This window comes from Gymnogyps californianus, chromosome 19 (assembly GCF_018139145.2).
Source record: "Gymnogyps californianus isolate 813 chromosome 19, ASM1813914v2, whole genome shotgun sequence".
Taxonomy (NCBI): Eukaryota; Metazoa; Chordata; class Aves; order Accipitriformes; family Cathartidae; genus Gymnogyps; species Gymnogyps californianus.
The window spans coordinates 4,182,425-4,304,311 of NC_059489.1; the positions used below are offsets into that span (position 1 = coordinate 4,182,425).

Below are 121,887 nucleotides of genomic sequence, written 5' to 3' on the forward strand. Positions count from 1 at the left end.
CAGCTTCCTGGTTCCTTCAGTTACCTTTCCAGACCTAATTTATATTGCCATTTGGAGGAGGTGTTGGATATCAGTAATTGTAGGTTTAATTGTGAAATAGAGAAGTGAGGGAATCACAGTGTGCTTCTCTGTAGTGGCCATCTCCCAGTAGATGGTGCCATTGTGAAATGCAATTTATTCTGAGAAGCACAAACTTTTGGCAATCTAGAGTTTCTGTAAATTGTAGAACTTCTAGACTTCTGGAAAAAATAATGTTCATTTCTTTAATGTTCTTTGTAAATATTCAAATCCAGGGATAAAATTAATTTTTTATTCTTCTCTAGGGAGGTATAAAGAAACACTTTTAAAATAAAGACAAATTACGCAAATGTCCCACATTCAAGAGAAGACAATATACCCCAAAAATATATGTAGAAAAAACTCAGTTCATTCCCAGTTCACCAGGGATTTGTCTAGACTTGTGAAAACAGTAATGTTTGTTATAATTCTGTTATCTGTGAGTAGACTGAAACAGGAAGTGATAATTAAGCAACACAGTTCACAGTTGCAAGGAAGCAAAACAATTAAATGATTATACGCACCAGGGATTGGGGGATTAGAAATCAGAGCTGCTTTTCAATTCTTGATTTAGTTACTGGAAAGCTTGTGTTAACTTCAGTATAGATGGACACAGATCTCTGAATTTTTATAAATTTTTAAATAAAATTTAGAAAATCCCAAATATTTGTAGATGCACAACTATAGCAATTAACTGTTTTTAAAATCAGTGAACTTACACAAGAAATTATGTGGAGCCTCCATTATCAGGGACAAGATTTGATGACCCCAGACTGTTGTGTTAAGAGAAATGTTTTGTCAGTAAATCAGTGAGATAGATAGAACTTGAAGGCAACACATGTAGAGTCTTCATCTTTTCTGAAGAAAGTGAAACTCCCATCAGGAATGGGCATTTGAGACCAGAAGACAAAGTTTAGGGGCCCCAGAAGATTCGCTGGAATCAGCGTGTGCTCTGTGAGGAAGTAAGATGTCAGTCCTAAAGATCGGCACTGCTGTGTGCTCTTTACTGTCATGCCAGCCAGCTGGAGAGCAAATGAAAACAAACAGCTGAAATGTGGTGTGAACTCCTAGCTTCCTTTCCTGTCATAAGGGACTGGCTGAAAACCTTGTATTTGCAGAGGAAAAATTTGAAAATCTTACTCAGCATTTTGCCCTTAGTTGGGAAAATAGGCTTTGCCTCTGATTTTAGGCAAAGCTCTGTTCAGATGACAGAGCTGACAGTTTGTAGAAATGGCACATGTAAACAAGTAGCAGGGGACCCAGCCAGCAGAAACAGGGGTCGTGAATTCCCAGATGAGCACAGCTTCAATGTTTAAGGGTCCGATTCATTGGGCAATAGATTAAATGTAATGATTCCCATAGGTTTCAAAGGTCATTGCATCAGATTATAGTGACTATTGTATCTGCTTCAGAAGGTGTGTTGCATTTTTGAGGTCAGTCCTACTTTTCCCACAAATACAACAGGGACTGAATAGAGTTCTTTATATGATGTATACTAGAATAACTTTGTCTGATCTTACGTATTTCAGAAAAACATTATCTTGAGAGATTACAATAAGATGACTGGTAGGAAAATATGCAGCTGTATTACTGGCACAGGTACTTTTAAGTTTAAGTTCTTTAAGTCAATCTGATTTCCAGTTTAACAATAGAAGATGGCCTCAAGCCATTCTTTTGTGTTTGAAATGCTTTTCTCCTAAGTCTCATATTTTGGCTTAAATTCCTGCAGTTGAATTCAATTCTTGGATTTTGGTCAATACCAGCTACATTTTCCTCTTGAGGGCAATGTTGAGGGCTTATCAAGAATATGACAGTCTAATCGGCCTGTGAGATCTTATGGAACATGCTTCACTTGGGAGTGACATCTCACAACAGCCTCAGGTTTTGACACCATTAAACCTTACTCCTGACCTAGTTCATCCTAAAAGCTGGCCTTTCCACCTCAGTCTAAAACTAGCCTGGTTCTGAACTCAACCATATTGGCTCACTCTGAAGGATATTGGCCCACACTCACTTTCTCCTTCCCTCGCTGTGGCTAGGAGGAGAGCCTTTGTCCCCCGTGGGAAAGACTGGTGTGGTTTTGCTGAGCTTTGTATGTCCTGCTGAATTCTTTCATGGGGAAAGGGGGAAGGGGGAAATCTCCTTCCTTCCTATTTTTTGTTATCAATAGCAAAAGTTGATCTACCTTTGTTCTCCACCTGCCATGTGTCCTCCTCCTCTTTTCCTTTACCTGGCTCTGGAGACCATTGTTGGCAACCAGCCAAACCATCAGTCTTTTGTTGGTGGTGTATGTCAAACAGACTGGATTAAGCAGAACAAATACTATTGCTAGTTAACCAGCTTACTTCTTAGTTATTAATTGCTATGACTATTGTGCCATTCTGTACTCCCTCCCTGCAAAACAGCTAGATAGATGCTTGTTCATATTGCCAATACATTGTTAAACAGATGAGTGTTTCCCTCCTGTTTCCTTTTGCAAAATACCACTTATGTGTGTAATACAAGTGTTAAAGTACACTTATAGCTTTAAACTATTGTTTGGGGGAAAAAAATACAGTTTTCATTGACCTCAGCAGAAAAAAAAGGGTTTTCATATAAACAGTGAAGCTTATGAGAACTGTATGTCTCATTTATAGGCTTCTGTGAATGTATTTAGTACTGTTTTAAGCAGTTTTTTAACAAGCCTGGAAAATATCGCTGGAAGTAAAGGAAAGCATTGACTCTGTCTACAAGGGAAAGAAACTAAGGGATTAAGAGTTGAGCACTTGATTTTCAAGAGTAACTAAATCACTACTTGGGGAGTTCTGGGACACACAAATTGAGAAACAGTTTTTGAAGGGCATGATTTCAACTCACTTTTTATTAAGCCTATAGGCTGAGCCAGTATTAGGGCTCAAGTGGAATGACTTAAGTCTGACTTAAATGTGGACTGATAAACCAAGAAAGGAATATCCTGAACAACTGAAAGGTACTGAACATTGAATTCCTAAAAGTTACAGAGTAAATTTTTTCTGGAAAAATGAAATTGGTGATGAAATCTGCCATTTCTGCATTGTCAGATTATTTAAGATTAAAAGCACATTCATACAAAAAATGAAAGTACCAGAGTAAGAAAAGTAGAAGAGGAGAGATAGGGACAGGACAGCATCTCTGTAATCCTCTTGCTTTCCTTGTTCTGCCCATCTCTCCTATCCCTTCCCCATTTGAATATCAAGAAACTGGTCATGGTAATGAGATTTTGGATAATGATTACATTTTACTTTTCTTCACAACTAGTCTTCTTCAGAACAATTCCACCTAAATCAAAGCTGATGGCTACTGATTTACTTGTGTTTTGGCTTTCTTTAGGTTTTTTGCTTTCTTTAGGTTTTTTGCTTTCTTTAGGTTTTTTGCTTTCTTTAGGTTTTTTGCTTTCTTTAGGTTTTTTGCTTTCTTTAGGCTTTCATCCATAATCAGAAAAAAGCCCTTCATTCTGTTAAAGAAAGTTGAGTAATTCAAGTGTTCTGAATTTTACATCAGTTCCTTACTCTATCTCAGGCAGACATTTATACCAGTGGAAACTGAGGGCAAAATGCTGAGGTAGAATGTTTTGCAACTTTTCCTCTTCTTCTGATCACATTTGCTCAATTTCTGCTTTCAGTGTTTTGGATGCAGAATTAATCATCCCTGATTTCAGGTGGGCTGTCATATTGTCAGGCTACTTATACCATTGCAAAAAATTAAACAACGCAGAAAAGGTCAGCAGATCTCTCGGGGGTGCCTGAATTCAAACAGTGTCGAGCTACTAGCAGATTTAACTCTTGCTCCAGCATATTCTCTGTTTCAGATTGTGCCAGTGCTGCTTCAGATTTCTTCTGAGAAATTAAGCTCCAACTGGTTCTTTTCTTGTGGAGTTTAAGTTTTATGATTGTGTATGTTTTGCACTGTCCTAACTACATAAAATAAAATCTTGTGCAGTTCCATGTTTTTGATACATGATGGTAGTATGAGAGGTCCGCCTGTCAATATTCTGGTCTAACACAACAGTAGCTATGGTTTCTGAGATAATTTGAATTTATTGTGCACTCTACGGTAAAGCTGTTCTTTACCACAGCAAAGACAAGAGACCTGGATATGGAGGTAAAGGGGAAAAATGAGTAATTATGTACATGTGTTCTCTGAAAGAGTTCTCCATGTCAGGATGAAGGGAAATGTTTGCTCAAGGATCTGCTGAGGTCAAATAGTGAAGGTAGTTTGTGTTCATAAATGGTTAATCGTGACTTAAAAATACCCATATTGACAGGAACTGCAGGATAAATGTCATTGGAACTTCTTGTTTTTTTAATACACCTTAAGAAATTAAACAAAGCAAATGCATTTGGTGGCGCCCTCAGGAAAAGTCCAGTCACTTCCTGAACAGTAATCTGCCTGTGAGCAGCAGATAGATTCTCATTGTTTGCCATTTCCAGTTTCCAGTAATGGGAACGATTACTTGATCTAGCCAGTTTCTGTTGAAGATCTGGGAAAACTTAAAAATTTTAATGGCAGAATTTTATCTGTTTCCATAAAACAACAGCAGAAAAAAACATAACCTGTTTTTGGTACCTGGAGGCATCACCTCTGATGATGAATATTGTTTTATTTTGGAATTAAGTGTCTGTTCTTCAGGAACGAAATGTATCTTGCTCTTCTGGTGATTTTCTTGCAGTGTAAGTTTGATAACTAAATATCTGGGTGGGTACATGTGTTTCTGGTTTGTTTGGGGGTTTGGGGGGCTTTTTACTGTTTCCCATTACTGTCTCTCAATCTGTAAGCTTTGAAAATAACATTTATTTTCATTTTTTTCCAGGTTCAGAACTTTACACTCAGGAGAGAGGTAGGTAATGATAGGTTTTTTTCACATACAAATTTAAAATAAGTAATTTAGCTAATTCCTCAGTTGTTGGTGTGCATCCGTAACAGAGTTTATCTAGATTTGCTGTACTATAGCTCAGTACGAAATTTGGCCAAGTGGGGGGGGGGGAAAAAAGGTATTACTTGGTGGTGTTTCTTGGTATAGTGTTTAAATGAGAGATGTGCTGCTCATACTTTAATAAACGTCTTGGTGAAATCTTTCCTAGAGTAATTTGGTTTGCTGAGGCATACAAGAGAAGAGATGAGAGAGGAAATTTAATTACTAGCATTTTGTTTTGGTCTTTAAAAAGCCCTCTCGTGCCCACAAGCAAGGAGGTAGAACGAAATTATGTAAGTTAAGGGCACTCTCTCTTGCTCTTTTTCTTGTAAAAGAAAACATCACGTCTGAGCAGAGTACAGAACTTGTGTTCTGAAAGGAATGCATTTACTTTTTACGTTATCATTTTGCTGACTTCCAGCACGTACACTCTGCATACTTCCTTTTTTCCATCACTAGGGAGAAAAGTTTGCCTCTTGTTGCATATAGTCTATTCACATGCAAAAAAAATTTACAATTTTTGGATTGGTTTTATGCCCAAAACTCTCTCTAGCAAGGACAATTTATAAGTAGCTGGTAAGTGTACATGGCAAGGGACTTCTTTAGATGCAGGAAAGTTTTCCTGTTCTAGTAGCAAATTCCTAATACAAATCCTGGCCAAAATGGGCATACCCAAAAGCTGTAAGTTCTAAAGGAAGGGAAAGTGAATGAACTCGTAAATCTTTCTCTATACTTGTTCATCTAGCTGTGTGAATAAAAATATTAATTATACCAGGATTCTAATAATTATAAGATTTTAAGCTACGAATTATTTATCATTGCTGTGGTTATAAACACAGAAGCACTATATATGTATTAATGCTATTATAAACTTTATTTCTTAAAGTGCTTATCAATTTTTAATTTTTTTTTAATAGGAATATTGTTTTCAGTATATTTTTTCAGGCACTAACATATCTAAATTCTAAATTAATTGAAAGCATTGCTTCTGCATTTGATTCTGTGTTTGAATTAATCAGGGTATGATTGCTAAGGACTCTTGAGAGTATGATTGCTGGACTGCCAACAATGTGAAGTTGGGCATGTACATGTTTGCTTGCAGAACTTGAACCCAAATGTCTTCTGTTACACTCTAGTTATCCTAAACTAGAGATTTAAGATTCCCCCAAGCTTGTGAGTTACATGTTTAAAGTGGAATTTGCTGGATGACATAACCCTAACCTTACTTTCAGATAAAAAATACCGGGATAACTCCAAGGATTTCTGCTAATTGGGGATGCATTGGCTTGGGGTTTAATATAACTCTAAGCAGGGTTTTACTGTCAGTTTTCAGTTTATTCAGACAAGTATAAATACCAAATTCTGTTCAACTCTCAGATCTCCTGCCAATTAGAGTCGAAGACAACAAACCATGAGAAATGAGGAATACTGAGAAGTAGCTGCAAACGTATTCCAGTGTCCTCTGTGTCTTCTAGGGAATTTGGTAGATCTGGCCATGAGCATGGCCAAATCAATGATTCTCTCAGTCCCCCAAGGCAAAGACTGAGCAAATGGACAGTGTGTGCTGTGACAATCAGTAGCTGCCTCTAGTATATCCGTGCAGTGGAAGGTAAAGCTGCTACCACTGTCAACATCTGTGAGATCTGACCACAAAAATCGTAACACCTGCTACTAGGGTACAATGAATTAATTTTTGTGATTAAAATGTAGCAGCTTGAGATAACAGTATTATGTTGGACTAATGGAAAATAAATATAACTCTTTTTTTATTTTTTCCATCAAGTTTTTACTTTCAACACAATAGAAATCAAGGTTCAGCCATCTGTCAAAGTAAAGAATGGAGCTTCTATGTCAATTGTCTGCCATGCTGATATTAGCAAAAGTACCAATTTCCAGCTGAAGCATAATTTTACAATTTTTAAGGATGGCAAGCTTGTGTTCATGACTGTATCAGACAAAGAAGATGCACGATATGAAATATCTATGGCTAGATCTTCAGATACAGGGGAGTATGAATGTACTGTGGAAGCAGGCGGAAAGACAAAATCTAGTAACTCCTTACATGTTTGGGTAACAGGTGAGTATTCCTTCAAACACGGTAGTTTTCTAAGACACAAAAAGAGAACAGCCTTCCAGGGGAAGTAATAATAGTGCTAAATAGGATATCTTGCAAAGTGTTTTTTATCCATAGATATCACAGTACTTTACAAGAGTTTAGTAATAAATCTTCATGTTAAGGCACAGATATGAAATCACAATCCCAAGGCTACATGGCAGATCAGTGATAGTCAGGAATACAATCTGTGCCTCCTGTGCCACCATCCCCTCTGTCCTGAGCCTCTGTTCCCTAGCCTAGAGAAAGTATTATTTGTGAAACCTTGCGCCTATAGATCATAAACATGATGGGAGGCGAGCAGATTACTGGAAAAGCTGGAAATAATGTATGGAGATTCTCACCTTGTGACAGCCATTGCCAAAGCTAGTATCAACTGTGGACTGCTTTTGTAGACAATATTATATCAGTCTTGTTCTTCCATCTCTTAGGAGAACAAGGGCCACCTCCATCTATACTCTTTCTAGCCATGTGTTCTTGACTGCAAGTGACATTTTTCCCCTTGGAAAAGCAACTTGGAAAGGATTCATTCAGCATTAAATAGTTACAGGGTTGTGCAGGGCCTGTAATTCTTCTTCAGAGGCCTGCACCTCTAGGTACAGAAGTTGGGATGGCATTTAGTTTCTTTGCTTGCTCATTTCTGAGTGGCAATAGGAAACATTGAGGAGAAAACAGTCTTACATTCAAAACAGCAAGTTTCAAAAGCTCAGTTCTTGCAAATTATTTTCATCTGTTCATCAGCATAAATCACTGCCATAGTCATCAGAGATAGTGTTTATTTCAGGATTATGCAATGTTCTACTTCTTTTCTTGTTTTCTGTTCTAAGGAATGACCAAGCCAATCCTGACTGCTGAGAAAAAAGAAGTTTTAGAGGGTGAAGTTGTGAAATTACGTTGTGAGCTGCCAGAAGAAGTACCTCCTTTGTATTTCTTTTTCCGGAAGATAAAGATGAATTCAACACCTAAAGAAAAACATGTATTTGAACCACACAGAAATTTTTCTGTAGTGGAATTTTCTGTTGAAGAGGGAGATAATATTTTACAATTTGATTGCTTTGGTAGGAGAACTGTAAAACTTGAATTTGAAGACTCAGTATACAGCAACAAAACACTTGTTACAGTCAGGGGTAAGTTGCTTAGCTTTTCTTTTCACATTTCTTTGCTTGCTATAATTAAAAAAGTTGCGTCATGAGTTTATATGTATTCTCTTGCAGAACCATTTATAAAGCCTACTCTGAATGCCAAGCCCTCAAGTAATATTACAGAAGGAGACAGAATACAGTTTGAATGCTCAACTGTGGTAGCCCAAATGCGTGACATTGAAATCATACTCCAGAAAGACAAAACAATACTGAACAGTGTACGAGATGAGAAACTTTTGAAATATTCTGCAGTAGCTACTCTAGAGGACAGTGGTGAATACCTGTGTAAGGTGGAGCAAAGGAGGGCATCTAAAACCACCAAACTGAATGTTGTTGTGTCAGGTAACACCTCTGTTCATCTTAGATTTTACTCAATGGATTAATATTTAAATTTAAATTTGGTAGAACTCAAGATCCAAGTGTAACCTCCAGATCCAAGTGTAAATTTTCCCTAAGTTAAAGGCTATTTAGATTTCAGTTTCTGATTTTTGCCTGCTAATACTTTCCAACTAAAATAATGCTTTCAAATAACACATAGAAGAAGTGGTTCCAAGTGATTTCTAAGTTTCTGTTTTCCTTGAAAATATTATTATATTAAAATAACATGATTGTTTTTTCTCTGTAAACTTTCAGTATGTCCTTCATTCTGTGTACTTTGAGATAGGTAGTCATATTCTTTTAGGCTCAATGTGAATGAATTTGTTCTCTTTTTATCTTGCAGAGTTATTCCCCAAGCCAATATTGGCTGCTTCTGTGAGTAAGCTGGATGAAAATAAAGAATTAACTTTGAGTTGCAGCATTAGTGGTTTTCGGAAAGCTAACTTCTCTATATTACGGAAAAATTCAAATGGAGACACGTGGTTGAGAAATTCTAGAAACTTAACAATGAGAGTTAATGTGAATGACACTGGATCCTATATCTGTAAAGCTGAAGTAAAAGGAATAGTCAAGGAGAGCAAACCTGTAAGGATAAATGTTTATGGTGAGTTGATACAGAGGCTTAGAACCCAATGGTGGGGGGAAAAAATTAAAACCATAAGCTTACAAATAAGTACATCTGTTTACAGAATCAGTCTCTAGTCCATGAACTAGCAGAGTGTCTGTTAGTTCTTGCAATATTAATTTCTGTGAGATGTGCTTGTAATCTTTAGCTGTAGAGGATTTGGCCTACTGTGATCTAATCAAGTCAGAGTTTTCCAGGGCTGGCCCTAGGAGAAGGGAGTTAGCATGTCTTCCTTCTGTTCCCTTGATTCTGCTAGGTGCCAAATAAACTCTCATTCATTACCATTTGCAGGAGCTGGGAATGTTCTGCAAACCTTTCACTCAGCAGTTTGATCTGAAACTCTGTCAGTGTCTGCCTTGAATCCCTCCCCCTGACCCTCCAGGCAGAAAGCCATGAGAGCCAGAGGTCATCCGGATAGCTCTACTCCAGAAAAGCCAAGTTTTTTGCTATCAATACAACCCCCCTCACCAGCACACTAATTATAAACACCCTAGTTTCCTTCCCTCTCATGGAACAAGTACAGTCAGTTCTCAAGTCTGTAAAGGGGGATTAACTGGGTTGTGACTCACTGTGCTGCAGAAACAGAGGTCCCTGATTAGGTGCTGCAGGATCCATCTCAAGTAATACATGCAGTGGTACTTGCACATATTTTGACTGACTGACTCCTTGGGTCAGAGCTAGTTCTGGAGTTTGGATGATCCGCAGCTGTGTCACTGATCCTTTTTTTGTTTTGCTTTACATTCTCCTTGTATGCTATTTTATTGTAAGTCACATATGTTCTATTATCTATGTTTTTGTTTTGTTCAAGTTACCCCCTGCTTCCATTCTATCAATCAGGGAAAGCTTCCCAGTATAGGCTGTGTGTGCAAACTAGCTAAATATTGTATATTTACATGTTTTCTATAAAATAATATTGTATCTTTCGGTCTTATGCAGTGTAATTTGCAACAATTTTTTCTTTTATTCCCCTTTTAGCCCCAGTCTCCAAGCCAACTCTTTCCGTTGTCAGTGGTTTACCGGAGGTGGTGTTAGGGAAGCCTCTACGGTTAATCTGTCATTCAGTGATGGGAACACCGCCAATAAAATTCACATTCTACAAAGGAAATGAAGTTAAGAAAATAGTAATTAATGACACATATGCTACATTCTTGGATGAAAATATTAGACTAAATGACAAAAGAGGATACAAATGTGATGCTAGAAATAATCATTCCAGTGGTATGAAAACTAGCAATATTCTAAACATCACAGTAATAGGTAAGTCTGTTTAATTCTTCTTCTTGTCTAATGTCATACTTTGATTTTTTGAAACTGTAGCAGCAAATGATGGACTAAGCAAAATGGATGTGAAATGTTTACAAATTTTTGCTCACTTGAATTAAAAATAGTTGGAGATCTGTATCACAGACTATTTGTCGTCAAAGTAAAAATCCTGATAGTAATCCGAATCAAGTTAACTACAATTGAGTTTATTTTAATGTTAAAAACAGATCTGACTTGAAATCTTATAGAAGCTGTTTTAGTAAAATTAATGATTAAAAATTTCAGGACCAGATCATTTTTCTTCATGTTTGACTTTCATAGGACTGGATTAAATGTATACATTATGATATTGGAGTTAGTCTATGGTTTTACTCACTAAAATAATTCAGCTAGATAGATTTCTGGTAAAAGACATAAATCCACACTTTTAATAATCCCTCTAAATACCTCTGTTATTAGTTGCAGTTTTCAGAGCCACTGAGCGTATGTTCAACACCAGAAGCTGCAGTTGCTAAGTAGCTGTGAAAGTCAGTCTATTATTATGCCTTATTAGCAACTAGGAGTTACTGTATATGAGCAAAGTCTCTGATCTGCAAGTAGATGTGTGAAGTAGAACGGGAAAATTCCTCTGCCCCTGTGCAAAGTTGGTAGCTGAAGATTTAAAAAGAAGATGAATTGGAAGTCCACAGAAGAAAGCATGACGTCTGAAATACGCTGGGAATCTTAACAGTAGTCCAAGAAGGGGAATGCAAGTGAAAAAGCTGTGATTTGCAAATGTGCTATTGGCGGATATGAAGAGAAACTGAAGCAAATAATAAGCAGGCCACATAAGAGTTATCAGTCCTGACATCGGTCTTAAAACATGTGCCTGTGGTTTTCCCTGTCATTACGCATGTAAGGGAGCATCTTGTCTTGGTAGGATTTTTTAACCAGTACACCGTGTTTCTGTAGATTTGTTTGGTGCACTCAGAGCAGATGGTAGTGAGGTTTCATGTGACGGTTCCTGGTTTAGATCCTAGTGGTTCAAAGATTTGGCTCAAGAAAATTCTGTCACTGATTTAGATATGTTCTGTCCCCATCACAAGCAGTTCCCTGTGTGCCCAAAGAACTTATTTGTTTACAATAGGTTTTGCTATAGGCCTTAAGGAAGTTTCTTTGATATCCTGTACCCAAGATATGGATTGTACCTTGAATTTAATTTGAAAATCTAAGATAAATAATTGTAGAGAACAGAGTAGCTGTTTGAGGAGGCATACTGAAGCCTTCTGCACTGGATGAAGGTCCCTAACAGTTGCAGGCTTCATGTTGACAGATACTGTCTTGTTGGGGTTCATCTTTAATAGTGAATGAGGTAAGCAGAAAAAATAGTCTCCTACCCAAGCAACATAAAGCATTGATTGTGGCTGCTGCTTCTGGAGGACCTGAGAATATTCTTAATCTACAGAAGGAACCAACTAATTGTAGGTATTGACCTTTTATTAAAGGAAATAATAATTTGTCTGTAACACCTGCAAAATGTTTGTCTGCTCAGCAGTGTCACCTCTCCCTTACCTGGTTCAGAGTTTGTCAGTTTCATCAGTCTGATGTCAAAAAATTTGACTATTTTGGTAGTGTTTCGGCAATACGTGGTGAAAGATCAGTGGAGCTGTGTATCCTATGCATGTTGTTGGCACCTATGTTGATGTCATTTGACCAGATAGTAACCGCATACAGCTATTGCTAAAAAATAGTCCTTTGGGACTGTAAGTAAGGGAATTGGTTATGGTGGATCCACTTGTAGAGCCATTTTAACCCATATCCTTGGCTCCTTGCTACTTTTCTTGAATGTATCAGTAGTACTTTAGATTTACCTAACCTGATTACAGCAAAGTAGTCCAGGACCAGAGCAGAAGTCTATTCTTGACCTATTGAAAAGAGAGAATCTTTCTTTACCAAGGAGTTTTCAGTTTTGTGTCCTGGCTTGAACCTGAATTGTGTTGGTTTTAATAAGATAAACTTGTGGTTAACAGGCTGGTTTCTTTCTGAGTTTTGACATTGAGTTGTATATGACTAGAACAGATACATCCAGAATTGTTGCATTTCTTCCGAGTCAGTTGGATTATTGCACAGTTGAAGGACATGCTCCCCACTCTCTGAGTCCGCAAACAGGTCTTTGAATACAGTATTTGCATTTGCCTAGACTATAGAAGTAGGACTGCACCTTAAGTTCATCAGTTCCACCAGGATATGCTTTGCTAACACTAGAGAGAAGTTGAATGATAAAACTCCGAAGAGATTTATCCAATGAGATTTAAAGTCAAGGTAATTTGAAATAACGAGTAACAAATAAACAAATGCAAAGCATAATCTTAGTCCATTAACAAGTGGGTATTTCTTTGCTGGAACTAGTGTATCCCAGCTGTTAGAGCAGTGGTTCAGGATATATTGTGACACTGTTTAGAAGTTCTGAATAGGAAGTCACGTTTTGGAGCCTGGTGAGCCAATCTTCTGCAGTCCACCACTCCTGCGGTGGTGGCTCCAAATTCTCTGTATTCTGTCCTTTCTGTCTGTACCAGATCTGAAAAAAGACTTACGTTTTATAGGGCAATCCTCTCTATCATGGGATCAATCATAGTAACCCACGTCTTATATCTAAATCTGCTTCCTGCTTCCTATCTAATACAAATACAGTTTTCATGACTAGCATCTTTTCGTATCAGATTTGTTTTCCTCCTCCTGCTTCTGTACCAGTGTTGCCTTAATGACTCCTCCTTTACAACTGCCTTGTCTTATCCCTGACCCTGCCCCAAACACATTTATAATATTTCCAGAGAAATTTTATTTAACGATTTTAGCAAAACAGATGCTTCATATCCCAAACATTTTGTGAAACTACTAACATTTTACATGCCTTGCATCACAGAATGTATGCACATTTTTCCCCATCTAATTATAAGTGCTGATGCTCATCTGCTCCTACGCTAGCCCTGTGTATGATAATATACTTAATTTGTAAAACAGCAGACTTAAAAACCGTATTTTGGCTATACATATTCTTACAACTTGTTCAAATGCAAACTAACTTTTCTCATTGTGTTTGCTATATTCTGTAACCATTAGAATTTGGGACTTGCTTATACCTTTGAAGAACTTGATCCATTATATGCTGATATTCACTACTGTATATTAAATGTTACAAGAAAGATATAATACAGTTAGCACAAAATAGCATAACTCTACATAACTATGAAAGCATAGCTACATAAATTGAACTGTAATTATTTACACTATCAAACTGCTGAGTGTATTATTTCTGAAAATTAAATAATTTATAGGTTGGGGCCTGAGGGGTATCCAAAGGAGTTTAAGAAAAGAGGCTGACTGACTTCTGTGGAATGGATATAGTTTCCTTCTGTGTCTGCTTTGCTTCTTTATAGTGCCCTCTCTATTTCTGGGTGTATAAAAATATTTACTGGAGGATGCTGTTCGGCAGAGACTGTTCAGAAAGATTAATACTGTGCATTCAATCTCTGTTTAACTAAGCATTAAAGCAAGTATTTCTACAACACAGTATTTTATCATCAAAGTTATTTCTAATAGTGCTAATATTTGTTTTCTTTGTGGTTTCCTCTGTAGTACCAATCAGGAATGCCAGCTTGGGCAGTATTCCGTATGGAGAAGTGGAAGATGGCAGTGAGACTGTTTTTCTCTGTTCTGTGAAAGAAGGATCTTGGCCAATCCGCTTCAGGATTTTTAGAAAAACTGATCATGAAGTTCTTCTATTTGAAAAAAGTGAAAATGCAGACAGAGTCATGTGGCGCAAGGAAGCAATGAACAGGCAGGACACGGGGACATACTACTGCATGGCTTCTAATCGAGCTAATGTGGATGTGAAAAGCCATCCAATAACCATCAGTGGTAAGCTGACTTTTATGATAAAGCTGCATACTATGTCATCATGACAGGCAAGGTCATGTTATCTGGGACGTTACCAAGTATAACTCTGTTACTTGGTTTTGTTCCACCATGGTCAGAAGTTAAACAGAGACATCCACTTATAAACAGAGATTGTCTAACTTAGATAGAAAAGTTTAAGGGATGCTGAAAAGCCAAAGGCGCCAGATGCAAGCTAAAAGCAACCCATTGTTGTACGAGTTTTCGGTCACAAAGGAGAGGCTCACTAGTGAACTTTGCATGCAAGTCTCCTTAAAGTTCTTCCCCAGTATGTAAGAAGGCCAATTTGTAGTAAAAGGAAAGGTCAGGAACTGCAGAAGTTGGTAATGATGACCTGTCACTGTACATACTCTCTTAAACATGTCTTTCTTATTTCCAGTCATCTTAGCGGCTTGGCAGAAAGGAGTCATTGCTGCATTTGTCCTAATACCTATTGCAGGAGCAGTAACTGTCACTTTATGGTGGTTTTTGTGTAAGAAGAAAAAGGGTAATGAATGGTTCCCTTCTATTTGTTTGGTGACAAATGTATTACAGTTAAACTTGCATTTGTTTCAGGAGCAAAGGCTTGTGGGGGTGAGGCTTCAGGAGATGACTAAATAAAATTTTAAAAATCTAAAAATCTACTTAGAAATGCCGGGTGGCCCAAATTAAGCTGCAAGAGTGCTGAAGCTTTCCAAGTATATTGGGCAGAATGGGAGCATCTAACTAATGGTGCTGGGAAGGCACTAGTGAAGCAAAGGTTATTGGAGATAGGCCAGAATTGCTCTGTTCTGATGCAGTCCTAGGTCTGGAACTCAGTCCCATGCAATGTAGAGGCAGACAGGGCCTGATGAGTTTTTTGATCCCTTATAGAGCTATGACAATTTGATTTGGGGTCCCAACTCAGGTGTAATTGAGATACGTCTCTAGTCCTCATGAAACAAATTTAAGATTATTAGGTTGCGGGGTTAGTTTTTTTCCTCCCCACACTGTAATACAGTTTCACTTAGGGATTTGTCTTTTATCATTAAGGTATTCTTTCAGATCTTGTTCTTTCAGAAAATAAGTAAATCTGGTTTGTCCTGTGATATGTAGTACATTGCAAAATATTTGGGAAAATTTGGAGTATCTGGATATCCCAGACTGCTTAAATTGGCCAGGCTAAAGTCTGGGGTTTAGGATCTTAGGTTCTCTGTGAAAGAAATTTAAGGGGCCTGGGTGATAAACAGGATATAAGACACTAGGTAAATAATTTTGTGATAGCCAAGAGAAATTATTCTGACTTGGGTAGATAATCACTATGTTTTTGTTTTGATTTTTATTTTTAAATTCTTTTACTTGTGCAATCTATTAATAGATGCTTTTATTTTTCTCTGTCAAGCTAAAGGACCATCCATGGAGATGTCTGGGTAAGGTGGCTTGCTTTATGGTAATGGTGAAGTATTTCTGTTTAAAGGGCTGGAGGCCTTCCACCGTATGAATATAGTTTATTATGGCACACACCTGCAGACAATAGATGGTTGTGCTTCATGTACCACCTGCTAACACAACAACAGGATGAGGAAATACTCTAAAAATAGAAAAAAAAAAAAAAAAAGGCCAGCTAAGAGAAATAGAAGAATGTCAGGCCTGCATTTGAATGCATTTAGATATGGAATTAAAAATACAGAGGTCTTTAAGAAGAGTAATGCAAGAGGGAACATTTTTGGCCTTAAAGTTTGTTTGTGCTTCTCTTAAAGACAAAGGCAAAATTTTCATTAGCTTCAGTAGTTAAGAATGTGTGGTAGTCAGCATAGACAATGACTGATCTTTGCATATCATCATGTTGCTTTTTTTATTGACTGGTTTTGGATAATTACATCAACTTTTATTGGTTTGCTTTTCAGTTCTGCCTTGGCTACAAACTTAACAAGTGAAAAACTGACAAGACAGCACAATGATGGAGACTACTATTCAGGTAGGATATTTTGCTGTAAGACTATTAGTGAGTTGGCTTAGTTAAACATTTATTTAAAGTTTTGGACTTACATGGTTGTTGTTTGGATAGGACCCAGTGTTTTGGGAATACAGAGGAATACCAGTAACATTCTCCCAAGTATTTTCTATCATTTTGTCTTTGTACGGTTTTTTATAAGCACGTCTTATACAAAGATTGGTTTATAAGTCTGCTCAGACACTTCTACCAGGCAATCAGTTAACACTATTACAGATGGAGAAATCAGGGTGAAAGAAAATTACTTTCTGGTTTTGACAGTTTTGACACAGCTGCAAGAAAATTATTTCGGAGAGGAAATTTGAGTTGTGTCACATGGTCCTGTGATGTGGCCACAATATAGCGATGTTAACTTGCTATGACTGGACACCTTTCATTCCAGGATCTCAATGCACTTTACAAAGATAGGTGGACATGTTGTTTAGAGCACCTAATAGAAACAAAGTTACCCCTTGGGTGTTTTTTAGCTGATCATTTAAAAAGCCACATTCTTCCCATCTGTGTGATATGAATGTCTTAGGTGTGAATCTAAAAGTATGTGCTGGTTTTGGCTGGGATTGAGTCAATTTTCTTTATAGTAGCTAGTATGGGGCTATGTTTTGGATTTGTGCTGAAAACAGTGTTGATATAACACAGGGATGTTTTAGTTACTGCTGAGCAGTGCTTACACAGAGTCAAGGCCCACCTTGTTCTCACCCCACCCCACCCCACCAGCGAGTAGGCTGGGGGTGCACAAGAAGTTGAGAGGGGACACAGCCGGGACAGCTGGCCCCAGCTGCCCAAAGGGATATTCCATACCATAGGACATCATGCTCAGCATATAAAGCTGGGGGGAGAAGGAGGAAGGGGGGGACACATTTGGAGTTAAGGCATTTGTCTTCCCAAGTAACCGTTAGGTGTGATGGAGCCCTGCTTTCCTGGAGATGGCTGAACACCTGCCTGCCGATGGGAAGTAGTGAATGAATTCCTTGTTTTGCTTTGCTTGCGTGCGTGGCTTTTGCTTTACCTATTAAACTGTCTTTATGTCAACCCACGAGTTTTCTCACTTTTACTCTTCTGATTCTCTCCCCCATCCCGATGCAGCGGAAGTGAGCGAGTGGCTGTGTGGTGCTTAGTTTTCAGCTGGGGTTAAACCATGACAAAGCAGAATTTCTCATATGTAAATAAACATAATGACAATAGGAGTTGCAGCTATGTAACTCATTTATTTTATTTGCTATAATAAATACTTTGTCAGCTCAACTTCTGCTTTAATATTTTAGGATCAGGTTACATTGAAGATACTGAAAATCACATGAAATCAACAGATGAGAGTAAAGGTAATTTCATACTTAAACAATAGCTTTTAAAATTATTTTATGATTGAAAGTTGTGATGTTTTCTAATGGTAGCAATCAGGATTTGATAGGTCCAATCCTTTCCTTTTTCTCTTTGATAGTGGGGAAGACTGCTTTGCTGAGCTTAGATGTTTTTCCTTACGTGCAAAAGACAATGATAGGGCCCATTTACCAATTGCATTATGAAGTATAATTAGTTGTGCTGGATTCCCAGGCCATCTAATGAAGGATGCTATAAAAGTACAACTTAGACTCAAAATTTTATGTTCTATACCACAAATATTCAGAATTTTTAAAAAATCTTTTCTACAGACTTCTGCTTCTTTTACTTCTCTGTCCTTTCTTCATTTCTGCAGATCTTGAAATATTTAAGCATTAAACCTGAAAATAATCTGCTATGAAACCTGAATAAAATAACCTGCCAAATACCTTGCGACACCATGTGGGTTATATATATATATTCACTACAAAGTGTCAAGTATTGCATCATCTAGCACATTGTATTCTTCAAGACTGGTGTTTTTAAGATATTTAGTCAAAGAATAGTACTTAAATATGTGGGTATTGCCATCTGAAACATACTTTGTCCCATCTATTTTTGTTTTATATTGATGTGAAAGTGTTCTCATGGGTTTTTCAGATGCAATTTCTGATGGCTTATAGTACATTTTGATGCGGTTGTCTATTGGACCGTGAGTTGAAAGATAGTTGGAAAGGCATCTAGTGTAACTAAAGATCAAAGTTAAGCTAAAATTAATCCAGAGCATGGAACTAGACTCTTGCATAAGCCTGTATGCTACATAGGTGGTAGGAATTTCTAATTGATAATTCTTTGATGCAATTCTGAGTGTGCAGGGCAGCATTGTACCACAAAACTAAGAGAAAGTTACTGCACTAAGTTAATTTCACAGGAAAACTTGGAAACAACCTTTGGAAAGTCCAGCTCAATGACTCTTGTTTTTTCCATTGGATCCTACCTGTTTCAGATGAAATGGGCTCTGGTCTAATGATCTGCCTGTGTGCCAGAAATAAATGGGTTCGATCCCTACCTACTGTGGACTGGGCAGCTTCATTAAAACCAACTAGGCTATTGCAGATCTCTCTACCAGATGTGAAAAACAAGTCTATTATTCATATACCTCTAAAAATAACAGTATCTATTCTGCATTTGTGTGGCAATAGCTTTTGCTTCAGCAAGCAAAAAGAAGGAGCTTATAGTCGGTGCATGGAACTTATTCCATTGTGGCCTGAATAAGTCAAATTAGAACTAGAGAGACATTCTCATGTAAAACAAACATACAGACAGCAGAAACATAGGAACATAAGGCTGTATGGATCATTCAGAATCACTGCTATTGTAGGAAGCATGTCATTTAAACTTTGTCATTAGCTAATATGCCACCTTAAACACTGCTTTTGTTTTGTTTAGCTTTTTTTCTTTTTCCTTCTCTCACCAATGCTATTGGAAGGCTGCTCCAAAACTTTGCTGTTCTAATCATTAGATTTTTCTCTAATTTCTGTTCTAAAAAATCCACAAGCAGTTCTGCAGGATTCCAGTCTCGATGACTGTTGTGGTTCCTTCCAGCTTTTACAGAAATCTGGTAGAAAACCATCTCTACCCTACGGAAAAGACAGAGTAGAAAGCAACAGCTGTTTTTCTTGTGTCTCTTGTATCCAGGTAGCCAGCACTTGTCAGCCAGTAGTCTTAGTAAATCAGGTGTCTAATCGTTGTCAGGCTTTCTGTGGGCATTGTAGCACAGAAGCATTTTGAGGAGGAAGATGGGTTGCCATTGTGGATGTTCTATGGAGAGCTTGAAGGGCAACATAAGAGAAAAGTGCTGAAATTGCTTATTGGCAAAGCAGAAATTGAGAGTATGAGAGGTGATGAGGGAGGCCATGAAAGACTTGCAGAAGGCTTTAAATGTGAGGAAAGTGGAGAATGGGAAGTGTCCTGCCATAGCAGCCATAGAAAAGGAGGGAAAAGTAATGGCAGGGAGAGAAATAGAAGAGAGGGGGGCTGGAGCTGGAGCAGGAATATGGGAGAATCGCAGATAATTCCCTGCTCCATTTGTGTTGTGCCACTTTTGAAGGTGTTAAATTGAAAGCAAGAGTTTTAGGCATAATTTGGACGTCCCACAGTTTCAGAAATCTGGCTTGAGTTGGTTTACTGCCTTTCAGATTGGGATGACCCTTAGGAATGGGTTGGCCTTACAACTCTTAACAGAGTAACTCACATCTGCCATAAATAGGGCCTGATCCTGCACCTATCAAAGTCAATGAGGACTTGTCCATTAATTTCAGTGGCAGCAGGATCAGGCCCACAGCTCAAATGAAGCATGCAGTCCTACAAAGAAACATCTTCTTGATATTTTTGGGGCAGGACCTGACCTTGAGAGTGCTGAGGTGGAGTACACTGAAGTTGAAGTATCAACGCTTGATCCTCACAGAGGTAATAAACTGTCTGGCCTCTATGGTTAAGTTTTGGGAGCAACTCTGGGCATGTTGCTACTCCCTGACGCTGGTCTGATATTGGCACCTGTGAATGTAAGAGCAGGTTGTGTTTTGTGTGCATGACAGTTTCATTCCAGTAGCGCTCCTTAATCTAGATGATGCTGTGGCAACCATGCTGTTGTTCATTGCAGCCCTTCTTCCCCTGGGATCCTCTTGTGCACTTGCCCTTCCCATCCACATGAGGTCTGTGCAGAGCAGGGCTCCCAGCTGGAGCTGTGGCTCTGAGCAGAAGGCAGCCTGCTGTGAATCTTCATGTTATAGGGTCCACATTGACTGAGAGCCATTTGAGGTTAGCCACAGAGGAGGATAATGGAGAAAACAAAGCAGTGGAATTTCCTCCTTTATAAAGGAACTGGTTGAAGGGTCAAAGCTGTAATTCACTTGTGATAGAGAAGGGAGAGAGACCAGCGTAGATTTAGTCTCTCAGTCTGGAGAGGCCTGGAGACCATCCTGGATTTTGTGGCACATTAAACAGAGAAATGAGAATATTGATGCCGAGATAACTTTGGCCTCCTACCTGTAGTTCTATGATAACGGTAACCAGACCTCATAGCATGAGGCTAAGGTACATGTTTCTGCAACCTTGAAGGAGAAATATCCACTGAAATTTATTCTCAACACCCAAATGCACACTTCAATCATTCTGTGTCATCTCGAGAACTGTGATATCATTATGCCCTTGTGATGAAAGCTGTTAAATGTTTCAGAAATTTACAAAAAGTTTCAAGTAGCTCAGAGTGAATAAAACCCACAAGAGACGTTTATGCTATGCTCTAGCTTCTTTGCTTTAGCAGAAGGAAAAGCAGACTGAGGAAGAAATGGATAAATTTGCTTTTTCCTGGTAGAAAGGACCACTCACTTATTTCAGAGACCAAAGACATGATTGTTTAATTAGTAATACAGATGTTTGGGCAAAAGTGCTCACTCTTCAAGCTTGGCAGCAAAGCTGTCCCGGAACAGCCACTCGTCCTGTTCTTTCTCTGTTTTCACTTGCTGGTATCATTCATCACAGAGTTTGCCCTGTGTTCTAAGCATGCTATTTATCCACCTCTGCTAAATTCTCCACTGAGATACCATAGTTGTTGTACTCTTTTCAGAATAGGGCTAATACTTAATTGTTCCAACTGTTTCTGAGCATGCACTACACAATACAATGGTGTAGAATGGTAAAGATATGCTAGTGCATGATTATTTAAATTAAAAGCCCTATTAAATGCATGATCAGAACCTCTAAAAATAGTCTTTTCATCCTGTTCCTGATATATAACTCTATTCCAGTACACCTGTCATGGTTTAACCCCAGCCAGCAACTAAGCACCACACAGCCACTCGCTCACTTCCGCTGCATCGGGATGGGGGAGAGAATCAGAAGAGTAAAAGTGAGAAAACTCGTGGGTTGACATAAAGACAGTTTAATAGGTAAAGCAAAAGCCATGCATGCAAGCAAAGCAAAACAAAGAATTCATTCACTACTTCCCATCAGCAGGCAGGTGTTCAGCCATCTCCAGGAAAGCAGGGCTCCATCACACCTAATGGTTACTTAGAAAGACAAATGCCATAACTCCAAACGTCCCCCCCTTCCTCCTTCTTCCCCCACCTTTATACGCTGAGCATGACGTCCTATGGTATGGAATATCCCTTTGGGCAGTTGGGGCCAGCTGTCCCGGCTGTGTCCCCTCCCAACTTCTTGTGCACCCCCAGCCTACTCGCTGGTGGGGTGGTGGGTGAGAACAAGGTGGGCCTTGACTCTGTGTAAGCACTGCTCAGCAGTAACTAAAACATCCCTGTGTTATATCAACACTGTTTTCAGCACAAATCCAAAACATAGCCCCATACTAGCTACTATAAAGAAAATTAACTTCATCCCAGCCCAAACCAGCACAATACCAGACTGAGTAATAAGATAGTATCCATGCTATGTAGACTGAACCCCATTAAACTGCAAACTGCAAAATAATGTTTAAAAGATAGTGTGTAAATGAGATCAGATTATTTTAACTGAATGCTGTCTCATGTTACAGACCTATGTATGAGATACAGAACATTAATTGATTCTATAAGACTGAACTGTGCTTCAAGTACATTGAGATATGATAGCTCCCTAATCTATTTCTTTTGTTGCACCCAGCACACAAGTGAATGCTTGGCAAATGCATGCTTTGGTTAAGTAAATGGCAACTGCACTGCAAGTATTTAATGTGTTAATCTTTCAGAGCATCTTGAGGATGCTGCTTAAATGGAAGGAGTTGTATGAAACCAAGTTGCAAGATTAATTATTTCAGCTCTGCACTGCCTATCACAATGAGAACAGGATGAGATTTATTCTTGGGAAAAGAGAAGCAAGTTTCTTTATATACTCTTGTACTAATCATGTACACCCACAAAAATAATTCAGCCACAGGACTGCCACCGATACTTCTGCCACATTGATGTTATTGTACAAGTTTTGTTTCAAATCATAATATTCTTTCATGTCTGTCTGTGGGTTATGACCAGTCCTTCTTAGGGAACAGACCTTTCAGATTATCACCTAGCTCCAAGTCCCTGTCGCACCTCTTTTGATTCCACCTATTTTCTGAATGAAGACAAAGTATATCACGCTTACCTTTTCTCTGGGCATGCATATCTCATCCAGCACACTGCATGTAGAGTCTGATTCCTTCTGCCTTTTGAGGAACTCCAGATTTCTTTGATCTCTCAGAACTAACTTCAAATTAATTTATCTTCCCAGTCATTTGTTCCTCCTGCCACTGTCTTCAATGTCAGTACTAATGTTCATCTCAGGAGCAGGAGAATCATATTTTGTGTATTGTGGAAGACTACTGCAATAAATGCTGCAGTATCTAAGCTATAACAGCAGCCTTTATGTCACTTTTGGGAATTGGGAATAATTGAATACCACCTCAAAATAAGTTTACATAATTGTAGAAGGATGTACATCTTGTCTTTGACAGTAAAGAACTACTTACATTTGAAAACAGTAGTTTCACCCTGTTTTTCCAGCCATGTCTGCACTACCTGGTGATTTCTGAAACACTTTAACACAGTATAATGGTGAATAGGCTAGTGCATCAAGAAACTTTTATGTACTATGCCTCTGTATGAGGAGCAAAAAACAGGGTTCATTACAGTGTTACTGATAGGGAGTGCTAAGCTTGCTAGAAGCAAATTTTCACTGCTTTATTTTAAAACGTCCATGTGGGAATAACTTGATACCTACTTTTTGAAGTAGGGGTGAAGAGGCTAGACAAATACAAGGTAGAGCTGGGGCTACACAGTCCAGCTCTTATTTGGGGTAGTCATAGTGGAATGTTAATTTGATATTTAAAGAGGTGGTAATTCTAGAGAATGATTAAATTGAATACTTATGGAGATCATATGTTTGACAAAAATATAGTGCTTATGTTTTCTAAAGCTTAGTTGTGCAAAAAGATGGCAAAGTGATTTAGACCCTTTATTGTTAATCCAAGCAAACCCAAAGGCTAGTGCTACAGTAAGATCAGGAAATATCCCTAAAGTGAGAAGGGAGAAACGGCTAATCATGGCTGAGTAAGAATATGCTCCTTCTTTTACTTTTATAGCTGGTTAGGTATCTGCAGAGTGGCAACATTATAAAGTTAGTGGGAACAAAATGTCAAATCATCCAAGTAATTTCTCCTAGCACGTTTTTTCAGTGCTGAGATGACTTTTGGAAGATTAATAAAGAAAATAACATGGGCAGTGGCATTATATCACAATTTAATGAAATGGGTTTGGGGAAAAAAAAAAAAGCAAGCTAAGGAAATGCCTCCCACCAAGTCTTTCCACAGAGTCAACAGGCATAGATTTAGCACTGTAATCTGCTAAAAAAAAAGTGTTCCAAATGAGATGAGCTACCTCATTAAAATTCTGAGAAGATTACTTCTTACCTCACTGGAAATGGAATTGATCATTTAAGAAATAGTCCATAAGCATATGAAATGCACTTCAAGATCTTCAGACTATTTTGCAAAGAAAGTTCATGCCAAAACTGCAAGTTTGAAAGCTGTGATTAGGCACTCGGTGAAGTGTAACTCCTACTGTCGTTGAAATTAATAGCAGTTTTGCAACTCAGTTCTGATGTGTTAGCTCCCAGCATTTAAAGGATCCTTAACAGAATTAAAAAAAATGAAATTAGCTTTGGGAAATTAGAATGTGGTGCCAAAGACACTTAGGTTCTTCAGAGCGATGCAAAACAGTAACAGTCCTGATTCTGAGTCTGGCTGCAGATCAATATGTCTGAATTCTTTAAATGTTTTTTTAATAGCTAAAGTACAGGACTCTGTATCCAGAAATGTGAATTTTCTTTCCAGTTTCTTGCAGAGAGGGAACAACCATTTTCTTTTTTTTTTTTTTTAACTAGAAAAATCTAACTTCCTGGTTTATTGGAGATCCACAGAAATTGGAGGTGATATTAATAGAATTCTGAGGTTTTTCTAAGAGACTCATTTTAACTGAAATGAATGAATGTTTCTAAAACACTTTGAGATCCTTGAACAGCAAGCTGCTAGACCCTGCCTGCATAGGCCTTTATACCAAATGAAGAAAGTGGTTTTAAATGTACAGAGTTCTGGAGCACTTTGCTCTACTATGGTTGCCCAGGGATTCTTAATCTACAACCATGCAAAAAATCAAGGAAATTGTTCTAATCTCCTACTAGCCAGAGCTGTGTTTACACTGACCACAGAGAAACCGAGTTCTTGCTATTTTCAGGCCTTTAGACAAGGCTCTGTCCCTTCCCTACTGGGGTAAGTGCCTGTAGTTTGGTATCGAAACTCTGTGGATAAGTTTTCACAGATGTCAGATAGCAAACAAGGAAGAGCTTTTTGCTTGCCGTCTCATACAAGAGCAGAGGTTTACAGGGGCTTATCTGTAAACCTAAGGGTCTGAAAAGTATGTGTCTAAGACTAACATTGCATTTGTATCCCAGCTGTGTCCTTGGAGGCACCAATCTTCTCTGTCTGCTTTTTCTCCTTACTTTCTATCTTTCCACAAGCCACCTTAGCCTTCACTCCTGCTATGTCCGCCTGATCTCAGTGCACTAATGGAAGAGTCTGCCATGCTGAGGAACTGAGAGGAGACCTTTCCCGGATAGTACCTAAATAGAAGCTGTGCAGTGTGAAATCTGCAAATATTCTTCTGAGACATTTCACAAAGAACAGCAAATTAGATTATTTTTCTGCCCATAAGATTTAATCAGGCTAGTTGCCAAAAGAGGGTGTAGCTAGTCTTCCAAATGATAGAACTCCTCAGGTCTAGGATCCCTAAATCCTTAGAACAAATTGAAGAAGCTCTTCAAAGTGATCCAGAGAAACTGTTCTCTAGTGGTAGATGTCTCTGTAAAATTAAAGCGGTATCAATTTAAGTTGAGAAGATCATTAGAATGGTAAAGTCAAATGTAGAAAGGGAAGCCTATTTTCATCATCATTTTTATATAGAGGGAGACACATCTCCCTCTCAGAACCTTACAGTCTGGGTTTGGGGGAGGGGGTGTAGCTGTTTTTTCACACAGGCTCCACAGGCTCATTGCTGCTTATGTAACTACTTCCTCTGAAAGTAAAACAGTGTGTTCTGTTTGTTTAAGGAGCTTTTCATAAGGCAAACAAAAAAAAAAAAAAGAAAAGAAATTGATTCTGTGCCAATACATTTTCCAGCTCCTGTACAGAAGGGGACTGAAACAGTTTATAGTGAAATCAGAAAAAGCTAATAATGGTAAGTAAGCTAGTGAAAAATTAAACACATAAAGGAAGCATTTGTATAGAGATTAGGGATTAATTTGTGACTGAATAGTTTAGAAGATAAATGCCATAAAAAGAGATCCAAGTCACATAGGAACATACCGAAGGGCAGCTACGAAATCACAGATGACGATAAATTGTACAACACCTTCACGGCTTCTCATAAATCAATGACATTTAATACAGTGAGATTAATATGTGTGATATCTACTTCATCAGCCCATTTGCACTGTATCTGCTAAGTAGTTTGACCATACATCTGGATCTGAATCTGGAGCTGCACATGCCCTGTTAGGGATTAGGATGCTATGTTGTGTTATCTCAAACTGCTCCTGAACAACACTTTTCCTCTTAGCTGAGCATGTTTGCCATGTGTTATAAAATATTACACTGGTTTTGGATATAACCCCAGCAAATATCTACAAAGCCTCCAACAACAAACTAAAAACCTTTAAAGCAATATGATCACTTCAGTAGGGTGGGTTGTTTGTTTAAAGCACCATCAAAAAGTGTCTCAGATTATATGTGCCATCCACTCTACCCTTCCACCTCTTGTAACACAGACTTTTGTATGCGGGCATTAGCAGCTTACTGGCAATTACTGTCTATAAATGTTCCAGCAGTAATGAGTTCAGAGACAGTAGGTTAAAAGCGTTTCTTCATAGTTTGTCAAAGACTGAATCAGAAAGGATTTCCTTTCCTCTCTTTGTGTTAGAAAGTCTAGATTTGTAAATATTAGGGCCGTAAACTGTTCAGGTTTTGTCCCCATCCATGTTACCAACTGGGTTCGTTGTGTGCCATTTTTAATTTTTGATCATTGTGTTTTAATTTGCTATTTTTCTGTTTTATAAAGGATTTCCCACCTGCTCTAACACAGTATTCTGTTTCTAGGGAATCTTCCATGTGAGGGTCTCCAAGTACTTTAGAAAACATTACTTAATTTTCCCTTGTGAGGACTTATAAGGCAATTTTTATCTCTATTTTACAGCTGAATAAACAGAGAGATTAGGTCATTTGTTTAAGGCAACGTGTTTAGAGAGTGACAACACTGGGAACAGAATTTCAGAATCCTGACTCTTGGCTTGGTGCTGAGCCTGTATGTTGTACTCATTTTTCACAGCCTTGCAGTGAAAAGCAGAATATCCTTTACACTATCACCTGGCAGCATCGTGAGAAAAAAACAGCTCATTTTGGGGCTGAACCCAAAGGCCACTAATGTTCTGAAACGTTTTCCAGTGAGCGTGAATTGGACCTGTAACAAGCTGCAGAAGCTGACTATATAACCCCTTGCTTCCTTTCTGCCAAGGTGTGAAGCTGATTATTACACCTTTCACCATTCCTATTTTTGACATAGCGGAAAGTGTTATATTCTAGAAGGAAGTTTTGTGAGTTGTAGTGTAAACTCAAGGTTGGTACAGCAGAGCTATAATTCAAAGCGTTATAAGACTGTACTTGCCATAAAGTGGGAACTGCAATAAAATGAGCTATGATTGAAAGACTGAGCTGTATTAGCCAGATGATACGCAAACGCCCCTTAATCTTGCAGTCCACCTGCTCTTTTATGCATAACATTCTACAGTTTCAGTTATTCTTGGAAACATAGTAACAGTTTATTGTTTTAATCACGTCTGTTTTTCCTGACTGATACACAGGAAAAGTGTTTCAAATAGATAAGCAGTGCATCACATAGCTAAGCAGTTGCTTTGGATAGCTACATTACAGTCTATTTAAATGTAACATTTACTTTGATTTTTGATAGGCTGTGTGATTGCAAGATGGCAAAGTATAAATGCAGCAGAAGATGCCTAGAAAATAGGTCTATCTTCTTAAGTACTTTAATAAGTGTTAATGTAAGTATATTAAAGGCCAATTGTGAAAGATGTTGAACATTACTAGTGGGTGCAGAAGTTGGTTTACCATTATGATCTTCACTACGTTTGAATATTCTTTGAGATTTTTGAGCAAATGCCCAAGAGTACAATCTACTTCAGGAAGTTAATTGTTCAGACAAGTGTGTCCTCTGGGGAAATTACATTAATTTGGGAATTGGTGTTAGCTACACAGTTGGACAGATTTAACACCTAAGACCTATGTAACATTTTATTATTATTTGTTTGTAGGTAACTATTGTGGTTAGGTTTGTTTAATTAGAATTAATTGAGTGCTTCATAAGCAATTTTGTCTTTTTAAGGAGTTGTCTGTGCATTCCAGAAATTGTGTCCACTAGAGAGGAAGCTGAAAAGCTGTCAGTAGTTATGTCTGACGCAATTCTTTGTGACTGAGCTAAAACATTTTTTCTTTTCATTTTTCTGATGGCTCTTACTGCTGTCCCCAGTAAGGCAGATGCCATGTCAGTAACCAACTTCTCTTGTATTTTGAGTTCTACAACTACTGCTTGTCTGTATCCCAAATCATGAATCCATAGTGCAGATAATGCTCTGACCTTTCCCAAGCCCCAGGCCTTTGGCAGTGTGCTGAGCATCTTATTTCCTGGTATTGGCTATGTTATCTCCTGTTACTATAATTTTAGTGTCTCCATCACACTATGGTAAGACTTCCCATCCTATCTGCTGTGCTGCGTTCCTTATTCTGAGTACCAGGCCTAAAGAGGTGTTACATTAAAGATAGACAGAAACAAACTGTCAAATGCACATTTCCAATCCCAGAAGACCTGCATGCAGTTAACTACTGTTAACCCGTTAACAGTAGGAAAAGCAGGTTATTTGTGAAATTCAAGTCTAGTCAGGTATATTCTGATTGAAAGTCCAATAATAGTACTGTAGTCAGAGAATGTCAATCTCTTTAGTTGGACGCTAGATTTCGTCTGATATAATGAGAGGTTTAAGGAGGGTGGTGATCACTAGCATTGCCTCTGGAAGCAGCTCGAAGAGATGAAGTTGTTCTTGCATTGTTATTGAAAGGTTAGTTTAATTCTGAGAAAGAAGATTCAGTGTTCAGGAAGTTCACCCAGGTATTGATTTAAAACCTTTTCTAGAGCAATATGCTGTTACTTTAGTATTTTACATAAAATACCTAAAGCTTCAAGCCTCAGCTTTAAATCAAACCTTACATCCAAATGGCAATTTGGGGAATGGTCACTATTAGTACCAGTCAGGTCAATAACACCTTTGTCTAAAAGTCCTTCACACCTATCAGGATGAACTAATTTCCTTAAAATAGTGCTTTCTCTGGTTGGTCTTTGAAAAGGCCAAAGTATATTGGGAATCAGGAATATCCAGTTCAGTCCCAGAGCTGTTGCTTTTTGTTCAGAAAGAATTGAGACACTCCGAGACTTAAGCAAAACAGGCAATTGTCTAAATCAACAGACTGCCAAGAATGATAAAATTACTGTGGCCCTGCTGCCTACTTCGCCTGTGCTGGAGTCCCAACAGGCTAGGCTGGCAGCTGATGCTCTTCCTGAGGGAGGGGTCAGGATGTGTCAGATACTAAGTTCAGCTGGGTGGGTGTAGGCTCTTTTAGATGCATGATTTACTTCCATCACACCTTTCATCCTCCCAAGAGGCAGTAGGGACAGGAAATCCAAGCATCTTCATACTGGTTCTTTATCTCAGCTCCACCCCTTCCCTCAACATTGGTCCCAGTTCTTGGGGTAGCACAGTCTTGTTCATATTGCTGAGAAGACTAGAGCCAACTCCAGTTCACAGATTTCCTTACATTTTTACAGGGCACTGCTTGTGGAAGACAATGTATTAGTATGTTCTTGCTCCTTAGTGAACTCTGCCTTTTGCTCTGTATCAGATCCAAAGCTCACAGAAGCCAGTGATAGGCTTTGCACTGATCTTGATGTGCACTGAATTGAACTCATAGTGGCTTATTGCAAGATAGTTACTTGTAATATCTTATTAGGAAAATGGAAATCTAGTGAACAAAATGCAGAGCCAGCCTTTATGCTGCTAAGTCTGGAAAAATGAATTGGTCACGTGGAAGCAACTGCAGTGGCGAGACAGGAAATTCTAAGAATCCTATTGCAACCAACAATGTACTATGGAAAAATAAATATATCCCAGTGGAAAGAGGCATGAGAAATCCCCATTGCATTCAGTGGTTTGGAACAAACTATTAGAAATCAGTTCTAGCAATCAGGAAATCTGCTCAAATACTTTCCTGCTACTGAGCCTCAAGCTTAACACCTCTGTACTTAGCCAGAATTTCGCACTGAATGCCTTTTCCAGCACAGAGAAAACTCACAGGGTCTGGGGATTCATTACGTTATTCAAAACTCAGGCCTTACGAGCACATGCTAGTTGCATGCAGTCCAAAATCATGCAAATAACCTTTTCCTTCTCCAAAATAAAAACTCTTTGGATCTTTAGGTTTCAAGACATATTCTAGACCAAAGCCTGGATCTGAGAGACATTGATTCCAGAGCCAAATGCTTACAATAACTGCAGCCAAAAATTAGTCAAAGCCAGATGGTTTCAGTAAGGCACAAATATGCAGGGAGCTTCTGACCTTGCTTGAACCTAAAATGCAAAGCTGAATTGCGTGCATGCCCCTGTGTAAGATCTGTTCCCAAGCTGCCTGCCAAGATTCTCTGTTAGAAGCTACTGCTCCAATAAAGGGCTTGGCAGAACGTAGTGTGTGTCTGCAGTTCAGCACCTTCAGTTGATAATCTAGCATCTTAGCTTTCACCAGTGTTGAAGATGGGTTTGAGATGGATTATGAATTGCAGCTGTTTAGGCATGTATTCTCTTCTCCATAACATCTAGCAATGAGAAAGGGCAGAGCAGGTGAGGATGACAGTGTCTTAAATTCCTGCTGTTAATGTTTTCCTTTGTAAAAATGTGTTCTTTGAATTTAAAACCCCATCAACTAAATGCAATAGCAAGAGTTTAAATCTGTCAGAAATCCCTAAAAACACCTACCTTTATTAGACTTGGGAATCTTTTAGAAATCATGAGCACCAGACCTTCAGCTCTGATTCCTTTCATGAAATATGCAGCTTCTTGTTTGCCCTACTATGGAAGCTTGACCAATTTTTCTGCATATGACTAGAATCCAGCATATCTCCTTTCCCTGTTTTTGTTAGTAAGGGAAAGCCAGATGTCATTTGAAAATTTCTCTGTTCTCTTTCATCACAGTAAAATCAGTGTGTTTCCAGTAAAAACACTTCATATTTTTAACAGGAATGAAATAAAAAGGTTGTGAAAAGATTGACGTAGCAAAGAATCAGCAAAAGCACCATATCATTGTGCTTTCATTAGAGGCTACATGCTGGCTTACCTGATTGGTACCTTTTAGGAACCATATGGCCTTCCAGCAGCACTTTCAAAGGACACAGGTTATGACATTCTCCTGGTACAGATATGATACGTAGCTAGAAAGCCACACTATTTTGAATCTGGGTGACAGATAACAAGGAGGCGGGATATCTGTTATTGTGACCTAGTAGCTTTGGGGTAGCAAACATCCCGTTGTTTGAAGTTTGGAATTTATACAGAATTTCTCATTTGCTCCTTCCTGTAAGCACAATACATTGTGACAGAGGGTAAACTACAGCTCATTAATACCTCACTTCATAGACCTTACATACAGTTTTGTCCACTTAAAGTCAAGCTTTGATGTAGCACCTGGTCAGCATTGTTTTTGTTCACTTCTGTCAGCTTTCAGGACACAAAAAGCTTTACGTGTTTCACATGTAACTTTTTGTTTTGTTTCTTATCAAGCTGGCTAAACATATAGGGATCAATCTTGCCAAACATTGGGATCAATTTTATACTGAAATTAAGTTTATGCACTGGTATAAGGTGCTGTAGTCACCTCAGCTTTTAATCCTTTTCCTAGGCTAAAGGTTCTGGGTAGAACTGTCTTGGAGAAAACTCATAGTGTACAGTGCCAGCAACATTCATGTAGTCTCTTTGTGTTTCAGAAATTGCAGCCTGATTGTATACTGTGTTCATGGTCCTGCTTTCAGTGAAGCAGAATCACAATCCTAATGCAATAAAAATGCGGATGGTAGAAACTGTACGCGCTTAACTGCACCACAAATATACATGGATGTAATCATAAAGGAGAGAGAAAAAGAGACTTTGGCATTGTTATCTGCAAAGTTAGATTCACCTGTGTTCATTTTCCTCATTACTTCTGCTGGCTGGCAAGGGAGTTTCTAAAAGACCTTTATTGGTCTATTTATGGTAGTAGTGCTTTTCATAATATTCTTCATTTAATGATTTCAGAGAACTTTTCAAAATTTACATAAGTGTTCTGCCTATAGGAGGACTGATGCTATTATTTGCTATTTAAAAAAATACATACTTAAAACCCCCCTAGATTCAGAGACTATCCCACGTTTATAGAAAAAATACTGGCAGGATTAACCCAGAGCCCTAGTCCAAACCCTCTGCTTTGAGCGTTAGATTAATTTCCTTGACACAACCTCTCTCCACTGAATTTGATATACTTTCCAAGAAAATACACTTCAAGATTCAGCACGTACTTTTGTCATGTGTGTAATATCTTAACAAACCATACAAAAGAGCACTTTTAACAAGACTCGAAGTCCTCTTCCAAAAGCAGAGTTACTTTCCTCATGTCTCTAGATTGCCTTACTTTCAGAGGGCAAAGAAATACTTATGTTTTAGTATTCAAACGTATTCTGTGAAACTTCTGAATAGCTAAATCCACTTTTAAAAAAAAAAGCCTGAGATCCAATCTTAAAGTTCACTGATCCTAAATGGAAAGAGCCTACTGGCTCTCAGGCTTTCATTGGGAACAAGCATCTTTGTATTAATAAAATTTCAGGTGTCTTTGCAGGTTCTTATTTGGCTCTGAAAATTGTATCCTATACTGGATTTCTGCAGTAGGTTATTTTCCTGGCAAGGAATTGGAAGAGGAAGTATAATGCTCATGAGAACTTGCCTCTAAAAGGAAGACTCTTTTTTGTCCAGTAACAGCTTGTGCTCTCAGTAGAGACTTCTACTCTGAACCATAATCAGGAAAGCTGTCAAACATGTACTGTTCAACATGGTCTTTGAAATGTCTGGTCCCACCCATGTACTTGAGTTAAGCTAGTGCTTGGATACTTCTTAGGACCAGAGCTTGAACCTTAGTTGTAGGTAGCAATTTCACATCATTGCAAGGTGAACAAAAAAAGTCAGATTAGACATAAAAGTCTATTTTCCAGAACATAGAACTGATCACCCTGCAATGTGCCACTTCATAATTTATACATTGTATTTTATTTTGCAGATCTTGTGGAAAACAGGCATTCTGTAAGTATACATTTTATGCAAGCAGTTCAATATAGGGAAATTGGATTGACATTATTGTGTATCTAGTGATATAGTGTTCAAGTGTTGCTACATTTGAATTGTTTATTTGTTGTTCAGGATGTTTACTGGACAGCTACTGGGCAATCCCTTCATATATATTCTTACTAATCAGGCTTTCAGTACTACGTTTATAGAATGGTCAGCTTTAAAAGTCCATGGAACTGACTGGTATTTGGTAGTGCTGATACAGGAGGTAGATGACAAATAATGATCTTCCAAGAATTTGTGTTGAACAGCTGCACAGCTTTGGATACGTGCCACAAATATTCATGCTGACAGAATGGCACAAGGCTGGGGATGGTTGCTGCTTGCTTTAGGTTCCTGATGGACCTGAGGCACTCAAGATTTGCATATGAAAACCTGCTAAGCTGGTTAACGTGCGTGGGGGACAGAGCTGTTGTTCCAGTCCCATCTGCAAAATCTATAGGGCGTTTAGTGTCAGTGAATCTCCTCTGGGTGTGCCTACTCACTGCACACACATACATTCTGTGATTGGAATATCCAGAGAAGTGAGGTCCTTCCTAAGATGTGAAATGAAGAGTTAAACTAAGGAGGAATGCTGGATCACCTGAACTTGCAGAAGTCAATTCTATTCACTGTCTGTGACTGTTTCCTTCTTGGTTCATTTTCATCCACTGGTATAGCAAGTGGGATGACTCTAAGGGCTAGTGGTGAAAACTGAGACCTTGTAAGAAATTTTAAACGCAAGCAATTTTTTACCTCAGAGTATATATCTATGTCACAGTTATGCTGCTCTAACCAAGAGGTGAGAATAGTACCATCCATATATGGAGGATCCCAGCTAAACAATTAGGAGTTTTGTGAAGGTTCTGTAGGTGGTGAACAGCTTTATAGGGCTAAGAAGCCGGTGAAAAAATATGGATTTTTTTAAAAGAGAATAAATGTCTTGAATGAGCTGTTACTCTGCTCTCAAGAGATCTAAGAGGTGGGGAACTTACATTTCAGGAGTATTTTTATGAATGTTAGATAAGCTATCTAATCCAACCTCAAACCATGCAGACCGGGTGTTTTTTCTGCCATCCACTTTGTGACTTTGGAACTTGTACTTAACAAGAAAAAGAGAGAGAGAGAGAGAGACTCATAAATAAGAATCACAATAGCACAGTCAACGTCAGCTTATGGCATCCATTTGAGTTTTGAAAGGCTCCATCAACACTCACATCCCCATGGGATAAAAAAGCAGCCCATTGTATTATTTACAGACACTGGCAGTGCACTGAAGGTCACAGATTGTGTTACAACAAACAGACGTATATTAACAGGCCAGTAGGGTTTATATTATCATTGTCTCTCTTAGTTTAAAGGTTTGTTTTTATTCTTTGCTCCCAATTTTCTAAAAATAAATTGAGCTGAACCCTCCTCTGGGTTATACCAGGCATTCCTTGGAGAGTCACGCAGAAGAAAGTGTCCCTGTCCGACACAAAAGGAAAAATGGTCAGGAGTGGCTGTCATAGACATCTGGTGTAAGCTCAGGGAGGAGTTTTTGTCCTTTTTTTTCCGCACCCTACATAATTTATAATGGACATTGGATGAAAGACTAAAGTTTCATGAAGATTTTTTTGTTTTCTTCTCCTGTGGCCAAAAGTGAGTAAAAAAATCTCTCCATGGAAGTATAATGAGGTTGCTTCAGTGAAAATACACTGACTACCCCATGTAAATCACTTTCATCATAATTAATTGGGCTATTAAAGCTTGCTAAACCAGACAATCTATGAAGAAATGTTAGATTCAAGGGAGAAAAATGTCAGCTGAGGGCAGTGTTTTCTTTGTGTTGTCTGTACAAACTCCTGTTAACAGTAGGAGAGTAATAAAACTAGTTAATCTGTAAAACTAATCCCATTTTCAGAAACACACCAAAGAAAAGTCAGGTTTATAACACTTGCACATCTTACTTGAGTTTTCCTAGAAGTAGCCTTATTCAGTTCACATCTGTGACATTGTCCCCTCCTTAGGTACTGTTCATGTACTTAACACAGTAACTATTCCTTTTTTTGAATTAGTAGTGCTTTAAAGTACATCATAGCAAAAAACTAGATTCCCATCTTCTGCTTCTTAAATTCCCACTTCTATTCCCAATAAAGCCTGTGACAAAAAGCAGCACCATCTCTCTTTTGAATTCTCCAGATAAGTGACCTAAAGTTGGACTGGACAGATAAATTTCTTTATAGCTTTTCCATCTCCCCTATTTGCCTCTCAGCACTTTTCAGGCAACATAGATGAGTACAGAAGAGGCAGGGAGCTACTAAGGTTCTTTCTATCATTATTTTCTTGCAATTGTTTTTTTCTGTAGCTCATTTTCACACAGTGCTTAACTGTGATGTACCTCAGAGGTTTGGTCCAAATGAGGAGTTGTTGATCCTACTCATGAAAAGGAAAATGGTCCTTATAAAGTGATCAAGTGGCTTAAACTTCCTCCCCAGCTGTTCTGCTTCTTTTTACCCAAATGAAGTACTTGGCTCAGAGGTGAAGTTGCTTTCCATCTGCTACTCCTTCAATTTGTGAGTAAAAAAAGGCCTTCAGCAGCTAGGCTGGTCAGCTGGCATCTTAATCACATGGAATGCCAGATGGATTACTTAGCTATAGTGACCTGTCAAAAAACTTGTAGAATTTGACTCTGTTTAGGAAGTAATAGCTATTCCAGAAGTGTGTGACAAGGGGCACCCCAGCAGAGAGAGTAGGGTTTTGCTAAGAGCTATGTTTTCAGAGACAGGAGGACGTGCAACCTTTTTGTTTCAGTAATGATGGTGGAGACTCTGCTGTCCTTTTCACTCTCTAAATTCTAATAACAATGTGGGTTCCACTCCTCGGATAAACTCTGTTAACTTATGCAGTTCTGCATTGATCTTCCAGAAGTCACAGGCAAAAAGGAGTACTGCACTGTGGAAAAGAAAGATGAAGCAAATCATTTTAATGAGTGCTAGCCCTGCTCTTGTGCATTTGCCCCTACATAGTTTCTGTCAGAATAAATATAATCCAGCATGGAAATTTAGGAACTTTACTTCATCTTCACTGAGACACCATTACAAAATTGAGCTCAGGGCTTTAGTAAACACTGTGTACTGACAATAAGTGTTGTGTTACACAGAGGCATTGAAAGTGTTTGTATTATGTCAAGAAAGGTGGTGCGTTAGAAAAACAATCAGTTAAAGTTTGAATTATTTGAATTGTATAAAGACCCAATTGCTGTACAGGTTCTGACTGATTTGCAGTCCAGGGTACCTTGAACCTGAATGTCTTGGACTTTTAGGTCATTTAGAAAAGAACCTAATGTTCTGGGTTGGGGGTTGCTTCCCTCTTTCTCCTCTGTTTCAGAAATTTGCATCTTAAATGCCATCCATAGGAAGTATTTGCAAAAGAAATGAATTACTTAGAGAGGAACTGGGAGGAGGTTTCCTTCCTGAAATCAGAGCTGGCAATCTTTCTAAGTTATTTAATGGTCCCAGTTTCTGAAAACGTATTGAAGGAAATATCTCAACAATGAGATAGCCACTTAGCCAAATACTAATTGGTATTGTGTCAAATTTACCTCAGAGGTACATTCTGACTTCATACCTCCTCCTCCCCTATTACCTTTTAGATGTTTGTGTTTGTTTGTTTGATTCGGTCCTAGGGGTACATGAGGACTGGCAGCCTCAGTTAGGACATAGCGTACTTTTAGCTGCCTATTTGTTCAGCCTCAGAATGTACCCTCTGAGACAGAAACCTGTACAATTTAAATCTATTTGGAGAAATTTCTGGTTTTTTTCAGCTACTTTCCCATCTTACTCAAGTGATCCCAAAAGTATTTTGTAAATTCTCAGTAGTAAAGGAATTGCTTCACGTTGCCAGCACAACATAGCCAGCTCTGAAGGGGGACCTGGCATGTGTTTAACTGTGCACAGTAACATGGCGCAGTAGTTTCAGACAGGAAATGTAGATGACGGATGTGTCCATTTAAAATTGTGGGGGGATTTCAGGCAGTCAGGATATGAAAAACAAGGTGATACTCTGAAATAAACACTGAATTATAAACCAGGAATTCCTGCCTCTGACTCATGGGGCAAATCCTTTGGGGGTAAGTCCACAAAAGGAATTAGGCGCCTCGGTGCTGACAGACTAAACTATTAGGTTAGAGGCCACCATGTACTCTTAGCAGATATTTGTTGGAGGAAGACTTGCTTTGGCAACTGATGTCAGGCAAGACTTGAGAGTTGTGAATCCTCAGTGGACAGAATTATTTCTGTCATATAATGTAAAGACAATGAAGTTTGGGATCTCTCTTTGCCCTTTCCCATTGGCTAGCATAGAGGACTCCTCTGTCTGCACACTGCCTTTTGTGGTTCTCGGTGCCAGGTTTCTATGTCCCTGCTGTGTACTGAAGATAATCTATTCAAAGGAGAAGACTTTTGTAGAAACATGGTGTCTAAAAGTTGAACGCTGCATTGCTCACTGTTGAGATACCCAAGTGCTTCTTAGGAAAAGGTTTTCATTCTTGTGGGACTGAAGATGGGGGCCTAATTGTGGCAGCTGAGCATCTACTAGTAAATAAGGGATCTGACTTTCAGATTTGTTGAGTGCCAGTAGTTCCTGTAAGAATCCAACTTTTATCAGTAAGCACCCGGTTGCAGATGTTGGTGATTAACAGTATTGCAGTCTAGCCTGTAATTGTTAACCTAAATCTCCCACTGTCTTATTTCCTTTTTTATCTGATGAAGATAATACTAATATCTCCCCAGGGAAATGTGAGTATTTATTGTACAGTGCTTTAAGGAATAAGTTACTATATTTAAAGTTTTTGTATTGATCAAAAAGGACAGGAGAGGGCAGGGGGACATTTATACTCATACCTTTTTTTTTTCTTTTTTTGGTCTTGTTGCCAACAGAGAATACAAGGGCATCCTGATGCTACTTAGAACAGTCATCTCAAAGATCAGCTGGGAGAAGAAAACAAGCCAAGATGGAAGATGTTGCAAACGTTTCAAAAGCTCTGCAGCACTTATTTGAGTTTGCCAGGCTCTTCTTTTCAAAGTTTATTTCCTTAGGGGGAACAATAGAGATGTTCCTAAAGCATTTAATGGAAAAAATTACAAATAAAAATTCTCATAGGAAAGTGGCTCTAGAAACCACTGACCTAGGTTCTCATCTTTAATTTCTCCTGCTAATGCAATTTTGCCTTTCTAGCCTCTAATTCATCGTGCTCTGAGGAAATAAAAGGGGAAGCTACAGCTGAGGAAGTACATTTCTACAGTGCAGTAACTACTGTGATGCCAGTAGGATGTAGAAATATCTAAGCTTGCTTTAAACTAGCTAACTTGGTTATCAGTAACACTCTACTGTGGCAGAACAGAGCTCAGCACAGCTTGGCCAGCCATGTATGTACTTTGACATGATCTTGCAGCTTGTGCTGAACTCCCTGTGCTGCAGCAGCTGGACTGCTACCAGTCTTGGAGCCAGCTAATTTATAGCTCACTTGGATGCTACACTGCAATGAGGGCCTAACAGAAGAGCAAGCTCTGGGCTCTCTAAAAACTTGAATAACTATTCAGAGATTCAGTACTTTACCAAGTGCTTCTATCAGTAGAGGCACAAATATTCTTTATTCTTTGCTAAACTGCTTTTCCCCTTTAAAAGTTCTGATGCTTGTTGGTTAGTTTGGTGTGGTGGTTCTTCAAGGAATGATTGCCCATCACAGTTATTTTGGATGATGCAAAATATAGGTCTTGAGTGGGTGGATATACTACACCCAGGTCAGTGAGTTTGTACCTGAAAACCCTGTTATGTATAATCCTTATTCCTTTGATTTTAGGAGAGATCTGAAGTCGTACTTGTGTCCAGTTTGTCCAGTATGGAACTCCATACCTACCCTTTTTCTCTGTAGTATGATAAACCACTAACATGGATCCAGTTTGGACCTGGATCTAATCTTTGCAGCCCGTGTTTATCTCAGTTGCATTAGTTTAAAAAAAGAACACAAAACAAAACAGAAAAATTACTGTCCCCAACCCCTTAACCAGCTGGTCTTTGACACTGCAATTGCTCTCCTTTTCTTACTGCAGATTAAATTACTACAGGATCTGGGCCACAGGTAAGAAGGTTCTCATTTTAATTAGAAAATAGTGAAAGAGAGGACATGGATTTGTATATACATATATAGTTACTGCTTTAAGCATTACATCAAAGGTGCAAAACCAGCAAGAAATACAAAAGGGGTTTATATCCTTATTCCAAACGTTTAAATTTTCAAGCTCCAGTTACTGGCTAGTATCTCTAATTTATTGTTCCCTATGCAAATGTTGTTTGTATCATAAGCCTTTCACAAATGACTGACTTCATAGCACTCTTCTGTTGACAAATGTTCTTCCTAGCATCCCATGAGTGTCCATACAAATGCATTAGTATAAGGAATGTGAAAAGGTATTTTAATAAAGAAAACTCTGAATTGAACTTTGCACTGGATCTTGCATGTTCATAGTAGTGACCACTTGCAAATGAATGCCTGTAAAATTTTTTATTAGTGATGAACCATATAGATACATTGTATAAATTTACATATGGAAGATGTCATCTCTGCAACAAGTGATTCCAGGCACTTAGATCTGGTGTCATGAACCAGTTTAGCAGCAGTTAAATGCACTAAATTGGTTTAAGGGTTGAGCACGGGAGTGCTTGCATTCACATAACTCCTTTGCTAAATTACAAAGGTAAAAGTTCCTCCACAAACCTTTCCCCAGTCCCTGGCACAGCTCAGGAAAGCACTGGTTTCTGGGAAGTTTCAGAATGTCATCTGGGCATGATGGAGCAGCAGTGGGACAATTCATTGATCTGTTTCAGCTTGTCTCTTGGCTGGAATAATCCTAAACTATTTTGGATTTAGTCTGTAATAAAAGTTGTTTGCCCTACTGAAGCATATCTGATCTATCCACTTCTTAGAGTGCTGTGCACTGCTTTGAGCACTTCTGTTTTGTCTTCCAGATGTACCAAAAATATTTTAAAATATGGGACATTAGATCAGCAGACATCTCCAGTGAAGACAAGGTAAATGGGCCCATGAAGTAAACAGCTACACAAGGAGTCCAAATGTCCTGTTACGAGCATGTCTTCTGGACGCCAAACAAGTGTCATTGTCCCATTGGAAACATTTGGGAAATAAGTCTTAAATTTGTTACTGAAATAGATTAAAGCTCAGATTAGAGCTCAAACAACATGTAATTGAAAAACAACCAAAAACATTTCAGATTTCTACGTTGTCACCGAGTTGAGCTCAGCAAATATAAAATGAGGTGTGTTGCTAAACATTTACATTTTGAGAAGACAACAGGGATGGAACATCTTCAGGCCCTTTGTGGCATGCCTTGTCTGAGTAGTTGCACTGACAGCGCCGCATCCTGCTGCACTAAGCGTGTTCACAAAGAGGGTTACCCACACCACTGCCTTGCTTGGTTAACTTTATAATATTTATATTATATTACTATTGCAGAGCAGAGGCTTTAGGGATGAGATACAGAAATTCTTTAAATCAACAGACTCCTCTTCCTTGTCACCGTTAATTTTTTTTCATTTCCAGCAAACTCGCAGCTGCTTATTTTCTTGTCTAATGTAAGTATATTTCTGTGTGCCCTTTCGTGGAAAAACCAGTGATGATGTGCTGTCTGGTTCGTGCTGGAAACTACCTGGCAGGGCCGCGGAGGGCACAGGGTAGCCGTCTGTCTGTTACTCCTTTCGTGTCACCCGTGCCCGGGGCGAGAGGGACCTTGCCCGGCGCCGTGCTGAGCCCGCTTCTCCGCTGCCACGTTGCTGCTCCGGCCAGCAGCACCCGACAGCCTCCGGCGTTGATCCGGTGCTGACCCCTGGTGGCAAGCGACCTGCAGGGCGACAGGGGTGGCGACGGGTCCCTCCTGCCTCCGGGGTGGTCCCTGCCTGGGACAGGGCAGGCAGCGCAGCCCGCGGCGCCTGAGGGCTGCCTGGCTCAGGCCGGAGGGAGCTCAGGCAGAGTAAGCGGGGTGCGAGGGCTGCAGGTCCGGCCCTGGTTTCTGGGCCAGGTTCTAACTTTTTTACATCTACATGCATAGAGTAAACTGAGCCTTATGATTTTTATTCCTGCAGTGGTATGATCTCTTCATCTGGACTGCTGCCACTCTTAACAGTTTTCAAAATGCAGTGTAAACCTACCAACCATGACTTCTTTCTCTCTCGCATAGGTTAGTGAATTGTTTGTAAATGCTGGGGCACTACTTCTGTGCAGAGTAAATATCCTGTTCATTGGTGGGTGAATAAATCCCAAAGTTTATTTACTTTTCTGGAGTGTTATGCGCTTGTTCTAACTGCTTCTTTGTTAGCTTGGTTCAGTTCAAGTTCTTAATGTTGCAATTCATCACTAAGCTGTCTTGCATCATAAGCCCCCAGCTTTTGGGGGCAGGGGAAGTAATGCTGTCAGGCTGGCTACAGCCATTCTGTTGTGAGGGAGAGGACAGGTACAGGGAAAAGAAACAAAGTTTGAGAAAAACAGAGGTATCAAATGAAAAAAACCCCACCAATTAAACTAGAAATCAAACTGAAAGTAATAAAGTATCAGTACAGATTGAAAATGCTAGCACATTTTATTTAGAATGTCAAGGCCTTTTTAATAGACTGGTGAAAGCAGAATAAACATCACTTTTACTGTTATTTGGGAGGTAATAAGCAAGTTGTCATGTCTAAAGAATCACAAAGAATGGGGTTTATTGTCTTCATGCATTGAAATGCTCCACTCTAAATCACAGGTGCTCCCACTAAAAAAAGCTTAGAGAGTCTAGCAATCATGAGAATCTGGCTTGCACGGGAAGCTTCAATTAAATGTGAGCATTTATATTTACACAGGTAATTTGTTTTCTCACCAGCCACAGACACGCTGAGTGGGAAGGCTGAAAAATTTCTCACCATTGCAGGAAATAATCACTGTAGTTAAGTTTTAAATTTAATAGCAAAAGAAATCACAGTTTCCTCGGGGAGGGAGCCACCTGCAAAGTCTGATAACAGACAAACAGAATAACAGCATGAAACTGAAATGAAAGATTTAGCACAAATCAGCAAAGGTCTAGGCAGCCAGTGCAAAGGCACTCAGAATATGCCCGATCAACCTGGGATCTGCGGTAGCGTTGAACTGTGTGTGAAGCTGTAATGGTCATTGTTAGAAATGGACCTCACATGGTATCCTGGGTCTGACCACATTCCCAAGGTTAAGAGGAATTCAGATCTAAAAGGTATTGTTTGAGGAGTAATTCCACAAATAAACTATTACTTATGGTAAGATAGAACCTGGCTCTGAAATTAATAGATTAGTAATATATTCCTGTGTAATCTTGAATGTATAAGAGTGCTAGATGAAATCAGGGCCTCCTTTTGGGCAATGAAAATGCAACAATTTTTTCACTGAACAAAACCCAGAAGCGACCAGTGTGACAGTTCACCATCCTCTGCTTACTGCCCTGATTTTTCTGTAGTTGTCTTTTTGTTTTAATGTTGTACGCAGGAGATACAAGGACATCTTGGAATGAAGGCTTATTACAGTGAAGAAAGAAAGTGAAAAGAAGATAAAAGGAAAGACAGAGGGGAGTGAGCAGGGCTGGGGGAGAGAATTCCCCCAGATTGTGGAAGGTTTGGGAAGAAACAACCCGTTAGTCCGGTCACCTTAACGGCTCCACACTTCACGGTCTTGGCGATGCTCTGGTGAATGTGCTGCGGCAGAATCAGTGCTGTGGAGGTGGCTTCTCCCAAACATTCATGTGTTTGTAGTAGTCCTGTGACTGGTAGGAGAAGTAGAAAATATACCTATTAATTAAAAGCACTTTTGCAGGTAACAGCACCATTGATCCAAGAAGACAACACGTTCATTTCAACTGCTGCTGTCAGTGCGTTAGTCCTGTACAGGGACATGTAGTCATGGGGCACTGAGGAGCCTGTCTGATACACAGCTGCTCTAACAGACTATGATATTGACACTGGGAGTGTGTCTTCAAAAGAAAACATCATATTACACTGTTATTTAGCTGGCATAATCCAAGCCCCGTTGAGTGCTTGCAGAGGAACTGTGACTGCTGAAATAGCCTGTTTCCACAAAGCACTTATCAACACTTGCATAGGGAGAGCTTGGCTTTAAATCCTCTGCATTGGCTTTCTGTTTATTCATTTTTTAACTACACACAGAGCCGTCTCCACTGCAAGTGACACAGTTTCACTTTGCAAATCAATGAGACAGTGCTACAAGGGCAGTAAAGTCTCGCCTGTGAACTTCATATTGTTCAGAGCTGCTGAACTGACGTCCCTGACTGACTGCTGTCTTCATGGAACTAATCCGTGCCAAATGTCTGAACTGCCCTGTGGCTCTCACCACCCACCCAGGCTCTTCCCTAGTGGGACCTTCTCGGGTAGTTCAGGCTCCGACCAGCAGTAAGTTGTGGAAATGTGTCCTTTCCCAAGTGCAATCACCACTTTCCGGCCCCAGCTTTTCCTTAGGGAACTCTCTGCTCTATTTGGGGATAAGTGCTTCCAAGGCAGTGAAAATGAGAGCTGCTGGTCTGTCCTCAGGAGTGGAGGGGACAGAGAGGTTGACATCAATGGGACAAAGATGAGGGCTTTGTCTTAAGTGGGCTGAGTCATGGTATTTATTACTAGAAGGGGTTTAACCTGGCATCCCTGCTTGATAATAGGCTGTGAGAGTCTAATGGAAGAAAAAATTGTCAAGTCTATTAAGATGCGGTCAGAGTGCAAGTCAATTAATGAAAATTACAGCCATGCAGGTTACTAAATTAACATGAGATTGTCAATAGGAAATATAGATTGCTTTTGAATAATTTTAAATTATTTAAAGCATGGTAATAACAAAAATCTCACAAAGTCTCCATAATGCAAAACTTAGTTTTTATTTTATTACTGTTTGAGTTGTTTTTTATATTTTTTGTTTCAAGTTCATGATGGCTAAAGGAACAGGAGCTTTAAAGAGCAAGACATTCTTATTTAGGAATGCCAAAAGCTGCAAAAGCTGTTAGGCAAAAGCTCAGAGGTGGCTGAAGTGAGCTGTGACTCTGCAGTGCGATCGATGGCAGAGCTGAAATCAGGTAAAGCCAAGTGTGTCTAAATGCAGTCCTTGCATGCAAAATTATAGATCAAATTTTCTAGCCACTGATTGTGTCCATATCACCCAGTCAGGTGATCAGGACTAGATGGCCTGTATTGCTTCGATTACTTTGGCCATTACTTCAAAAGCAAGCTGGACCTGCCGTGCCTGATACTCCTATAACTCTCACCACATGTGGCCACTACTACTTGAGCTGTGGCCTCCAGATAAGAATTTAGCATTTTGCACTTCCCTGGACTCCTGGAAATGCCTGCATATAGACAAAGAGAACAGGAGTGAACTACCTTCCTGGCTGCATTTCCAGACAAATTCAGTGAACAGAGCTCAGCCCTGACTCAGGGTATTCCTCAGGGCTGGAAGAACAAATCTAAATGTACTTACAGCATGCGTTGGCACTCTTGAAAAACTGGTTCCACCTGTGGGTGCTGAGCCTGTAACAGCCTCTAGACAATCTGTCCTCCCTGGCTGGAAGTCAGAGACCTTAAGGGAGCAAAGAGGGGAAATATGCAGACTTATGAAGAGAGATTCATGTTCCTCCCAGGGACCTCGGGGACTAGTTGATCTCTACAGAAGGATGGTATGTTCAGCATGACTGAAAGTATTAGCTGGCTTAGCCCTGAAAACTCAGAACATTGTGTACGCTGCTTAAATCCAGTTTAGTCATTGCTGGAGGGAGGCAAGGCTGCCCTCTTCGAAAACAACCCTGACACACACCTGTGCTTTGTCAAACAAAAAACACTGAAAGGGTTTTCTTTAACTATCTTTATTTCCTTTTCCTTTCTTTTTCTTTCTTTTTTTTCTTTCTTTTTTTTTCTTTCTTTTTTTTTCCCTGAAGCTGATCTTTTCCCACTCGCTTGATTTCTTTCCAGCTGTTCCAGGATGAATCACACAGTCCTACACGTCTATCTGTATACTGAATGGGACTGTGGAAAGCGGACCTGACTAATGTGCCCTACAAGGAGAAAATGATAATTGATGCTTTTTAATTACAAGTTTCCATGCATAGTTTTTCAGCTTATAATCATTAACAGTATAATAGAGACTTAAGTAAATTGCTGCCTTTTCCTCTTTTGTAGCATATATAGGTCAGCTTTTCATGTTTAACAGGTTATTATCTCTGACACACTAATTAGTGCACTAACTGGCTGACAAAGGTCACATCTGTGTTTTCTTCATTGCATACAAACATGGATAGGGCTGTGTGCTCACACCAACTGATTCTCCTAATTGCTGTGTCTTCTGGAGGCATTTCCACCAGGGCAAAATCACTAGTTTGACTTGGTAGCTGCTTTCCACCTACTTTGTACTTATGTCAGTGAAAGACAAGGTTGAGGGCAAAGGAGTGTCAGCAGTCATCATGTCCACAGCACACGTCCCCTCTTCTGCACTTCATAAGTCATTGCAATCACACTTCATGCATCCTTGACTTTTCAAGCTCTGTGCAGTTGCAGTCCAAAGGATGACGTTGTTGCCTTTCCATGAGGAAATGAATGGAGCTTTTATTCCCTGTCTTTGACCAAAGCACTTAGATGGTTTTAGGCCCAGCGGATTGTCTCTAATAGCAGGCAAAATTGATCACCCAGGTACTTTGATGCAGCCCTTTTATTTACAAAGAAAGTACAAAATTCTGTTTCCTTGAACAGAATAGGAATCAGACAATAGGAGACACTTTCTCTGCATGCAATTTCAATCCTTTCAGCCAGCACTTTATCCAGAAGCACCCCACCAGCTTTTTTTCTCAAGGTCGTTCTTGTAGAGTTTATCTGGTTCTGCCTGGTTTTGAGAGAGGGCTGCTCCTGTCAGACCATAGGAGCACACAGTTGCTCCAAGCACTGCCCTCCTCCCCGCATCTTCAAAGTCCAACATTTTTCAGTCAGGAGAAACCTTGAATGCATTAGCTTCTCGTCCAGGTTTGCCCTTTTGCCTTCTTTCGTGGGGTGGCTGTTCCTGTTTCAGCTGCCTGTTTCTGTACGAGAGCTTGTTTGTTTCTTATACAAAAGAATATCCAAAGAAAGGCAACATTAAACCTGTTGGGGTCATAAGCTTTTGCCTGAACCCTGTGTCTGAATGGCATTAGGGTTAGATACTCAGCATGTGTCTTTGTGCTGATTGCACACTTACTGTCAGTGACAAGGAACAGAAATATGTGATGGAATTGGGGCGAGATGAGATTCTCACTGCCCAAGTGAAGTTTTACTATATGCTACCCTTACCACTAGACAGAAATACCCTGTTGACCAATAAGCAGTATGCATTGCTAATACTGGCTTCAATTTCTCTGCATTCCTTGCCCTACTCATCATATTTAACCTTGGATTTATTTGTACAGAACTGCACAGAAAGTCCTGTTTAAGAAAGGAAGAAACAGAAAGAAAGCCTGGACATCGTGTGTTTTCTTGCAGTATTGTCCTGGACAGTTTCCAATCTGTTAATGAATGAACGCTGACATCTAAACTATCCCCAGGGGAGGTTCAAGATCCATCTGAGTTCAGTAAGAGGTTCCTAAATAGCTGTAACAAGCCCATACTTCAAAAGAAATATATTTTACTATTTTTAAAACACGCAAGTTTTGGAAGGCTTTGAATATCAAGATTAATTCTCTGTCTAAATGCAGTAGAAGGCAGCACTGACCGGCGAGTCTCACTCAAATCTGGAAGGTTTTAATATTGCTTGGAGTCTGGATTTGATGTTCTAAAAGCTTAAGGTATGATTGTGTTTAGTTTACTTTTTTTTCCAGAGCAGACTGTGCATGTACTTATCAGATTCCTTAGTATATCTCACTGGATTTATGTGAAAAATAGATGACATTATCTATCAGCACTTGAAATTTTGACTCAGGGATTCTGGTTGGATAGATTACTGGGCAATGTTTAATTAAAAGATTTAATGATACTCTGAACAAGACATGAGTCACTCTTGAACAACAGGGAACAACTCCTATATGTGAAAAAAACCCAAGGTCATATGGAGCCAGATGTTGCCCTGCACAGTGTGACGCTATTTGCAGTAGGTAGCAATGTAAGATGGCTGTGGAAGCCGAGCAGAAGCATCAGGGCAGCTGGGCAGTTTTGGAGACTGGATTATGCACCAGGTCACTAAAATTACAAAGTGAAGCTGAGCGGAGTATTCTCAGTGCCTTGCATTAGACATCTACCTTGGATGTCTGAGCTAATGTCCTGGTTTCGGCTGGGACAGAGTTAATTTTCTTCTTAGTAGCTGGTACAGTGCTGTGTTTTGGATTTAGTGTGAGAATAATGTTGATGACACGCTGATGTTTCAGTTGTTGCTAAGTAGCGCTTATCTTAAGGATTTTTCAGTTTCCCATGCTCTGCCAGCAAGCAGGTATAGAAGAAGCTGGGAGGGAGCACGGCCAGGACAGCTGACCCGAACTAGCCAAGGGGATATTCCATACCATAGAATGTCATGCCCAGTATATAAACGGGGGGGAGTTGGCCGGGAGGGGCGGATCGCTGCTCAGGCATCGGTCAGCAGGCGGTGAGCAATTGCATTGTGCATCACTGTTTTTTTTCTTTTTTTTTCCTCTTCCTTTTTTTTGGTTATATTCCTTTTCATTGCTATTATTATTATTATTATTATTATATTTCATTATTATTATTGTTAGCATTATATTTTACTTTAGTTATTCAACTATTCTTATCTCAACCCACGAGTTTTACCTTTTTTCCTGATTCTCCTCCCCATCCCACTGGGAGCGGGGGGGGGGAGTGAGGGAGCGGCTGGGTGGTGCTTAGCTGCTGGCTGGGGTTAAACCACGACAGCTAAGAGGCTACTCTGCTCTCTAGTACAGTCACTGAGAGTCCTGTTCGGAACTGCCCTTTGGAGGTGCCTGTCGCTTTTCATTGCCTATAATAGGTAGTCTAAGGAGCACAGATTCCTTATTTAGCCACCTGAATGATTAGCACAGTGAGATGTTATTTAATATGTCTCTGTGCTGAGGTCTTCATCCTAAAGTGCTGTACAGTTAATATTACTGGAGAGAAGGAGAATGCAAAGTCCAGAACAAGAATTCAATTGTGGAGGCACTGAGAACTTTTGGCTTTGGAAGCTGGGTCCAAATCTGTTAGAGAAATGCGATGGAGCTGTCGCTGGTGTTTGTTTGGTTGTAGGGAGAGAAGGGAAGGATTGAATCTTGGCTGCGATTATTTTGTGTGAATGGACAAGTACTGAATGCTCTGTCAGAGGCAGCTCTTTAACATGGGAAAATATCAGTCCTGTGTTTGCTTTCAAAGCTGTGCTCTTGTTTGTTCCGGGGTGTAACTGCACCTTCATGTTCTCATTGTTTAAGCCCAGTCTCCTCAGCAAAGCTCACTGTCTGACTTGTCCCATTTAAAAGAAGACCTTGCCCCTATTTTACTCCAAAATGCTGGACTGACTGGCAGAGACATGTGGGTTTATTCTATGATATGCGGATATGGGCCACAACGATGCTACTGCTCAGTTAAAGGTTACTAATTACTGTCACAGAGACTGCAGTTCCTGACACCTTGGCAAAGTTCATGTAAATAAAGGTTCTAGCAACATTCAGGTTTGAAATTACACTGTCTAGATCTGCACAACAGCCTAAATTATATCAGCCTTACAAAAACAATGCATATTGTTCACACCTTCAGGACATGAGAAATGCCCTGACCAGGGGTCCATCTATGCCAGTTCTCCATCCCAGTTGGAGAAACCAAAGTCTCTTCAGTGTTTCACGCCTCTTTTGTAACTAAGAATTCACTTCATGCTGCAATTTCTGATTCTGTTTTACCAGGTATACATTCAGCTCCGGATCAGATGTTAATGCACTCAGAACAAAGACATCCGAGCAAGATGTCGCTATTTTTATGATAGTGTTGATGTTTTGACCTCACGTCAGCATGATCCAGGAACAATTCCCATTAAGTCTATTGATGTGAGTCTTTCCTCGAAGGGGACACTCAGGAAACCTTACCTGAATTATCTTTTAAAGTAGGTTAGTTAAATTCTATTAAACCCTACGCAGATATTCATATTCAGAATTAAGTGGCATTAATCTGATTTAGTGTACTTCACTCTGAAACTGAAGAAAGCTAAATCAAATGAAGACCACTTTAATTCTGAGTAACAGCACTCATGCAGGACTCCAGTGTAACTTCACTAACCACTTTCAAGTCACACTCGTCATTAATTCGGATTAATTTTTCTGACTTTCCCTGTGAAGACAAGGGACAGTAAAATCATCACAGATGACCTGACCGTATGTTCTGCTTCTCCCCCCCAAAAAACATTATGGACTTATCTCCTCCTGAATATTGGACAGTTGGTTTGGAATTCTGGATCTGAGGGTTGCTGTTAATTTCTAGTCTATAGTCAATGCTCTTTTCCCTTTACTAACCATGTAAATTAAGCACATCAGTGTAGAACCTTAGCATCTGTCCAGGCAAGAGCAGAAGGGTACTGCTGGCTGGTGTTAATGTTCCTGTGGTAAAGCTGTGCACGTGGAAAAGCTGCAGTGTATGTGCCTGGTTTAAATATGTAGCTTCAGCTGTTCTGTATCAGGAGTACTAAATTTACTTGTAGATTTAAAATAGGTGAATGATTTGGCAGCTAAAAGGTCAGGACACATGCTGTTTATTTGTGCTTTACTTTTCCTGATTAATATAAAATTGTCTGTAGCAGCTGATATTATTGTCAAGGACTTCTGGTGTCATGCCTGCGCAGACAAAATGTAGACTAGTGCTGTTGTATCCCCCATACCTTCCCCCAGCTTTGTATTTTGTCACAGTTGCACTCTGAAGTACTCCAGCACTCAGCCAGAATATATTCTAACTCACAGAGGTCTCTGCGGAGGAAGGGGTATTGACTTCTCCATCATGTGCAGATCAGATTTCAAGCTTTTAGAGTTTTGTGCATTTGCCAGGTACACTGAAATACAGATACCAGCTCTTGCAACCTTCATGTGACTTTGGCAGCGTACACGTGGCTATTCTGCATGGCACATGGACTCACCTCTTCCCCAGAGATGGATGGCATCGCTGCTATACATATGCACCAGCCATTTTCCCTATCTGGATTCAGTGTCAGGGGGGAGATCAGCCTATGTGAGAAGCATCAAGAAGGTTTTGCAGGCCTGAGAGAAACCAGTGTAAATTCACAGGATTCAAACTGTTTGACCTAGGCTGCATTGCAATGCACGTTCCTTGGGAACAGGTCTGCCTCTGGGTGTCACCTTGGCAGCATGGGTCCAGCTCTGCACGCCTTACTGACCTTGTTTTAGCCTATTCTGTGAATCTACTTGACCTTCTGGCAGCCATGAGAGAGGCCTATGCTGTTGCCCTTCTACCAGTACATCAGCCCACAGTTGCAGGGAGATAGATGGAAGTTAGAACCTCCTCTGGATCTGGAAATATGTCTTCTCCAAGTGTGTGCAAGGACTTGATGTGAGGAGTAGTATAGAGCTGTTTCTCCACAGATACTTGGCAATCTAGAAACCTTTAATAAATCTAAAAAAAAAAAAAGGAAGATAAGGAAAGAGGAAGATCACAAGGACAAATGAGGAGGAGAGGATCTATCCTCAGCTCAGCTTTAAAAACGAAGCAGCAATACAAAAAAACCCCACAGAGTAATGTACTTTAGCACAGGAAGCAACAAGAGCTCAGAGCTTCTGCAGGTCCCACAGAGATTTCAGAAGCAGAGTTGGAGCTAGGCCCTGAGAGCTGCCTGGGGAGGCTCTCCGAGGAGGGTATGACCTGGCTGTGCTCCTTTGGGCCAGCGAGAAGCCAGGCAGCAGCACGGCTGCTCAGGGACTGGGATCAGTGGGTGGGGAGAAGTGATGGGCTGGAGGCCAAGATGGGCAGATTTGCAACTTACAGAATTCAGGTCCAAAGACAACAGTGAAGCCATTGGGCAGGGAAAGAATCGGGAGATGCTGAGGACACCATTGTTTCAGTGTTTGACAAGCAGAAGATAGGCACACAAGCACTGTGGATGGAGTGTGGCATTCAGGAAGCTCATACTCTCCTCCGTACCCATAGTCAGAACCAGCTGAAGCCCACTGGGAAGCCTTGGCCCTGCAAGTGCTTGTTGCGTTGCTGTACACATTGAGTGGGCTGGGGGGCTTGTTTGTTTTTTCCGTGCTAAGCCTCTTCCCATTGCGTTTATTATTGTACAGATAACAAACAAACAAAATAACAGTAAAGCTGTTCTCACACATACACACAAGCTCGCGTATGCCAAGATTCACGCATTCAGGCACAGCTGCTGCCTCATTTGTTTTAAAGCTTCTCAGCATAAAATTGCAAGCAGGCCTGTCCTGCAGTTCTCGGGTCTTCCCCAGGAGATCTGACAGCAATGAGAGTTTGTGAAAACCATGTGGAAACCCAAATCTCATGTAATGTTCTTTTCTCACGGAAGTACAAGCTTTAAACTGTCCTGAGCTGTGAAATTCTGATGGGGGCATTACAGAGAAATGAACTGAGCCTCACAGTAGCTCTGGGAGAGAAATATTCCTTTTTATTTTACAGCCTGCTCAAGCACTACTTTTAAAAGGCATTTAAATGTCTCCCTCACATATTACAAAAGATTAAAGTCATTTTTTTCAAAAGCAGCTCCTGACTATAGATACCTATTTCTAGAACCTGCAGGCCTGTTGTTTCTCAGAATGACTGCATATTTATACATAGGATACTGAAATATTAAAAATAAATAAGCATTACTTTACTCTCTTGTCTTTTTGTAGGATGGGTGGAAGATAAATTATCCAACAAAAGGATTTACTCTACAGCACTAAATGATTCAAAGATGCAGAGATTCTTCCTTTTTCCCTCATCCATCTGGCTGGGACTTTAGGAGAGGATTCCCAAGAGGCCATATACACCATGAAGCTGAGAGGCAGGTAACCTGGTCAGACACAGCTCGTGCCTTGTTTTCCCCAGTGGCTGGCTCCAGCCTTTGCTCAGCACGTATCACTCTGTGGAAGAAGCCTCTGCTGAGCACTTTTAACTTCAGGTGTAAAACTATTTCTCTTGAGATCAGGCCTTTTAGGCCATACGTTGCCTAAGTTAGGTGCAAATAGAGGGCAGAAAAAGCTTCAGAAATTCTAGTGAATTGTTTATAGTTTAACACAGCTAAAACCAATCGTCAGTCACAGTTTCAGCCAGTCTCTGTTCCTGCGGGGAAAACCTGTTAAGAAAACAACCATTATCTTATCTTCAGACTTTGGAAACATTAACATCAGCTTTGTATAATGATTCAAAGGTCTGCCTATATACAATGACAGCTATGAAAAGAAACCTATCCTAGATGACTGAATACACTTGTACATATATTTAAAATATAATGTAATCTTTTTATTTAAAAAAAGACTGCAGAATAAATAAAGGTGATGCAGTGATGCTCACACAATGCAGTCTTTTGTTGGGTTCCTTCAGCTCAGGGAGACTTAAGACTGCTGAGTTTACTGCTCAGACATCCAACAGCTTGAAGGATCTGGCCCTCCATTTGCTAAGTTCAGGCCTTTCCTCACTGAAGCAGATTTTGCCGGGTGCTGACCACTCTTGGTAACTCTGGTTTTACAGTTACATGCAGGAATCCTGGTTTTAAAAACAGCTACTAAGAGCCTTGGAGAACTCAAAGATGCCTGGTGATAATTCACTTCCACAAGCACTGAATTGTCCCTGAAACGTAACGAGAAAAGCAGGATGAGTGCTACCTGCACCTGCTTTTGAACTAGACTGCAAAACCTACTACCTACCATATATATAGTGCCTAGTGTAACAGGACCCAAAACCCTGGCTGAGCTATAGCTAAGATGATAGTAAACTATTTGAAAATTAACATTGTATATTTCACTCTTTGCATTAGCTAGTTTGGAGCAATTTGAATTCTGCTTACATACCCCACTAAATGTTGGCTAGTAAATAAATTAACTTTTGCCTCATCACCTCATAGAGTATCATAAATTTGAACACTGGTACGAAATAAAGGGAGTGGGAAAGATCTCGTGGGATTCTTCATGTTTTAATTCAAACTGAAATTGTTAAAAGTAAATAGAAGAGAATTGACACAGCCAAATTAATCCATGGGGTAGCTAAAGAAACCTGGGTAGCTAAGGCTGACATCAATCCGACCCAGTGTAGATGTTGTAATCTCATTATTAGCTGTCTTCAGAAGCAAGAGCAACTAAGTGAAGGGTAAAAGCAGTGGTAAAGCTGTAATTTATTGCATGAGACCATTATTGAGAAAACAACCTTTTGACAGAGAGAATTAACTTTTTTTCTCAGTCTGCTTCAAATTGGGCAGTATGAAGAGTAAATAAAATGACCTCTGACATGGTATGTTTCCTAGGATAACTACCTAGCTGTTTGGGTAACAGATAATTTTTGGCCATTTGTATAATGTCTCGATGCCAAACTGCTTTATTTTGTCTGCTTGCATACGCATTTCCTGCAGGCAGCAGCTCCTTCTACGGAACGATTTAGTCAGAAATGACAGCAGTAAACATTTGCCTGCAAAACCAATACACAGAGTTTATAAGACAAACCCCGATCAAACGCAGTGTTTCCCGGAGCCGGCTGCTTACAAACGTGGTCAACGCAGAAACAAGGAAGTAGAAGGTTTAACACCGGTGGCAGAGAACGGCCCGCGCTGCCGACAGCCTCACAAACCCACCCTCGTTTCCACAGGGGCACTTGTTATTCATGGACGTTTTCCAAGTGACCGGGAGAGGATATAATTTCACAGTCCCCGTTCTGCCCTTTTACTCATTCCCCGAGCAGCTCCTCGTTTTGGGGAGACGTTTCCTTGCGTCACCTCTTACCGGCTGCCTCAAACTTTGGCAGCGGGCTGCCCGCCTGAGGGAAAGGGGCGACTCCTCCCTCCCGGGGCGACCCCCTGGCCCCGTCCCCGGCCGCCCCCTCTCTCCCGCCCGCAGCGCTCCAGCCCCGACGCCGCCGCCGCCGCCGCCCCGTCCCCTCACGCCCGCCGCGCCTCCCCCCCCGCCCCAGCCAGGCCGCGGCCCGCCTCACGCCGCCCGCGGCGGGCCCGCGCCCCGCCCCGCCCCTCCGACCGGCGCTGCGGCGGCTCCGGCAGGCCCGGCCCACCGCGGGGCCCGGATTGGCGGCGCCGGGCAGCCCCGCCGCCTCTCCTCCCCCTGCTGCCGCCCGGCGCGGCGCTGGTGGCGCGGGCCGGGGGACGCCGGGGCCGCGCCGGGCAGTGCCATGAGCCGCGGATAAGGTAAGCGAGCCAGGGCGGGCCCCGCCGCGCCGCCTCGGCCCGCTCCGGGCAGCGCCCGCGCTCCTCGCCGCACCCGCCGGGGCGGGAAGCGCCGCCGCAGCGCCGGCGTGAGGCGCGGGGAGCGCGGCGGGCTCCGCCGGTCTCCGCGGGGCTGGGGGGCAGGAAGGAAGGGGCGTCCGGCAGCGAAGGGAGGCGGCGGCGGGCCGGGCCTAGGGCGGGGGGGAGGCGGCTCCCTGGGCGCCCCGAGGGGCGCTGGGGGCGGGCAGGGGCTGATGGCGGCCGTGAGGGGCCGGCGGGCGCTGCTGTCGGTCCGGCCGCGGTGCCGGCCCGCGGGGAGCCCGGGGAGTCGGGCGGGTCCTGGGGCTGCGGGGCGGCTGCCTCTGGGTGAGCCGTGCCTGGGCCGGGGCGGCCAGGTCGGACGGGGCTGGATGCGGGATTTATTTTTACTGTTGGGCAAGGTTCGGCGGGATGGAGTTACTTCCCCCTTCCGTCAGTGTAACTGAGATGGAGGTTTGGCTGAGGTAGGGTATGCAGTTTGGCAGGAGCACTGCTGAAGTAGAAGTGATACCTTAAAAACAAGCAGCAGAGGAAACAGCGGTAACGTTTATTCTTGCTGGAACTGGGGGGAGGATTTCCAGTTGGCTTTTAGTATCTGGTTTTCTGTCTTCTAAAATTGTTTCCTTCTCTCTTGTCCTAGGTGTCGGCTCTTTAGTTTCTGCTTGTCTTATAATTCTCAGTATCACTTATATTTTATCTCTCTGTTGCAGTTCAGAGTCTAAATCCGTTTACTGTGTCTCTTCAGCATGTGCTAAAGTTCCTTCTAAATGTCTGTGCTCAACTTCTTGATGATTTGTGTCTGTCAGCAAATGTCTTAAGGAACTCCTATCCATAATTTAGGGGAGTTAAATATACAGCCGAGTTTAACTTAAACTTTTGTATGTAACTTTCATGTTGTAACTGTAAGATAAATTAGTGTAAGACTTCAGTGCTGTAAGATTATCTTCTGTTAAGATGCTTTGTCATACTCCTCTGTCTTCACACAACTCTTTCAAGATGATCTTGCCTGCATAACTTGGGAAAAACAAGGCAGGCTCGCGGTCTCAGGGGCATATTTTTTACAAGAAGATGGAGCTTTTTTTTTTTTTTAAATTTTAAAATATCTTCATATTCCTAAACCCTGAATAAAATTCAGGCAGTGTGAGTGAGTACCCTGTTTCAATTTTCTCTGAATTGAAGATGTGCTAAATTAGAGGTAAAAGCACTTTAACCTAAGCAAAAGAAAGTAAACTAATGTTTTTGATGTCAGAATTGACTTTTAAAGACTCTGACATCATGTTCTTTTATGATATATGAGACGTTACTGTTCTGATTGACTTCAAAGCTGATCCAACAAGCTGTTCTGTTGTGGGTGGCGTATTATTAATACTCCAAGTAGGTGCTGAGGTTTGAGGTAGCGTTTCTAAGGCAGGGCAGAGTAAGGTGCTTTCTCTCTTGAGCAAAAGACCAAGAAGGTAATTCCGTGATCAAAGACGTCTTATACTGGATTCTCCTGGGGTATGGTATCCCCTGTGAATTGTATTGGTAAGCTGAGTACTTCTCTTGTGAACTTTGCTTTTGGTCCGTGCAAAGAACTTCTTTAAATGACCTATGTTGCTTTTATTTCAGAAAAGAAAATCAGTTAATGAAATCCAAAGTGAAAACTGGAAGAAGGACACAGCCCAATAAAGTACATATATTAATTGAATACTTCTTTCTTCAGGAAAACAACACTTGGTAGTTTCAAATATTAATAGCAAATGCTTAGTTGTTTGTAACTAAAGAACTTCTAAGACGACTGTATTGCAAAGCAAATAATGTGGAGTGGGAAACCTAGGCAGAATGTATAATGCCAGTAATTTCCTTGTTGTGGTAGATGTGTAAACAAATTAATGGCAGATAGGGAAACTCATCTAGTAAACAAAAGGTTAATGTAACTGAAATAAACTTAAAATCATGTAGCTAGAGGACTGAAGATGCTTTGTTGTATTCAAACAGCTTCTTAGTTGATAGATTTGGGGATTGTGCTGCTCTAACCTCACCTTTCTGTGCGAACTCAACCAAATCCATTAGATGAAATCAGACTTCTCTTTTAGCATGTCTGAAAGGCCACCAACCTTACATTGTGTGAGTGTGCGGGTGACCAGTCACAAGCATGGCAGTGAACATACATAAAGATATGTTTCATGTGCTGTTGTTTCCCTGTCCTGTTCTCTGTGCGATATCAAGGACCAAGCTTTAGCCTGTTATGGCCCATGAGATGAGTAAATTGTGGTGCTGAGTGCGCAGAGTGTAGCTGCTGCCTGCCCAGGAGCTGAAGAAAGATAAAGCTTGCTGTTAGGATAAACTGTCGGTTTCAAAAGAATGAAGAAGAGGGTAAGTAAATTCTGGTCTTAAACACAGTCTTGGAGCTTGGAAAAGTCCCTCAAAACTCTGGATTTTTATTCTTTTCCTTTGGCAAGCTAGAAATTGTGGTATCAGATGTCCACAGTAAGTAGTAATGTTAATTCAGTGTGCTCTAAAACACTTATGCTTGAATAAAGGCATCATATTCTAGAAGCCCTTACTGCTCTAAATGAAACACTCAGATGACAATATATGTCGGAAAATAAGAGTGTAATGTAGGCTTAGAGATTAGAGAAATAAAGATAAGAGTTAATACTGTGAGCCTTCATGAGTGTGTACTTAGTATTAGAAGAGATGTAATGTATTCAAGTAGAAATCAACTCTGGAAATGCATAAGGATCCCACATGTGCCCAATAAAGGGAATGAACAATGACTTTTCTTACTCTAGGTAATGTAAAGTGGACACTAGAAAGGATGTGTTGTGATTTCAAGGGGGACGATGGTAGAACAGTGAAATACTGAGAGAACAATACCATGTGTCAGGACTGCTGAAGAATGCAGCACTTAAGGAGCAAATGAGGGAGTTAAGTAAGGCAGTGTTGGCTTTGTGCCCACTAGATAGCGAGAGACCTGTTCAAAGAAAAGCCTCCGTACAAAGTTGTCTAAACTTTGGTACACTGTCTGGCATTGATGGCCCAAGATCTCTGACAGTCAGAACCAAACTTGCAATGCTGCACGCAACTGACCTTATTCCTGGTGTCCTCTCCTTGATATAAAGCTAGAAGTTGACCCTGTTTTGAGCAAGAGGTTGGACCAGAGTAGCTGCAGAGGTCTCTTTCAACATAAATTATGTTGTGATTCTACAACAGTAGTATAGAGGAGAAATGACAAGCAGAAATGTAAGTCCCTAGCTACTTGTAGGGCAACATCTTTGTCAGATTTTAAAATTCCAGGTAATAAGCAAATAAGTTGTTTATTGTATTTTAAACTTTCACTTATGTTTCTGGAGAAAACATCAACTTATTTGCACTGGCATGTGGCATCTAGGAACCCTGTTTATTAAACACTTCTCATTTTCCAGGGTGCTGCACAATGATTGGAAAAGATGCTGTCTTCTCTAAAGAGCTTATATTTCAAGAGACAACAGATGACTAAATGAAGGAAACAGTGAGACAATATGAACAGGCAATGATTTCAGCGCATTAATAATACAATTATTAAGCTTTTTGAAGGCATCATGACAAAGGAGAGACTTAAAAGAGAATTTGATGGAGAGCAGTTTAGTAGCTTTATTGATTTTTATTAGACTTGATTCCTACAGTCTAATTCTCCACTACTTTTTGTGTGCGGAAAAAATTTTTATTCCAAGTGCCTTTTTGATTATTAGTGTTTTTCAGCTATTTTAACCTCTTCCTGAGTTTTACAACGCTAAGTTAACGTGAAGTCTTGCTCCCACTGAGTAGTCTCTTCTTTCTTGCCCTGTGACAACATCTGCAGCTCTTATGGCTATAGCTCATAGCTTTGTGTAGCTCACCAAAGTTTTGTTAAGAAAACAGACTTTGCAGTTTTATATGAAAATTACCACATTCACGATGTGATGTAGTGCAAAAGAAGTCTTCATATGAAAAATGTGGTACCTATGTGAACTAATTCTGTTGAAGTATGTTGTTCGTAAGATAGCATTAGCCTTCATTATGTATGTGTGAGGCCTTGACATAGGTGTATGTGTCTGTAGGTATCTGCTCAAGCATCCCGTCTGTGGATTTACAGAAACCATGTTAATCAGCTCTTCACGAGGAGTATGTATTCTGTGAAGAAAGGTCTTGTATGGGCTTTTAGTTCTGATATTTAGCGGTGTATTTTGAAGACAGAAAATGCTGCGTGTTCTGTGTACCAGATATGTGCTTTCTGGTACACTATACTGTTAAAACAGGATATTTAATTACCTTAGTTCCATCTTCATCTCCCTTTCATTTTATGATAGAGATTTGTCAGTTAGTATGCCATATACAAGTCCTTCAATGCTGGTGTCTAGAAGAATGAATTGCTCAGTGTGGTGGGAGAAAGGACTGCAGCAGGCAGAGTGGTGCATCTTCATAGTTCTCAAACCATCCTGATATGAATGCATGGACATCTTGTGCTGTTTCTTGCTAGTGGAAGGCTGGATCCATGTTCTGAGAAATAAGCAAATAACTGTATATGCTGTGGAATTCAGCATTAGTGTTGAGGGAAGGAAGGGATATGAAGGAGAGGAGGAAAAATGAGATTGCTCAACTAGGTTAGGCAGGAATATTTTTTCATTATTATTTTTTAAAGAGGTCCTCTGGAGAACTCTTCTGAGACTCGACTGGTGGGAAACAATGCACAAACTCCAGGTCTGCGAGGCTTCTTCATGCTTGGGATCTTTTCAGTGATGTCTTTTGCTGTCTCAGATGTGCTATTTCCTGTCTGGCTGTTGTATTTTTGAGAAATTGGTGAAATTTGTGACACAGAGACAGTTGTCTAAGTATTTTCTATTGTTGCTTCACCATTTCTAGGTGTTTTCTGTTGTTGCCTCATGCCTCTGTTGCGCAGGTCTGTAGGGGAGGCAGCATCTTCATTAGGCTTACTGGAAAAGAATGTGGAATACAGAAGTGAGCTTGTATTTGCAAAACCTTTTTCTTATTGCAGACTGGAATGGAAACTGCAAACTTGAAGATATGTGCAGTCTGGGAACAGTTTTTCTAAATTCAGCTGAGTAACACAATCATAGATCGCTTGAGGAAAAGCAGTATTTAACATTTAGGGAGCAGAGGCAAAACTGCAAAGTACAGTGTTGTCTGTCCCTCAGAAATCTCTCTCTAGTGTAAGAGCAAGATGTAAGGCCTTCAGAGGCACTATGGTAAATAGTGAAAGCTTTAGGATTATCAATTAGTATTCCCCATTCTGTGTTTATTCCTTCAGTGCACTGATGCATATCTTTATGGTATGTGTCAAGCTGTTGTTGATTGCTCATTTAAAAAAAAAGTGTACCATTCATTTCATTTTTGTAGAGGATTGTGGTAAATGGTTCAGATCCACAAAGTAAAGGGCTTGGGGGATTTTTTTTGTACTACAAATGGTTGAATTCGGCTTCTTTTCTGGATGTGTGGGACAGAATCCCAATTATTGTGTCATAAAAATATATGACCCACTGTTCTTGTCAGAATTGTGAATTATCTGTTCTTGGACAGGTTAACTTTTTTTTAAGCTTCTGTTAACATGGCAAACCCAGAAGTTTGAAGGCAGAAAGTTAATAATTATTAGTCAAGATCCCATTTCCAGCCTGAGGCAACAAAACGTGAAGATTGCACGTTAGCTAGGAACATTTCACTTCACCCAACAGCCTTAGCCACTGTGTGCCTTTTCACCCGGGAGCATTGTGACGACTGAGATTTAACCACCTGGAGAGTTAGCACTTAAGTATCATCTTCTTTGGAAGAACTGGAAGTGAATGGAGTTGCTTGGATTTGGGCCAAGCTTTGTATAGTGTAGGTCCAAAAGTACCTACTTACTTGGCAAATGAAATTTTAAGTCTTTTAAGGTGATATTTAGGTTCTTTCACCTAAGTCCTTTATTGGAGTAATTTTGCACTGGAGGCTGCCATATGCTAACTTAGTTTCATGAGTTGTGAGTATAAGCTTACTGTGTAAGCACAGAGCAAAATCCCCTCTCTTTGGCAAGCATAGTAACAATATGCCCAATGTAGTGTAAGACTTCCAATCAGACCAGTTCTGTAATGCAGTATTTGCCTGTATTGTTCCTGTGCTATCTGCCTTCTCTGTAGTTTCTTGCTGTGGATGGAGCAAGGCTGTTACAGTAATGAATTCTTTGGGATCCCCAGGGCTGCGGAGGTATCCCTTTTAAGACCTGATTAACAGATGCATCACCATGCCTTTAATGGAGTCTTTGATGACCGGTATCTCTGGAAAACAAAAAGCAAGTGCCTTAAGTTGAAATTGCTCAATTAAGGCATCTGAGAGGAGTTACTTAAAAACTTCCTGTGTTAGCCAAGGCCAGTCCTGGCCCTGTTGGAAATCCTGGGAGAGAGGAAGCAGAGGAGCAAGTTTTGACAACAGAGTAGGTTAGAGTGGCTGAAATATCTGCAGTTTGCAGTAATCCCTGTAAGTTCTGCAGGTGTTTTTTCTTCCTGCTTCACCCCCTATGAGGAGGGGAGTTCTAAGGTGTCAGGTTATTTACCAGTTGTCTTTATTCTCTGGGTACTCAGAACTGTTGTCTCTGATGAAGCAGATTGTTAGTGTCTTTGGAGAGACATGAGAATATAATGGTAAAAAAGGGTTTATTCTCTGATCTTGCCTGTCTTGCCTTCCTGCTCCTCAAAATTCCTAGCTCTCTGTTCATTGTCTTTCTCTCCTATTTATTTTAACTCTCTCCTTTCCGAACAGCAAGGTGTGTTATTCTGCTCTGCAAAGTCCAAATCAATACATAGCACAGTGGTTAAGTTAGTGTTTTAAAAGACAAGATGACTGATGGACAAAGGATAACAGAAGATCAATAGAACATAGTAAACAGTGGTGTTTTTCCATAAAGGCCAGGAGTGTAGCACAAATGAACAGTTGTATGAACTGGGCTTTAATATTCATTACCTAGTGTCTCTGTGGTTTATAAACTGTTATGCTCTCTGACCCCACTGGTGTTGGATGACAGAAACATTGCAGAAGAATGTCCCTTAGTGCTGGTGAACGTATTGCATGTGCTGGACCACTTGTCCTGTCAATGCAGGATTGTTATCCTGAAGCTGTGAGAAGATGGGATGGTCAAGCTTAAAAGAGGATCTCTTAAAAGAGTATGGAAATGCGTATTCAGGAATTGGGGTGCTCTTCTAAAGGATCTGTTTCAGTCTGAAAAATTGCTATATTGGGTTTTAGTAGCTTTTGCAGAGGACTGAGAGCTGTAAGACTCTAGATCTTACTCTGGATTTCATGTGTTTTGTTTAAATTGTACTTCAATTGTAAAATAGGACTGCAAAAATATAAGCAGAAACCAAGCTACTATCTCCTTTGACACTGGGAATTTCAAAGCAGATGACAGAGGACTGAAACATAGATGCAACCTGTCATGAGCTGCACTGAAGTTCTGATCTGAAATTAAATAGAGAGCTGCAAAAATAATTTTGTTTCACTGGAAGTCAGGATTAAGACTGAGGAAATAAAAATGTCTGTTTTATGAGCCCAGACAGGCTCAAAGAATAAGGCTTCTTTGAGAGGAAGGGAGGTAGTCATGCTCACACACTTGTGATTGTGGTAGCTTGGTTAGGAAATATTGCTTAACATGTGATACTAAAAGCAGACAGTGAAAGTTGTCATCTGAGTTTGGCGCTATCTGTCTCTTGGCTTCCAGTTGCAGTATGTTGTATTACCTTCTCTTCTGGAACTTCTGAGTATCGAGAACCTGCCTGCGCGGGGCTCTGCCAGGTTTCCGAGAGCATCCTCTAGCTGAGGCTGGGAACAATAATCTCGCAACCGAGTCGCAGAATTCCCGTAGCATTCCCATAGCCCCTGCTCCCTGCCCGCCGGTCACCGCCCACCTCTTGTTTGTCTCCCTGCACCAAAGTGGCCAATGCAAGGTGAAGATTTCTGCTCTGGATGCCTTCCAAGCTGGGTATTTCCATTCTGCTTGCTTAATACGTATCTGTCAGTTGTGTTGCCCGGAGGGGCTTCACTTTCTTTCCTAATACTCTTGTGTAATGTTTGGGGTTGAACGCATAAATAAATGTATTTTGGTGGCAAATGGAAGTGATCCGTACATTTCTTCTCGTTTGTAGCTGCTGTGAAGTTTGATAAGGCTTATCTTTGTAAGACCTTCTCAGTAGCAGTTCTTTTTGTCTAATCGCTTTCATACTTCTTCCTTTTCAACTTGACTTGAAGTATTAAACAAATGAATTGGGAGAAGGGGGAAGAACTAAGGGGGAGATAATCCTAAATGTCTGTCAACTCAAAAATGTGCTAGTTAATAAAGGCTTTGCCAGGTCTTTAATAAACCTTCTGAGCAAATGTGTGACAACTTTACAAAAGTATTTTTATGAAGAAAAAAAAATTGCTACTACTCTATTTATATGTTATTTTAGTGAATAGCAAGAGATGTGGATGGAGAAAGGACCAGCTGTGCATACAAACTATCTCCTGTTTTGTAATTCCAGTTATCATTCCCTTTATGACAACAGGCTGAGTTTTCCAAGATGCCTTAACACTGTCTAGAGGTTACAGGCAAGCTGAAGATCTGTGCCTAATAGTTGTAGAAAACTCTGTGTGTCTGAAAAAGATTCATTTAGAGGTGTGTTGTATTTAAGAGCATAAATATTTGGTTGTATGGATCTCCATTTCTTTTGTCATGCAGCTTTGAGATGTGGATTGGTAATTGTTTTTGAGTATTGAACAGATTTTATGAACCCTTGCTTTTCTGATGAGTTGGGACAACTTTTCAGTTTCATTTTTATTGGCCAGATTTTAAAAATTCTAGCTAGATATTTATTACTTTCTATCAAGCTAAAACTTCACAGTTAAAATGATAAAAATGATTAAATCACTGTACTGCACCATGAGTGTTGGTTTAGTACTTTACTTTCTCAGGATATATTTTTTAAAATCTGCTTCTTGCATCCAGATGCCCTAATCGATGTATTTACCAATGAAAACTGCTGTGGGTTGACTGTCCTGCAAATTTCTTTCTACTCACAAAATGGGTATGGTGTGAACAGTGGCTTTTCAGGCCTCTTCCTCCAATACCCCAAGGCAAATAAATGCCGATTTGTGTGATCCGTTCAGATCTCACACTATTAAAGAAGGCATTGTCTGTTACGATCACACTTCTGACTCCTTCATGGAGTTCAGGAGAACTTTTGAGGAGGCATGGAGGCCGTTCCATGGTTTAACGGAGAGGAGCTTGTCTTGCAGTGTGGTGATGAATGCGAGGTGAGAAGATTTCCATCCCATGCCTAGATTTCCACTTGTACTGTTTTTTAAAGTTTCCCCAAAAGAGCAATCAATCTTGTCTCTAAAGCCTTCGTTATATATAGCATGGCAGAGACATCTCCTTAGGGATGGGTGCAGCTTCCTCACACTTCAGTCGTCACTGTTTTGTCACCTTATCCTGGAAGACAACTGTAGCTGCCACCCATGCTTGGCTTCTCTGGCTTGACCTCTCTCAGCAATTAAAAGCCTCGCTTAAACAGCCACACCCCTGATGTATGGTGATGTATGAGGAAGTGAGTATGTATGTACTCAGGAACTTATTAACAGTGTGTGTAATTCAGAGCTTATGTAGCTGCTTGACTATTTGATAAACAAATGCACGGTGGATTTATTAAGCATGTATATAAAAACATTGCCGTATGCCTGAAATTAGAGTTGCCTATGTAATACTGTAATTGAACAAGGCAGGATATGGCTCAAAGACACTTACTTCCCTTTGCCCTTTTGAATCCATCTGGTGGCTTTTGCTGTTCTTTTATCTCCCAGCAAATAAAGACCTTGAAATTGGTGACCTAAAATTCATTTCCTTGAAGCTGCTTTAATGACACTTTCTGTGCATGTGCATGCACAAAATGTAACCCACATACGATGGAGTGCATTCGTTCTTACCTATTTTATAAAGTAGTTGAGACTATAGACATTATTTCTGTCTGCAATAGTAGAAACTTTTACAGTGCTGAAGGCATTTGCTGGACAAACATAACACTGATAATACCTGGTTATTGAATAGCAAATATCATAGGATGAGAAAGGGAAGATTTTAGCCCTTTTTTACAGGGAAGTAACTGCAAAGGAGAATGACAGTAGAGAGCTTGCATGAATACTACTTGAATTTAAAGTAGAACTAGGGTTCTTAAAAATGCATTTAAAAAAATTTTTAAGCTCTGTTTTTCATATTGCACTATGAATTCAGCAGGCAACTGGGGAATTGGGGTATGTATTGCCACAAGACGCCCACCTTCTGACCTTTTCATTTTCAGCCTGTGGGGTTGTCAGATGAAATTCCTGGAGACAACTACGTTGCTTAATGTTTGCAAAAGTGAGATCTGCATGTGTGTTTTACAGCTCCATATGTAGCCGATCAGAATTTAGTATGTGCATCTCTGAAATAGAGGCCTGGAGGAATGATTTCATTTACAGATGTTGTCCCATCATACTAGTCTACCTGAGGCCTACCTTCCACTAAGATAAGGACCTATGTCTGTGTCCGCATGCTATATGAGTGAATTATACCATATCGGAACAAATAATTGCTTTCTGAGCTGAGAGAGAATGAATAATGGCTGTCTGTGTTGCTTCCTGCATTATTGATCTCTGGAAACTGCTTTTCACCAAAGGCAGAGAGAATGCTTTTCAAGGAGTGCTGAAAAGTTCAGAAAACTGTTAACTAACGTAAACCTTTTAGAGATTTTATTTATTTATTTATTTAAATTTTACATTTGTGGCCTGATTCACACAGTGAAAGACCATGTTGGGGTAGATCCACGCTGCTGACAAAAAAGGAGAGGAGAGCACTGTTTGTGTTCTTCCCAATCTTATTTTACTTACTTTTCTTTGAGAGTATTCACATGACAAATTATCTTTCTAGGTGTGTTAACAGTACTCACGTTTTGAGAGAGAAAAACAGAGTAGGAAGGATCCTCTCATATTCTTGTTGCTTAGGGGTGTGAACAAAAGGGCTTTAAGGTGCATAAGGACCTCACATTGTCATCACAGTATACTGATTTTCCTTATGAGAAATATGGTGTCTTTATGTCTACTGTTATGTAAAATGATCCTGTTAATTCAGATTGGTAGCGAAGTTGTTTTTCTTTCATGTATCTATCTGCCATAGTTTCTTAGCAATTAGGATTAAAAAAATGTTGTGGGAGGTGCTCATCATTTTCTGACTCAGTTGATTTCAATAAGAGTCAAGCCTGTAAAGCAGCTGTTAAGGTCAGGCAATCTGTAATTGACCTCTCATATGTTGCAATTAAAATGTATCGCAGCTTTTAGAAATGGGAGTTATCTCAGTCACTCTTGGGGAAAAAAAGAAGAAAAAACCCAAACCACCAGGAAGCTTTAATATATTAAACTCATCCATTAACTATTCCTCTCTTCTGTGTCTAATGCAGGAAATGGAGGGGAATGCAAATCAAGCTAGTGGCTTTGATTTTAGTAGCCTGTTTTTGGCAGGGACCTCTTTCGTGTTCTGGACAACAAGGAAGATTCTTGCCAATGGCTGTCAATAAGTTTGCACCTTGAAACGTTTAGAGTTATAAATACTATGTGAAAAATAAGAAAACACATATTTAAATGAGAACACACATGTGGATGCTTTTGCCACATACTTCTACTTCTTTTACCTTAATACTTTTGTGGATTTTGTAAAAATATTTGAATATACTGTAATAGAATGACTAGGAATTTTATGGTTGCTTCAGCCCTGTGAAGTTGAGTGGAGTTTTCTTGTATGTCTGTCTGTCTCCTAGTCCAGTATTTTTAATCATAAAATGCTTAAAACACTCTTTAATGCAAAATTAATCTTTGAGAGACTATACCGAAATGTATATGACAGTTGCAAGGCTCTAGAAGCTTTTTGACAAGCTGAAAAAACCCCAAGACCCCTTATGTCTTGATAGTTAGTTGGGAAGCTGGGAAAGTCTGGGTTGTCTGTCCTAATGTTTTTAATTGAGCCTCACTTAATATCTTTGCTCATCAAGGTTTGACAGTGTTTCTGTGTTGTGTGTTTGGTTTTTTTTTTAATAAGTAAAAACTTGGTCTCTAGCATGGGAAAAATTCAGGTTGTTAGGGGCCGTCTAGGTTCCATTTCAGTCTTGGGAAAATATCAGTCTTGGATGTTCTCCTGTCATCTTCACTCCGCACTGCGTCCTCCAGCTGAAAGCTACAATGCTGCTGAACTTTTGCATTTTAGTTTCTAGGTATTTGAGTTGAACATAAATCTGAATGAAATGAGATGAATGTTGCCTTAAGCAGAGAGAGATGTTTGGTACTTGCCAATTCTGAGTTTGACATTTTGTTTTTCTGCTATTCTTAGAACAAGGTTTCTTCAGAGTTGACTTTACATTTTGTTAACCTTCTATGGATCCTTCTATGAATTAAAAGTTAAAGGAATTTAAAGCATAGAAGCTGTTGTTAGTAGTTTATGATCTCTGCACACTTCCTGCTAGAATAAGATGGGTTGTGTGATTCTTTAGCTGCTTTTACTTGGTTCTTAGTCTTTGCTATTGCCGTTCTAAGAAGTTAGTGAATTTGTATGATCTTATTTGTTCAAAGTGCTGTGTGAACACTATTCTTCAGTGAGGTAGGTTAAAGCAAAATTTTTCTCACCCTCCTGGTAATACTGAAACACAAAATAACATGGTTACCTGCTCAGGGCTTTCAGAGAATTCTGGAAATCTAGTCCATAAGCCATTTCCTTCCAAAATCAGATCATGAAGAGCTTTTTTTGTTCATGTGGTGCTGATTTATGTTTCTTGCCTTTGCAGTTTCCAGGTAGCATGAAATGCTCGTAATACCTTTCTCCATTAATTTTTCATGGAATCCAATGACAGGCAAGACTACTCAATGAATGGCAGACAGCTGTTAGCAAGACTGCCTCTCTAAGTGCTAGGAACAGTTTTTTTAAGAAACCTTGCAGAACAGTCTGACTTTTGGGTTGAATTACTTTTGAATTACTTTTGTCCCACCACTTCTCAAACTCGATTGCAACTCTGAAAAGACTTCCATGTTATGAAGTCCTATTTATTGACCTTTTCCTAAGCTCTTCTGTCCTTTGGACCCTCTGGAGATTACACTTGCAAAAACTTCTGAGAAATCCTGTTCTGTTCTATCTGGAATGCATTTTCTGCATTTATCAAAGACACTTTTTGCTTTCCTTAGGTAGATGAGATGCAAGGAAGGAAGCAAACGTAATCAACGTGGCCCCTAACAGTGGTTCCCTATGTTAATATTTGTAGCTTGCTATGTATCTTCAGGTACCTTAGGTTAATTAATTTTTATGTGTTAAGTACAACTACCTTTCTAGTTAGATACGAATACTTAATTTGTATTAAATGCAGATGTAGCCGCCCTCCTTCCCATAGACAGTTTAAGCTTTCTGAAAGTAGCCTTGCTTTGATTAGTTGTTCTTGTTTTGTTTTGTTTTGTTGCCAACTGCCTGGGGATCCAAAAGTGGAAAAAGTAGCACCAGAGCTGGAGGATGAGAAAGATCAGAAACCAGATAATCCTTGGATAATGACTGCATTGTGCCTGGGGCATGCCAAGGTCCTTGGCATGTGAAGTCGTCTACATTTCTATAAGGAGTTCTGTATTTCTTGCACTTCTCACAGGGTCTAGGGTGATGGCAAAGGCAACAGCAATGACCTGGCTGTATTGGAAGAGCTGGAGATAATGTGCTGCTTCTGGCTGAAGTTACCTTGGTAAAAACCCAACAGATGTCAGTGTGAGTAACCTTCTGTAGATGACAACATAGACGTTTCTTTTAGCTGAAACATATTGATCCATCCATTCCCAATAGGTGTGCAAAGACACTTTCACAGATGCATGGCAATACAGGATGGCAAAAAGTCCTGCTGACACTTGTATACGTGAAGTTGTGAGGACTGTGCTGGTAGAGAAGAGGGCTCATTGAGTGCGTGCAGTGTTGCAAAGATATCCCGCTTGTTTGAGTTGGTCTGTGAGAGGCTGAGTGGAAAGATTACCCCCCACCCCCCGTGCCTTTTTCCTGCTCTGCCGTTGTGACTTTCTGGAATATGTGGCATCACTGGTCCATCATGGTTCTGTAACTCTTTTTTTTTTTTTTTTTTTTCTTTCTTTCTTTCTTTCTTTCTTTCTTTCTTTTTTTTTTTTTAGAGTTATTACCTTGTTGCTTAGGGCTGTGTGCTTGGTCCAAACCTAAATACTTTTAAGTATTAAATGCTTTAGTCCTGTTTAGTTAAACCGGAGAATACCCCCTTCTCTAATTTTGAAAACATCTCTGAGAAATAAAGAAACCATGATTGTGTTCTATGTTTTGTCCTGTCGGGTAAAAAAGCCTTAAAGCACCTTGCGTGCTAATCCTCTGCAAAACATGAAATTAGAACGAATTCTGCTACTTTCATATGAAGGTGTATGATGGCTGTTTTAACTTTGCAGTTTCTGTGAATATTGACTGAATTTTTTTGTTAGTGAAATGAACGTAAATGTAAAAAAAGTCCTTGAACGCTCACTTGTTACCTGTAGGAAGTTTTGCCTATTGATGTGCATTTGAATTTTTGGGAAAGATGAGCCTGTGATACAATTCTGATAAGCCCTTTTTAATTTAGGATTCAAGGCAGCTTATTTTACTTCATTTTGGAAACATGCTTTTCTATAAGTCACTCAGTCAAAATTTCCCCTAAAGATTTTGTAGTGACCTTTAATTTAATCAGTGATGCAGACAGCATTTTCAACTGTGGACTAATCCTCAGAGGTTTTAGATAATCTTTCATCAGATAATGAGGAGTTGATTTTTTTTTTTCTTTCCACCGAGATAAGAGGGAGAGTTACAATGCTGCATAGTTTTATATTCTACCTCACCATTTACCCTCTCGATAGGATGTAATTTTTTATGTGTAAGCTTTTGATGTTTTATTTCTGTAATAATAAAACATTTTCTGTCAAGATGGAGAACTTTTGCAGCACCAGCAAATTCTGATTTAGTCTCTCCTCCCTTTTAAAAGAGAACAAACGCAGCAGTTGTATACTTACTGCTCAGGATTGCTAACGGACCAGTGGTTTTTTGCTTCCCTTTGGCTTGTCAGGGTGACTCTGAAGAGAGTGCTTCAGCCAGGTAGTATAGCAGTTTTAGAAGAGAAAAGTGGAAAAAGCTGGCTTTAGACTGTGACAAAAGTTTGCCTCTCTTTGTCTGTGAGTGTGCTCTGGTTTTAATGTGTTTATTTCTAAATCCCTTACTGCAGGAGTTTCAGATCTAGGTCTGTAAACTTTTGTTTTTCTGCAATATTTCTCTTCTCACTCATGACCAAATTAGTTTTTTTAGGTAATTTTGATGCCAGCAGCTAGTCACCCGGAAAAATAAGTATTTGAATGTACTTTTTAGAGACAGCAATATATGATACAGGAAATAACTAAATCTCCAAAATCTGTGATGGAGGGGGAGAGGGGGGATTTGGTTGTGGTTTTGTTATTGTTTTGTTCTGTTGCAGCAATTAGGGAACTGGTAAAAGGTCCCTTTGAACTGTTTAATGTTGAGTGTTTTGGAAGGAAAAGATGCTACTTGTTGCTTGCAATTATGAATGATAAACAAGAATAAAGTAGTTCATAGGAGGAGAGCACGTGAATGGAGAAAGTATAACATGCTAGAATTTGTATTTGTTCTCATTGTGCCAACTGGGCATAAATGTTCTTTAATGAAATTACATTCTGGTGCAATTTGAATCTACTGCAAAGAGCAGAGGAATATGTTATTGAAAGTGTGTGAGTAATCTGAAAAAAAAATCATAGTTTGAGTTGACTATATGGTAAAAGCAACTTTTTGCTATTACAACAGTTCTTTTCACAGTGCTTTACTAACATGTATAATACTCAGAGTATTGAGGAGATTCACCAGTAGTATTGCAATTGGTTGGGAGACAAACATTAGTAGAGGTTGTGTTGAAATTGAGCTTTTGAAGAGCTGCACATTAAGAATCAGTTTCTGGCCTTAACTTGTAGCTAACATTACCAATACTCACTCCGTACCTCTTCCAGCTTCTCCTTTGAATTTCCGAGAAGCTGTTCTGTTGCAAAATAAAATTTGACCTATAGCGATTGAAAAGCGCTGCACTGATACGATGGCAAGGCAGCAACCTCTGTCTAGGCATGTCATCAGGTTTGGTGAACTGCAGAAGTCCTTCTTGCCTCAGTGTTGACAGGCTTCAGCTCCCGGCTCTGGCAGCTTGGAAGCGCTGCCGCTAACTACCAGAGGCGTGTTTTGCTAGCTAGTTTTCTGTCTCATACTTTAGCAGATTTGCTGCTGCCCTGTTCTTGATCTAGTGCTGATGCATGTTGCTTCGTTGGAATCGAGTCCTTTTGGGACCATGCCTTCTGTCTGAAGTCCAGCAGAGCACAGGCATGGTTCTGTGAAGATGGCCTTCGGGTTACGGGCCAGAGGGACGAGGAGCCTGTCCTGCAACTGCGATTCATTCTCTTTGCAGAAAGCTCCTTGTGTTTCCATGTTTCTATATGTTCTTGTTTTTAAAAGACTAAATGTCACAATATGTAGCAAAATAAAGTGACTCTTCTCTACCCACTGTTTACTATTCTTCTGTGAGTTATTGCATGTTTTGTTTTAAGCTTTGATTTAGCTTCTGTTATTTCTTCTGTTAGGGGAAATGTTCAATTTCTTATAAATATCGCTTCACTTCAGTCTTCAGAAAAGCATTAAATAGGAAGAAGTTATATTTTTCTGAGTTTCTGGACAACCTTTAACTGCTTAGCTTTTTGTGTTTGTCAAAATTAAACTGTAGTGGAGCTTTATGAAGTTTTTGGTGTAAGTGATGTGTCATGGAAGGAGAATTGGAAAGACTAATTAGTCTTTTATTGACGAAGGCAGGGAAACTAACGTGATAGCTGACTTTTCTTAGGTCTTTGGAAAAAATGTTAGTATAGAATAGACTCACTTAGCTAACATTAAACAACTTTTTATTTGATTTTTTGAAGCATTGTAAATACCAGCTTGTATTAAGACCTTATTAGCAACGCCCGTCTTCAAAAAAAATTCCAGTAATTTTGAAGACTCCTTATTTGCCATTGCAATTTTACTTGACCTTTCTGTCCTAGACTTCAGTAAACAACCCCTCTTATTTGTCTCTTTGATAAGTTTATAGTTTTCATTAAAAGTATCATCTCAGTGACAATACTTTAAAATCTTGCTTAGGATCTTTCATTTAAGTATCCCTAAGAGTACCTAAATGCTGGTTATTTAACTTGGGTTATTCTTACCTTAAAAGTATTTGCACAAAAATGTAATTTTTTTTTTTTAATGAGGCTCAGAGAACTCCTGATGGAGGTATTTTAGCTGTTAACCAGCTTAGTTGTGTTAACCTGGTTGACCTCTGTTAGAGGTATGTGCTGTGGAAGGTCTGTGTGTGTATATTATAGTCCATAGTGGGTGGCATCATCTATTTTGGCTGTGATCCTAGTGTTGACTTCTGTTGAACACATTGGACTACATTCTTTTAATAGTACTTGATATAAAATTTTTCACTTCTGTGCTTAGATTTAAAATAGGTTTTATTGGGATTTTGTTCCTCTTTTCCCCCCCTCTGTATCTCAAATGCAGTTGCGTGAACTTGAAAGGTGAAGCAAAACTTCCTTCTTACTCCTGTTGGAAAGTAAGCTTTAAAGTATTATCTTCAGGCTGAGTAACTAGATCCCTGACACAAAGATTTCACAGGGCTATTGTGTGATGGTAATTACCAACACTTTCTATGTAGTTCATTTAAAAGTAATGACTGGTGGATGTAAAAGGAATAATAGATGTTAACCATGGAATTCATTAACTCATGGAGTTGCCAGGGGAATTTAATTTATTGTAATTAGAAATTTGAATGGGGATAGGAAAGGATGTTGAAATTTGGTTTTTGTATCCTTTTTTGTCTTTTATGGTGTAAATCTGCTGAATGAGATGAAATTTACGTGACAGATAATGTCCCAGTAGCTGTGATCTCTGCTTCAGTGAGGTCATTCTGGGCTAAATGGGAATTGGCTTTCTAGACTACTTCTGTGGGAAAGTAGTGGTAGCAGATTATTAGAGGTGTAAACTTCCGATGATTTAAAACGTTGCTTAAATAAAGACTGTAACCGATAAGGATCACTAATACTGTGCTTTGTTTTGAAGGACCTGAAATGAAGACTTCTAGCTCTTAACAGAAGGAATTTTGTCTGATGCTGAGAGCTCTGTTATTTAGTTTAAATAAGTATAAAGAATAGCAACAGTCCTCCCATATCTCTCAGTGTTGGAAGGAAGATACTGGCTGAGTCTCTAGTAAATCAAGTGGAATCTATAATTTCTGAGAGCAAATACGAATTTTAGATCACATTGGCTTGTGCAAGTATTCCCAAATGGGGAAATATTTAGCATGCTTCTAGCCTGGTTTGGGAACAGTGGCTTAATGCATTAGGGTGGTCCTGTCTCTGTCAATAGAAGATCTTCTGTAGCTCTTCTGTCACACCACATAGATGTTGCAAAGATAGTCTAAAACAAATACACTACTTCTCCTTCCTACCAAATGGAGGATAGATTTAGAGTATGAATCATATATCTGTCTTCAGTGTGACGCTTTGAAATGACTATCGAGTAACCCAAAATAATAAGAATGAGCCCCACCTAAAGAACAACTGCTTTTTTCCCCAGCCTAGGTGATGGCAGTTTGCTAAAGCAGGAGGTGCCTGTTGAAAGAGTGATGGCACAGCAGGATTATTGGGGAAAGCAGAGACATAACCAGTCAGAAACATCTTTCCCTTTGAACAGTGATGGCAATCTGCATAAAGTCAAATTGTGGCATTAGCAATAACCAAATTAGTGGCTTCCTGAATAATATTTAGGGCTTGTTCTTTGATGCAGCTGACAGATACAGGGGAAAGTATTACAAAGCTTTTTAATAACCTGTAAGACTTTTTCTTTACTTAGCAGGAAAGGAATTTCTGTTTTGTGGAAAACTATTTTTTTTGTCTGTGTTTAGTAGCAACAAGCAGGGAAAATACTCAGACAAGTTTTGAACCTTGCTGCAGATTTTTATGAAAGCGGTTTGCTAATATGGCATACCCTTTCCCCCTTGTGTAGATGTTGCATTAAATAATAACAATGTGATCAGAATAGTTGGCTGTTGCAATATGTGTGAATTTAGTTACCCAATCTGTCCTGTTTCTCTAACTGAATGATTATGAAAAACGTTGAATTGCTCTACTGAATTTCCCTTACTTAATTAGTAAATGTGGCTAAATTGAACTGTGTATGGGTGGATGAAATAAGAGTGGTGTATGCAACTTTGACCTCTTCTTTTAAGTTAGTTCCTAGTTTGCTGCTTTGTGTATTGGTTGAATCACTGTCTAAATAGTTCATGTGAAAATAATTGCTTTGCTTTATCTACAAAGTTGATAGTATAATTGTCTAAAACAGGCACTTCAGTGCACCGTGTGTTTTCTCAGTGCTGTGAAGTAGGTGGTTTCTGGGGCTAAGCTGAAGAAGGGTGTGTGTGCAGGGAAAAGGAGGAGGGTTTGCCAGTTCTAGAGAAGGCTGTTACGCTGTTGGGCAGAAGGACAGATTGCTTGGGTGCTTGGCTATTTCTATAAACACTCCCGATTAGTCATTCCTGGTGTAGGTAAGAGCACATGTTACTGTAGCAACACTTATAAAAGGTGTTATGGCCTAACTTGACCCAGCGCTGCCCAGCACCTGGTCTCTCCCTGGGTGTCCCTGTTTGTCAGCGGGTGCATCACGGTGAGGTGGAGACCTGTTGTCATCTGGGTAAAAACGCGTCCTCAGCTCCTGCGCTGTGCTGCCTCGCCGCTCCTCAGTAGGAAAGGGCTGGGCAAGAAATAGTTTCTATTCCCAGGCAGCGTGTGTGCGCTGTTCGCCTGCGTTGCTGTTTCCTGTTGTTGTAGCACTTTAAAAGCAATGCCTAGAGGTGAGGATTATAAACTGCTGTTATGTGGGTGATGGGAGTGTAGTGCCTTAACATAAGAAGTGGAAGTGGCAGTAGTTGGTTGGCAGCTCTCCCATTCCACCCTGCAAAAGCATCCAAAGTTCAAACCTTTCAGGGAGAGGAGTTATCTTCTGAGCAGTCTCCTTCCCTTCCAGTTATAAGTTCATGTTTTGAATCATTTTAAGCCCGAGGATCTAAGATTATTGTTCAGGCCTGTCTGCCACATAAATAAAACTGGTACCTTACATCTTCAGAATCAACAACAGCAACAAAAACCTGAAGAGGCAGCCAGAGAAGGTGGGGGCAGTGTGGCTTTCAAAAGAAGGATCAATGAAAACCTCTGTTTCTGCAGGTATCGATGTAATCTGCAAACAGTTGGTTTGGAATTGTGCCTCTTCGAACAGGGAGACTGGGAATGCCAGGTCTTCAAACAGCTGGGAGAGGAGTTGAGGAGTAGGAAAAAGGGGAAGCAATGAGTGAGGAAAACGTAGCTGGAAGTCACTAAGAAGTGAATCTGTTAGAATGATTTAAGGGGTAAAAATGTATGGTTCAAGAATCTAATGAAATATCTTTGTTATCAAAACCGAACACCTAGTGGAAGAGCTGTCAGTAGTGGTAGCAGTGGAAGAAGTCAGGGATGTTATTGTTGTATTTGCTATGGAAAAGCTTCTCAACATCTAGTTTGGAAAAAAAACCAAACCAACTAATCCTTTGCAATAAAAAAAGAGAAATTGTACTCAGGAATGGATTGGAAACATGGGCCTGCCCAGAGCAGGGGAAAATCTTCCCTATCCTGTGTTTGTGGGGGAGAAATTACTCTCAGTAGGATATTTGGTGTGTTGAGAGGGGTTAGAGTTGTTAAAAGCTTGGAATAATGTAGAGTGCTCCAATGCCCTCAACATTCGGCCCAAGTGATATTTCAGTTGAGGGGACTAGTTTCCAGGAACAACCATTTCTATCTGGGCAAATAATCATTTTTAGCCTCCTTTGATCTTGCTGTAACTTTCTAAATCAACCCTGTTTATAGGCTGGTTTTGCTACAAGGCAGTTCATCCTTTTCCCAAGCACAGCTGTTCAAAGCTGTATCTTGTATCAAATTTTCGAACAATTGGTACATTAAAAAAACAGTGTACAATACAGGAGAAATATTGTAATGCTATTTACTTAAAAGAGCACATGTGTTTTGGCCAAGAGCAGATATTCCATTACAGGCATTCTGAATATCAATTGGGATATTTCAGTACATTTGGTGTGTGCAAGTAAAATTCATCTGTTTCAGGTAATTAGCACTGCATTAGCACAACATGGCAACTGGTGTTTAAACACAAGGTAATTAACTGTACAGTGTAAACATAGTGTGCTAAAGAGCTAACCAAAACCATGAATTTCTAGCTGATCGAAAATAACACACTAGAAATGTTATTTGGGGGTGGGAGGAGTAGTTAATATTTTTCTCCTGTGTTGCTAGATTATTGATACACGGTTAGTGCCAAAGGGGCAGAAGAGAAAGGGTCAGGCATTTCAAGCTGATGCCAACAGCATCGTGTGCAAGTGCAGCTCTTGTGTGGGTTTTTTTGTTGTTTTCTTTCCTTCCTTAGTGTATAGTGTTGTAATGGCTCAATGACCTGGAAGATGTTTAGGGGTTTTTGTACTTTCAAATTTTGGTTTGCTAGTCTTGCAATTTCACAGCTGGCACAGAATGTTAGAGATGTGTGATAGCTGATGGTCCAGCACTAGGGAAATGGAAATAGGGTTGGATACATATCTTGTCCAGTAGTAGTTTTTTTTTTTCCCTCTCCAAAATAAATTTGGGTGCGTTTGTCTAAAAAATTGGGAAATTTGCAGTTTGAACTATGTGAAATGGAGCTGTGTCCGTAGGAAGCATGGATTCTGTATGATGCTGGTTCCCAAGTGTGCTAATCCAACAGGGAAATGAAAGACCAAGTTTCTTACCAACTGTAACAATCACCAAGTTATATATACACATATGACTGATAAATGCATATTGAAACTTCTGAATAACTGAGGGTTCTTACTATTGGGGTGGATAACTACTTGACCCACAGATGTGGCAGGAAGGGTAACAATCTGCTGAGTGCTAAGTGGGCTGGAAGTTACACCTCCATCACTGAAAGTGAGTTCTCCTTTAATACTTCTACTTTGATATGTCAGATGGATTTGGGGGAGGACAGAAGAAAACAGTTCCATGATAAAAGCTGAAGCCAGAACCTGATCTTGAGGCAGAATTTTGACTCTTAAGCAGTTCATCAGAAAAATGGTTAGGTGTCAAGTGAAAACGTGACTAGGTTCTGAAAGGTTCTTTTGGTTCTCTGAACCCAAACTGGCTCCCTGATGTGTACAGCAGAACCAGGACTGAACTGAAATTAAAATTTCTGGAGGCTTTGCATGAAGCAGGATAGAGTCCAGCTCATTCTGTACAACCTGATTGGGAAGCACACAAATGCTAAAAGAAGCAAGGAATAAGCTAGTCAACGATTTAGGAGCCATAAAATGGACAGCTATAGTGAGTAGGAAGTTGTGGGCAGATACTCACTTCTGTTCCAACATTACTGGATAAGCTGGGTAGCAGAGATCTGCTATTTTAAGATGTTTAACCCAGCTCATTTTACTGACAGGTTAAAAAGTGTTTACATGAACAGCTCCATTAGCAAGTAGAAAGGGCTACAACCTTTAGTAGGAAGATGGTGACAAACAGGTGGCACTGGCTTGCTGGATAATATAATCTGATATCACAACTGTTCGTGAAGTGCACATTTCTTCACCACCACATAATCATTCTTCTGAACTGCTCTTTAAACGTCAGCAAAGGCCTCTTGTTAATTCAGCTTGACAGTTTGATTACAGCATTTTAACAGCTTCTGAAAAATAATTCAGTTACTGAAGTGGTAAACTTGCTGCCTTGACAATGAAGATGAAGTGCTGCCTCACAGCCAGAAAGGCAGAGCTATCTTGTAATTACTGATCCATCTTTGTGTATGGTCACCAGTGCCTTGGTTTAAATGTGTGATATTTCCTCTCCATGTAAATATATGCTAAGTCCACTTTCATGGGTCAATGAAATGCTTGAAATAACATGTAGATATAATTGATGTAAAAGGCAGGTATGTTAGTATATCTATCGCATAAGCAGCCTGTGTGCACCGATCTGATCAGAGGTCAGTATTTTCAAAAAGTAGTATTGCTATATCAGTGAGAAGAACAGTTGCCTCTACTGAAGTATAAGAGTGTGTAAACATTCCTACAGCAAATCTGCTAGCAGTAATAAATTCTTTGGGTATATATGTTATCTGAGGTAGATCTCAAACATGCTGTATCTGCGGAAGACTGACTCATGTGTTTTTGACAACAGTTAGTTTGATACTGTCCATTATTGAAGTATTTGAAGCTACTTTGTCTTGCTGTACTGGGGTTTTGCTAACATACATTTGTAAATGGTGTCTAGTCCTGGAATTCAGGATGATAACTTTTAAAATTAAGTTCTGTCCAATTATGCTTTGTTTTGCCTGCAATTGTTGGACTATTGTGTATGCTGATCATTTGTCCATAGCTTGCAAAACCTGGAAAGACAAAGACTACATAGAATCATAGAATCATTTAGGTTGGAAAAGACCCTTAAGATCATTGAGTCCAACCATAAACTATGATAACACACATGATAAAATACAATTTAGATCTCTACTTCCTATAGACCAGTTCAAACAGGTATACAAGAGAAGGTACTGTACCACACATGAAGACTTTTACATATTTCTGACCTCGCTTTGAGTTTCAAATTTGCTTTATTTAAAAGAAATAGAAAGCGTTAATTATTGTATGTAGAAGGAACTGAGAGTTAGGAGTGAAGAATTTCAGTGTGCTGGGGTGGGATGGGGCTTCTGGAATTCAGAAATGCATCTAGTGGGGAAAATAGGAAGGTGGTGCATCAGAGATGAACTATAATTTCAGAACACTTGAAGGTAATTTTAACAGCACGACGCTTCTTAATGCTGCCATTTGGTGCTATGTGGAAAAATCTTATCTATCAAACAGTAACCTAGATCTGTAATTTTGAGCATAAGTATCTTCTGCTTGTTGTTTTTTATGTGGGTTGTGTGTGGGTGTTTTTCCTACCTAAAATTGTGTCAGATTCTTCCTTCAGGATCATCTGAGGGGGTCTGGTAATGCTCTCCATTCCTATCCACGATTGCCAATTGTCCTAAGTATGTTTTTCTCTTTGTCTTTCTCCGAATCTGTTCTTGCATTCAATGATACTAAGAATGAGGTAGTTAAGCAGATGTGAAGGGGTTATTAACTAAAATATAGATATGGTTTTTTTAAATGAAATAAATCTACAGTCAATTTCTTTAGTAACAGTCCATAATTTGAGTAGACAGCTTTAAATCCAGTGAGATGAAGAGTGTCCAGAGTGTTTAAATTTTCAGCTGACTGACCTGTTGCGTATAACCTGTCTTCTTGTGTTTGGCTTAATGCTTGAAAATAAGGATGTTTGAAGGGGGAAAAAAATGCATTTAACATAGTATTACATTTTCTTCACAGACTCTGACACATCTGTGGGACCTGCAATGACAAGTCAGAACAGTAGCCATGCAGAGAAAACTGGTGAAATGTCCTCAAAGCAGTCAGCACCAAAAGTGCAGGTCCAACGATCTGTCTCCCGAGAAACCATCACTATTCATTTCTCTGCATTTGGGAAGGAGGAAGAAGAGGAGGAAGAGGAGTTCAAGGAATTTCTTGATGAGGAACTAGATGACCAAAGCATTGTAACAGCACTTGAAGCCAAGGAAGACCTCTGCTTTGAGCATACCGGCCATGATTTTTCTGGTCCAGCTACCTCGCTTAACATGGTCAACTCTGCATCATTACTGTCCTCATCACCTGCAGTTCTGCCAACTGCAGAGACTGTAAAGCTGTTGGATTCTCCTTCTACATCCCAAGTATTCAGTGCAGTGCCACTAGTCCTGTCTCCATCATCACACTCCTGTCATACAGTTAGCTTGTCAGGTGCACCACCACCTGTAGAACAGAAATCCAGCCTGTCATCTTCCCCATCCTCATCCCCTTCAAGATCAGTTGTCTGCTCTAGTGGATCATCCACAGTTTCTAGTTCAAAGCCTTTTAAGGGTTTAGTCAAGTCCCTTTCAACAGATGTGGAACCAAAAGAACCCACCCCACCGATGCGACATAGACAGTTAATGAAAACCTTAGTGAAATCTCTGTCTACAGACACTTCTAAACAAGAATCTGAAGCTGTGTCTTACAGGCCACCCGACTCGAAACTGAACTTGCATCTGTTCAAACAGTTCACTCAACCTCGAGCTACAGGTGGTGATTCTAAAACTGCTCCCTCATCTCCATTAACATCTCCCTCTGACACTCGTTCCTTTTTTAAAGTACCTGAAATGGAGGCTAAAATTGAAGATACTAAGAGACGCCTTTCTGAAGTAATCTATGAGCCTTTTCAGCTGCTCAGTAAAATAATGGGTGATGAAAGTAGTAGCCACAGGCCCAAAGCCTTATCTTCAAGTGCTTCAGAACTCTCAAACCTTTCCAGTTTGAATGGCCATTTGGAAAGCAATAACAACTACAGCATTAAGGAAGAAGAATGTGATTCTGAAGGGGACTTCTATGGAAGTGACTCTAACCTGAATAAGAACGATCAGTCAAAAGCGGCTGAGGAACATGCAAAAGAAACAGAGACCAAAAGCTCTCAGTCTGCAAGCACAAAGGACGTGAGTTCGAAAACTTCACTCGTACTTGAAAAATGTTCATTGTCTGCACTAGCAAGCAGAGAGGATGAGGAGTTTTGTGAACTGTATTCTGAAGACTTTTCCTTGCTAGAGGATGAAAGCAAAACTGATAAACCTACTGAAACTTTGCTTGATCCAGAGATGACTGAGGAAAATGGTACTATGCTCAGTAGTGAAGATGAAAATAATCCATATGTGCAAGAGCCTAAAATACCAGTGAAAACTTTATACTTCTTAACACTGTTAGTCTATGCTTACTTTATTATCCCTCTCCCTGGCTACTTAAGTGGACTCTTATTTGGAATGGCCCTTGGATTTATGATAGCTGTCTGTGTGATTTGGCTTCTTACTCCACGTACCCATGAATATCTCAAATTGCATAGAAGTATGAAAAAGCGATGGACTGCTGGAGCTCTAGACATCAAAGAACCTGAAATACTGAAGGTGAGGTCATGCCATTTTGTGTGTGTGTCTGTGCGTTATTTTGTGTAGAAGTAGTAAACTAGATTTATTCTGCAGGTGTAAATGAGCTGAATTATCCCCATTTGTAAATAGAGTATTGTTTTAGGGTCAGGCGGCTTTGTCAGGGGCACAAATGGTTTAGTATCCAAGAATATGTAAGAGTTCAGTGTCCTTAAGGATTGTTAGAAAACCAGAATTGCTTCAAAAGTAAAAGGGCAAATGGTTTTGCTGATGGATTTGAAATGATCCAGCTGAACTACTGAGAGCAAGTAGTGTCAGAGTTTAGTGTGTAAAATAACATTTGTGCTTGAAGCTGCGTCTTGTGAGATGTACTTTGTTTCTGGGGTATTTTACTGTCTAGGCAGTAATTTGTCTGTCTTATCTGTTCAGTCTAAGCAGATTCAAAAGCGTTGTGTTCAAGTAAAGCGTAGATAGTTGGAGAGCATATGGAATCTCCTCAAACATTAGCTAATTAGAATGGGAGGAGGAATGAGTGATGAAAGGGACATATGCATGAGTTACGATGTCTGTGGTTCTGCATGCTGCTATCTTGAGTATTGTACTGTATAATATGGATTACAGTTCAGTAAAACGTGTGCCTGAGAGCTGGGTTTTCAATCAAGCTCTTAGAAAATTTATCCTCCCTCCTCTTTGCCCTTCCCCATCCCCACTTCTTGTTCAGATACTGCAAGTTGCTGTGGCTTCATATGTCTGGCATGTTGCTGTCTGTCCAATTGTGATCCATACAACCACTCAGTTATTTCAGTGGCTTTGTGCTTCTTCCTTGTCCCTGTCCTGCCTCTTCTAATCTCCATCTGTGATGAATTAAAATAATATTGTCCCAATTGCAGAATTCTGAGCAATAAAGCATCTACTCGTTTCTGATGTGCAAGAGAAGCATTTCAGAATGATAGTGGTACAACCTTCACTTGATATCGCTTGCTTATCAGAGTATTTGTGAATGCTTTCTTGTGTTTGTGTAAATACTAAATCCATCCTGAGCTATCTGAAGGTGCATCTCCAGTTGTGTAACAACACAAAGATTGCATGAATTTAAATTTATATGGTATTGGTTATATGCTGTAGAATCTATAGTGTATTGATAGCTAATCTCATGTATCTTTAGGTAACTGCAAAGTTAGAGAAATGGGGTATAAAAGCCAACTTTTGCTGAATACAGGCAGCAATTGCATGCCCAGCCCTGATGCTACTTTGATGTTCCCTGTTTTTCTTGAATGTTATGAGTTGTGGTCTTTATTTGCTGTTGTGAATGCAGACTGAACAATCCTGTCTGCCCAACTGATTTACCTGCTGCTTACATGTACAAATCTTGACAAACTTTAAGTTCTGTCCTTGTTAATTGGGTGCTGAGACCCAGCCTATAAATTTGCTTTGAAACTTGAAAGCTGGTAAAGGTCCTGATGCTCATTGTTGGCTGGTGTTAAGATGTCTCTTTGAGGTGTTAGCTGTTATTCAGGAACCTTTAAACTATATTTTAACGCTTTTATCCAGGAGACACATTTTATGAGAGTGGCTGTAGGCAAGAAATGAACTGTGCAGAGAAGTCTGTATGAATGTACATTGTTTTGTATGACCTGAGAAGTATTTCTTCTGCTCATTAACACACAAAGTAATTGTCCTTAATATGTAAAGCCCTATAAAAGGGTGTTTTAATGCTTCAGGAGTTTAAAAACCAGCTCAGTGCCCATATTGTAGTGGAACATAATGTAATGTGATTTAGTAGATGCAAGTTATTATTCTTCCCTCATACAACTGTTTTCTATTTGCCTCTCAAAATGAGCACTGTACGGTTTTGATCCTCTGAAAAATGTGATAAAGATTTAATCTGTAACAAAACTCACGTGAATAAAGGAAAATCAAACTTGATGCTCTTGCATAAAGATGTTCTCTTCAGGACTTGTTGGTCTTGCATTCTGGCTTGAACTGCTTTCATGCCGTTATGATAAAGGCTATGAGTAAGATCCCTTTATAGGGCTCTAGGAGTTGGGATTCTGCCAAACTGCTGTCAAGCTATTTTTGTACAAGTACATGTGCATTCTCCCCCATGTAGATATTGTCTGAGAAGTTTGCATTTCCCTGGTTTCAAGAATTAGTGGAAAATTCCCCTCAGCAGTTGCCGAAGTACCTGAACATTAATACTGTCTGCCCCCAAATTGTTCCTTTGCAATGTGAAAGAGTAAAACACTGTTGTGCTGGTTAGTGTGTGCTTCTGTAGATTTCTGTACTTATTTCACTCAAATGTCTTTGCTTTTGGAAGGAGAACACCCCACTACCACCAGAAAATGCACACAAACCCCCTGCATTTTCAGTGTATGTTTTCGTATCTTCTTATTCCCTTAGTCTTCAGTTCTCTAGCTTCCTTGTCCTTTTTTCCTCTGGCCACATTTGTTTTTTCTTCTTTAATGCATTAGTCTTTTCTAACTTCCTTATTGGCCTTCTCAAGTGTGCATTCCCTTGTGTTGTGCTGGCTGATACAAAAGGTTTTAAGTAACAGCTAAAATGGAAATTATAAATTTACCCTTTCCATTAGAAAGAACTCTTATGAGAAGACTATGTTGGCAGTGCCTGCTAGAGAAAGGAAGCTTTTTGAGCCACAGCTGTACAGAAAGAGGTGGCTTTTTACCAGCATGCTGTTCCTGAATATCACCCTAGGGATTTCATGTTTGATAGTGGCCTCTGGCAGACAAATGTGTTTTCCAGTTGAGGTGATGGTTACTTCTGCCCACCTTAGACCTTTTTTGTATCTTTAGATTCCCCGTCAATAAAAGCTCAAAAAAACTGCATTACATTTTTCTTTATTTATCAAGCAAGATACTATTGAAGTATTGTAAAATAGTGGCAATGAGAGGGATACTAATGCAATCAGTGTGATTTGAGTGATCGACAGTCTTTCAAGAATTTCAGTGCTGGAGCATTTTATTATTTAATGATAATGGATATTAATCAATCTGTTAATATCACTAAGAAACTCTGGGGGCAGTTTTAATCCAGATTTGGGCTTGTATTGTGAAGTTGACTTGCTGATTCTTTTATGTATTTGAAAATATCATAGAAGTAATGATTTTTATTTATTTTTACATGCAGACCTGGTCTGTGCCGCCAGCCCTTTGGGTCCTTCGTAAGGATCTTTTGCAGTTCCCCTCAACCTCTCGTCTCAGGTTAAGGTATAACATGCCTGAGATCTTAAACTAAGTAACATTAAAAAGTTGATCCTCTACAGGGCCTGACTCTGCGGTTCTTACTTGCATGAATTATTCTGTTGAACTGCAGTTTGAATAAAAAATTTGCAGCCCAGAGTCACAAAAGAGGAAAAGTAAACCAGGGTGGGCCTTTTAATGCTGTTTTATGCAAATGCTTGTGTTCCACAGACAGGTGCATTCCCCGGGGGGCCGGTATAGTTGATAGCACTGCTGTGACAGAGGTGACGTGCTGCACTCTGAAAGCCAGTTTGGTCTCTGCTGTCTAGCAAACAGGCCAGGTCCTGTTAGCACATGTATGAGTTTTTGAATAGTAACTGTGACCTTTGCTATAAAAGCCATACTGCCCAATATTCTAACCGGATACTTTTTTCAGGTTAGTTATCAGTCTGATGGTGAGGCACTTTCTCCTAATTTCAGCTGTGAATTCAGAGCAACTGCTGACCTTTGTAAATGGAGATCACAGGATCAGTGTAAACGGCAAGCAGCTGCAGAGTGGCATGTGACTATGGTCATTGTCCTCCCTGAATTACTAAATTTCTTATTTTAACAACTTCGCTAGTACAAAAAAGACCCATCATACAGTCACTCCTCTCCTACACAAGGAAACCCATTGTTGTTTCAGTAGTTCGGGAAAATTCATCTGTTGCTAGCACGTTATGGTAACATAACTTCTCTGTTTAGATGCGTTGCAAAATGGTTTCTGTAGGCTGTGAATCTTTTGTTCCAGTTTGTTTTTGCAAAGAGAGGGGTGGAGGTATTTCTGCTAAAATTGTTCTTAAAATGCAGGAACTTTGGAATGAATTTTGGGTTTTCTTGGATAACCTTATCAAAAATGGTTTTTATGCTAGATGGAACAATTTACAAAAATGAAAATTGCTGAAGTGAGAAGGCAGATGGTGTTGTTTCCCCCTTTAACACTGTTAGATGTATGGGGGGAAAAAATCCTGCAGCTGGCACACGTTTTCAGATTCCTTAATAGAGTGAAGAATCATCATTTGGTGGAGTATTAACATTTCACTCTCAGCCATGCAATGTTTCTCTGTGTTACAAAATAACTTGAAAATTGAGTGCAAAAAGGAAACAATGCGTCCTTAGAAATAGGAAACTAAAAATTTATATACAAGGAGTGTTTGTAGTAATGCGGTATCTCTTTCATCCTGACTGTTGGCTAGGTACTGTCTGAAATAAAACCCCAAATATTTGAAGTTAAACTTGTGTATCTTTTGGTTTGGGGGTTATGCCTCAAATACACGAAGCAGCCAATCTCTTCCTTGTATAGAAATCGCTATGTAGGCCGCTGTTTTAGGCGGTAAATCTTCTGTTGGTTCTAGATTTTGAACGCTTAGTACTTTAGGCAGCTGGAAATCATCGTTAAAAGTCTTGGACAGGTTCTTCAGTCGCTAATAACCTGATGGTTGTGCTATGGGAAGCAGCGTTTGCACTTCTGTTGGGGTTGTTACTTAAAGTGAGCAAGGGAGGCAGCAGTACAGGGTTTGATAATTGTGTGTTTGGCAGATTGTAGAGCTAATCCATTTGAAGTGGAAAACCTGGGCGCATGGCAGGGATCAGAAAAGCAGGTGGGACTTTCCAAGGCTCCTGGATGCTGAAAGAGGAGCGGGAATATACAAACTGAGTAAGCAGAGATTCTGTTTTGTTTATTTTTGCCCTTTAAATTCAGTGTGTCTTGCTGCTGCTGGGAAGAAGGTGGCAATCTTCAAAAGGGCCTCTTGTCTGCTGTTTAGTTGTAGGGTAAGGAAATCTTCTGGCAGAAAGGCTGGTACTGGCACTGTTACAGAAGAAATGGGACAGGAAGGGTGCTGGTCTAGTGGATGACATACCAGATGAATTCAGACCCCTGTTCACTGGACTTGGTGAAGTCATTGGACTTGGTTAACTTACTTAACGTAGGCTGGTCCTTGTGCCTTTTTATCACAGATGTGGCTATGGCATCTCACTATGTGCTGGAGGGATAAAATTAGACATGACTGTAAGGGTGTTGGATAACAGTCGTATAGCTGCTGAGAAGGTATAGCAAAGTTTGTGCATCTGATGCGTGTCCCAAGGTATTAATGTCGTCTCAACTCTCAGCTTTTTGTCTTTGAAGCTACGTTTGTGAATTTTTACTTCTTACTACGGTACACAGCAGTCAAGAGAATTATGGGTAAATCACGCCTTGTTTTCATTGCTACATGTCCTCTGCTCAGCTCCAGTCCTGGCATCAGAAAACTCCAGCCAGTTCCATCTCAAGCAGGATGTTAAGGAAACTTCAAGTATACTCTGACCTTCCTTCTTGGGTACCACACATACTCGGAGGTTTCCAACCATCCTACTGAAAATAACAGCATAGCTTATTACAGTTATAAAAAGGGCTTGTGTGGCTAAGCTTCATATACAGATCCACTTTCCAAGTATACCTTTCTCTTTGTGCCAACTTGTGTCGTCTTTGGCTGAACTGCCTTGCAGAAGAAGGCAATAAACTTTTGAGGCAGCAAATTTTCGTCTGTACGTTTGCCTGACTGCAGGCTCCAGACTTCGGTGTCTGAGCTAGAAATAGCTTGGAGATCTGATCCAGGGGGCAGGTGGGAGTCTCTCCAGAGATCTGTGGGCCATATGGATATTTCAGTTCTGCACAGAGTGAATGGCTCACGGTGGCTTTAGGCAACTCATGTGATGTCCTTGTGCTTCAATAAGTCCAGCTGGAGTTCCTGGCTGAAAATTAATTGCTGTCTGCTCAAAGATGTCTTGGCTTAATAATTTCTAGGAGGGAAATGGGATGTGCTCAAACATACATCAGCCCTGCTGTGCAGAGCCTTGATGGTTTATAGAAAACTCTTCCTCATGCATTGTATTTCCTAGATGGTAGTTGTATATAACCCAGTGTAAGCAAAAAAGCCAAACACAAAGCTCCCTCAAAGAGTATGTGTTGGTATAGGTATTTTTGTTAATAAAAGAGGTAGTCTGCTTTGGAGCTGAGCAAAGATGAATGAGAACTTCTTTCCTGAACATAAAAGAAATGCTAATTTATCTAGGTTTTTCAGGGTTTATAGTGAAAATGGAGCTAGATATTGGAGTAAGCAAAACATAGATACCACTGTTACTATGGCACCTAAGAAAGTGTATGCTGTCTACTTTGAGAAATTATATGGCACTAAAGTAAATGAGCATTAAAATAAATTTTATATTTCTATGTGTGGGTGGAAACTTCTTTAATAAGTTAAAATGTTGCAGTAATTTCTGGGATGTTTTGCATAAGATAGTTACAACTTTTTGGTTTTGAAGAATACTAGGGATGCTCGTTCAGCTCTCCCCACTTCCCAGCAGCGGATGCTCTCCCCCCTACTATAATCACCTAGGTATTTGTAAAGATGCCATGTTACTTTATGCTCTAGGGTATAGCTGTTTAAGTCTATCTCCTTCGCTTTCTGTTGACATTAATGAATATCGAGTATGCCGAATTAAGGTTTTGATGTGCAGGTAGAAGTAATTATCAAAGTATGTTGTATGGCAGGTTAAGAGAAGGAAAACTTGTCCTCCTTGAATGAGTATTCTGGCTTGTCTTCTGCCCCATTTATCATCTTGCATTTTCTGTAATCAGATGTTAGAGGAGTAACATCACCCCCATGGTTAGAGTCAGCACTTACAGGCTTGTTACAGCAGGACTGGTTGGTTTGTTTTCTGTTTCTTTCACTGCACAGAAACAAATGAAATTTAATCCACATGTATGACTCCTGTGTTGTAACTGGGCAGTTACACAACATGTTGAATGATCTTAAACAGTGATGATGCATTAGAACAAACTCCATTGTGGTCTTCCACTCAGTCCTTAATTGTTGGTGATAAAAATGTCAGTGCTGTCTATAAGCAGACTGCTCTGCCTTGACTATTGGTGGTTAAAATGTCTGTGCTTGCTGTAAGTAGACGGGCTGCTCTGCAGTATGCCCTTACTGCCTTGTGGCTTTTCCCAGCAAGCCTGCATCTGCCGATCTCACAGCGTTTCATGAAATGAGGTGAGAGAGCACTGTGCTACATATACAAAATAATTTAGTCAGAAAAGCAAATTGTGTGCTTGGGATACAGTCCTCATCTCATGCTCTGTCAGTTTGGTGCTACCTCATTTAGGGCGTTTACTGCTTTGTTGTATTTGTGCAGTAAGTGAAATAACTTTGGCAAAAGCTTGGATAATTAAAAACTTTTATGTACGTGCTGTACTTGGTTTTCCAGCAGCTTAAAAGCCTGTTAACAAGTGTTTTCTTCTTTAGGGATGGATGAATGAAATTTATAATTATGATCCAGAAACATACCATGCTACATTGACTCACTCTGTCTATGTGCGACTCGAAGGAAGCACCTTACGACTTTCAAAACCCAATAAAAATATTTCTCGAAGGGCTGTGTACAATGAGCCAAAGCCTGAAGTCACGTATGTCAGCCAGAAAATTTATGAACTTACGGAGAGCAAAGTGAGTGTGCCTTACTTATATCTGATTTTAACAAAGAATACTTTGAAACTTTTTGTTTGAAATTTTGAAATTTTTTTCACTCCTCTAGTTTCATGTTCTGTCATTATGTAAACAAAACTGTTGTTGTGACTAACTTGCAAAAGATTGTGCTGGGGAGGAAGATTGAGCAGGATTTAGAAAAAATTACATATTTGCACAGTAAGGGAAAAGCATGATTTTCCTCTGTCAGTTCAGAGCAGAAGTTAACACATGGGAGTTCAGAGAATTGTTCCCCATACATTAGATTACTGCGTGACTGTTCTGAAGCTTACACTAAAATGCGTAATCTTTGGTGGTTGTGTCTATCCCAAGGCAGTTCAGACATCTGCATTTCACTTGAAGGGGGAACATACGTTGTATATGAATGTAAAAGAAGAGAGCAAGGGGTGGCTGGAACAGACACAACTTGCTGTTGGTACCCACTGTCTAGGGAAGGAGATTGGTATTTTTGCAGTTGGAAGAGTGCGTCAAGAATAATGCTGGGACAGTTTTCCTCCATGTTACTCGCCTCCCTCAAATCTGTGAAGAGTTGCCACATGAAGTTGATTCCATTGGCATTGTATTAAGTAATACATCAGTACCTCATTATTAAAAGAATGGATTTTTTTAATGAGCTGCATCAATAGAGGGCCTTGGCAGTACAGATGTAGGAGGAAACTATTCTTCAATTGACTGTGGAAGTTAGAGGGAGAGAAGGACCAAGATGACAGTGAGGAAAACCTCCCCTCATTTCCCTGAGTCAGTATGGGAAAGGAGCTTGCCGTCAGCTCTGCTTTCCATTAAAGGAAGACGGTGAAAAAGATAAAGCAAAAACTTAGATTCCTGCCTATTGCAGATTTGTTTCCCTGCAATGAAGACAAGCAAAACTATCACATGCTACAAGAGCACTTGACTGACAATCGTTCCCCATGGTATCTTAGAAAAATTTCCAGTACTTCCCCCTGCAACCCAGCCCCAATTGGTTACAAAAGTGCCAAGTGCCCTGGCTGTAATAAGCAAATGATGGCTATTCTCCAAGGTATTTACCCACAGTTTTTGGAGAACACTGGTAAGTTCAGCCCCTAGATAAGAATTTTTAACTCTTATCACTCTTTTCATCACTTGCATTGTCTCAATTCTCTCTGAATATACTGAATTTAGAATATTATTATCTGCAAATCACTTTTATGGCTTGATTCTTACATACTTGATGTGACTATCACCAACTTCAAACACTCAGTTTCATGAGGTGAGCCTGAAAAGTTGAGTTTAAAACTCAGTTTGAATTCTCATTATCTACCCCGTGGTCACAGAAATAAGGTTCTTATTTCTTCTATTTTTTCTGCATATCTGTGAGAATAAGATCTTCTAAATGAAAACTGAGTTTCTAACCCACATGATTGTGGAAGTCTAAGCTACTTAAATGGTCTTTGTTTTAATTCCAAGGCTATGGCTCACCAAAGACCTAGTGATAGCAATGGATTGGACATCAACCAGCTATAAGTTAAGAGTCAGTTGAACCCGGCAGATACAGTGTAGGATCTGTATCTCTTGCATTCCTATGTTCTTTATGTGAGTATAGAAACATAGAATATACAACTGAAAAATAAGTTAATCCTTTCATTTATCCTTCAGATTTCCCTGGTTCCTAAGAGTCTGGCAAGAAAACGGATTTGGAATAAGAAGTACCCTATTTGCATTGAACTTGCTAGACAGGATGACTTCATGGCTAAGGCCCAGACTGATAAAGAGAATGCAGAGGAAAAGTTATCTGCTGAAAAAGTGGACTTGAACAATGAAGAATCCAAGAAACCTCAGGATGGAGCAAAGTATACTAGCCAAAAGGATCAAGTGCTTTATCTCTTTGGAAGGACAGGTAGAGAGAAGGAGGAATGGTTCAGAAGGTTCCTTCTCGCATCCAAGCTGAAGTCTGAAGCAAAGAAGCCGTCCAGTTTATGTGGGAGCAAGCCAGGTATTCAAATTTTTTTGTCCTAGTAAAAGTGTCTATTAAAAGAAACAAACCAAAGTTACGTTTTCACAGTGGTAGTTATAGCAACTGTGGAGCTTTACAGACAAATCTTTACAGACAAATAATACTAAAGACACTCTTCTGCTCCTTATCTTGGCCTCTCATTCCCACCTTCCCACCCTGCCTTTTCCGCTCTTGGCTGTATACTTGGCTATATGCCCTCAACTATTCTTACTATTTTTAGACTGTTTTATGTGAATACACTGTTTTTCCATGACCGTAACAACTTCTGTAATTTTTGTAAGGATGAATTGTTCAATCTTTTTTTTTTCCTCTGTTGTGTTGGAACTGATGTCAACATTTGCAGTATTAGACCCAGTCATCTTATTACCCGTTCTTCCTCCTCCATCCTTCCTTCCACTCCAATCTCCTGTAAACAATAAAGAGCTTTCTCATGCATTAGTGTCACAAGAAAACACATTTTTCTGTTTAAATAAAAAGTCCTGTGCTAATATATATATCTGAACCAACAAACGTTAGTCTACAGTATTGAACAAATGTTTGAAATATTAATTTAAGACCATTCTCTGATATAATTTTAAATCTGAATGACTCATGCTTTTCTGTCTTTATTCTCTGAGAAGCTTTTTAAAAATTGGTTAGCATCATTGTTTCTGGCACGTAACTTCTTGAAATGCAAATGCAAAATTAATGGCTAATTAAAATTCTAATAGTTATGTGCTTTTGACAGTCCTTTTAATTGTAACAGTCTATAATTAAATAAAAAAAAAAAGTTTAGTTATAAGTACATTTTAGTCACCTGACTTTTATTTCAGGCATTCCTCAGCAGGGCTGTTGGGATTTCTGCCATATGTTGTACATATGTGAGTGTCCATATTTAAATATGCTATTGATCAGCTGAGTTTTCCAGTCACACATCCTGCTGAGTGCTGAGTCATACCAAATATTGACTAATTTGGGTTTAGGACCACCTAAGCACGCAGTAGTGGAATTTACTTTTACCCTTCAAAATGAGAAAGCACTGCTCTGAATGGTCTTTTTTCAGCATAAATTAAATCTGCAAGCTAATTTTGTTCCTTTAAGTGTTTGATCATACACTCTGCTATTTGACTGTCAGGTTCCTTTTCTGTTAAACAGGTATTATTCCTTTTGATTTAGGGATCTTGCCAACACACAGTAGAACTGATAGTCAGTCTGGAGTTCTCACACACAGCCGAAGCAGCAGCAAGGGAAGTGCAGAAGAAATTGCATCCCAGCCGAAGCACAAGGATCTGGCTGGCAACGTGCGGCAGAAGATGCTTCTGGACTACAGTATTTATATGGCAAAGTGTGTTCCACATGAAAAGAAAAGCCCTTCAGGTAGTCCAGTCCTCAGTGCAGATAGCAGCCCTACAGCTGTGAAAAAGGTAATACTTTTCCCCCAGAAGATACATCAGAGGTGGTGATATATTTTATCTTCTTAACTACTACTTTAAAAATCAGTTATGTAGAAAGAAAAATTAATTTCTTTAACTACAGGTTGGACCTAAACTTTTTATGAAGTCAGTGTGGGTTTTCACGCTTGCCAGTTCCCTGTTGACCACAGTTTCTTCTTAATGTAACATACAAGTTTTTCATTGATTTAGTTTGATTTCTTATCTCCCAAGAAAGTCTGTGTGTTTTCTGGCTTTTGCAGTGTGTTGTACCTAAAAGATTGTACAGCTGAAGGCATTATGGCTGTAGATTTTCTTCATTACGAATGCACAGGTGTGTCCCAAAACCCATTGGTCCCAAAAGAACTTGTATCTTATGCTTAAGATTAAAACAAACAAACGAAAAAATCAAACAAAACTCCACAAACCTCACTTCGCAACAGTAGTAAAAAGATAATTTTTTCTGTGTGTATTCTAAAGTAGATTAAAGTAAAAGCATATTTTTGAGGTCCTGGCTTCTTGAAACAATTTAAGTGGAATTTTTAGTACTTGGTAGTCAAATTGATCTTCATTTTCTGCTCATTGTGGGGAGCTAAAGGCCTTCTGTGATTCCTGAGTGCACCTGAGCACCTGATTGAGACAGAATTGTCGTATAACAGAAGTATAAGTTGGATGCTGTTCATAGAAGTTTTTCAGTGCAGATATTACACTATAAACTCTGTTTTCAGCCCCACATTTGGCTTCACTCATGCACTCTGGACCACATGAAGCAGTGCTTTTTGTCTTGGACCTGAGAACTGTTTTTCTGTTGAATGTTTCAGAAAGTGCTTAACCTTTTCAGTTCTTCTCATCAAGAATGATGTCTTGGCCCTGTTGCCATGAATAGGGTTAGGAATTTGCCTTTAGTATGTATCCGATGGTTCTCTGGCTGTGGCTTTGATGACGGTGGGACAGTTTTTTACTGCAGTGTTCCTGCTGCTTGGGTTGATTGAGGGACAGAAATGGAATTGGGTCTCATATAGACTACAGCTTGATTTGGACAGTCTTGCTTAAAAAGACATGAGGCATGGATGGATGGATCGTATGGTTTCCATTTTTAAATGTCTTTTAAAGCAATACTAAATGGCTGATGTGTTAGTATTGTGTAGTACATAGCAGCGTAATAGTGAACAATGTCTATAGCTCCAACTAATCCTTTGGCCTCTTGGACTGCATTGAATCGCTCTTGATAAACAGAAACTTAATATTAAGTATGACACTCTTAATAAACAGATCCTTAATGTTAAGTACGATCACCATTTGTTTAAAAGATGTAATTCATGTCATGCATCTTTGTTGCTAGATTTTTGTACAATGTCCAGAAAGGAGTGGGAGGCCACGGTATAGCATACAAATAAACACATCTTGTGTTCCCCCAGGAAAAAAGATATTCTAGCTCCCAGCAACCCCTGAAGCAGTGATGAATTCGCTGCTGAATCTGGCACGTGTCAGAAATCATTCTATAAATAGATCAACGCTGCTGGCAGGAAACTTGTGTCACAGCAGAAGGTACTAACCCAGCAATTCTGCCTGCGTGAGGCTGCAGCCATTGGGAGCAGTCACTGCCAAGAAATCATGTTCAGAACTGTAGCATCTACCTGACTGCTCTTAAAAAGCACTGCTTTTCTGCTGGCTTCAGGATTTCTGCCTGTAATAATGAAAGGTGATGAATTCTCCTTTCATTGCAGACAGTTCAGAGACATTAAATATGTTGTCTTTCCTTCATGGAAACCTCCTGGTTTTAATGAAATACGTGGTAGCATGTACACACCCAAAACTATTTCAGCTGCCTTTGCTTTTGTGTCTGTAGTCAGTGATGCAACATCCAAACAGGTAGTGTCTCCAAGTGTTTTGAGATAGTTCTCAAGTAAAGCAAGGCATAATCCTCTTGGACTGTAAACAAAACCTTTAATGGAGCAGAGGGAACAATATAGTTTCCTGAATCCTATATACAAACATTGGAAGGAAGAGTGTGTTTCCCTGTACTGCGTTTGTTTATCATCTATTTGTGATGTTTCTGAACTGGATTTAAGGATGTAAGATTAGATCTTGCTTTCCAATTTTTTGATAAAACAAAGGAAGTGTAGAGTATCTGTTCTTCTAGATCCTATTGGGAAGAGAGAGAGTCTCTACTACAGACACATTTATAAGTCTGCCCACTGTGGGCTTATCTGCTTTTTCTGCCAGAGGTTAAATTACGTACAACTTTCTCATTTCATTGCCAGAGGTCAATCTATATCTATGTGGTCTCATTCACTCTGTTGCATGTCAGGATGATGACAAGCAAGCTCATGTCAGGCCAGCTGATGTGGTTGTAAAGCTGTTATCTGTGCTGAGCAGTTAGTGTTCTTAGCTAACCGGGGCTATAACACCAAATTTCCCGGTGTAAATGAGGCCTTTTCTGACCTTAGTTTATAGAATTTATAGAGCTGAATAACCTGCTCTGCGTTTTCAGTTACCAGATGCCCATGTGGAAGCTGAAGAAGAAGAACAGGAGGCCTGGGTGAATGCTTTGCTTGGAAGAATATTTTGGGATTTTTTAGGAGAAAAGTATTGGTCTGATCTAGTGTCAAAGAAGATCCAAATGAAACTTAGCAAAATAAAGGTAACTAGTCTGGAGACTTGTCTTATGGAGGAAAACAAACACATAGTCTTTTGAGTTTTAAAACAGTAGAAGAAACAAGTACATAAATAGTAGAAGTAGTTCTTCTAGTTCTTCTAGTAGTAAGAGACAAGTAAATAAATGTGATGCAGAGTTCCAGTTCAGCTTTGCTATCCGTTTCACAGTAGGATCTCAACATACTAACTTTCCTGCTTCGGTTTCAAATGAACTAAAGCTGGATTAACTATTTGTGAAGTATTTATGTAAAAAGTAGAAGTATTATTGTATTTACTTTAGAGATAAATAGAACTGCTTATAAACTATGAAATCTGCTTTGGGAAATAGTAGATTGCCTTTAGAATGGAGGAGATGAGGGAACCACAATTCTAATGTGTTCCTGTTTAACTTCAGACATACACTACTTGCCGGAGAGGTCAGTCGGAGTGATAGTCAGGGAAGGAGCTGTCTGTGGGTGATAGGATACAATTGTGCATCAACTGCATAAGCTCAAAGGGTGGAGGGAGGAGTGCTGCTTTTGAATGACTTCTGGGTCTTCCCTTTGCATTCTGTAACTCTTCTGAACAGCAGCAGTTAATGACAGGCCTGTTTAGCTCCTGATGTTTGGGGAGGAGTTTGCCTGTTCCTAAAGGCAAAGGAAGATGTGGTCTTGCTGACAAAAGCTCTGAAATTTAGCTGCCAGCACCAGCTGTGAGATAGTGTTGCTTGTGCTTTGGGAAATAAGCAGTAACCTAATTCTGCCCTAGCTGTTTCCACAATTGTGACAGCAGGGTACCCAAACATCTCATTGGAAACAGTTTAAGTGGAGAGGCTGGGAATGGGGGATGGATGTATTTTTGATAGGTTAAAGCACTGTCTGATCACAGGAGATAGACTTTCTATCAATTAGAAATACTTACAGTAAATAGATACCCAAATCATCATGATTCTGTGCCTCTATTATACTAAAATTGTGATACAGATTTAAAAGCTAATGTGCTATGAAAGAATTTGCCAAAGATAAAAATAGCTGAGACATTGATATAACTGCAACTATAAAATATGTGACTGAATTTAAAATCCAAAGAAGTCTTTGATTTTTATTCACAGTAAAATAGGATTTACACTTCATTTTTGAGCTTTTTACATGCTTGGACTAAAAAGCATGCTGGAGGTTTAGGGTCAGCATCTGAACTTCAGCATAGGTTTAAAAACATTCCAAGTTCAGATCCTGAATCTCTCTCTAAAATATTTTGAAACTGATAACTGCGAAATCCTAGAATTGGAAGAAATTTGTGTAATCTTATTTGTGTTCTTTCACTGGTGGCTTTTCAGCTCAATCCATTCCTTAAGTTTAATGACCTTTCTTCTCTCAGGAAACAATGATGTTTAGTTCCGTAACATGGATTTGGTTTTTACATTCTGTTCTTTTAGCTGCCGTACTTCATGAATGAGCTAACTCTAACTGAGCTTGACATGGGAATAGCAGTGCCGAAGATCCTTCAAGCCTTCAAACCTTCTGTTGATCACAGAGGTAAAATACATGCCTCATGTTCTGGTTTTGCTGGGTTCATGCCTTCGTACCTGTGGAGAACAGAATTTTGATCTGTTTATCTTGTGGGTGTTTTAATCAGAGGAAGGTACACTTAATAAGAGCTTATTCTGAGGAGATACTGAGTGGTCTCTATCTCCAATAGTAGTAGCATCAGGCTTGGTATAAACATAGTTCTGTAGATATGGAAATATGATCGTTTCTTTCCATTGGAAATAATTACTGAACTAAACTAAAATTTGCATGCAACAGAGATGCAGACCTGTATCTGATACTCTGTCATGGACTACAGAGAGCAATGCACATCTCCTCAAGATAGATCTGATTCTGTACCATAGCAGAAAACAGATTTGACTCTCTTCAAGAGAAGTTGCCCTGTTCTGAAAACAGTGATTCAGAAAATACAATTGTAATAACTCAGAAAACCAGAGTGCAGTGTTGCTTTGAAAAGAAACTTCAAAATACAGCATCATTTTATGTCCTTAGTATGAAATGTGGATCTTTTTTTAAGCTGAATGACTTTCGTACTGCTGCTTTATGAATCGGAACTGTTTTTTTTCTTTTCTGTTCTTTCTGGCTTGCATATGGTCACAGGAGTATATTTGAGGATACTCTTGTCACTTAAGTGGTTTCACACAAAAACAAACTTGGGTTAATGTTTTTTAGCTTCAAAAGTATTTGTTCTACGTGCTGAGGAGAGGTAGATGCCATCTTTCTTCTAAGACATGTAATCAGAGCAGTTTTTAGTTTTAAATTGTTTCTGAGTTTATCAAGGGTTTCTTAACTTGTCTCCTCTCGCTCCATTCACTCCTTTAGCTACCATATTGTTACACTGGGCTGGAGAAGTGAAAGAGAATTATTTAACTCAAGGTGGAGAAGTTTCTAATTGGTCTAAAGGGAAATATTTCCTTGGAGGACCTGTTGTGGTGCAGCTATGGCTTGCATGGCAAACAACTTATTTTTGTTTTAAGCTGTTTTTTTCAACTCTTAGATGAAGATATCAAAATCATTTCTACATGGTGCTAAAACCAATAAACTGGTAGTGAGATGGTAGGGATTTAATGAATTTACAATACTTGTTAAGAGTGTTAAGAGCCTCTGGAGAGGCTCTAAATTACAGGCCAGCAATGAGCCAAACTTCAGCAAGTCTCAGTAGCATATTTAGAACAATAACAACAAACATGGACAGAGCAAAGTTTGAACAGGTAACTAGCTGAAAATCATGACAGGATCAATCTTCACTAGCTCTCCTGTGCACAGTATTTCTAAGTGAGGAGTAGACTATCGTGTTTCTTTATGTAGTATCTTCTCAGAGCATGAGGGTATTGAACACACAGCAGGTATATAGAACCATGTCCTTTCTTGCAGTGCTGGTTGGAGGAGACTGCAGTGCTGAACTCCGGGGTTTGAGGGGGATTTCTGTTCACTGGGGTAGTTTGTCTCTTCAAGATCTTAGTTCTGCTCACTGTTCTTAAAGGTCAAGCAACAGTGGTTCCCCAGGATGAAGAATTTCTGATAGAATTCAGCTGTGCACAGTATTAGGTAATGAGCCAGTTTCTGCTTAGAAGCAATTTAGGCTTCATCTTTGCTCATGTTATATAGTTTGGACCTGGTCTTTTTAAGGTTTATTTAACTGTAGTTTTGATGTGAGACTCATTTGTCTGCCACTCTTACTACAGTGCTCTTCTCTAACTCAGATGCACAGTTATCATCAGACCTTTGCAAGAATACCAGATGCATGAAATTTAGGAGGAAAGAAATAAACTTTATTGCTAATATTAAAAATGTTGTGCCACTCAAATCACTGACTAAAAGCATGAGAAGGTTAGTAAGCTCTAACCTTTCCCTCGTAAAAATGTGAACAAAACAGACTTTGGGGAATTATTAAAATTCTCTTGGACATACATAACATGTTAACTAATGCTCTCTGTTGTATCCAAATGCTGTTGTTTGCCCTTATCTCACTTGAGACCTGCAACTCTTTGGGGAAAAGCGTTATCTATAAAACACTGGGTACTTTGCTCTCTACTTCCTGAAAGTATGTTTTCCACTGAGCTTTATAAACAAAGCATGTTTGAAGAGAGCAAATTGTTTTGTTGTCATGAGGAACAAAAACTGTCTTTTAAGAGAAATAAAAATTGAATAGGTGGGATAAGCTCATGTGCAATCAGTATTCGGGGAACTAAAACATATTGCTGCTTCTTGTTGTATGCTTCCTGTGTGGGACAGCAGGTTCTCCACAGTACTTAGGACATCCTCCAGTGTTCCCAGTAGCGAAGTGGCTTCACCATTGGTAGAAATTTTGAGTTACAGAAAACAAAGTGAAAACTTTTAAAAATCGTTACATGTATGATGCTCGCCAGGTGATTTCGTGGTTTCTTTTTAAACGAACTTATGCTTTGGGGTTCTTGTCAGTGTGTTTCCCTTTGCCTAGATTTAAAAATTTTTTAAATTCCTTTCTCTGTTCTCGTAACTTTAGTTGTAACCAAAGACTGTAGTTCTAAGTCATGAGATGGGATTTAGGAGACTGCTGAACACTTGGCTTCAATTAATTGCTGACAACAGCAGTGAGAACAATTAACTCCTTCAGTTTCTTGTTCAGTTAAACTGTGACAAGCAAACATTTATGGTAGAATTTGTAATCCTTGTGACTTCTTTCATATTGTTGAATGACATGCGAGCTCTTAGTATCTGAATTTTTAAGAGCTTGCAGTGAATAATTACTGAAATAACTTGTTTTGCTTTTGTACGTAAAAGGACATAAAGAAATAAGGGGATGATAATTGGAAATGCTTGTTTTCATAAGGATAAATGTATTTGTTGGTAAGTTGACCTATGAATGAACCACACATGGGAAAAAAAAAAAATCCTAAAACTTCAGGTCGGTATCCAGAATGAATACTTTTAGGAATTTTTTTTTTTAAAGTGTTTGAGACAGTCAGTCATTTCAGGTAGCCTTTTGTGAGGCTTTAAAATGCGGTTACTAATTGTGATGTGCTTTGTTTCAGCCATACTTTTTTACCAGTGTTTGATTACGAGGAAAATATTTTTTTGTTATATGTCTCCTCTAAGTAACTAAATTTGTTAACAGACAATGTTAGGAAAAATAGTCCTATTTGGGTGACAGCATATGCTGTAGTATTTACTGTATTTCTGTCAAGGCTAGGGAACTAGATAACTCTGAATAAATTGTACCATCTGCCCAATTCTTCAGCCCCTCTCCTTCCCCTACCTCCCTTTTTCCCTCTGGAAAATGCGTATGAACGTTTTTCTGGCCAGAAGGAATTTTCCCTCTTAGTAATGGCATCCTTTGCTTAATTTGATCTACTGTTAAAACAACATTGACGTTTGAAGCATGCTGACTCATTGGTTATCCAAAAGGTCTGTTTAGATGTTTTCTTGTTTCTGATGATCTTACTGCTACTTCGTTACTGTGAAGAGGAAAAATCTATATAAGCTTGTATTTGAGTTCTTGTGTTTTGTTTTAGAACAACATTAGAAAAATTGCATGATGGAAAAGAATAATTTGGGTTAGTAAAGAAGCAGCTTGCCTTCAGTACTGCTTCCAACATGTAATCTCATAGTGTATCAATGACCTGGTCTTTGGGAGCTGTGTGTATTTCTGTTAATATAAATGGGTGGGATCAGGGACAATGCCATTCTGATACGTTTTTGCAGAAAAGAAAACAGTTGTTCTTTAACTGAAAAACTGTGTCTTTTCTAGATCAATCAAACCCAAAGAGTAGTTACCATTAATTGCTCCCCAATAAGTAAATAAAAGTAGAATGCATTAGTGGTTGATGTGCCAGATACTGGTAGGGCATATTGTGTGCAGCTGCAATGTCTGGAAAAGGAAGATGCATAATCTATGTTTAGTGGCATCTGATTTCTAATCTCTGGATCGCAAATACCCTACAGCTTTTTTCAATCGGTGGGACTGCAGGGTGTCACTTAAGAGGCAGGACCTAATCTTGCAATTATTCCCAAGACAATTCCTGTGGTGATTGTGATAAGCAAATAGTCAGCCCAGACAATAGGATTTAACTTAATACTACATGTCTAGAATTGTTCTAAGTAATGACCCTGTTTGCTGTGAGTCATAAGAAGAATGCCTATAGCTGAGTTACTGAGCGAACCTGTTCATACTTCTTCAATACACCGTTGTCAAAAGCAAAAGAGACTGCAGGTTGTGATGTGTGACAAGCAATATTGCTCTGGGATTTCAAGTTTTGCTTCATTTGGACAGCATAAGTAATACAGAGGAGTGTCCCCATTACTGTTTGGCTAGGAGTAAATAGTTTGGAAGTGAATCCCTGATTGTATTCTATTTTCTCTATCTTGATTCAGATCTCTTAAGCAGTTTAGGTGTGCGTAAATCACACTACTTTTTTTAGATCATTAGCTGTACTCACTGATCTGTCTTTCAGTGGGGCTTTGATTTATATCTGAATATTCAACTTTGTTCCATAAGCTTAAAGCGAACAGAAAACTTGCTTTGATAAGCTTTTAATTATTTGTCAATTAATGACATAATCAGTTGACAAAAAAGAAGTTTTTCTCTTTGAAAACAGACTTTTTTTAAATGAGTTTTGGCTTGACATTAAAATAAAGCTATTGTGACTGTTTATAAAGTGACATCTTTTTGTTGTTGTTGTTAATTTTAGGACTCTGGATTGATTTGGAAATGTCCTACAATGGATCTTTTCTAATGACCCTAGAGACCAAGATGAACTTGACCAAACTTGGTAAAGAGCCGCTTGGTGAAGCGCTTAGAGTTGGAGAGATCGGCAAAGAAGGGTAAGGTATTACAATGGTAGTATCAAGTGAGAGCTTTCATAGTGAAAAAGTAAAATTTTCCTTGTGTATATGCAGCTCTGGCTCTGCAATAGATTGAAAGGAGTTGGGGGGGTTGCATACGTCCGCGTGTAGAACTTGGCCTTTCTGTGCAACTTTAATGTTTAATTACACCATTGGTAATTGTCTTAATAAAAGGCTTTTGTAGTACAATCATTTTTTTATATATATATATATGTATTATAGTAGGATTTTAAAATGTTCTGTGACTAAAACTTAGTTTTGTCTTACGCTTGATTTGGGGACTTAGCCAGTAAGACTTGAATATTGGAGATAGACACATGTAACGTGCTACTACAGCATGGTACAGCTACAGTTGTAAACCATGTAATAATAAACAACTGTGGAAGGTAAATAGGCTGTAATTGTTATGTAAAGAGTTTTTCAATAGCTTTATTGCATCATGGGAATAATCACACCCCTACTTTAGTCTCCGGTTTTCCTCGTATCCCACTTCTATTTACCTGCTACGTCTAAGTGAAATGCCTTATAGATGAACTAATTAGAAGACACACATACTGTAACTTACCTAACTTGTGTTTGCGCTTTCCCTCTCATTTTTATGATGTTGTTCCAATTTCATCAGTCTGTCCATTTGTATTAACCTGATGAGTGACACCTGTCAAATATCGTCCCGTCAGCGGTGGAGTGTTGATTCTCTTTGTGCTGTATTCTCTTTGTACTTAAGGAATATGCAGTCCCTGAACAGTAGGTGTTCTCTGACTTAGTGTACAACTACTGCCAACAAATCAAGAAAATATTCTCTAAATCTGGCCATTTGTTTAGATATGAATAAAGTGTTGTGGTCTTTCAGAATTAAGATACTAGATGCTTTGTATACTCATGTCATAGCTCTGACCATTTATTCTGAGATATCTTGAAGTCATACTTACAGCAGCGCTATATTACAGTGCAGTCATGACAAGAAAATAAATGTGAAAACACTAATGGCTGAATGATCTCATACTGGTAGAAATTCAGAGGATTTAAAATTGACCTAGATTCTCATCACTGCTTGAAATAAATATTTCTGAATTTACATCAGTATAATTGATAGGTGTGATTTTTGAAAAATCCCTTTAATCTTGTCCACCCAAAAAATGGGGGATAGAGAAGGAAATGTCTTTACAAATCGAATTCATGCTTTTTTTCCCCATCCCTTCAGGATTTTCTTTGTGTATTTTTGTATCTGTCCAGTGGAAGAACGGCCTTAGAAATAATTAGTGAATGCATTGATTTCATATTTAAAAATCAGCTTGATTCTAGCTGAGCAATAGGCCCCCAGCAACGCAAATGTAAATGTCTGTAGCTAAGCAACCAATTGCTTGAAGGTATAACCATTAACTGTATTGCTCCCTGCACATGGCTGTGATGTTTCAAATGCTCAGGGCCAGGTACCATGCCAGCTTTACATACAGAGCAGTCTAATGTATTCTGGTTTGAATGAGGTTTTTTTTTGGTTGCTTGGTCTGGTTTTTTTTCCTTAAATACAATGGATATTATACACAAACAAATTAAAGACTCTGAGAAGTATACAACAGTTTGATTCTCATCTATGCTTTCCATTGTGTTAGTTAATTTTACTGGCTTTTTAAATTATCAGTTTACAATTGCTGTGACAAATCAAACTGTTCTGCATGTGCTTGCATCCACAATCGTATTGTCTGTAAGTGATGCATGTTCATTGCTTACACTCGTTTCTATCCCTTAAGAGCCTAGAACAAACCACCTCTTGAGATGCAGTAGCCACAAACTCATGTAGGAAAGGCATCTACTCATCCAGAAAGAGGAGGGTGGGGGAAACAGCACTGAGTTTTAACTGTTCTTGGATATTGTCAGTGTAAAGTGAGACAAATGGTTCAATGTTGCAGTCCATTCTATCGTTGCTGCTGCGTTACTGTTTGAAATAGAAGTGTGCTGTTATACAGTTTGATAATGCTGTCTTGCATGCACTCTCAGGAAAATGCAGCTCTCAAAAAGGGTGGAAAACTATTTAATTGCCAATTTTATAATAATACAGTAGCAGGTTCTACCGTACTGGAGATTAGGCAAATGCAGGCAGGCTAACCCAAAGTTACCGCAGTTTCTTACCCCATCAGTCCTTTTTTGCTATGTTGTACCATGTAAAAACAAACTGACAAATGGCAATTCATAAAATACTGTGCAGTCTGCTCAGGAACAATACTGTAGCTCCAAAGTGTTTTTCTGCCAATGTTTGTGTCATATAAATGGTCCATTGTATGCAGAGATCTCCTGAAATCTCACTCAAACTTATTTATTGTTTCTTTGTTTAATGCGAGGAAATCTTGTGGTCTTAGCCAGTTGGTGCATGCTTGTGGAGGCACTTCAGAGGGCCCCATTACCTAGGCAAATGAAACACCTTCTTGTAAGAACGTGACACCTTTGAGAGCCTTGAAAATGCACTGGGCATGCTTTGAACTGGGTGGTATGACGTGCACAGGAAAGTGAAGTGAGGTCACACCCAGGTGGAAAATACGTAGTTTGAATCTGACCTAAAAACGTTAACTTCTCTCTGAGAAACAGCTCCAGCATTGCTATTTGGGCCAGTGACAGGAACGATCCACCACCCCCTAAGTCCTCAGGGAGGTGGTTCAGTTTGGTGTGCTGTTTCACTCTTCTGCAGGTGCAAAATGCATCTCTGGGTAAGAAGAGGAGGTTTACAATTCTGAGTCCATAGCCTGGGTAGCACATTCTTTAGTGTAAGAGAGGTCATGAGAGGTCATGGGGTTACTGCTCCCGTTCTTAAATAGGCAGTTAGGAAGGAGTGTTGTGCACTGTGAGCTGTACTTTCCTTTTACATTAGGACTTCATGCAGCAGCTAACAGTTTGTTCTGTGTACAGAACAGCAGACAGTAGCCTCAGCCTGTGCCCTCAGTGACATTATTAAAAGCTTCAAATAAATTTCCAAGCGCGCACACACACACACAAAAGAAAGAAAATGCAGCTATAAACTGTATTCTGACCAAGCTGTAGAATATTATAGTCCTGGGTATAGTCCCTAGGGCTAAAACTATGTGCTTTTGAAGCTTGTATTGTCTAACTATTTCAAGCTCTTGCATTCGGTAGAGATCTGTTAATACTGAAGTGTATTCACTGTATCCTTCCCTAATTTTAATCCGTTTAAAAGATTTGAAATTTTTTCTGTGATTGTGTACATAAATTCTTCCATAGTTGAAGTCTAGGAATTAGTTACTACTCTGTGATATTTTGTACCCTAAGAGCAGCACTTGTTTGATTTTATTACTTTTTTCTGCTCTTCTCCCCATGACATTCTTTGCCTTATTCCATCATGGGCTCTCTTCAGAAAAAAACAAAACAAAACCTTAAATCCTGTAAACATCATTTACTGTGTCAGAGGAGCTTTAAAAATTCACAAGCTTGAAGGTCAATTTCCTTACAAATATAGTAGGGATAGGAATATTTCCGGCAAAGACACTAAAGGGAGATTATAGCCTAAATTTGTATGGGACAAAAGTATCTCTGCAAAACATCTAAGAAATATTACTTCCCAGGGTTATGTTAGACTTCTTCTGTTAATAAAATTGCCTTTTTTTCTACACAAAATTGATAAGTGATGACACACTGTAGCTACAGTAAGGTGAATCGCTAGTTTGAGACAACTTCGTTCTGCCAGCGTGAGCGTTGTGCATTTCCTTTTGGAGGCAGATGACAAAGATCGATTCTCTTGCACTTTGCACGTGTTACCGTTGCTGGAGATATGTCTACGTTGCAAAAATTGCATGTCTGTGGGAGTAGACAAAATGGAATTTATTGACTTGGGTTAAAAGTGCTGTGAAGATAAGGTATATACATTGTGAAGATAAGGTATATATGTTAGCACCTCAGTTAACATCTCTGAGGGATTCTGGGATTCAGTTAGTACATGATGTCATGTTGAGTTGGAGTCCTGTGTTTGCTTTTAGTACAAGACAGAATTGCATGTTCTCACCTTTCAATTTAAAAGCATGTCTTTGTTAGAGTTTTAAAAACAAAAAACGTGTCCAGCCTACTTACTGCTCAACTTTCATGGAAAGCCACAAGCAGCAACAGAGATGTTTTCCAATGTATTTCAAATAATCTCCACATTTGATTTGAATATGTAGAATAGCCATTCCCCTGCCATCCTCTTTTATGCAGGATTACATTCTACTGGAGAAAAAAAATTTTCTGTTTTGAAGCTAGTTCTGACAGACTGGCTTCAGAGAGGTTTCGGTTTTGTTCTTTTAGATAGAGCTTATAAAAAAGAGGAGGGGACATTTCAGAGTCTCCAGTAGAAATACAGGTAACGTCAGCCAAAGCTGTACATGATTAATATTACATTTGACCTGGAAATTGCATTGTTTCAGTTTCAGGCCAAGGGCGTATTGTCTTGCAGACAGTGATGAGGAATCCTCCAGCGCTGGGTCTTCAGAAGAGGATGATGCTCCTGAATTGGCAGGAGAGAAGCAGGTGACGCCAGGAGCAGAAGGGTGAGCTGTCTACATAGCGTTTGTTAATCCTTTCCTCCCCTCTACATTTCCAGACTTAGTATAACTGATATCTTGGTCCAGTTCTATAATGCTCATTGTCACACAGGATGTCAGAGTGTGAGTATATTCAAGCAATTAAGCAAACGCAACTCGCCCATTCTAGAGCAAAGAGCAGCGATCAAGCCATGTACTACAAATTGAAAGGAAGCTGCTCTGCTGTGCGTTTTAGCGTGCTGGGAGCATTGTTCACCATACAGCCCTTCTGCAGAGTGACCTGTACACTGCTCCATTTGACACCTCCTAATTTCTTCACTATTAGATTACAGAGAGAGCCAAGTCTTTGGGCCAGAGAACCTATGGGGACTTTCTGCAGTGTCTTGCCTGGTAGAGAGCCAAGAACAGGATTTTCTGTGTGAACTTTAAACACTCTGTTTGTATACAGTAGTATAGCCATACTGATCCTGCTGATCCCTTATTTCCCGTGTGTTTTTTTCTTTAATAAAACAACTGTTATTCAAGCCTAGCTTTCTTGCTCAGGATTTTGTGTTTTGTGGAGGTTTTTTTATTTTGTTTTGTTTTCCTTGAAGGGCTTTGAGTGTCTGGGCTATGCAATACTGCCCTCTGATGCTGTGCAAGAATTTTAAAGAAAATTTCCCAACATCAGTTTTGCCACGTCATTCCCTGTTTTGGCTGCTGTTCTGATTTTTTTTTTTCTTTTTCTTTTTACATCTGATTGAAATTATGCCATGCAATGAGAAATCTGTAGTAACACTGAAATGTCTCAGACAATCACAATGTTTCCTATGTCTGAACACATCTCAGTGATTTTACAGTGAATATACCAAAAGGCTCCATGACATTCAAAATGTTCAAGGGAGAGTTTCCTTGGAATTTTATTCCTAAAACCTTTTGAAAACTGTGTGATGAATTGTTGGAATTATTTCAATAGATGCATTCATATCTCTAAAAAATATATAGATCATATAAAGAACTCTTAAGGACAAAGAGGGAGAACAAAGAATTTTTAAGTAAAATAGTGAAAGAATTTCCTTACACCTTTCAAAAATCTGCATTACTATCACTATAGAAACTGATGAGAGAGTAACTACTTTATCTAGGTAAAGTTACAGCTAGTGTAAAATCCAAAAGTTGAAATTAATTCACCCCTTTTATATCAGCTGAGGACTTTCTTGTCTTATCTCATGCTAAGGAAAAAGTTCTGTAAAAGGCTGGATAAACATGATTTTTTTTCAGGATTGGAAAATGTTATTTCCTTAGCAAGGCTATCTCTGCTACATAACATCAAGAGCCACAATTAAGTACAGTATAATGTGTGAAAATACCAAACATGCTATTCTTAGAGTGTATATTTCTGAAATGGGATAGGTGTGAGAAAAGACATATTCAGTCCTTAAAGCATCTGTTTTAAAAGCTAGGATGCCATCTGACACTATTGCCAGGAAAAGTAGCCTCTCTTTGCAGGCATAGTTAACCATTTTTGGAATATCATTCCACCCACTGCCAAAATCACCTTCCTCTTCTTTTCACCACCTTCATACTCATTGTAAATGCTACAATACCTTAAAATGAAAACCTTTTTGTTCAACACACACTGCTAAATAGGTTAGACATGATGGTTGGGCCTTCTATGCTGGTATGTGCATATGTCTCGGTGCATTTGTGTCTTGACAATTTTGTTAGAACGGTAATAGACAGGTTGTCACTTCTCATGCCAGCTTGCTGGCATAAATGATGTGAGTATATTTGGAATTTTAAAAAATGTTGCATTTCCAATGCCATCTGGGAAGGAGGAGTGTTCAGACTGGACAGAATTTCTGCCAGACGCTTGTAGCTGACTTAGTACGGCTGCTGTGTGCAGGGTCTGGTAGGTACTGCTTGGACATGTGAATACATATCTGTTTAGAATTTTTATATCAAAAACTCTAATGATTTAATAGGAAATCCATGGGTGTTTTAGCAAATACGTAAAGAAAATTGCCTTGATGTACTTTTTCTGTTCCCTATCTAAAGGTATGTCGGAGGACATCGGACAAGTAAGATCATGAGAATTGTGGATAAAATTACTAAGTCAAAATACTTTCAGAAAGCAACAGAGACTGAGTTTATTAAGAAGAAAATCGAAGAGGTCTCCAATACTCCATTGCTGCTAACAGTTGAAGTACAAGAGTGCAGAGGAACACTAGTAATTAACATTCCACCTCCACCTACTGACAGAATATGGTAAGAGGAACTTACTGCAGAACTGGGCAATGTTTCAGGTGTGTGCTACCTAAGGGATTGCAACTAAGAAAAAAGGTAAAGTGTAGCTGAAATGAGTCCTGGAAAAGGTGCAGTACAAACTAGTTGTAAATGAGGTAGGAACTGCTATTAAGAGAACATTGACACTTAATACATTTAAGTATATGCTTCGTTGGAGTGCTTATAATAAGACCTGTTCTGTGTATTCTCCTAAGGTATGGCTTTCGAAGACCTCCCTACCTGGAGTTAAAAGCTCGGCCAAAACTTGGTGAGAGAGAAGTGACTCTGGTTCATGTAACTGACTGGATAGAGAGGAAACTAGAACAAGAGTTTCAGGTGTGTTTCCTTTACACTTTCATTTCATTAATGATAGTTTTGGTCTATTAGAGGGGTGAGGTTTTTAATTTTTGCATGTCCCCTATTTCATTCAAGACTAGTCGGTATCCTCCACTGCTCCTGTTCAGTGGAAAGGATGTTAAGAATTCAGCTGAAACTGACTTCTGGGATGGTCTCAAGCCCATGTGTAGACCTGCATGGAAATCTGTTTTAGCACTTGTCAGAATGATTTTAGAGCCGAAAATGCCATTTATTTGAAATAGGTACCATGTCAGAATTTGTAGTACTTAAATAAAAACATGATCCTAGGTGTTCTTAGATGATAGAGGGCCAAACAAATAAAATAATTTTAAAAAATCACATTGACCGTAGTGCAAAACAGGAAAAAAACTCCAAATTTACAAATACTTGTAGGATAGGAAAACAGTTTACTGACCAGATTCATTCTGGACCTCAACCTGTACAATCAACCAGAAATCAAACACGCTTATTTCATTAAAAGTACAGTTTGAAAGTATATGGGTAAGAGCTGAGAAGGCAGCAGAGTTAAGAAAAGTTGGTATGTTTCCTGTAGTGCTATTTCAATTTAATGGAAAGTGCGGAGATCTTCATATTTCTGAGCTTCATCTACAACTGTAACACAACTAAATGGCTTGAGTTAATGGACACCATAGGGCTTCAGTACAGGCATTGACTGAAATAATGCTGAACTCAAGAACCTTTTATCTGGAAATTCGTTGCATTTTTTAACTAAACAAATCAGAAAACTAAGGTTTCAAGTAACATATGAAATGTAACTTGATTTAATTGCATCTTTTTCACAGAAAATCTTTGTCATGCCAAACATGGATGATGTTTATATTCCTTTAATGCACTCAGCCATGGATCCCCGCTCTTCTACATGCCCTCCTAAAGATCTGGTCACGGAGGCCCCTGAACAACCATGACATGTGAAGACTCTTACAGTTTACAGTATTACAAAAAAGTTATTCACATGGTTTTATAAACTGTGCTGTAGTCCTCATCCTTAACTTGTGCCACTTTCCCCCCTACCCCACGGACTGCCTATAACCATACCTTTGTGCTCACTTGCCTGGTTATTGTTCCTGTGTACTTCAGCTACATGAAGTTTCATTCCATTAAGCAGTTGATTTATTTTTGTACTGGCTGCCATCTGGATTTTAACTCGGAGGCTAAGATGACCTGTTCTTTGGGGGAGGGAGGAGGAACCTAACTGTAATAGATCAAGGAGCTTGTTGACGCACCTTTTTGTTCAGCTTATGTTTTCATGCTATGTTAATGTGCATTAAAGCATTGAAAGGTTGTTTGGCAGCAAAGGAACTGCATGCCAAATGGAAAAAATCCTAAATAAGGAATGAATTTATAAAACTGGAAGAATATTTTTCTTTCTCAGGCAGTTGGAGGTGTAGAATGAACTGTTTTATGTTCTTTCACTTCTGCAGTCAATAGCTTGTGTCAAGCAATCGAAATATGAAATGCTTTCAGGATAAAAGAATGTAAATTGGATGTATAGGTAATATTGTGATTCAATGTGGTATATACATATTACTTTTTTCATACAGAACTTGTGCTTTTTTTGGGAAGCAAGTAGCCATAAAACACACACAACTATCAGTGAAGGTGGGACTGTCAGATTTTTGTAAATGAGGAGAAAAAAGTTGGTAAAGCCATGAGACCAAACCATAGCAAGCCGCCTTATAGTGAGGTACAATCACCTTGGTTCATGATTAATTCTGAATGTTTATAAAGACATGAGCACACACATAAAATGTCTATAACTGCACATGACCAGAAGTAGTTAGTTACCCTACTGTGTATAGAGCCTCTTGCTACAATGAAACACACCATTTTTTCTTATAGGAGAGTTTGTTGCTGTGAGTCTTTTCCATTGCACTGTGTTTACATGCAAAGCATGGGACCAAATTCTCTTGTTACAGCCATGCAACTCCAGGCATCAAATTGCTTGATGTTTGTGAAAAAGGCTGTAACTGAAAGATTTTGACCCCCATGCATTGGTTTTTTGGACTTTGTCGAATAGGAATTCAAGCACTGCAGTTATTCAAGCTGATCGCGATGTAATTAAAGACTGTTTCTGCTAATTCATGGCCAAAACTGAGGGGGGAGGGGGAACTGCCTTTTATTTCTATCTGGTATAATGATTCAAGACTAAATGTATGCAGTAAATTCAATATTTGAACACTACATATCCACTATTTAACACATGTAATATTTTTCTGATACTCAGTGTTGCCAACTGTTCATGGATGTCAGAAAACATTTTAGTTTACAAAGAAGGTGAGTTTTGGCTCTCCTTTTAATAACATGATTTGCTTTTTTTTAGAAGTAATTTTTTAAGAACTTTTTTGTACGTTGTGTTGTCACATTTGATGTAAATCAAAATTTCCATGTGTAACTTGATGATTTACCATCTCTAAATGAAGCTATTATATTGAAGGTTTTTTAAACAGCACCTTGCCTGAAACATAAAAGAAAACTAGCATTTAATATATTTAAAATTAATTCTATATTTGAACACCTATTTTGGTTACCTTTAATTGAAACATTAGTAGGTTATATTTGTTACCTGAACTCCTCCTTGACCATTCCAGGCTGTGTATATTCTGGGGTTTGCTCTGATTGTGTAGGCATTATTTGCCTTCCATGAAGTCTGCATGTCTTGTACGCAGGTCTTTTATATGATTTAATTTCTATGTGCAATAACTAAAGTCAAAGGACTAGATGCACTAATGTGTAAACAGATTTAGACTTATTACACAAGATTGTCATATTGCACTTCATAAACTGTGGGTAACTACAATCTGCTTGCTTTGTTTTATTAAATAAATTTATCCCATGTCAAACTATTCAGTTAAAATTTATTTCTACATAGTTCTTAGCCACTATCTTCTGCAAGTTGTTTCAAAAACTTCATTAGAAAGGCAACTTGCTAAGATAACATAGTGTGCTATGTGCTTTTCAATTTTTTTTTATATACCCAGAGTTGTACTTGGTGGTTATGGCAAATGATGATTTTAGGGTTAATCAATGCTGAGACTGTTCTAGCTTTAAAAGGAAGCACTTAAATTGAATAATTTTACTGTAGTGAAGAGATGTTAAATTTCACTGCAGCAGTTAGTGTTCACTTGAGGAACATGCTTTAAAAACGTTATTTTTTCACTTTACACCTGTGAAAACCTTGAAATGATTACCAGAAATTACAGAACAGAGGGGGCATGCACTACCTTCTATTGTAGCCTCTCTAGGCTTAAGCATCATCTTTTAGTCTTCCTAGACTCAGCTACTACTCTTGGATGTCCAATCCTGGCACCAGTATAGATGTAACTTTTCTATATACAGACAACACTGCATAACTCTAGCCTCTCTGCCTGCAGGACAGCAGAAGCACAGCTATTGACAGATGGAAAAGATGGCGGCCCTTTAAATAGCTGCAGCTTAGCTCCCTGGAGTCAAATCCCCATTTTGTTTCAAGTTCTGTTTTGCTGTGTGCATAAAGGACCCCCAGCACTGGGTGCTTTTCTCTTGCTTACAGCTAGCTCACCTTCACCCAGGTGCTTTACTCCCACAACAGCTAGGCAGGAATCCTACGACTTTCGCTACTTGTTCCAAGTCCCCTTTACAAACTGAACCCTGAACTACTTCAGGAAAAAACGAGTGCAGTGCTCTAGGCCGGATTAAAGTCATGCTGAATCAACCGATAGAGCGTGAGTAACGTGGATCCCCTTTCACCCTGGTATCACCCTCTCCCATCATAACACGCCAACTACCAGAGCCGTGGGCTCCTATGCCGGTAAGGCCAGCAGTGTACGGGAGCACACCCTGGCCCTCTTCCTGAGCACGGTACCGCCTCTGCACCGGCAGCGGCGCCATTTTGTGCGGTGGCGGCAGCCGCCCGCTGCCCCGCGCTGGGGAGGGCCGGGAGGGCTCGCCGAGACGAGCTGTCACTTGCTTTTAAAAGAGCCACCCGGGTCGGGCCGGGCAGCCCCAGTTATGAACAAGCGTTTCGCTCTAGCACTACAGCTTGGCCAGCGGGGCCGCGGGCAGGGCACCCCGCCGGGTCAAAGGCAGTGCGGGGAACGGGCGGACGCGCGCGCAAGAACCAGCCGGACACGTTCGTGGGGTGCACACAGCTTTATTTGCCAGGCCGCTGCCCGCCGCCGGCGGTCGTCACACGGACCCTGCAAGACACGGAGGGAAAAGGGGAGGTTACAGACGCTGTGCACCGCAGCCGCCCTGCGGGATGGGCGGCAGCCTGGGCGCTCAGTAGTAGGTTTGCTTCATGCATGTCAGCAGTCTAACACGTGTCAAGAGACATCAGCGCGGCCCCGGCCTGCCCGCCCGGGCACCCACCCCTCCCGCCGCCAGCTCTCACCTCCGCCCGCCGCGCTGACAGAAAGGCCGAAGTACCGCCTCGCTCCCCTTTATAGAGCGACCGCCTCCCGGCGCCCCGCCCCTCCTTCTCTCGCCCAATAGGATTCAAACCCGGGGGCACGTGCTTATCCGGGTGCCGTTGCGCGAGAGGGTGGGCGGAGCTGTGGGAGGGATGTGGGCGGGGCTGGCGCCCGCAGCGGCTGAGGAGGGAAGCGCTGAGGTGGCGCCGGGCCGGAGGAGGTAAGGCTCTGAGCGAGCCTGCTTAGCCCGCGCTCCCCGGCGTTGTTGGGGAGCTTTATTCGCCTTTTCAGCAACAATAGTACTCTCTTCGCCAGCCAGCCAATTTTCAGACTCGAGGGCGGGATGGCAGCTACGTGCTCAACGCGAGCGGTTCTTTCCCGGGGGAGATGGAGGCCGGTGGGAAGGGAAATGCTGCCATCCTGTGGTACCTGCAGTGCCCGAAGCCGGGAGCTGGCCGGAGGCAGCAGGGCAAAAGCAGTACCCTGCTGTATTCTCAGGGGAGGCCCTAGCTCTTACACAACATCGCCTGTGCTTTTTACACAGGCACAACTGCCGGCTTTAACGGTCGTTATGTATGGTTATGAGGACTTTCTGTACGTGTGGTAGCGGTCTAGATGTGTTCCTTGTGTGTGCTGTTGCTATGGCACACACAATGCAGTGTGTTAGGTGGTCCGCTTGTTCTCAAATAGTGTGAATGCTTAAAATCCAAGACCACCATAAAGAAACCCATCTGTCAGAACCGGAGAACAGAAATCTCAGTGTGGTTTGTAGCTCCAGGATGTTTTTATGTGTTCAGACTTGCAGGGTAGATCATTATTATGTCTCCTGCCCATATCATCAGAGGTACACTTATTAAAAGAGGGAGCTGCCAGAGCTGATCTGTTATGTGCATATTGCATACTTAGTACTCAGTGTACTCTGCAGCTCCATTAATGATATCAGTGTTAAAAAGCAAACAATATGTAGCAAGGACAAAGTGGCTTTGTTATATAAATAGGCGTCTGAAAGCTAGGCTTTTGCCAAGCAGTGTAAATTTACTCTCTTCTTTTTAAAGCTTCTTCCATTTGATTCAGTATTTTTTGTGTTTATCTGTTCAGAGGAGCTTGGACCTGGTTTTTGGTTCAAAGAGGCATGTTCTTTGTTTTTGTATTTATTTAAGGCATTGCAAGGCACACCAGGGTCAACAGTGACTTTTGTCAAAACCGGAGCTATGCCAAATAAATTTGGCCTGATCTGCTTTGAAAGTGAAAAATCAATAAGGAAATTGTACCGGGCAGGGTGGTGCTGGAGGAGGGAGGCTATTTGTTAAGCCTGAATTTACCGACAAGGTATTTAAAAAAAAAACCAAACCAGCACCAGCCAGCTCGCTGGCTGTCATTGCACCCCGCGGTTTAAAACGCGGCCCTTGCCCGAGCCCCCCCGGACAGGCTGCAGTTTTGTCGGGGCTTAGCACAAACGGGGAGGCTCCGGCAGCAGAACGAAGCCACGGGGCGTCGCTGGCCGCCTCCGTGCTCCCGGGCCGCGGCCCCGCACGACCCCCGCAGCCCCCGGCCCTCCTCCCGCCGCGGGGCATCCCGAAGACGACCGCGGGAGGGAGGTGTCCCGGCCGGCCCCGCTGTGCCGCGGCGAACCGGCCGCTGAGGGCCGGGACCGGGCAGTACCTGTGCGCGGCCGGGGCCGCTCGCGGCTGACGTCGGTGGCCCGGGCCGGGCGGCCCCGCCCCGCCGCGCGGGGAGCGCCGGACACGCTGCGCCCGGCAGCCAGCGCCGCGCGGGGGGAGCCGGCCGGGCGCCCGCGGAGCCCCCGCGGGTGGCAGCCATGGAGCCGCTCCGCCGCCTCCTCCTCAGCCTGGGCGCGCTGCTGGTGCTGCTCTCGCCGAGGCCCGGGGTAAGCGAGGCGCGGCCCGGGCTGAGCCTGTCCGCTGGGCCTGGTGGAGGGGAGGGGAGGGGAGGGGGGGGGCGGCGGGGAGGGCAGGAACGGCGGCGGTGCCCCCGGCCCGGCCGCCGCGGGGGAGGGTGGGCACGGCTCGCCCGGGGTGCGGGGGCGCCCGAGCCGGTGAGGGCCGGGGGAGGCCTCGCCCCGTGCAGGCCGGGCCCCCCGCCCGCAGAGGGGGGAGCCGGGGGGGCGCACGAACGCCCCGGTGGGCTCCTGCCGGGGCTTTGCCGAAAGTTCGCCGTAGGTGCCCGCAGCCCGCCGCATCGGCGGTGTTTGCGAAGCTAACACCGTGTGCCCGTCTGTATGCGCAGGGATGAGGGGCTGCAGTGTACCAGCCTGATGTAGCTGAACAGCTGTGTACCTGCTTCTGTGCTGTACGTTGTTGCACGTAACATCGTACCTGAACGTGTAGCATGTATAATAATCCTTGAAATATAGAAATACAGTTAATTTCCCATAAAGTAATTGATGAAAGTAGGACAAAGAAACTTTTGGAAGCTGAAACTATGTAGGTGGATAGAGGAGCTAGTGAGACATGCTAGAAGATCTTTACTCTGTCCCTTCATAACCTCGTAAGTGGGGGGCCTTGTTGTCTTTCTGAAAAAAACCCATTGTATATATGCTGATATCCAAATACAAATGATTAGCTATATGCCCTGGGAAGGTTGCTGTATACCATCTTACAGCATTTTGATCATTCTGTTTCCGGAGCAAAGATAGCAATGTGCACTAAGTGTACATATGGTTGGTTGGTATCCAAAAGAGACTACAGTTCTAAATTCAAAGGTGAAAGACAAAGTGCACAAGTCACTGCCCTACAAAACCTCTTAAGAAATAACCAAGTTGGTTATAAGGTATTGTGTGGAGCAATAAAAGCATGGGGAATAGTGAAACTGGTGCAAAGCAGATGGAATGCTGAGCAGATTATTTGTACGGAGGTAATAATTCTAAACAGTGTACTTTAAAATGGGTGCTGTCTGCTGTGTGTGTACTGAGATGGAAAAAATTCAATTCTGAAAGGTGCTCTTTGTAAATTCTCAGGATCAGGAGACAATGAAAAGGCCAGCTGGCATTTACTGTTTCCATTATACTGAAGCGTAGCGGAGAAAAGTTTTAGGTTATGTTTTTTGATGGGTTGTTCATTGTTACCTGAAAATGCTGGTGTAATATATGGGGTTATAGTTCAGGTTAAGCAAAGCTGAAGGCTTTGTTTTTTGCCTGGGATATAATAGCTCCACTCCCCTTCTTTAAAAGTAAACACAATTAGTAGTGAAGCTGTGTAACATACCTAGTGTTGTTACTTCATTAGGAAACTGGAAAAAATTAAATGCAGGCTGTCAACAAAAATTACTTTAAAATCTTTATTGTAGAGTGCTAATGTCTTTGTTTTGCCCTGGACTATAAGGTTGGACTGAGATCTCTTCAGGGTCCTGACAGCTTTGGGGTTCAGATTTTGCAAGGAAAATGCTGATTTGCAACTCATGAAGTTTTAAAAATAGTACTCAATAAGAATACTAAGAAGTATTTTTAAATACTAAAAATACTTTTCAAATCAACAGATTATTACTAAATTTTGTATAATTTTACTTGCATAGTCACAAAAACCTAGACTCGGGCCCCGGTAGAATTCAGCTCCTTTTTTCTCTAGATTTCTCTCTCCTGTTGGTCTCCCTGCCCTGCCATCTTACCTCAGATCAGTATCTGATCTCAGGTTCTCCATTTCTCTGTTTCTTTTCTCAGCTCTTACCCTAGTCTTTTTGCTCTGTGAGCTGTAGTCCTCACTGTGACTTCCAAGTTGAAATCTATTCTGTACTTCAGTCCCTTTTCAGAACTTGTTTTAATTTCAGTGAACTTAGTCTCAGTCATCTCACCTGTGACTAACCTGTTTAACTGGGAAGGCTTATTTAGAACTATTAATGTCACTGGAGTAATAAATTCCCATGAAAAAGACTGGCATACAATTCTTGGTATTGAGGTAATGTGAAAAACATGAGATTGCCTAAAGATTTTGCAGATTATATTTTCTGTAGACTTCTTTTAAGAGTACTGGTGATGAGCTGCTGCTCTGTATTTTCTTTGTCTGATAAATGTACTCTTTGTTATTTTATATCCCAATTTTAATATTGTTTTCCTACAATTTATATTATATGTTCATACAAGGGCTTCCTTTCCTGTCTTTTCTTTATAAGATGAAATGCTGTCTCTTGTTATTTAGGTGACACAGTGTATAGCCCTTGGAATTGCCCTAGTGATGTATGGGAACACATTATAAAAGGGTAACATCTCAGATACAGCAATGAGAAATGCAATAGAGCTGTCAGTAAATAAGCAGTCACTATAAATATTATACAGTAATGATTTACAGCTTGCTCTAGTTTGAAAAAAAACTTGGTTTTGTGAGCCATGGACGTTCCAGACTGTGCCTGTTCCTCTTTTAACATGGAGTCAGTGCAACTCAAAAATAACAGCCTCCCTGGGATTAAACTGTCATTTGCAACATCGGGCTGTTCCCTCCCGCAGCCTGTGGGACTGGTTTCAGTGCTCTGTTACACCGTGCGTGCAGGCAGCACATGCGGGCTGCACCTGACATGGGAAAACTCCAGCCTTAGCCAGATGTCTTTTCTTCTAATGTGTTCTTTATCTCAGCATGAGGCGTTTGGCCAGTTAACTGATAGGCATGAAAACCTATGTGAGACAGCAGAAGGTTTTAAAGAGGACATCTTCAATCACTATGTTAACTAACATTTATGTGTGTTATTTGAGTTGCAGATCTCCTTGGCCGGTCAAAAAAAATAGTATATTAGTGTTTAGGGTTTTTTTTGAGGGGAATGCAAACTTGTCTTGCACACCTAAAATTATCATGGACAGCTCTGTCCTGGAGTGTAAATTCATGTGTTTATAACTGTCCTTCTACTCATTTTGGTTGCTGGTGTTCTTGTGAATATTGAAATAAGTTTTGGTTTTACAGAGAGAATCAAGTCTGAAAACTTAGCTGGGAGTTTATGGTGTAGAGCACCACTCAAAGTTCAGTCAAGTCAGAGGATAGTTGGAGTGGAGCTCCCGTAGTTTTCAGTTTTTCCTATTGCTTTACGAATGGGCATATGAATGAAGAGTCACTGGAACTGGGTTACAGTGTTGATGAGAAATAGCTAACAAAGACATGTTGGAATTTAGATTAAGATTAAAAGATCTGTAGATTTCATTTCACTTTCTAAAGAAGATATAATTTATTTTTTGTCAGCTCTCTTTCATGTATTAACTTCGTTATTAGTTATACTGAAAAACTCCCCCCAGTAGTTTACTGAATTTTACAAAGAGTTTCTTCATGGCATGGTTTTATTATGCATCGTGAGTTTTAGCCTCTAGCCTGGCAATGTAATTAGAGGATAGCTGTCAAAACCAGGGTAATGAGTCACAGGCTATCTGTGATGAATATGCCAAGTGCTTGCAGTGTGCACTAATGTCTAAAAATATTTTGCTTTGCATCCTTATTGGTTTACTGATTATGGTTCCAGTAGCATAAATTATGGTGTAGGCCTTTTCTTATTGTGAGGAAAGTGGCTGGTACTGTTAATGCTGAAGTTGTTTTTTGACAGTTTTTTTAGTAAAATGCAAATGTACAGTCTGATGTATATTAAGGAGTATTATGGAGTATGGAATTGTGGAGTGAGGAATATAGATTTTTTCTCTTGAGTGATTATATATCTTGTCAACTTTTTTGTTCGGTAAGCCAGGCATTACCAAAGAAATTATGAGGATGTAAATTATAGTTAGCAAACCATCCATCCTTTGTCATCCATCAGACCTTACAAATGGAGTATGGTGCACAAGTATTCCTACTTAAGACTCAGAAAAGAGAAAATTATTACCTCATAACACATGGCACTGTGATTTGTTTACTAGTGAGCACTTTATTTCTATGAAATCAGTAACACTTCTTAGAGTCAGCAACACACCATCACACATCCAGTGTCACTATGAAGTGTTTTCCTGTTCTTTATTCATACTTGAAGAAGCTCTTGTGGTATCACCCCCACAGCAAAACATATTTCTAGGTTACAGAACGATAACCTCAAGGAACTGATTGGCCTGGTTTTCTTTCTATCTGCTGTTTCCACTGACTTCAGTGGGATTTGTGCATACTTGGTGACCTGCATTTCAAAAGCACTGTTTTTAAGCAGATAAATTCATGGAAGAAATTATTCCTGTGTGGATCTGTTTTCTTCTAACACAATAAAACAAAACAGGGCATTGCTCTGCTAACCCTTAAAAAAATTTGAAAAGTTGCGGTGAATGAAGATAATATCATCTTTGACACTGAACTGTACCATAGACATATACAAACACACCAGAACTTGTTCTGCAGCTTTCGCTGACCTTTGTTTGACTCCACAGGTCCTTCAGAATTGTTTTGAGTCGTTTTGTTACTTTGATTTCTAAAACATTTTATCTAAAGATGTGGTAGATCTGGACTGAGGGGAAGATTCTTATGTGAGGGTTAATTAGTATTTATAAAGTACATTTCTATTTCTATTTATAAAACGCTATTTCTATTAGATAGTATATTTCTATTCTAGCTTAAAAATGCTATTTTCTGTTTAGTCCCAAATTTTAGACTGTTATGGATTATTAGCAGTCAGCACTTCAGAGCATTTGTTAAAGTTGAACTCAATGAGAGCTTGAAAATTTGTGTTTTGAATTAGATTATTAAAAAGTTAATTCTAAAGCAGTCCCCAAGTAATTTCAAAATATTGTAAATCCTTCACTTAATGTCACTGTTAATGTGGAAGATTATTATGAGTACAGACTGTCAAGGCAGTAGAAGCTCTCACTGAATTCCAGAGAGGGTAGTTGTTAAAATAGACGTTATTGCAGTTTCCGATAAAATAAAAGAAGACCCAAACCAGGTTTTCCTTCTGTCTCATTTTCTCTGTTCACTAAAATAAGTTATTTTTGTTTAGCTGTTTCATGTCCTGACATATTTTTCTTGTACTCAGTTGTATCTCCTCAGAAATAAAAATGCAGTATGAAATAAAAATCTATTTCAAGAATTTGCATTGCATCACAACAGTTGAGACCCCACCGCTGCAGGGAGGACAATATCTGTGTATACCAGTATTTATAAAGAGTCTGTCTCAGGACTGAGATGATTATGTTTGTTGTGGTGGAGAATGGTCTTACATACTTCACACAAAAATGAAAACAAGTTTGGCTTGTACATACAGGTTTTCATAATTTTCATAGCTTTTCATAACAGTGCTAATTCCAGGCTTTAATTAATCCATTAATCAATTAATTATAAAGTTTTGTGTTCAAAATAAGGTCTATTGAGGATTCGCAACCTTGATACTGCAGTCTCTAGCCACTGATAAAACTCACTAATAAAATCAAGGGAAAGTGTTTTTTTATTTCTGAGTGGGTGAAAGACAGGTGATTATTTAAATAATCTGTTCATTTTTACGTCTACTTTTTTATGCAATTTGAGAGAATAAAACCTTGTTTCTATACTATTATACTAACTCCCTAGCCTTTTCTCCAAGTGACTACTGTAGATGTTGGTCAAAATAAATCAGCAATATTGCATTGCAAAGTCTACGGACTCATCTGGGTTTTTTAAATTTAGGTCATAAGCTTCAGCAGTGTCAGTGTATTACTCAGCTGGTTAATCTCAGCTGCCTGATACTGTATGCTTTGAAAAGTATGAATGAATGAAAGATTTTTAATATATGGTATTTTATGTATTTTGTCTATGTGCAAATACAACTTTAGAAGTAAAGGAAGAGCTAATGAAATTTGCCCTATATTCTAGTCTTTCACCCAAAGAAGATGGTGTCTTTGACACCCAGGGTTGCAATGACCACATCAATGCGACTTTGATGGCTAAATATAAGAAAGCCCTTCAAAAGCGGTAAAACTTAAACACGGACTTATGGGGGAGGTGAAGGAAAGCATTAGAAAAAAGTGGTATTAAGACAAAGCCAGTTAGAGTGGAGAACATGAGCTTAGCAGGAGCAGTGATGCTGCCTAACTGTATTTTGAATAAAAAAGATCCATGCATGTGGCAGAATCCTTGTGCCGCTGTGCTGATTTCACTCCCAGTGAAACTCCTTGGGCAGTGAGCAGAACTGGGCCCAGAGCCCTCTGAAGAGAAGGTGGTTTCTCTGGCTCGATAGACCTAATAGCCTCTTTCAGAGTACCGTTCCTTTCTCTTCCCTTGGTGCTTGCAAATGCCATAGGCACTTGCCATCCCAGGAAGAGTTCACATCTCCCTGTTAATCACAAGGTGCTGGTAGGCACCGTAAGAATGGTAGATAGGAGTGGCACTTTTTCCCCCAAACCAAGGATACTACACTGAAAAGCTTAAAAAAAGCTATTGTAATTTCATGATCTTAGTCATATCTGAGAAGTTTCTAGGTCATTCTGCCTGTGGGCAACATTCAGGTGTTCATCTGGTTTTCAACAGAAACTTGCATGAATAGCTTCTTCAGCTTTGGTTTTCTTTCTTTATCATTCAGCTTGTAAGTGATCTGGAGGGTAGATGTACAGGAGAGTTTTCGTACTCCTGTGACTGCAGAATGTGCAGAGGAACTCTTTGCATAGTACTTTCTATTTGGTCCCAAGTCCTAGCAACCTTCTAAAATGTCAGTAATCTGGAAGACAATATTGGTTACTGATGTTTTGATGAAAGTTTCAGAGCTCACATTTAATTCCATAATTTCTATAGCTTTGATGACACAACAAATAGATATTCAAATGTTAAATATGAAAATGTTAAATCTACAAATCTACAACAAGTAGTGTTTCATATACTATATATTACTGATATTTGATACCCTACCATAATCATGGTGGTTATTTTACAGGCACATTTTTTGTGAAGATGACACACGCTTTATTTGCTTCTCACTAAGAAGACAGGAAGAGAACATGCTTTATGGAGAATATGCTGATTCTGTAAGATAAGAAAATAAAAGATAAGAAAATAAAAGATAAGAAAATAAAAGATAAGAAAAACTTGTGCAGAGAGTAAAAAGCAGCCTAGAAAAACAATCTTAGTCTGTATACATGGAAGATGTTGTGGGTTTGCTATATTACATTCTGGGTGTCAAATTCCCACCTGCAATTTAAAGGAACTTCAATAATTTTCACTTCCTGCCTTTAACAGTTATATGTTCTTGCTCAACTTACTGTGTTTCACTCTAGATGCAGTTTCACTGTATTAGTTAACTAAAATGATCAGTTTGGATAATGGATATTTTTGGTGTAACTTTTTTGATAGAAGAGCAAACAGAGTCATTCCAGTCTTTTAAATTAAATGTTTTTGTTCATGAAGCAGGTTTAGGGTAGATAAGTCTTCATGAAGA

The 121,887-nt window shown here is 39.8% G+C and overlaps 2 protein-coding genes and 2 non-coding genes across 14 annotated transcripts; 2 read left to right on the forward strand and 2 right to left on the reverse strand.

The window, feature by feature from the left end:
* Positions 1–4,542: 4,542 nt before the first annotated feature.
* On the forward strand, positions 4,543–39,758 carry PECAM1 (platelet and endothelial cell adhesion molecule 1). Of its 10 annotated transcripts, XM_050908202.1 has the most exons (18): positions 4,543–4,745; positions 4,886–4,912; positions 6,771–7,064; positions 7,928–8,227; positions 8,315–8,584; positions 8,964–9,224; positions 10,221–10,502; positions 14,124–14,405; positions 14,821–14,928; positions 15,802–15,829; positions 16,307–16,377; positions 17,676–17,732; positions 20,131–20,199; positions 25,934–25,981; positions 27,041–27,045; positions 31,034–31,066; positions 33,227–33,249; positions 38,193–39,758. In XM_050908202.1, the coding sequence occupies exons 1-18, from the start codon at positions 4,712–4,714 to the stop codon at positions 38,311–38,313; spliced, it is 2,313 nt and encodes a 770-aa protein (XP_050764159.1). In that variant the 5' UTR covers positions 4,543–4,711; the 3' UTR covers positions 38,314–39,758. The 10 variants fall into 10 exon arrangements, with proteins under 10 accessions (XP_050764159.1, XP_050764162.1, XP_050764161.1 ...); XM_050908205.1 differs by lacking the exons at positions 27,041–27,045; positions 31,034–31,066 and having other exon boundaries at positions 25,934–25,991; positions 38,193–38,229; XM_050908204.1 differs by lacking the exons at positions 25,934–25,981; positions 27,041–27,045; positions 31,034–31,066 and having other exon boundaries at positions 38,193–38,283.
* A 14,838-nt stretch (positions 39,759–54,596) lies between these two features.
* On the forward strand, positions 54,597–111,042 carry TEX2 (testis expressed 2). 2 transcript variants are annotated; one of them, XM_050908308.1, is made up of 12 exons: positions 54,597–54,637; positions 79,255–80,909; positions 88,408–88,608; positions 90,262–90,598; positions 91,754–92,022; positions 94,523–94,672; positions 96,101–96,200; positions 100,883–101,015; positions 105,440–105,562; positions 107,594–107,803; positions 108,037–108,157; positions 108,982–111,042. In XM_050908308.1, exons 2-12 carry the CDS (start codon positions 79,281–79,283, stop codon positions 109,102–109,104), a joined length of 3,396 nt encoding a protein of 1,131 aa, XP_050764265.1. In that variant the 5' UTR covers positions 54,597–54,637; positions 79,255–79,280; the 3' UTR covers positions 109,105–111,042. The 2 variants fall into 2 exon arrangements, with proteins under 2 accessions (XP_050764265.1, XP_050764266.1); XM_050908309.1 differs by having other exon boundaries at positions 91,775–92,022.
* Positions 111,043–112,132: 1,090 nt separating this feature from the next.
* On the reverse strand, positions 112,133–112,269 carry LOC127024226 (small nucleolar RNA SNORA50). Its single transcript, XR_007767536.1, has one exon. It is a non-coding gene; the product is annotated as a small nucleolar RNA SNORA50 (small nucleolar RNA).
* Positions 112,270–112,454: 185 nt separating this feature from the next.
* Positions 112,455–112,517, reverse strand: LOC127024231 (small nucleolar RNA SNORD104). The gene has a single exon (XR_007767541.1). It is a non-coding gene; the product is annotated as a small nucleolar RNA SNORD104 (small nucleolar RNA).
* Positions 112,518–121,887: the final 9,370 nt, after the last annotated feature.

What these genes read in the sequence shown, in the direction of transcription:
- TEX2 (XM_050908308.1), top strand. Translation starts at nt 79,281, where the DNA reads ATGACAAGTCAGAACAGTAGCCATGCAGAGAAAACTGGTGAAATGTCC. An exon ending in ACCTTCTGTTGATCACAGAG is followed by an intron (nt 96,201 to 100,882) that starts GTAAAATACATG and finishes TGTTAATTTTAG; the next exon opens with GACTCTGGATTGATTTGGAA. An exon ending in CCACCTACTGACAGAATATG is followed by an intron (nt 107,804 to 108,036) that starts GTAAGAGGAACT and finishes TATTCTCCTAAG; the next exon opens with GTATGGCTTTCGAAGACCTC.
- PECAM1 (XM_050908202.1), top strand. Translation starts at nt 4,712, where the DNA reads ATGTATCTTGCTCTTCTGGTGATTTTCTTGCAGT. An exon ending in ACTGAATGTTGTTGTGTCAG is followed by an intron (nt 8,585 to 8,963) that starts GTAACACCTCTG and finishes TTTATCTTGCAG; the next exon opens with AGTTATTCCCCAAGCCAATA. An exon ending in TGTAAGGATAAATGTTTATG is followed by an intron (nt 9,225 to 10,220) that starts GTGAGTTGATAC and finishes TTCCCCTTTTAG; the next exon opens with CCCCAGTCTCCAAGCCAACT.